The sequence below is a fragment of the Cyprinus carpio genome, chromosome B3, assembly GCF_018340385.1.
Source record: "Cyprinus carpio isolate SPL01 chromosome B3, ASM1834038v1, whole genome shotgun sequence".
In the NCBI taxonomy this organism is placed as follows: Eukaryota; Metazoa; Chordata; class Actinopteri; order Cypriniformes; family Cyprinidae; genus Cyprinus; species Cyprinus carpio.
Genome location: NC_056599.1, coordinates 10,916,184 through 11,057,416, shown reverse-complemented (window position 1 = coordinate 11,057,416; position 141,233 = coordinate 10,916,184). Strand labels below are relative to the sequence as shown.

Genomic DNA, 141,233 nt, shown 5'->3' with positions numbered 1-141,233 from the left:
GTCTCTTGTGCAGGTGAGAGATGGATATGAGAGAGGTGTATGTTGTGGCCGGCAGCTTTGTGGGGTTCCAGCTGTTCTTCTCATGCGTCAGTCCAGTTCTGTCTTCCAACTTCACACAGGGTTATGGGAAACTTCCTCCAAACAAACTCAACGACTGGAACTCCAGGTATCAGCCTCATATCATCAGCACTGCTCTTATAGAAATGTGGGTAGAAATGCATGCATGGATGAATGGGTCAACAGTACAAATAGAAATAGACTGGCAGCTATATATGCATGGATTTGTATATGATGAGGTGTTGTATAATGAAGCAAGGACAATGAAGTCTCATTTTGAGGAATCATGGAAAATGAAGTCACATTTTGAGGAAATATGCATAAGAGCAATGGGTGCTGTGTGAAGCAAAATCAAAGAAAAAATTTGTAAAAAAACATGTATAGCCGTGTTGATAATGCTACTGGGTCCATGTGTGAAGCAAAGATCAATTAGGTATTGATTTTTGTTTATTAATTTTATTGTGTATGTTAGTATTTTTTTTTATTAAGAATAAAGTAATAGTATTAAATAGTATAATCAAATTTACGTTGTGGGATACTATCCTGCACACAAGGTCAAATTCAAAACTTTACACTGGTAAATCTTAGAGGTATATTTGTTAAACTATTAAGCTTTTGTTAAGGAGTAATGTTCTAATGCTTATATTTAAAACAGCCCGATAAATGAAATAAACAGTTTACCTTTAAGACCTTAGATTGGATTCTAGGCATTTAGACAACTGTAAAGGGATACTTCACCTAAAAAATTTAATTTTGTCATAATTTGCCCTCAGGTTGTAATAAACCTGTATGAGTTTCTTTCTTTTGTGGAACGTCAAAAAAGATGGAATGTTGGGAACCAAATAATCGACGGTAGCCATTGACTTCCATTAAGGAAAAAATACTATGGAAGCCAATGCCAACTCATTTTTTTTTTTTTTTTTTTTTTTTTTTTTTTTCAAAATTTCTCCTTTTGTGTTTTGTTTTGTGAAGAAACTCATACAGGTTTGAAACAAAATCAGGGTGAGTAAATGATGACAGAAATGTAATTTTTAGGTGAATTATCCCTTTAAGAATATTTTTTTAAAAGTTAAGAAGTATTGTTAATTCGGATCTAAGGATTTAGGTTTTTTTGTAGAAAATAATATTGCAAAGGACTTTAAAGAAACATAGAGATAATTTAGATAATTTCTGAGCACCAAACTTTGATGATTACCGAGCTGTTTTTATGTCCTCAGGCTGGTGTCCACTGTCCATGCGTTAATTGTGGGACTGTTCTGTCTCTATATCCTCTGGTACGATGATGCCATCAATGAGGACCCCGTCTGGTAAGATGCAGATAACTCAAAAACAGAGTGGATTTTCAACTCTGTGTACTACTTGGATCTCATTGTGATATTTCACATTTTTCACTGTTTACAACTAAACTCAAACAATGCAAACAATTTTTGAATCCATAAAAGCCCCAAAAGCAAGAATCAAACCTGTAATTAGTACCAGTCAATATGTAAGTGTCAATATCATGTCCAGTTGAGTAAAATCTCCTGAAGTTTTAATTGAAACTTTTGCTCTGTCATCAGTAATGTGTCCTCTGTAGTCACCAGTGCACACAACTGCCGTCTCATTTGTCTTCTTTATTTTTCTTTTCTTCTTTCCCTCTCTTTAATCTTTCCTTTCTGCCTGCTGCCTGTTTGGTCTGCATCTTTGCATCCTGAAGGGGAAGAATGGTAATTTGTCTTTAGTGGTTGTCACCTCCTCTGTCCTCTATAGCTCTGCTCCGAAACCTAGTGAGCTGCCTACCAAAACAGCATTTTATGGCCTAATAACAATAATAATAATACTTTTACAAATACTTTTGTATAGAATGTTTTTTTGATTCATGGTTCTGATTCATATTTAAGTTTTTTTTAAAAAAGCTTTTTCTGTAGAGATTTCATGAAATTCTTTAGTAAAGAGCCTTGAATCATGCCAAACATCTTTGATTTGAAGTAAAAAAGTAAACAGAGAAGAAAAAACAGTTACTTAGATTTTTTATAAAGGAATGGACAACGAAACGTTTTTCTCCCCCTCTGTCCATTTAAGATGTAGATGAGTTTGTTTCTTGTGGATTTGGAATTTAGCATTTCTTGATTTGCTGTGAATTGAATGGGTGCCGTCAGAGTCCAAACCACTGATAAAAACATCACAAGTAATCCACACCACTGATGAATTGAAAGTGAAAAGTGAAGTGAAAAGCTGTGCTTTTTTAACAAACAAATCCATCATTAAGACATTTTTACTTCTTACTGTTGCTTCCGGCTAAAATATGAGTTCAAAATCCATAATATGGCTTTCTCCAGTGAAAATATTAACACACATAAATAGCTGGATAGTATAGGAAGACCATCTCGATTACGTCTGAGTAGTTTTGTTTTGTATGGTTTATGAATAATATTTGGATTATGTATGAGTGTCTTTTTGTTTTGATTGATTTTTTTTTTAAATTCTTGAATTCTCTTTTTGTTTTGTCACATCTGCTCTCATTTTATTTCTTTTCCCCTTTCTCCTCACCTCTGTGAGTGACTTGATTAGTGAGGGAACCGTATTTCTGTCTGTTGTCAGTGTCTCTTTTCCTCTCTCCCTTCTCGCTCTGTCAGATCAGAGAGTTTTTAATCTTGCCAACAAGGCGCCTTTTCAACAGGAAACAACAGATTCCCAGACCCCCTCCTCTGTCGTATCATGTGACAGCCCTCCAGGCCTCCTCTCTCCTCTGATCAGCCCCTCTCTCACTGTCCCATAGGCCATCTCGGCCAGTAACACTCCCCCAAAAAACACAAGAAAAAAGGGGGTCATTCTACGATACAGATGCCTTTTTTTTTTTTTTTTTGCTAGGTTTGATTGTAGATAATGTCACCTCTCTGGTCTGGTTTTGTTTCACGTCCAGTTTGACTCTTCAGTGGGTGTTGTGGGATCATGAGACCGTTTAGAAGGAAAGGTTTCTCTCTTCAGTTTGCTGTTCTTGTTGTGGCCCGTCTGAGCAGTCGTGGCATGGGTTGTAAATATCCAGTTTCCGCTGTAGGTAAATTCCATTGTGCATCTCAAGCTACACTGATCAATATTAATATAAGTCAGTCCATAACTAATGCATTTCAGGGCTGATGGTAACGGAGTTGGCAGTTTTACAGTTTAGCCATTATGCTCAAGGCCTGGTAATAGTTTACCGAAATATAAACTACAAATAAAACCATCAAAAAATTTTCTGTTACTTCAAATAAAATAAATGTAAAGTGAACTTAATGTAAGGAAATGTAAACTAATTTCAAGTATGAAGTATTAAAATTACAAATGAAAATTAAATGAAAGTTATTAATAAATTAAAAGCTAAATAGATATACATTTAAAAAATACGTAAGTATGTATTGAGTATTTGATATGTTAATTTAAGATAAGGTAAAATCATAAATAAAATAATAAAATAAAAAACTAATTCAAAATATTGATATAAACTACAATTATATTTAAATGATATGAAAATAACACTGGCTCAAGGGTATGATGCTTCAAGGTGAATTTTAGAAAATAACTTCAGTGCAAATTTTTCTTCAGAAAACTTGTTTTCAAGTGTCATCAGTTGTTTACTGATAAAAAAAAAAAATGATGGTAAGAGATTTCCTTCTGGCAAACTTACGGAAATATCAGATGAAGTGATAAAGATATTTTCATGTCCTTGCAGAGTTCATTTGCTGAAAGGAGGATGATGTCAGCTGCTGTTTTTGAAGTATGAAATAATACATTATTTTAATAAGGGGCAGTTATGATGGTAACTGGGTTGATGCATAACCTGCGGGCACAACAACATGCCTTTTAGTCGACATCATGTCAAATGTGAGATTTGGCTCTTCATTTGAACCAGGAAATATATTTATAGAGGATTTTGAAAAATTCAAAACAAAGAAAAAAGTATGATGTAGAATGAGAAAGAAATATTAAGGAGTCTTCACTTCTTTACTTAAATGATTGTATGCTTTTTTTTGTCTGTCCTCACTTCTGTGTTTCCAACTATATTAGCCATATTCACATTTTAAAGCCACTTGTAGAATGACTCAACACATTCTTGATATTGCTATGTTTGCTAAATTCTCAATCAAAATGATTACCCTTATGCCGATTTACTCAGTTTTTTAAAACAAGTTTGATCCAGTCTCGCCTGAAGAGTACCACTCCACAGAGCCTTTCAAACTTTCCAGCCGATCTCTTTGTGTTTCACAGTAATACACTGTCACCCATCCTTACACAATAATGGCTTTCATTAGACTGGTCTGTGCTGCAAGTCTGGCCTGTCGGGGCAGTTGTCTGAATCTGTTCTCTAAAGCTGACCTGCTTGTCCACATAGTGAACTGAATGAGGTCAAAGGTGATGAAACATGCTTATGTGTGTCCATTTGAAGGCTAATACTGTTTGTTCCTATAAACTGTGGCCTAAATATTTTTTTCCTAAACCAATGAGTTATCTGTATTCAGGTAAAAATAAAATGACCTGATAAGGTTAATGTCAGAATGACATGTTCCACGATCAAACCATAATGAAAGTCCATGAAAGAAATAGATTAGATAGCGCACATTTAAATTATTTTTGGAGGGAATTTTAATTATAATTTTTAAAGTAATGCCAAAAGTTATGTATTTAAGGCTACAGCAGCGTTATTTTAGCATCATTGATATAATATTATTATTTTTGTTGGTATTTTGAATTAGATTGAATTTTTATATTTTATGTTTTAGTTTTAGTTATTATATTATTTTATTTTTAGTTATATTTTAGTTCAAGTTTTAGTCATTTTATTAGTTTTTTTAAATGTCTTTATAGTTTTTATTACATTTTTATTTATTAATTTTAGTTCGTTTAATTTTAGATATTTAAGTACTTCAAAAAATGAAAAAATGTTGCCTTAGCCACTGAAATAAAATAACTTTTATAATTTTTTAAGTCAGTTTTTTCTAAGTTATGTTTTTTTATGGGTTAAGTTTTAATTAATTATAATCCTAAGATACAGTACTTTTTGATTAATTAATTATTGTGTTTCATTTTATTGGTGTTGGTCGATGTCTAATGGCCCATTAATAATTCAGAGAATTGTCAATGAATATTCTATAAAATAAATGCTTTGACACAGACCACTGGTGAAGGTTAAAAATTGTTTTTTTATTTAATTTTGTTTTGTCATAATTGTTTGTGTAATAAGAAGAGAATTAAATTAATTTAATTTAGTATAGTCTTGGTACATCATCCACCGTATGACTCAATATAGTTGATATAAAATCTAGTAATCATTCATAAACAAATGAGCAAATTCACATGCAGTTCCATGCAAAGCACCAGAGCTATTTTTAAATATGAGAAAATTTCTGTCAAAAGATGGAAAAATTTGGTCTGTAACAATAAAGCCTTCCTTTTTTTCATATATTTAGTAAGAAAGATTATAAATACCACTTGCACACATAAGTTTTAATATTCCAGGTGTGAAATGGTGCATTAGTGCTGGATGGGCAGTGAGAGTTGAGTGTTTGTCAGAGGGGTCAGAGGTCAGTGAACAAGGTTGCACAGTGGAGTGGAGTTGAGGTTAGGTTAGCTTAGTTTGTTGGTGTGGGAGATGGCGCTAGCACACACATACTTTGTTTGTTGATGGATTCTTTCTACTGTGTGTGTATCAGTTCCCTGATCGCTTTACAGGGTCACAGAGAGACACAGATCTCAGGGACACACGTACTGTAACGCTGGCTTGAGATATTCATCTTCCATATGGCGAGTGCACTGGTTTGTTTAGTCATTTCATCTCTTCTGTAACTCTCAAGTCGACTGCACTTGAATGTATTTTCATGAAAACAAACAGCTGAAACCAGCGTATGTTGTGGTGCTTGATGCTTGTCCATGTGAAAGTTTACATCTCGCAATTCTGAGTTTATATTTCACAATTTGCAATTGTGAGGGAGATTTCAGAATTGTGAGAGAAGAATTTTGATTGACATTTTTTTATTTATTTTTTTTTGTTTAATTTTTATGTTTGTCATGATAGGGTGTTAATGTAAGAGTTTGGTTTTAAAAGTTTGGTTTAACTAGTAGATATTTTTGATATTGTACAGTAAAATATACTTAAAGTATTAATAATAAAAATAATTTAAGGAATATCACACAATATCACAATTTTTCATGTATTTTTTTTTTTCATTTAAACAGTAAACTTCTGTTTTGCTGAAACTAAAAGAAATTTAATTTGATTATATTTTATAAAGATTAATTAAATTGTTAAAGTTTTATGAATTCATTTATTACCATTTTTTGATTATAAATGTACTGTACATTAAATCATAAAACACAGAATCCAGAAAAAAGAATCATTTTTGGTTATTAAAATTTAATAAACCATTACAAATAAAAAAATAAAAAAAATAGATAACATATTGGAAAAAAATCAAATGGATTTCAGTATTTTTCAAATGCATGAAACTGATCTGATATCAGACGTTTCAAAAGATCACGAAATACTCTCAGCAAGCACTAACAGTCTGATGGCAATTATATAATAAACATTTTTATAGTATATTTGCAATTAACTAGATATGTAGCTATTTGCTTATAACATACGATTACATGCAAACGTTGTAGATTACACTCAGTCCAGATATCGCTGCATGTTCAGCCAGGTGAATTGAATGCAATATTATTTGACTGGAATATGAGGATGGTGTAATGTCAGTTGTAGAGCTGTCAGTGATGATAGAGTAATAAATGGCTTGAGTCAGAAGCAGCACCACTCCCTCATGCTTTGGGTTTCCATCTGCAGGTTAACTGGGTGGTGACGCTTTCACAGATCACACCCTTCAGAAACAAACAAACAGTGTTAATCTTGTTAAGTCCAAACATTTCTATTGCTGACTGACTGCATTTCTTATACTGTTGTGTTTGCCTTTTGTTGAGCTGTATCCTTTTTTGTTTTTCCTCAGGGGTGATCCTAACATGGTAAAGCTGAATGTGGCCATCACCTGTGGATACCTGTTCTATGGTATGAATCACTGTTTTGTTATGGAAGTTGGAGCACAGATTACACATAGATCTTTTCAGGTTTGTCTGCATTTTTTACTCTCTTGTTATCTCTTCCGTCATCTCTTCTTCTCTCAGACCTGGTGCTTCTGGCTTGTAACTGGAGTACAATGGGTGACGTCTTTTTTGTCTGTCACCACTTGGCGGCGCTATACGCTTATGGATTTGTGCTGGTAAGTACCTGGAAACGCAGAGGCCCTTGAAATTGTGAATATTTATTATAAATAACGATAAAATAAAAACAAAAATTTGATGAAAAGCATCAAATAACAGTGAGAATGGAAGGTTCTTAGAAAGTGTTATGAGTGAGAATGTAGGGTTGTTTGAAAGTGTCGTGAGTGTCCAAAGTGTCATTTTCAACTATTCTTTTTTTTATTTAAATTTAGAATTTTGTAATTTTGAATATTGGCTTTGAATATCACAAATTTCCTATTTTCTTGGGCTTTTATCATTTATTTATTTATTTGGTAAGAGTTCATTACCGTATTATTTCAGAATCATAAAAATATCAGTTTTTGTATTTATAGTTTTAGTAATTTTCTTATGTTTTTGTCATTTTTAGGTGTTAATATATTATTATATATCTCTATATAGTTTTTATTATTTTTTTTTTATTTTTTTTTTTTTAGTTGTATTTTTTTTTTTTTTTTTTTTTTTGTCATGTTATGTCATGTTATGAAGTTTGTGTTTATATAATATGTAGGATATATTATATATATATATATATATATATATATATATATAGAAGTTTGTGTTTATATAATATGTAGGATATATATATATAATATTACATATGTGTATTTATAATTATGGTTGAGTTTAACTGATTTTAAAATTAGAAATAAAGTTAATGATACTTATATTAATGTTAACCGATTTGACAGTCAACATCAAGTTCAACTAAATTAAAATGAGAAATAACAATAATGATTAGTGACATAAGCTTCCAGTACACAGAGACAACAACAACAAAAAAATAAAAACAAATTGCAAATAAATAAATTGTATAACAGTTGTGCTATAGATGATAATGGAATAGAATTGAGTAAGATGCAGAGATGTACTTGGATGGAGGGGTAACAAAAATAAATTAAGAATATTGCAACATTTTTGCATAAGTGGTGAACATTTAACTGTTCATGAGGTAGATTGCCTGGGGGAAGAAATTGTTCTTGTGCCTGACTGTCCTGGTATTTTCGGCTTGAAGCGCCGGCCAGATGGCAAAAGTTCAAAAAAAGGGGGGTAACTTGGATGTGAGGGATCCAGAGTGATTTTCTGAGCCCTTTTTCCTCACTCTAGAGGCCACGACTTCTTGAAGGGTGGGCAGGGGAGCACCAATAATCCTTTCAGCAGTCCGAACCGGGTCTCTGTAGTCTTCTGATGTCTGATTTTGTAGCTGAAACCAAACAGACAGTATTAAGTGCACATACAAGCCTCAATGACAGCTGAGTAGAACTGTTTCAGCAGCTCCTGTGGCAGGTTAAACTTCCTCAGCTGGCGAAGGAAGTACAACCTTTGTTGGGCCTTTTTAACAATGGAGTCAATGTGATTGATATTAATAGTAAAATATTAAAAAAGTTAAATTTTATTTTAATTTAATTGAGATATGACTTTATTGATTCTTTTTTTTTTTTGTTTTTTTTTTTATTTTTTATGGTTGGTGAAATATAAAATTGTTCTATATTATTCTAAAATACTTGAAATAAGACTTTCTTCTTCTTTTTTCTTTTTCTTTTTTCATTACTATTTCAGGATGGTGAAATATAAAATAAATTACAGTGCAGAAAATGAATTTAGGAAATGTTCCTCATATGAGAGGTATTCAATCAGTTGTCTATATGATCTTCATTTGTAATGTTGTTTTTTTTTTTTTTTTGTTGTTTTTTTTTTGTTTCCTTTTTTTTCCAGACACGCGACTGATTTCAGAATTGTCAACGCCATTTGTGAATCAAAGGTGAGATTCGTTTACTCCTTTGAAGAGATTTGGTTTAGATCCATCACCCTTCCAAATGCTAAACGTCTCGTTTGACCTCTGTTTCTCTCTCCGCAGGTGGTTTTTCGAAGCGTTAGCTTACCCTCGTACTCACCAGCTGGTTGTCGCCAACGGCGTCGCAATGGCGGTCGTGTTCTTCCTCGTGCGGATCGCCGTGATGCCGCCCTACTGGGCAAAAGTGTTTGGCACCTTCGGTACGCCAGCGTTCGAAAGGCTGGGTCTGGCAGCTCAGGTGGCCTGGATCGTATCCTGCATTTGTTTGGATATCCTCAACACAATCTGGATGTACAAAATCACCCGCGGCTGCTACAAGGTCATTACCGGCAAGCTAAGAGGAGGCAAAGTGGACTCCAAAAAGACCAATAACATGAACAACCACACAGACTGAGAATCATCCGCAACTACGACCGATTAGATTAGACGTATTCTCTTCCCAGAATATAGCACACATAGCGCTCTGGATGGACGTGCTCTCGAAACAGAGGTTTGGAGGAGAGCATATCATCATCCCAGTGTGGTTTTAACCTCTACTTCATGTACAGACACTCTGACTTCACCTGCACTGTTGAAAGTCAAGCAGATAAACTAACCTGTTACGCCTCAATCACAACCAAAGTGCCTCCAAGCACAAGGAGAAGCAAAAGAACATGAGCTTATGACCACAAAAAGCAAAGCCTTAGCCAGTCAGTACCCATCCATGTCTTTCTCGAGACCAACCATGAGTCGTGTTTCCTGTGATATTCACACTGATGTGCCTCAAAGGTCTCCAGCATCCACAACTTGTTGACCATTTGGGTTGGATGTGCTCATTTAATTTTACACCGTTGCCAGTCTGATCGGTAGCAAACCTCAGATCTACCTCTCTCACCGTGTCAAGCACAAGTGCAGTACCTGCTCATCTCAAGACGAACACCGCATGGACTCCAGGAACATGAGGAGCATCTTGAAAAGACAGTCCATGAGAATCAAACGCTTTGCTCTTATAGTTCAGAATTGCAGAACTCATCTTATGTTGCACGTTGGTCACTCTTTTGCATTTTCCATGTGAAAATGGAGTGGAAGGCCTTGAAGAGTTTCACTTAGAAAATACCTGTGTGCATACTTCATTTCTGACCATGTGAGGTCACGTTTGCATTAGATTCGAGGAAACTGCAGTGCTTTATTCGTTTCTCAGGTTCTTGCCTTTTCTAGAGCCCTCCATTTTCTCCGACATGCTCAAGTTTCCACACCAAGCAGGTTCGAAGCTCAAGGCTTGATGGGAACTGGTGCAAATTCACATCTTAGTCCTGTTTTTTTCTGGTTCTGTTGTTTTCTTCCTGCCAAATTCATAGTTGTTTGTTGTTGTTGTTGTTGTTGTTTCAGCTTGTTGGTCACCAGAGCTTCCAGCCTGATGTTTAGGCTTTTGTCAATGATGCATGAATGCTGCTGTCTCTTGAATGTGAGTTCATGTGAGCTGGGCATGTCAACCCATGTTGCGTTGCTCAGTGGCATTACGATGCAGTATATATGTGCGTAAAATCATATGCTGTACTTATTCCTGCCAAGTATTTAACAAGAGTAAATCCCTCTGTATTCAGAGCTAGCATTTCTCTTCAGGTACACTTTCAAAATGAATGTTATTTTGAATGAGAATGGGAGAGGATTGTGGGAAATGTAGTATTTTGCCTTGTATCCGTAAATCGAAATAACCAAATCATCCTCCAGGCCTTGAATATGTGAAGCTGTGACAATAGAAATATATTCGGGAGACGTTTTGGAGAAGAAAATGGCCGTTTGGTCATGTAATTATATGTACTTATAACATCTGAAATGAGCTGTAATCTTCATGTTTATGGAAGCGCAAAGGAGTTTAGGCTTTATGGTATGACATCAGCACAACCACTGCACAATCGAAATGCCTTAGTTGCATTGATATTGTAATAATTTTAATTTTAAAAGGGCTGGTCGAAAATTAATAGGAAGTTCATCTACTGGACAAATTGATTGGCGATACTCAAAATAATATATTTAGTAAAAATACATTTAGATTAATAATACATAGGATTTGCCTGGTGTTCAATGGAATCATGTATTTGGTGACCAGCCCCAATGCCAGTATTGAAACTCTGTATGTGTATAATTTCAGTCTAGAAATAGAAGTCGCTTTTAAGAATTGATTATAAGAATACTAAAATTAGCACAGAACTGTTGGATGATTTTCCAGTTATACCTTTTACCTTTTCTTTTTTTTCTCTCTTTCTTTTAACACATTACTGTTGTGGATCTAATCATCTCTGGAAATTTTAATGTGAAAATCGACATCCAACAGAGGCCCCTTAGAGCCCCTGTCTATACACTTTGAAACCGATGGATGACATGTATGGCCACTAATAATAATGTCCAAGTAGCAGTCAAAACTTGAGAAATGACAGATTAATAAATTTGAGATGATAAAAACAGTCCTGAATTGTTTTCATTTAATTTGTTTGCTTTTTTTGCATTTAATGTACTCTTAATTTTCAATTTACACTACTGTTTAAGGGGGGTTTTAATACTTTTTACAAAAAATCTACAAAAATATGAAGCAGCACAACTGTTTCAACATTGATAATAATAATAAATGTTTCTTGAGCAGCAAATCATCATATTAGAATGATTTCTGAAGGATCGTGTGAGACTGAAGACTAGAGTAATGGTGCTGAATGCAAACCTTAGAATAATCATGTACTTACAAATTTACTTCTTCAGGTTTAAAGTGTTTTTATGATGGATGGATGGATTAGTAAGCAAACAATTTTAATAAAAAATGCAAGTCTCTTTTTACACATTTATTTAAATAGTAGACTGGTTTCATGAATGAAATTCTTTCAGTTTACTGGGTCAAATTATTCATCCTCATGCTTTCGCTTTACACATTTTACAGACTTTTTGAAACATTTTATCATGACATGTTTTGATGTGTTCATAAATCCACTGGAATTTTGTTTAATGTCTGTTTAAGTAGATATTTGACTTTTGAAGTCAATATTTTAAACATTTAGATTGCTGTTTGTACATTCAGAGCACTTTTCTGTTGGCAGAACCATTGGCAAATGGCAGTTGTTTGCCAATTCTTCATGCATACTGAAGATTTATCTTGATTCAGTGGCAACTGAACATCCTCATGTTTAAGAAGTATTGTAAAGTGAATATCTATCTATCTATCTTCAGTTCTACCTGTTGAAAATGACATCAGGTAGTTCTGCTTTAGCTCAGAGTTTACGTAATAAGACAGGACAGAAGAAAGTGGAGGTAAAGAAAGCCAAAGAGGCTGACAGAGAATATTAAAGATCTTTGAGCCTGTAGTCTGGCTCTGATTGAATCCAGCTCTACTGCATGTACTCATGGTCAATGGGTTGGGTCAGAGCGACTGTGTGTGTGTGGATAACTTTTACCAAACATGGTCACACAGTGCATCTGAGGCTTACTGAAATCTCCCCTGGTACCCTCACACACACACACACACACACACACTACAAATCATACATCTGCAGTAATGCCGTCTGTGACATTTTGTATGCCTCACACCGAGCTCAAGCATGTATTTTCTCTTTGCTATTACCTGCGAGAGATGGTTTTCATTACTTGTTTTCAGAGCATGTACAGTATACATTTACTGTATATGCAAAGAAAACTAAAATACTTCAAATTTCAAATGTCTGTTCTGATATTAAATCCAATGTACGGCACAGATTATGTTCATACGCCACTTATAACGCAAAGTGAACTGCGCTCAGATATTCATCTTGAAGTTGCTCCCAAAAGTAGATTTGCATTCCAGACGCTCTATGATCTTTATATAGTTACATTTACGAGGCAATAAAGTTGTTTGAGGGTCTTATTGTCTTTTCTAATCAGTGTTGTACAGAACATCGAGCAGATTTACGATGGCATTTGCTTGTTTACAATAGTTGTCGGTACATTTTGGTTGGTGGGTTCAGGATACGGATGACTACTGTGTTCAGAAAACCTGCCCGTGGCTGTTAGATCTCCTACCGAATTCCTCTAAGCTTTGTAGGTTGAATGAGCCATCGACCATAAATAGGCAGACAGACCTATCCTAGAAAGGAGCGAGGGAAGCAGGGAGGGCAGGGAAATTTCTGGAACCGGCGCTTTCAGAAGCTGCTGTAACTTTACTGCTTTTTTCACAGTTTCTCCATACTTCTTGACTTTCCTCTGACTCATGTGAGTCCATAAACAAACACATATACAACCATCTCTGCATCTGATGCTGATGAGTGCCAAATGCTCATTCACATAAAACTGCAGCTGTTTGTCTTTTTACAATCAATATTGTCAGCTTTTCCCTTTCCTTCTGAAGCAACTGTTTTTTCCCCCTTGGGTTAGAGTTTTTTCAAATTTTTAAGCAAAGATCACAGTTTCAGTAAGTCCAAGATATCAACTAAATGTGGAGTTCATTGTAAAAAGATGTAGAAAATACCCAGAACGTCTGGCCAACACTATAGCAACTACCAAGCAACCATTTAGAACATCTTAGCAAATTCCTAGCAACACCTTAGCAACCACCACTTTCGCAAAACCACTAGCAACTGCCTAACAACACCTTAGTAACCACCAGAATACTTTAGAAACCCTCTAGCAATGCCTTAGTAACCACCAGAACACCTTCACAAACCTCTATCAACTGCTTAGAAACAGCTTAGTAACCACCAGAACACTTTAGAAACTACTCAAAAATTGCATTTTATCTCCAAAACTACGTTAGCAACTGCCTAGCAATGCCTTAGTAACAACCAGAACACTTCAGAATCCCTCTAGCAACTGTCTAGCAACACCTTAGTAATCACCAGCTTTGCAAAACTCTAGAAACTGACTAGCAACATCTTATTAACCACCAGAACACTTTAGAAACCGTCTAGCAAGTGCCTAACAACACCTTAGGAACCACAAAAACACTTTAGAAACCTTCCAGCAACTGCCTAGAAACGCCTTAGTAACCACCAGAACACTTTAGAAACCTTCCAGCAACTGCCTAGAAATGTCTTAATAACAACCAAAACACTTCAGAATCCCTCTAGCAACTGCTTAGCAACACCTTAGTAACCACCAGAACATTTTAGAAACACTCTAGCAACTGCCTAGCAACACCTTAGTAACCACCAGCTTCGCAAAACTCTAGCAACTGCCTAGCAACACCTTAGTAATCACCAGAACACTTTAGAAACCCCCTAGCAATTGCCTAACAACAACTAACCACCAGAACACTTTAGAAACCTTCCAGCAACTCCTAAGAAACGCCTTAGTAACCACTAGAACACTTTAGAAACCCTCTATCAATTGCCTAACAACACCTTAGTAACCACCAGAACACTTTAGAAACCTTCCAGCAACTGCCTAGAAACGCCTTAGTAACCACCAGAACACTTCAGAATTCCTCTTGCAACTGCCTAGCAACACCTTAGCAACCACCAGAACACTTTAGAAACCCAATAGGAACTGCCTAGCAACATCTTAGTAACCACCAGAACACTTTAGAAACCCTCTAGCAATTGCCTAACAACAACTAAGTAACCACCAGAACACTTTAGAAACCCTCTAGCAACTGCATAGCAATGCCTTAGTAACAACCAAAACACTTCAGAATTCCTCTAGCAACTGCCTAGCAACACCTTACCAACCACCAGAACACTTCAGAATCCCTCTATCAACTGTCTAGCAACACCTTAGTAATCACCAGCTTTGCAAAACTCTAGAAACTGACTAGCAACATCTTATTAACCACCAGAAACACTTTAGAAACCGTCTAGCAAGTGCCTAACAACACCTTAGGAACCACAAAAACACTTTAGAAACCTTCCAGCAACTGCCTAGAAACGCCTTAGTAACCACCAGAACACTTTAGAAACCTTCCAGCAACTGCCTAGAAATGTCTTAATAACAACCAAAACACTTCAGAATCCCTCTAGCAACTGCTTAGCAACACCTTAGTAACCACCAGAACATTTTAGAAACACTCTAGCAACTGCCTAGCAACACCTTAGTAACCACCAGCTTCGCAAAACTCTAGCTACTGCCTAGCAACACCTTAGTAATCACCAGAACACTTTAGAAACCCAATAGGAACTGCCTAGCAACATCTTAGTAATCACCAGAACACTTTAGAAACCCCCTAGCAATTGCCTAACAACAACTAACCACCAGAACACTTTAGAAACCTTCCAGCAACTCCTAAGAAACGCCTTAGTAACCACTAGAACACTTTAGAAACCCTCTATCAATTGCCTAACAACACCTTAGCAACCACCAGAACACTTTAGAAACCCTCTATCAATTGCCTAACAACAACTAAGTAACCACCAGAACACTTTAGAAACCTTCCAGCAACTGCCTAGAAATGCCTTAGTAACCACCAGAACACTTCAGAATTCCTCTTGCAACTGCCTAGCAACACCTTAGCAACCACCAGAACACTTTAGAAACCCAATAGGAACTGCCTAACAACAACTAAGTAACCACCAGAACACTTTAGAAACCCTCTAGCAACTGCATAGCAATGCCTTAGTAACAACCAAAACACTTCAGAATTCCTCTAGCAACTGCCTAGCAACACCTTAGCAACCACCAGAACACTTTAGAAACCCTATAGGAACTGCCTAGCAACACCTTAGTAACCACCAGCTTTGCAAAACTCTAGAAACTGACTAGCAACATCTTAGTAACCACCAGAACATTTTAGAAACTGTCTAGCAAGTGCTTAACAACACCTTAGTAACCACCAGCTTCGCAAAACTCTAGCAACTGCCTAGCAACAACTAAGTAACCACCAGAACACTTTAGAAACCTTCCAGCAACTGCCTAGAAACGCCTTAGTAACCACCAGAACACTTTAGAAACCTTCCAGCAACTGCCTAGAAATGCCTTAGTAACCACCAGAACACTTTAGAAACCCTCTATCAATTGCCTAACAACAACTAAGTAACCACCAGAACACTTTAGAAACCTTCCAGCAACTGCTAAGAAACACCTTAGTAACCACCAGAACACTTTAGAAACCCTCTATCAATTGCCTAACAACACCTTAGCAACCACCAGAACACTTTAGAAACCTTCCAGCAACTGCCTAGAAACGCCTTAGTAACCACCAGAACACTTTAGAAACCCTCTAGCAACTGCATAGCAATGCCTTAGTAACCACCAGAACACTTCAGAATTCCTCTAGCAACTGCCTAGCAACACCTTAGCAACCACCAGAACACTTTAGAAACCCTATAGGAACTGCCTAGCAACGCCTTAGTAACCACCAGCTTTGCAAAACTCTAGAAACTGACTAGCAACATCTTAGTAACCACCAGAACATTTTAGAAACTGTCTAGCAAGTGCTTAACAACACCTTAGTAACCACCAGTTTCGCAAAACTCTAGCAACTGCCTAGCAACAACTTAGCAACCATCAGCTTTGCAAACCTCAAGCAACTGCCCAGCTACAACTTATTAACACCAGTTCTGCAAACTTCTAGCAACTGCCAAGCAACATCTAAGTAACCACCAGAACACCTTCGCAAACCTATAGCAACTCCAAAGCAACTACTCAGTTAGCAACTGGCTAGAAATGCCTTAGAAACCACATGAACACTTAAGCAACCATTTGGAACATCTTGGTAACTACCTAGCAATCAGGGTTGCCATGTATTTGTAAGATAACCAGTCCAATTGCTACTCAAAACTCCAAGACAAAGACTGAAGAAAAACAACCCACAGCAATAATGTAAAAGTATCCCAATTTCGTAGGAAACCTGATTACTTAGCAAAACATCTAGCAATGCTTCAGTAAGCACCAGAACATCTTAGCAACTCTCTAGCAACTGCCTTCTGACACTGTAGTAACTACCAGAATACCTTAGCAACCCTTTTTTATTTGTATTTTTTTATTTTTATTTGCTTATCTTTGCTAAATTTGTTTGACAGAGCAGTGACCAATTCACACCTCACACTGACATCCTCATTGGGTAAGTTATTATGGATGAAGGGTGACAAAAACAACCCATTAACACAGAACAGATATCCAGAGCATCTAAAAGGGATATGACACCAGCATTACAAAATCATGTATTCAGATATATAGCTATGGAAGTGTTTTGGACTCATCTATCGTGTGCTTGGTGAAATCCAGCTGAATGTGAAGTCTTCTCATGAGGTTGTGAATGTCAGAGCTGCGCAGCATAAGCACCTCTTCGTCTTGACCCTCATAGCAGGGTGATAGTCTGCTTCAGTCATGACCAAATAAAGCGTCCGAATTCCTCCCCTGCTCTTTTTCAACCCCTAGAATGTTTACAAGACTGTTGGATCAGGCTGCGCTCCGACTGACTCCCTGACTGGGACTCAGCTACTGTGTGTGAGCATCACAGAGCCGCTTTTAGAGGTGTGTTACGCTCTTAAAACCCTGATGATTGACAGAGAGACAAATGACATCATCCATCCATTCTCCAGACTGTCCCTTTGTTGAAACATAGTTTTGGGGATAAACTGATGTGGAAAAAATTATTTTAATATGTTTCAATAATGGCATAAATCAAACATAATCAGATCATCAATAAACACAACCGTGTCAGGCATGGAAATTGACAAAAATATTTTCTTTCTGCTTATAAATTTTGTATTTAGTAAAATTTGTATTTTTCTATTACCTCTATTTCTATTAACATTTTTATTGTTATGGATGGATGAATGGATTTTTACCATGGATGGATGGATGGATTTTATTATAAATAGATAGATGGGATGGGTGGATTTTATTATGGATGGATGGATGGATGGATGATGGATGGATGGATGGACAGATGTTCTTATAGATTTCTGTATTTTTTGTGTCTAATAAAATAATGTCTATTTCTTATGGGAATGATTTTAGTTATCATGACTAAATCATCATGACATATGGATGGATGGATGATGGATGATGGATATTTTAATCAGTTTAATTCATCTTCACACTGATCTTTCTTTTCAGCAATTTCACTTATCTTATTTATCTTTATCTTATCTTAATTAGCCATATTTCTTAACGTTTGCAGGAGTTTGTGAGTCTGCGGTCAGAAAAGCTGTGGATTACAGTGCTGAATAAAGAGCACCTGTGTAAATGTTAGCACAATCATTCAGACCCTGTCCCTTCATATCAGTACTTTCATAACCACTGCTTTATGTGACGTTTTTACTGCTGTTTGTTATGAAACATTCTAGTTTCGAGGCTGTGCTTCTGTCGTTTTGTATGAGAGTTTCTGTCAAATATTCCCTCTCATGGATGCACTATAATAAAAGAGTACATCCAAAGCAACCTATTATTGAAACACCATCAAACATAACTGTGAATGAGTGTGTGTGATCAAACAACATTAAAACAGATTATATTGAGTGTCAAAAATCACTTATGTAATTGGAATCATGACATCACTCTGTCTAAGTTTCATTCCTATGTGCGATCTTATGATGACATCATAATCCTGCTGAAGGATCAGGAGGTTTTAGCAGCGGATGTCTCTGACTGGACGACACAATCCTGGCCCCACATTCCTACGGCTTGTCATCTGTATCAGAATAACACAGTGGAATGAAAAGGAAAATCAGCTCATCTGCATCAAGGCATAACACACAGACACTAAAAAATTGCTGCGTTTTCCTGTTCTTTCAACTCTCCCTAATTCTTCACCATCTTTTTCTTTTCAATTTTAATTTTATTGTTAATATTACTTTTATCTAATTTATCTTTTTTTTCCCTCTTCTTTCTTCCCTACTCTTCGTTACATGGCCAGATCCATTTCTATGGTGCTGTCTTTCTGTATCTTGTGCTGCTATGTGCTGTCCTATGTAAAATAAAAAATAATAATAATAAAAAAAAAAATTCTACATTTGTTAGCTCTAAAATGACCTTGATTTAAAGAGAGAGAGAGAGAGAGAGAGAGAGAGAGAGAGAGAGAGAAAGAGAGAGATCACAAGTCTATCTATCTATCTATCTATCTATCTATCTATCTATCTATCTATCTATCTATCTATCTATCTATCTATCTATCTATCTATCTATCTACATATTTTTTAAATGGCAGTCCCATGTGAACAGTTTTGCCATCACAATGATAAATCTCTATTTCAAACACAATGAACACTTTGAAATGTGATGGAATTATGCATTACTTTCTGGGATGGACGGATGGATGCATAGATGAATAAATGAATAAATAACAGGAATGAAAGAATAATTAGTTAATGGTAATATAAATCATTTTCACGGTTTGTTTTTAAGTGTATTTTTGTACTATTGACATATTTGGACTTGATGTCCACTGTGAAATCTAAAACAAAACCAGCTGAGATTCCCTGAACTAGACAAATCAGAGGCATCCCTAGTTCACTTCAAAGTGGAAAAAGTGACATGGGACGCGTTTAATGCCATGAAGGTGACATCATTGCAACGGAGCGGCGTGACGTCGCAATTGGACGTCGGTCCCGGCCAATCAGCGCTCGCTCCGCGCACGCACAGATGGGAAGAGTTTAAAAAAGATTGTGGAAAAGATGTGGCCCAAACCTTCCCACATGATCGGACAGTTGCACTGGAGGCTCCAGATCTAACGTTATATCGCCACCCTCGCGTCTGAGTCTGTTGAAAAGCGCAATGACAACGCAATTCAAGAGCGGACCTGCCTTTGGACTGTCTGCGGAGGTCAAGAGTAAGGTAGGCGTCTGCTTTGATTGACAGCTGTCAAAGATGCGCGGGCGCTACTGGAGTTAACACGTTCACGATAGCATTTATTCTGGAATATAGCCTATACCAGGAATTTGTGTCATTTTTTTAAAGTGTTGACATCATTTCAAATGTGTCAACAACAGGGTGTGAATTATGGGAGTTAATGGGGATCCAAACCAACTAATTAAAGGCTGCACCAGTAAGCAAAAACAAAAGGGCAAGAAGCAAAATAGGTCTTAAAAGTGTAATATTTCAAACAGAATTTCAGTAAAATAATAAAGAAAGAAAAAAATGTGAGTACAGTCATAGACTGTTAAAAAGTTTAAAAATTATGGATGGATAACCACAAACTCCTCTCAGCTTCTGGCTATACTTTATTAACTTACCAGACCTTTATCAAATAATGTAATTTTTGACACCTAGCACTCATTCCTAATTATGAAGCGTCACGAATGAAGTTGCAAATTTATGTTTAGTTGATTTTAGTCAACTTTGCACATTGTTTTGATGAAGTTGCATCTATAAAATGGTAAAAACCATGTCAATCATGTTGAAATATTTGTCATTTCTCAGTCATAGCTTTTGTCCTTGACATTATTTTATTGATTCCTCTGCCACGTTTGCTCCCATCATAGTCTTAGTGATCCACTTTTATAAATACCTCAGATTTTGGCTTTTTGCCTCGAGCTGTCACTGATATCCTGCTCCCTGAGCACCACACACATCTGTATTCTCTGGATGACCAGAAGTCCTGCTGCACAGTTTCAGGTGTCACGCTGTGGATTTTGCGTGTCATTGGTATTATGTCAGGAGTGTCTTCCTGAGAACTAGGTATGTGGTTTTCGGTCCCCATATAAGGAAGTTGTGTTCACTCACAATAACTGAGAAGAGGAGCATGTTGTAAACAGTTTAGAATAAGGAGGAGCATTGTTGGACATCCCACCGTGATGCTGGAAGATCATCTTGGTTCCAGCCAACAGGGAACATTCACAAAAGGTTTTTTTGCCAAGGTTCTCTTAATGTTATGAACAAACATTTTTTCCTGTAACAAAGTTATCTAGTCTTCTATAATGTTTTTAAAATGTTGGCATAAAAACATTTTTGTTTTTAAACATTTTAGTTGGAAGTTCATCTAAGATGGTTTAGAGAACGTTCAGAAGTTACATTCACTTGATGTCTGCAGAATAATAAAATATGACATTCCCTTTAATGTTGTCTTTAAGTCAAACAAAATAATAATAATAATAATAATAATAATAATAACTGGATGTTTTGATGTGAACTTTCAGAGAACATTCAGAAAAAATAACTTAACACAAAAGTAAATAACATAAAATAACTTAACCAGAGCCGCTGCGGTTCCATGATGAAGAACCTTTAACATCCTTGTAAACCATTCCATTACATAAAGGGTACTTTATAAGGGGAAACATTTTTTTTTCACTCTTAAAAAATAAAATTTCCAAAAGGGTTTAAAAAAAAGTTTCATAGCAGTTCAATAGAATAATCATTTTGGGTTCCCAAAAGCCTTTTCAGTCAATAGAACCACTTTATTTTCTTAGTGTGAAGAACATTTTAATAATCTAAATCATTTTTTTTTCTGCTACAAAGAACATCTTGTCCAGTGGATAGGTTCTTGATGCCAATAAAGAACCATTATTTTTAAGGCTGAAGAAAAGCTATTTAAAAAGTTCCTCACACTATAAATTATTCTTCTATGGCATCAATGCCAAATAATCAAAATAATTTAGAACATGTAGAATATATTTTTGTTAGCTGGGGTGAACCTCTAATTGGTCATTGGCTAACCATGGGTCATTTCAGTCAGTGCTGATACTTGGACTATGACCTGTTCTTTAAAAAAACGTCTGAAAAATTACATTAGATTTGTATTATTCTTTTTATCCTTCATTATGCACCAATGAAAGACCTCTAACCCTCTTAAAAATAAAGCTTCCAAAAGGGTGTTTTTGCAATAATGCCATAGAAGAACCATGTTGGGTTCCCAAAAGAACTTCTCAGTGAACAGTTCTTAAAACTTTTTTATTTTCCTAGTGTGAAGAATATTTTAATAATCTAAAGAACCTTCTTCATGTATGTCACAAAAAGATTCCACGGATGTTAAAGGTTCTTCGTTGAATCGTAGATTCTTTATTTTTAGGTGTTAGGAATCATATACAACATAACTGCTAAAAATAAATGTCAATGTACATCATGCAGGTATTTCTAGTATAACCAAGGTTTAAAGGAATGTTATCCGGGCAGTCTGTGACAGAATTCCTGCTTTAAAAAAAAAAAAAAAAAAAAAAAAAAAACCAGTCTTGGCCTGGCCTGTATAGAGTTAGACTGAGGTCTGTTCCAGATGTCCAGAATGAGAGAAAAAACAATAAATCAAGCTCTGTGCAGAATTCCTTGGAAGGTTATGAGTGCTATCGGTTTTGGCGTTCTATAATCGGACACATTTAGCGTGTGCTAAGTACGTCACTTCACACGAGCAGACAGGAGCAAGAATCGGAATGGAGGGCTGATGGGATGAGACACGCAGCTGTGGGTGGAGAAGTGACATGGAGGACAGAAAGAGAGAAAAGGCCAACAATAACACTGATTTAAAGTTACAGCGTTTGTTTGGCTTCCACACCAGCGCACCAAACTTGGGAGAAACAGCTCTCTCCGATCTCTCTCTTCCTTTTTTCTGTCTTGTTCTTCCTTTATAAGAAATACTTCAGGAGTGAAAGAGATCGATTGCGTTGCTGTTGAGAGTAAATATTTTGTCAACGCTGCAATACAATAAAGGAGACAATCCAAGTTTTTGCATGCAGGAATGTCCCCAGCATTCCCAACTTTATATTTTATTTTAATTTTTTTCTTTACAGCTCAGTCAGCCACAGCCATAATGTTTTTGAGAAATCCATCTGATGAGACAAAGAGAAACATTATAAATAAGTTATGGAGTTTATTTGGAAAAAGCATGCTAGAAAATTGTCATTTTCATCAAGAAAACGTTTTGGATGTTTTTTATCATTATTGAGATATGATTTTAAAATGTATAATGTATAAGCTACCATTCAAAAGTTTGGATTCACTACGATTTTTTTTCTTTCGAAAGAAAACGCGCAAAATATTAAGCAGCAAAAGTGTTTTCAAGACTGATAATAATCAGAAATGATTTTAAAGCATCAAATCAGCATATTAGTATGATTTCTGAAGGATTGTGTGACACTGAAGACTGGAGTTATGATGCTGAAAATTCAGCTATGATCACAGGAATAAATTACATTTTAAAATATATTCAAATAGAAAACAGTTATTTGAATTTGTAATAATATTTTATAATATCACAGTTTTATTTTCTCCTTTTCAAATAAATGCAGCCTTGTTGGGCCTAAGAGGCTTATTTCAAAAACATTAAAATATCTTATTGACCCCAAACGGTAGTGTGCATGTGTGAGTAAAAGTGTATTATTAAATATTTTTTAAAAGTGTTTATTTTATTTGACTGTTATTTTTTTATTTAACTAGTCTTGCAGTGCAATTAATGAATTAAAAGCTGTATGTGTAATAATTCTTTAAAAAAGTATTCTACATACATCCTGCAAGGCAGACGTGTTTAGTAATATTTTGACCTTTGACCTCCAGCTGGCCCACAAATATGACCCACAAAAGGAGGAGGAGCTAAGAATGTGGATCAATGAGGTCACAGGTCGCAAACTTCCCGAGAACTTCATGGAGGGTCTGAAAGACGGAGTTATACTCTGCGAGTGAGCGATTCCCGCATACATTCAACAGCTATGACGTTCGAAGACCTTAATATAACAGATTATTCAAAGGATGTCATCAATCACTCATTTCTTCATGTTTATTATTTATGAACAGGCTTATCAACACTCTTCAGCCCGGTTCTGTAAAAAAGATCAACAACTCTCCTCAAAACTGGCATCAGGTGAGCAAGAATATCACATTCGTATGTTTATCTGGGGTTTTAAAACTATTTGAAGGCCTTATTGTGGGATGAGACAGAAATCAGGGACATATTCCAGGTATTTTTTGGTTTCTATATTCAAAAGTTGCATGCAGTTTACACAAGTACAAGTTCTTTGCAAATTAGATTGCTTGTGTCTTCTGTTCCAAATATAAACAGGGTTTCTGGTGCCTTTGGAATCAGTTGTGAGTACTTTCAGATTTCTGACAAATCACAGAGCACGTCACTTTATTCTTGGTTTGGCCTTGTTTGTTGCAGCTGGAAAATATTGGTAATTTCGTCCGAGCCATTCAAGAGTATGGACTGAAGCCGCATGATATATTTGAAGCCAACGACCTGTTTGAGAACGTCAACCACACTCAGGTCCAGAGCACACTTATTACACTGGCTGGGATGGTGAGTCACACATTATGCATTTTAATACAGAATTGATAAGGACTAAGTCAAGACTGAAGACTAGGAACTTCTGTTTTATTCGTACTTTGTATTTCTAACGTTCATATTGAGGAGATTCACATGGGAGTGTTTAGCAGAGAGATTAAGATCAAAACATGTGGTATTTGAGCTGGATGATCAGTCGTTTTTCCACAAACCAACAATCAAGCTCTCTTTTCTTTGTGTGTTCAACGTGTAAGAAGTTACTTGCACATGTTTGTTTTTGATTTATTTGTCTTCATTTTGAAATGCAGGCAAAATCTAAAGGCTTCCATTCTAAATATGACGTTGGAGTGAAATATGCAGAGAAACAACAGCGCAAATTTGCTCCTGAGAAACTAAAGGAGGGACGCAATATTATTGGTCTGCAGGTCAGTAGTTGTTCATCAGTAATAACCTTTTTCTGTGTATAGAAAAATAAATGAAATAAGGCTTTCATTTAAATTGAAAAAATGCTACTGTAACTGTGATTTTATTAAATCAAATCAAATTCAATGGTAGCTGTTATATATTAGCATATTAATATTATTTTATATATGCATGTATTTACATTTTATTTTTATGTATGTGTTATATAGTGTTATATCTTATATAAATGTTTTTAAAATAATACACTACTTTTCAAAAGTTACAAAAGTATTTTTTTTAATTAATATTAATGTTTTATTCAGCAGGGATACATTAAATTGATTAAAAGTGACAGTAAAAAGACATTTATAATTACAAAAAAATTCCATTTCAAATAAAAGCAGATTTTTAAAAATGTTCTATTCATCAAAAATACGGAAAAAAAAAATCACGAAAATATTAAGCAGTGAAAACCTTTTTCAGTATTGATGATATTAATAATGTTTCTTGAGCAGCAAAACAGCATATTAAAATGATTTCTGAAGGAGTAATGATGCTGAAAATTCAGCTTTACATCACAGGAATAAATTATATTTTAATACCTATTCAAATAGAAAACAGTTATTTGAAATTGTAATAATATTTTACAATATTACTGTAGTTTTGATCAAATAAATGCAACCCTGGTGAGGCTTCTTTTTAAAAACCGACCCAGAGTGTAACAGTAGTGTACGTCTGTTTTATGTGACAAGTCATTCCTTCACAGTTATTTTTTTTCCTCACTCTTTTTGGTTTTCAGATGGGCACCAATAAGTTTGCCAGTCAGAAGGGTATGACATCTTACGGCACACGGCGTCACCTCTATGACCCAAAGACGGGTATGGAGAACCCTCTGGACCAATCAACAATCAGCCTGCAGATGGGCACCAACAAAGGAGCCAGTCAGGTACTCAAAACACTTTCAGAATGTCACGCTCTTAATGTTTTACAATTCCTAGTGCTGTTCATGTTTCTTTCCCTTTTCCTCCTCTGCAGGCCGGCATGACAGCACCCGGCACCAAGCGCCAGATCTTCGATAAGAAGCTGGACATGGAGATGTGTGACACCTCTACCGTCTCGCTGCAGATGGGCACCAATAAAGTGGCGTCCCAGACCGGCATGACGGTGTACGGTCTGCCCCGTCAGGTGTACGACAGCAAGTACTGCTCCAGCCCTAATGACTACATCAACAACGGCCAGGACTCAGAGATGGATGGATATCAGTATTCCGACTAGCATGAACAGACAGCTGCCAGCACACTGCTTTTTTTAAAACTCACCTGCACTGTTTTTAAATTCCAAAGTCATGTCGACCAGCAGGACCAGCTCGAACTGTTTCCTGACATCACGGCCACCGATCAAAGCTGAGAACCTCAGCGACTGACCGTTCGTAGAAAACAAACGTAGGACGAATGTCTTTGGCTTTTTGTTTTTTACACACAGGCTTTTCATGCTTCTCACTTACGTAGTTTTATTATTATTGTTATTATTTCAGTTTTATTGATATTTTTGAGCGTGCCATTTTCCCATCTCCTGCATGGCCCGATTTTCTTATATGAAAAAATAATGCAGATGATAAATGTGGAGATATTATTTATGATGCCTACACTGATACACTACTAGTTTAGAATCATTTAGATTGCTTAATGTTTTTAAAAGAAGTATATCATGCTCACCAAAGCTGCATTTAATTGACTAAAAATGCAGTAAAACTATGAAATATTATTACAATTCAAAATAACTGTGTTCTATTTAAATATATTGTAAAATGTAATTTAATCCTGTGACTCAAAGCTGAATTTTCTGCATCATTACTCCAGTCTTCAGTGTCACATGATCCTTCAGAAATCATTCTGATATGATGATTTGCTGCTTAGTTGTTACTGGTGCTCAGTTGTTATTAATGGTTCTTATTATTATCATGTTTTTGCTGCTTAATATTTTTGTGGAAACTGTGATACATTTATTTGAAATAGAAATCTATGTAGCATTATAAAACTCTGTACTGTCACTTTTGATCAATTTAACAGATCCTTTCTGGAAAAGAAAGTATTAATTTCTTTAAAAATTGTACCCTACATTTTTGAATGGTAGTGTATTGTTTTTAAAAATATTTTTTTTTATAAGAAAAAACACCAAAAACTCAACATTGATAAGAATCAGAAATGTTTCTTGAGCAGTAAATCATCATATCAGAATGATTTCTGAAGGATCATGTGACACTGAAGACTGGAGTAATGATGCTGAAAATTCATTGTGGATAGCATTACATTTTAAAATATATAACAACAGAAAACAGAAATTTGCAATTGTAATAATATTTCACAATATTAATATTTACAGTATTTTTTGATCAAATAAATGCAGTCTTGATGCACAAGAGACTTCCAAAAAAAAAAAAAAAAAAGTTTAAAAAATATCTATTATTCCAAACTTCTGCCCCATAGTGTATTTTCAGTGGATTTGGTCACACCAGCAGCTTTTAATGGGTTTCATGATGCTCTTTTGATTGGATGGAGGAAGAGAAAATCCACCAAAGACGCCCCACTACTGCCATTTAAATTTATGCATTTAGCAGACGCTTTTATCCAAAGCGACTTACAGTGCATTCAGGCTATCAATTTTTACCTAATTGATAATTGATATATTGCCATTTCCTGAAGAAACGCAAGTGAACGTCTTAGAGATTGTCTGGATTTTTAATAGATGCTGTCATTCAGCTATAAGCTTCAAAACAACATTTTAATACTGTCAAATAATAATGTTGATTTTGCATAATTGTTTGAAAGGGTGTACACCCTGCTCCAGCACACCTGCTTGTACTTCTCAAGTAATTCTGATTAGCTCATTCAGACGTGTTAAACAGAGTTACAAGAACCCGAAACTGAGTTTTTGCCCGTTAAGAGCTGCTTCACTGACAGGAACGCTGTCGGAGGATGCAGCACGTCCTCGTGTCCTGCTGGGGTAAACACAGCAAGCTTCTTCATTCATCAGAGCACGAGCACGTGGAGTCATTTCGAAGAAAATGAGAATGAAAGCGAGAGGAAGCTAAAATCTCAAGGTCTCAGTATGAAGTGATAAGTACGTCTTTTGTAGTGCAGAATAGTGTTTCATCAAGCTACAGATTGCCCACAAAGCAGTTTATCTACATTATTTTAAGGAAGTATAATTATTGAAAGACATTTGAATAATTAAGCTTGTAAAATGAGTGTTTATAGGAAGGATTTGGGGCAGTCTGGCCAAAAATATTTAAAACTTTTTTTTTTTTTTTTTAAATTCAGTTAATCCTTTTATTAACAGAGAGAAGACGGACAAATAGAGAACAAGCTACTGTTAACGTTTTTTTTTTTTCTTTTTTCAATACCTAATCATACTGTGAAAAAAACATGTGAACCAAAATTGCATGACTTAAATTGTAATGCCACTTTTTTTAAAAAATGACACTCCCAATAGCTATATAGAAATTTAGTAAATTTGCATATAAGCGCGAGTGTTACCGCTTTTAGCCTGCCAGATATAATACTCGATTATGAAAGTGAAACTATGCAAAAATACAACAGGCAAGACCTGCTCATGATTTAGGATGGTTGTGAATCTATATAAAATAAGATTTAATGTGCAGAGTTAATATATTTAGCTATTTAAAATAATCAAAAAGTTTAGGTCATGACTAGATCTCACCCTCATGTAATTCAATTGTTGAAGATATTAGCCTTTCATACGTGTGTTAAGGATTGTCATTGTTTTGCATTACCGCCGAACACAAGATCATAAAACGGTGAATAACTTTTGTTTCTCACAGAAGGTGATGTAGCGTGTCCCTCTTGCATTAATGCTTCTAATGTCTTTATTTATAAGGCTTACCAACAAAGGCTGAGCAAGTGAAAAACTAATAAATCACTATTTTCAAATCACTTGTCGTTATTTTCCATGAGTACTGAATTTTTGGTTACGAACGTTACATTTTAACGGCTTCCACAACAGAAACAGACTTCCACAAGAGAGAATATGCAAATGTTTTATTGACATTACAAGGTCTTACAAAAACCTAAATTGTAAAATAAATGAGACAAACTAAAAGATTAGAAACAAATGAAAAACTTCTGTAACGCTTAACAAAAGGGAAAAGGCTGAATTTTAAATCATCTCAATGTTGCCTGAACCTCCATCTGTGGCTTTATTGGATCATTCTTTCAGCTTCAAGACTGAAGAGTGGATCAGTACAGGAGTTTAAAACAAACAAAAGTCTTTAAGTGTATTTGGTCGTCTGTGACGTTTGACCCAGCAAAACTACTGATTGGCTGCTTCACAAGCATCTATCCAATCACTGTACACGTCCACCGGCTCCGAGAGATCTGAGAGAGCGATTAAGGACAAGACCGGCATCACATTATCACATTTTAGTTGCACAGGGCATTAACAGACGGACTGGAGAGGACCATTGTGATGTTTTTATCAGCTGTTTGGACTCTCATTCTGACGGCACCCATTCACTGCAGAAGAGTGAGTGAGCAAGTGATGTAATCCTAAATTTCTCCAAACCTGTTCCCATGAAGAAACAAACTCATCTACATCTTGAGTGTTTTTTTTTTGTTTGATCCATTCTTTTTATAATATTATACAGTACAGGTCAAAAGTTTGGAAACATAACTTTTTTTAATTTTTGAAAGAAGTCTCTTCTGCTCATCAAGCATGCATTTATTTGATCAAAAATACAGAAAAAAAAACAGTAATATTGTGAAATATTATTACAACTTTAAAATAATAGTTTTCTATTTGAATATACTTTAAAAAAATAATTTATTCCTGTGATGCAAAGCTGAATTTTCAGCATCATTACTCCAGCCTTCAGTGTCACATGTAACATCCAGTCTATCACATGATCATTTAGAAATCATTCTAATATTCTGATTATTATGAGTGTTGGAAACAGTTCTGCTGTGTAATATATTTGATGAATAAAAGGTTAAAAAAGAACTGCATTTATTCACAAAAAAAAAAAAAAAATCTTCTAATAATATAAATTTTCTTTACTATCACTTTTATCAATTTAAACATCCTTGCTGAATAAAAGTATTGATTTTATTTAAAAAAAAAAAAGAAAAAAAACAATACTGACCCCAAATTACTGACCAGTAGTGTATATTGTTATTACAAAATATTTATATTTTAAAAACATAGCTTATTTTTTTTTTTACTTTTTATTCATCAAAGTATCCTAAAAAAGTATCACATGTTCTGAAAAAATATTAAGCAGCAGAACTGTTTCCAACTTCGATAATGAATCATCATATTAGAATGATTTCTAAAGGATCATGTGATAATGATCCTAAAAATTCAGCTTTGCATCACAGAAAAAATGAATTTATAAAGTATAATACATTTTAAAAACAATTATTTTAAATTGTAATAATATATCACAATATTAATTTTTTTTCTGTATGTTTTGATCAAATAAATGCAGGCTTGATGAGCAGAAGAAACTTCTTTCAAAAACAATAAAAATAGTAATGTTTCCAAAATTTTGACCTGTACTGTACAAAATGTATTAATTGTAGTGTTTCAGAATTTTTTAATTGTTTTGTTTTTGAGAAGGATTGTATTTATTTGTGTCTGTAATTGATTTAGAAATATATTACAGGATATTATCCCCGTATTTCGACTTCGTTCCCTGGGATAAAGTAGAATTGTTGTGCATTAGTGATTGTTTTGTTGACTCTTTAAGAGACACTTCAGGAGTTTTCTTCTTACATCTTAACGTCACATGATTTCTCGTGGTTACAGAAGGGGCAGGTGAACTGCGTGTCCAGGTTTCCGGTCATCTTCTTCTTGGGAGGGGGTTTTCTCTTCGACTTTCTGCGTCCCATCTTTCGCTTCGTGGAGGAAAAAGCACAAAGAAAATGAGATGAAAAGCAATATTTGAACACTAGCTGAAGGAGTCAAATACACACAATCAACAGAAGCTACAGGCTTTACAACAAACACACACACCTGTATGTAATAACATTTAGCATCTAAAATGAATGGACATGCTTTCTAACAACATATTAAAGCACGTTAATTGTGCATTTTGTCTTAAAACCGAAACCACAATAATACGAATTTATATTTTAACTGGTGTATATCCAGCTGGCATGTTTCTAATGTTTATTTTTATTTAGTTTTAACATTGTGATATTTAGAGGCGCTCTGAGATCTCAGAGGCAACACAAACACAGAGAATCAAATAAAACACAATCAGTAAAAAGGAAAACCCGCGTAAACCATATGCTCAAAACACTCACGATACATATACAAGCATTTAAACACTTTTAAAAAAAAACACTGCTTTCTGGGAAAAACAAATCTCTTACCAAACTGTGATTAATGTGAGGCGACTCTCGAGGAAACCCAGCACACGGCGCCTACAAAGAATAAACAGAGGGTTTACTTCCGCTCGGTCAAATTTAAAAGCAGTTTAAAAGCGGATCGCCATCTAGCGGTAAACACCAGAACTACAACAGCGTTCAAAACTGAGCTCTTCACGTTGGTGAGAGAAAACAACGTGCAACTTCAGCTGCGCGCGTAATTTTATTTCCAACAATGCTCGTTTTATGCTCTTATAAACGCTTGGTTTGAAGTAGCTCATGTTCCTTAGGTTTAAATGAGGATCAGCTCTGACCCCTACCGTTAAACACCGGAACTGCAATATGATCTAATAATTACATTAGGTGAGTATGAACAAACCATAAGAAAATAAGTCTAATATCGTTGTCAGTAGCAGTTATTATACGTCCATAAACAAGCAAACCAAATAACTTAATTATGTTAACATTATGTGCATATTGCGCCGTACTGCATTTTAATACTGTGTTGTATTTAATGTTTTTTATTTTATGAATTTGATCTTAGGAGCACTAAACTATATTCCTTTCAAATTTAGTAACATTTACAAAAATGTTCGAACTGTGTGTGTGTGTGTGTGTGTGTGTGTGGTTTTTTTTTTTTTTTTGTGTTTTTGTTTTTTGGTTAAAGTTGATTTATAATATTAAATAGTTTGTGTGTTTTAGTGTTATATTATATATTTTGTACTCATTTAATGTTACTTATTTGCTAGAGTTAATTAGTGACAATTTTGGATGGACATTAGAAAGATAAGCAGCTCCCTGCATCGTGATTGGATGACATGCGTCCCAGCGTTTGAATAATAGAGGATGTGATTGGTTGGTGTGATCTCGGGGGCGGGACTAACAGTGTAATATCAGGCAAATACACGCGCAACACTAATTTTGTGCAGAAGATAAGCACCAGTTTTTTTTCCTAAAGTGATCGTAGAAAGACTTGAATAAAGAGACTCATAAACTCGTGTACGTATTTTTTTTATAGACCGACAGAATTCACTCTGAGAAGGAAATTGCTTCAGTGTGACATCGCTTGCGTAAGTAACAGAAATTGCGTGCACGACTATCACGGAAGTCTCGAAACGTGCTGTTGTCATTTCTTATTAACGGGACAAAAAGTAAACGGGTGCTAATTATATTAGCGGATCCAAAAGCATAACCGATCAGGATCGTAAGGTAAGGTTTTTAGGAGCAAGAACTACAGCCTCTGTTTTGCGATAATATGTTGTTCTCGACAATTTTATCAACATCAGTCCATACACAAAACTCTCATCTGTACTGACATGTTATTAATACTGTTAGAGCTTTAGATTTATAGATGAGACCGTATATCTTTATTCTGATGCAGTTTTTTTTTTTCTGATCTCTTCTTTTTTTTTTAAATATGCTGATTATTTATTTATTTATTTATTTATTACTATTCACTTTTCAGAAGTTAATTATGGCTACCGAGGGAGACCCAACTGACTTTGTGAAAGTGCTTCACCTTCTGGTGATTTCCTTCACCTGGGGAATGCAGGTGTGGGTGTCTTTCATAGCAGGTAAATTAATATAGTGTTATCATATAACATGCCATATATATATATAATATATTTACACTTCTAATACCTTTTTTATATTTTCAGGTTTTGTGCTGATTTCCCAGGTATCCATGCACACGTTCGGTCTTGTGCAAAGCAAGTTATTCCCATTTTATTTCTACTGTCTGCTGGGTGCTAATGCAGTCAGTCTGGCCATATATGCGGTGTACCACCCTAGAGAACTGCTGGACTGGCATGAGGGCCTACAGGTGACCAATCAAAATGTTTGCCTTCGGCATGATTCGTTAAAAGAGTAGTTCACCCAAAAATTAATATTTGCTGAAAATGTGCACTCGGGCCATCCAAGACGTAGATGCAGTTTGTTCCTTCATGGGAACAGATTTGGAGAAATTTGCATTACATCAGTTGCTCGCTAGTGGATCCTCTGTAGTGAATGGGTGCCGTCAGAATAAGAGTCCAGAGAGCTGATAAAAACATCACAATAATCCACAAGTAACCCACACCACTCCAGTCCATCAGTTAACATCTTGTGAACCAGAGAAAGCAATTATGTGGATAGAGGTCTCGTATTTTATTTGGAAGCAATGGTTTAACATTTAAAAACCACTTAATGTTAACCACACAGCTTTTAACTTCACAGATGTTTATTGGTGTGGATTATTGCGATGTTTTTATCAGCTGTTTGGACTCTCACCCTGACGGCACCCATTCACTGCAGAGGATCCATTGCTGAGTAAGTTGTAATGTTATATTTCTCCAAATCTGTTCTGATGAAGAAACAAACTCATCTACATCTTGGATGGACTGAGGCTGAGTAAACGTTCAGCAAATGTATGTTTTTAATTTTTCCATTTAGTTTCACGCCTCTCTCATGCTCTGTTTTTATTTTTCTGAGCAGATGATTTTGTTCTTTGTGGCCGTGATCATGGCTGGTCTGAACGCGCAGTGGTTTGGTCCGTCTGCCACGGAGTGCATGCTGGTCATGCAGGAGATCGAGAAGGAACACGGTCTGGGGAATCAGGTGGGTATGAGCTCCAATAAGGAAGGATACACCAAACTCCGTGAACAGGACCCAAAATACAAGGAGCACAGGGCCACCTTCTACCGCTACCATGGTCTCTCCAACCTCTGCAACCTTATAGGCTTTTTCTCCACTACCATCAATCTCATTTACCTGGCCCTCCATTTGGGAACTATATGAGTGTGTTTATGAGAAAGAGTCCAGTCAGACAGGTATTTTTAGAGAAATGTCCTGTGCATGTTCTCTTTTTCTGTCAGAATGTTTTGTATAACAATAATGCTTCTAGTTTTTATACAACAAGAGTTTTTAGTGTTAAAAGAACCAAGTTCAGAACCATTGAAATGAGTTGAATTTGTATTCACACTGTCCCTAAAAGTGGACTCAGATCTCAATTTAGTCAGTTTTACAGTATTTGTGACCAGGTTTCAGTCAATTTTAGCCCAATTTGTCCATGACTTTCCTTTGAAATCTTTCTATATGAGGAACAATTCTTGTGAATCACTCTCAGACGATGTATGTAAACATGCCCAGCCATATTAAATGATATTATTATGGATGTTAACAGTATTTCTCCGTACTTTAAAATGCTTCAAAGTGGGTAATTGCAATGAATCTTTTGTTTATAATAAACAGACTGTCTGCTTAAACAGGCATTAGTGATTATATAGCAGTTTGATTGTTTAAACAATGTGTTGTAATTTGTTGTTTGTATCTGCTTTGGCCTTAATGCTTCACAGTGTGAACATCACATATATTTTCCCACTAGAGGGCTGGTTCTGGAAAGGCTTTTGGAGAGGACCAGTTTTAGAATTGTCAATCATAAAATGCTGTTTACATTTCCTATATAATGAATGACACTAAAATGGCAATTAAACTCTGTGGAAAAGAAATGAATAGTGGCTGAACCTTGGATCGTCTTTGTAAGCATGATGTTTGAACAGCAAAATAAATGTCCTTTTATCACTGGACATGGAGGATGGAGGTTGAAGATCGAGTGACATGCAAATGTGATTTTGTTGATTTTTATTATTATTTTATTTTTTTGTTTGTTTGCATATTCAAGTCTTTGCTATGAAGATCTGTTGAGTTACTATTTTATCTTTAGTGTTCCATTTTTTAAATCACCATTTTCCCTTTTAATTATAAGAATGTAAAAGTTATTTGTGTGTGTTTGTGTACATTGCAAACTGACAGTTTTTTCTTTAATTTATTCTGAACAAGCATTTATTCAGTTAAAGAAATATCGAACACCTATGTATGTTGAGTTTCAATTAAAAAATAAATACAGTTTATTCTAGGTACTCTTAAAGAGTTGTTATATCTAGTAACAAGCATTGTGAATGTTTTTTTTTTTTTTGCATTTACTTCTTTCTTACCAAAGTTACACACAAACCTGAATGCTGCCAAGGCTTCAGTGAGATATAAATAAAAGGAAGAGATGGAGTAGCTATTGTAATGAATGTAGTTTCATTAATTCTGCTGCAAAAATACCCTGTTCACAAAATGTTAAATACTTTTTGTGCGTAATTGTGACCTATTCGGTGCCATTAACAGACGGAATCAATGAAACTAGAGTTTAATTTCAGAAATTGGAATTTGAACTCAATTGTGCACAACTCACAGGATATGAGGGCATTCTGGGAAATGAAGTCCGTGTATGGAAACATTTTTCATTTTATTACAAGTTGTGTCTATCTGCAGCACTTATAAAACATTCAAACTTAAAGACGTTTTAAACTTTTTTTCTTTTTTTTTAAATGTCAGATATAGCATTTTATTCCTACATTCAAACTTGATTTGCAGTTCTGCATCCTGTTTGTTAGCTCAGTTTAAATTATTTCAAATTCAGTATTTGAATAGAAAATTTAAAGAGGCATTTCTGATATTAGACTAGTTTTGTCCATGTTTGCAGAAAAGCGTGTAAAGAGGAAGAAAAAGAACTGCTGTTCGGGACGGAGCTGGAAGCTGTGTAAACACTTCAGATCCGGGAGCTCCGTTACGTCCGCGCGCGCACACACACACACACACACATTCACCGAACGAGTTTGTTACATACGCGTTTCCACGCGAGGAGGAAGTCCCGGTAGCTTTACCGGAGCAGAAGATAAAGCACCGAGTATCCGTGTGAAGGTAAGAACGTCATCCAATTGAGTCTTTGCTTTTGAGAGTCATTTTGACCCCCATACATACACACCTTTCTCTGTCTCCGGATGGGACAAGCTTTAACTTTGGGTCATACTGCAAGACATGCACTGTTAACATTTTGTTCGTCAAGCCATCGCGATTATGACGTTGTTGTTCTTTAAATTAGTTTAAAACGCCAAAAAGTGAAGATTCGAATTCAGTCCAGATTTAGGTTGAGAACTGAACAGCTGCAAAAAAGTATTGTTGTATTCTTGGTACATTTACAATGGCTCCACCTCGGTGTTCTTCCACGGTATTGTTCTTTGAGATACCATGTAAATACCATGGTACACTTAAGAGTATTATCTGATATTGTACCATGATACATTCTTTGTTAGGAAAAAAGTTCTTGTTTTCCGTTTTCATGTATTTGTTGTTGTATTCATGCATGGATTAAACAACACGTTATTTAATTGCATTCTTTGGATAGCCTATTATTTATTTTATGAAATGTATCAGTCTGCAGTGAATGAAAGTGAACTGTGTGCTGTTTAATTCCATTCAACTGGAGCACAGTTGTGGACATCTGCCAGACAATCAATAGACAGATCAGTGCCATGGTAACCAGAGACCCCAGCCCTCAAAAACACCATTTGGCCTTCTGGTGTAAGTGATGAAGTCAGTGTCACAGATCACTGGTCTATAGCACGTCTGAGAAGGACATTCAAAACAGCTGAGGTGAATATTGTTTATGTAGGACATCTGATCTTCTAAATCTGAGCATTTCAATGTTCAGTGTCAAAAAATATGCATGTTGTGATGCACTTACAACGGGATTCTATGAGGCAAGATATTCCTATGAGGTTTAAAGCAGAACAGTGTTATTTTAATAATATCATTATACTTTTATAGCTTTGTTGATATTTTGAATCTTAGATTTAATTTGTACATTTTGGGTACATTTACACAAAAACAATGTACTAAAAACTTTTGGCATATAGACAAAAATGCAGCAAAAATGCAGCCATGTTCACATGGATCTGTGAAAACATTTTTGTTGTTTCCTCATTTTCATGCCTCCAGAATGCCATTGTCATTGTCAAAACGAATAGTTTTCAGTTTTTAGTTAAACGTTTATTCTTGTAAATTTAAGGCGAAGCTAAACTAAACTTCAACTTAAAAAGAAAAAACTTTTTATGCGTTTTCGCAATTCTTTTAAACACCAACAATGTTTTGAGGGCCTGAAAACGTAAACTTTTGAAAACGGGTTTCAAAAGTTTTGAAAATTATACTGTTATCGTCTCAGTGTTAACTAAGACATCGCCAACTACTGGTCTGGCATGCATAATACAGCGGTTTAAAGCATTTTCACAGATCCATGTGAACAAAAATCATTTTGACGTATTATTCACAATTGTTCTTAGATTCTTAAAAGCTTCTTGCATAATTGAAGGTGGTGGCATATGAAGTTAATGTTTTAGTAGGTCTATGTAGTTGGAGTGAAATATTAAGCTCTGATTCTATGCAGATTAAAGTAATGTTAATGGAGGGGAAGGGGTTCCATACAGTCCAGAGCAACATTGATTTGTGTCTCTCATGGGACAAGTGGGATGGGATTTGGTGTTCTTACTAATGGACAGAGAGCTGTGCTGAGTCCTGTTTGGTATAAAACCATTAAACTGAGTGATAAAATAAATGGCGAGCGTAGATCTGCCGTGTCAGGTGTTGTTTTATCGTTTGGTGAGGGTAGGTACTTTGGTGTGGGGTGTTGTTTTATAGTTTAACAGTAGCAAGGTTTTTGTGTGGATTTGGGCCAGCTGTGTAATCTGGCTTGTCTTGTTATCGAAGATCCACTTTTATTGACATCTTTGGCTTTAGTTTTAGTGTTAGAAGGCCTCATGCAGCCAGTGCACAAGCTCAACATGTGACAAGATTTTATAGGGAGCTTAAGAACCTTAGAGAAAGTACAGTTTTACTCAATTTTAATGTTTCATTTGAACAATAAGGCAGTACCAGCAAGTGAAAACATTGTTTAATTGAAAAGTTGTTTAACTACACATGCGTATAATTGTATGAAAGTAAAAGAGACAATGCTGTTGTGTTTTTGGCATTTAATTATTGCTTGCAAAATTAGGCTACTTTAAGTGATAGTTCATTAGAAATATCCTGAATGTTGTAGGTTTTGTTATATAGACTACATTTATTATGCTCTTATGCTCACCAAGGCTGCAGTTATTTCATGAAAAATGCATTACAATCAGTAATATTGTGAAATATTATTGCAATTTCAAATAACTATTTTCCATTTTTATGTTTTTTTTTAAATTTAATTTATTTTTGTGTTTAATTTTTTATTTTGATCAAAGCTACATTTTCATCATCATTACTCCAGTCTTCAGTGTCACATAATCCTCCAGAAATCTTTTTATTATGATGGTTTTTTTTTTTATCAATGAAGAAAACAGTTGTGCTACTTAATATTTTTCCAGAAACTGATAGGTTTTCTCAAGATCCTTTCTTAGAAAGTTAAAAAAGAACAGCAGATATATGTTTTTTTTTTTAACATTATAAAGGTATTTATTGTCACTTTCAATCAATCAGTTTAATGCATCCGTGCTGAATCAAAGTATTAAAATAAGAAACTAAGAGTACTTTTAACATATTCTGTGCTTGTTTGCAGTTTTCCTCTTAAAATGGGAAGATGTTTCATAACCTCTTAAGTGTTTCTTGTTGTCTTGCCCAATGATTTTGCAACCTTACCCTACACTGTAAACCTGACCGTTAGGATCAACCACCAGTTACAAGCTTCTCCAAGCAGTGAGCACATGATGTGCCTCTTACACGGGTCCTTCAGCCCCCTCCAGCTCACAGACTTACTGCACTGTTCTAAATTACTATTGCAATTAAGTTCAAAAAGATGCTACCTAACAAGAGCTCTCATGTGCTGGAGACAATAGCTGCTGTGGGCAGTCACTCTCTTTGTAGTAACGTCTCCACCTCTGGAGAGGAGTGGTGTTTGGAGCGCTCCACTCGCCTTTTAATGGGTCTGCGCGCATTGTTCGTGGGCCTGTCGCCATGGAGACCCTCTCCATCAGGCCCGTGAGGGTCTGATTGATCAGCTGGACGGTGGAGGGGTTTTATTTCCATTCCCTAGAGTTCGCCTGTTAGTTTGTGCTCTTCTGTCGGTGGACATGGCCGGTTCTGAAGGTTGTGCTCCGAGGGTAATCAGAGATGTGTTTTCAGACATGAAACGGCATTCGCAAACCTATTTTACTTCCGTGATGTGACGTGTTTCAGAGTGAAACAGGATATTTGATGAGAAAACAATGTAGTATGGAACTGTTTTTTACGTGTGTTAAGAAAGGGACAGTTTTGTTTATATGTTGACTTTAAATTAGAAACCAAAGATATTTGGAGGTAGTTCAGTAGAATTTCATATAGTTTAATGCATTTAAGTGTATCTAAATAAAATTTTAGGTCATAAAATAAGCAATATTGATTTTTCAATTTTACCAAGTGGCTTTTGAATTGATTTTGAAATTGAATGTGAAATACTGTTTTTCTCTGTTTCAGATGGCATCAGTGACCGACTCGCGTCACCAGCCGTCACAGAAAGACGCAGCTGACCAAAACTTCGACTACATGTTCAAAATTCTCATCATCGGCAACAGCAGCGTCGGTAAAACCAGCTTCCTGTTTCGCTACGCGGACGATTCCTTCACTTCAGCCTTCGTCAGCACGGTGGGAATCGACTTTAAGGTCAAAACCGTTTTTCGCAACAACAAGAGGATCAAACTGCAGATTTGGGTAAGTTTGATCGTCACCTGATCAGCCTGATGTCTTAAACTAAAAGGAGAATCTATTTTTAAACTATTTTAATGCATCTATTCAAGTATTTCATTAATTATTTTTTCATTATAGCACTACCATTCAATTGTTTTGGGCCAGCAAGTTTATATTTTTTTAATTCTCTTATGGCCATCAAGTCTCGATTCAGTAAAAACAAAGATACAGTAAAAACAGTAATATTGTGAAATGTTATTACAATTTAAAATAACTGTTTTCTATTTCAATATATTTTAAAATGTAATTTATTCCATTGATGCATAACTGAATTTTCAGCATCATAAATCCAGTCTTCAGTGTCACGTGATCCTTCAGAAATCATGATAATATGATGATGTGATGCTCAAGAAACATTTATTATTATTATCAATGTTGAAAACAGTTGTGCTGCTCAAAAGTTTTCAAGATGTATTTTTCAAGTAGAGAGTTAAAAAGAACCATATTGATTTAAAATAGAATTTCTTTGTAATAATAATATGAAATAAATTTAAAAAATAAAGTTTCAGATTAAAATTTTTGATAAAAACACTGATTAAAAATGGTGAGAAGCATAAAAACAGTCAGCAATATCACACCTTTGTAACCTAAAATATTGATGTTGATTAACAAATTAGCATATTATATGTCAACTAACCACATTTCTGTTTCTGTTTTGTTTCTTTTTGTGGACTTAGGCTGGGTTAGAGATGATCAATTTTGTTCTTTTGCAGTTTTTGCAGTTATTAGTAAATGATCAGATGTTGCAGAAAAGGTCTGTGTAGGCTATTCAGTGACAATTGATGACGGCGTACAAAGATGCATTTTATAGATTCAAACCTGTTCATCTGAAGCGTTTACAGTTTTGAATGTGGACTAAACATGTAATTTGTTGTTTGGTTCACAATGTTTTTAGGTCTAGTCTTCTCCCCTCACCACACACAAGGCCACTAATGTGTACTGTAGTTAAAAACAAGTTTGCATTATTTATGGAAATATCATGAAATTGTGTTTTAGGCCTGGAAAGAACATGAAAATTAATGAAAAAAAAAGTCATGAAATATGCAATTGAAATATACATGGTTGTAGTAATATACATAAATGTAACTCTAAAATTGAATTCTTAACCTCTTCTTTAAATTGTTTTTAAATGCCTACTCAAAAATTACTGGAAAATTCATTCATCAATCAAAAAGTGTGTGAACCATGGCAAACGAGTACATGCATGTCTGTGGATCATGCATATTTGTGGTATAGGGTGGCAATTTTACAGAAGCAGAATGGCTTAAAAGGATAAAGTTGTGATGACTAACAGAGGGTTTTCAGCTCTGTTTGCATGTGAGCTTTAGGCTGTAAGTTTTAACCTCAGATTACTGGTGTTATTAAAGAAAACATAATTGTGAGCCGCAGATGGGTGTGTAATGTCAGCTGCCGGCTGGTACGGTGCTGTGAGTGGGAGTGAAGTCAGTAAATTCCTCCACAGCAGAGATGCTGCCATCATTTCTAAAGCTGTAAGCTATACTGTACACTGTAGTTCATCAGGTATTTTATGCATACAAAACATTTGCATAATGTTCATACATACTATATATTGCAGAAATAGCAAGAGTGGTATGCTATTCTGAATATTATATAAGTCTAACTGAGGAAAAAATTGGTGTAGAAACAATTTTTACTCAGAAATTGCTTGTGCATTATGCAAAGAAAGAAGTGGGGAGTGAGTACTAAAGTAGCTTTAGTTTCGGGCTGAATGTGAGCTGCATGGCTGTGTTCTCAGCAGTGCGTTTGGTCTTAATGTGTGCTGTGGCTCTGATCCAGAAACAGAAAGGCTTGTGCTTCTGATAAACGCTCCTCCTGGCCGCACTGAACCTCTGCATCTATCAGCCTTTGACTGTCTGTTCAACAAAACCTTGAGTTTGAAAGAGTTCTGCAGATGCACTGGGACGATTCTGTTAGATCAAAAGGTTGCAGTGCATTTTTTGCATTTTCAGCTCACTCGAATCAAATAAATGTCTCTTATGCATAATTTAGAAATGGAAATAGGCTAGTGGTTAAAGATGGTTTAGAGGTTTGGGTGCAGATCCTAAAAGGGGATATTATAGCGATAAAGTGGAGCATGATTCATGCTTATGATGCATAAAGCTTACAGTTAGCCAAATAGAAAAGGATTTCATTTGTTTACCATTACCATAGATTTTTTTTTCTTGTCTTTTTATACTTTGGCCTTAGAAATGTTGTAATAGTTAATTCTAAACAAGAGAATAGTAATTGTGCTTGCATAATTATTGATATATACATGATGATGAAGGGTGCATGTTTTTTTTACAGCTCTGTATTCTGAAAAGTCTCAGTTTTTTTGTCCATCTGGCTGTAGTCTGAAGCTCATCTCTGCTGTCTGTCACTCTTGCCAGGCTTTGATGGATCATGTGTAAACCTGTGCGAGCCACTGGTTGCCCTGGAAACACGTCCTCACCTCCCTCTCTGATGAAGGGATGGCACTTCATGCAAATAAGTTTAGCTAATAGCAGGTTTCTAAGCGACGGCTCATAGTTGTTGTGCCAAACCAGACCAATAGTCCATAGACCTGATTTTTAATTAATTATTTTATTTTATTTTAATTTTTGTAAATTTGTGTTTTTGTCTGCATATATGTAGATAGATAAATGATAGAAGCAAAAAAAAAAAAAAAGTATGATCAATATTAAGAAGTAAAAATCAAATCAATCAAATGTGTGTGTAATTTTAAAATGTAAATACTTGATACATAGAGTAGTATTATTTTTGGTATAAACATTCATATATTACAAATATGTTATGCTTATTTGTTTTTTACATAAAAATATATAAAAATACTAAATAATGTGAATAAATAATAAATGTATAATTTATTTTAAGATTACAAATTATTTATATTAAAATATACAGTAATATATGTATATTTGAATACATTTGACTTGACACGTTAAATGAAAAATGTACATTTATGATAAAACATTAATATATATATATTATTGACTTGACACGTTAAATGAAAAATATACATACTTTATGCATATATACTATATATATATATATATATTATATATTAATATATAAATATATATACTATAACATTTTAATGTATTTTAATATATGACTTCATATATAACCCTTATATGTTTTAAATATCTGAAGATTTATATGTCAAAAGGATGATCATTATATAACCCTGGCTTTTAACATCAGAAAAATATATTAGTGTTTCTTGGGGAAAAACAACGACTACTCTGCCATCTACTGGTCATCTTTGGTAAAGACACAAGGCTGGATGTGTTCCCGCATATATTTAGAATTATTGTAATGCTAATGTTTTTCAGGACACAGCCGGACAGGAGCGCTACAGAACCATCACTACAGCGTATTACAGAGGAGCCATGGGCTTCCTGCTAATGTACGACATCACAAACCAGGACTCATTCAACGCCGTTCAGGACTGGTGAGTGAAACACACAAACATGCATCTGTAAGGTCTGTGTGTGTTAAGAGTGTTTAATGTTTACGTCCTGCATGTTTGGCTCTTAGGGCCACTCAGATAAAGACATACTCGTGGGATAATGCACAGGTGATACTGGTGGGCAACAAGTGTGACCTGGAAGATGACCGACTCATTCCCACAGAGGACAGTCAGAGACTGGCTCGGGAACTCGGTGAGAGGATGCACATGACCTGAAGAGAAAAAAAAAATATGAACATTATGAACATTAGTCTCAATGTGCACTGCCATGCCACAGTTGCAGAGGTCCATTGCAATATCTAAATCTAATATCTATATCTGTTTAAAAATAAGTATATGTACAAGAATATTTCCACAAAACTTGTCCTATAATTTATTTATTTCCCCACACCTTAATAATCTCTTTAAATATTCCATAAGTAAAATATATTATTTATTCATAAAAAATTTATAAATGAGAATAATTTATAAACAGGTATTAATAATTATAGTTAAATATGTTACATATATAATGTAAATTTGTATGTAAAATTGTATGTAAATTAGTTTTCTAAGTTAAAAATATATATATGGATCATTTATTCTACAGTTTTCTTATACGCAGTTTTTATTCTTTTTTTCAGTAAGTTTGTTTTTTAAGGAGGTTTTGAATATATATATAAAAATACAAACTGTGTATATATATTTTTATTAGTAGTAGTAGTATTATTATTAAGTTTAGTTTTAGCTATTTTAGTACATCAAGTTCAAATTAAATTGAGAAATTTTGGCTAGGCAACTAGCTGATATAAGTTTATATTTTAATTTTTTATTTATTTTAGGTAACATTTATATTATTTTAAGAAACAGAAAAGTTTTTTTTTTTTTTTTTACTGGTAATAATTTTAGTTTCGGTTAACTATAATAACCCTGGCATACAGACAGTTCTGCTTTTTTCTGGTTTCCTCAGGTTTCCAGTTTTTCGAGGCCAGCGCCAAAGACAACATAAATGTGAAGCAAGTTTTTGAGTGTCTGGTGGATGTGATATGTGAGAAGATGAATGAAAGTATGGAAGGAGACGGTCAGGTGTCCAACCACAAAGACTCCAGTCCGCAGGACACGTCCTCTGAGGGACACAGCGGCTGTGTCTGCTAAAACACACTCTCTGCGTCTTCATCACACAGAGAACTTCTCCTCACCTATTCAATGCGATTTGGGATGATCTTTGCTTTCCTTCTTTTAACCCAAACAGCATGTGCTCAGTGTTGTTTGTTGCCGTGGATGGTCGAGATAGGGTGGCGTCAGTGGATTGAAATCTGACTGTGCCTGTGATCTACGTGACGCTCTGTACGTGTTCACACAGAGACGCAAACAGCTGGAGATACTGCACAGCGTTTAAAGGTCCATCCACACCGGTGCTCACACTCTCACCCTGTTCTCCATCTTTCTCTGTCTTTCCCTCAAAAAAAGCCACGTTTGGATGGATCTTTGTGGCACATGTTCACTATCTCATCAGATACTGTAACGTCCACAGCCCTGAGCGGGCAGCTTCTGTATTGTCTATCTGCTTTAAATGACAGTCCTAACAGCTCACTCGGCACTATTATGGAGATAAATACACTGTGCTTTTCTGATATGTGCGATCATGGGCTGTGGTTTAAAACGTATGTGCATCACTCACTGAGAAATATCCACTCAAATCAATGTTTTACTGCTATTTTTTGGTATAAGCGTTTTCTTAAATTATAAGATTGCAAATAAACTATCTGCAACCCAAAATTACCTGTATGCTGTCACAGTAATTTATAATATATTTTTTTGGGAAAGTACTTAAAGGGTCACTTTATTCAGAAATGAAAATCTGGCCATCCAAGATGAAGATGTAGAGTTTGTTTCTTCATCAGAACAGATTTGGACAGATAAAAAGTAAAAAAGAGGGTCTCTGATTATAAATCACTTGTTCTTTGCACAATGTTTGTCTCTTCACTGAGGTTTTGTTGTTATTGAAAACAAATCTCTATTACTTCAACTATTCAATTATGGAAAAGACACTTACAGTTAAATTAAACCTTAAATATTCAAACTAAACAATACTTGAAATTAAATCATAATTTAGGACCATTAAGATTTTTTTTAGCATTGTGACATTATTTCTATGACGAGCATGTTTTACCCCAAGATTCATCTGTGTGTCTGAATATTTTGTGTTCCTATGTTTGTGTTTTCACTGTTGTGTGTGTGTGTGTGTGTGTGTGTGTGTATATATCTATATATATATATATATATATATATCTATGCTATATATATACACAGGTGCATGTCAAAAAATTTTTTTTTGTAACTTATTTCGAAAAGTGAAACTTTCATATATCTAGATTCATTACATGTAAAGTAAAACATTTCAAATGTTTTTGTTTTTTTTTAATGATTACAGTTTACAGCTCATGAAAGTCAAAAATCCATATTTATATATCTCTCTATATATCTTGGATATCTCATTTACTCTTAAAAATAAAAGTCCTTTATTGGCATTGATGGTTCTTTAAAGAACCATTAACATTCATACTGTAAATCTTTTCTTAAGTAAATCTTATAAATCTGATCACTTAGAAAAGTAACATCTTTGAAGTTTACCACATTTGTTTTCTAGGGACCTAAGTTAAAAACTTGATGGCAGTTGTGTTCCAGTACCTAAAAAAGGTACCTCTAAAACCTCTAAAAAAGGACCTAGTTAAAGGCTGTCTTTGTGTGAGTCGATAGTATCTGTAATTTATGACTTTATACCCATATCTCTGCCAGCCTCTCTGCTTTTATGTGTGTCCCCAGAATACGACGAAGGTGCTTCCTGAATTTCATTTTCCTGTTACACACCACTGACCCACATCCTCCAGAGCCAGAGGAAATACATGCACCGTTGACCTGAGTGTCACCTGCCTTTTTTTTTAAACAGTATCTAAAATTGCTTTTAATAAGACAATGCAAAATCTTATATCTGAACTGTAAAAAGAAACAAAAAATGTGAGAGCAGATGAATGTTAAACATGATCTGTCAGCTCCATATGCCAAATATGGTATGTGTGTTTCTGGAAAATTTGGCGATAATTCCGTAGCAGATATACCCATCACATTATGCAGTGAAACATACACCCATTGTTAGTTTGTAAATGTCAGCAAGTGCAGCTCAGAGAGGAGTATGCCACATCGTAGGAACCACCTGTTGTATGGAAGGCAGATGGGGCCAAAAGACTTCAAGCAGGGTGTGAAATTTGACCATATCAACACACACTGAATGTCTGTGTTCATGTGAAAATGCACACAGCAGCCAATTAAATTGCTATATTTAAAACAATATTTACATATGTGGTACAAACATCAGACATCACATACGCAAACATCAGACATTATATTTGGTCACGAGGGATAATGCTTCAGTGTGTTGTGTGTGATGTCAGTCTGATGTCATGATTTGTCAATGTCCTTCTCAGTCCTGTTCTTTCTTAAATAGAAAAGTCTTAATTTAAATTGTAACATTGATTTATTTACTCTAACAATGTAGATATCAGTAAAGCAATGCTGCAAGAAACTAAAGAAAGGATTAAAATGTGGGTAAATCTAGACGTAAATCTGCTTTTCAAAAGTATTACACATTCTTACTATGGTAAAAATACTGGTTGAAAACAAACAAACAGAACAAAGCTAGTACAGACAATGGTAATTATAGCTGAAACAGACTTGGGATACTCAATGTACAAAATGTAAGATAAACTAAACCATGTATCAACTGCTTGTAAAAAGATGGTCTTGCTTCAGTGTCATTTCTCCCACAATAATAAAGGATAGATTTTATCCCAAAACTGCAGGACATGAGGGTATCACCTCTGTTGCTCCTCCTCCAAATACAGAATGAAATTTGTTCCGACCTTTAAATAGAAATTTAAAACCGTGAATATGCATACATAGGATCAAATAATACCCGAAAATGTATTGTCATAAATGATACACTTACCCACTTTGTATAGCAATGAAGGAGGATGTCAGAGTTTTAACGCAACTTTAATGCAAATCCCTTAGACTATCTTAAATAGAAAGAACAAGGGATTAATCACCGAACAAGAATGGGGGGAAAAGGGGAAAACATCCACACTTTTCTAAGCCATGGTAGCAGTCTTACTGTTGTAAAAATGTTTTTGGGAAAACATCCACACTTTTCTAAGCCATGGTAGCAGTCTTACTGGTGTAAAAGTATTGTTTTCAACTATTCTGCATGTTACATAGTTCTGATAGTGGGTGGTAATGTCAGTGGTTCAGTGTAATAGAAAGAAATTTAAGTTATTTAAAAACTATATATCCACTCGTACTCATGTGCGGTTAGCTGTGGTTATCTGTGATCTCAAAACTGATCTAGATTGACTCTAGAGTCGGGGATCTACTGCAAATTCGAATAAAATAGTTTAGGGATAGTTCATCCAAAATTTAACTTTTGTTTACTTATCAGGTTAAACTGTATAATACTGATCAACTTCATAAGCGCTTGGGTCCGTTAGTAAAGTAGGCAAGAATCAGTGTATTTTTATAGGTTTTTTTATTGTAATTTTAATATCGGTTGGGTTGTTAGTTGTTTAAATAGTCGTAGGTAATGGATTTTTAATGGGTTATATTATTGTTTAAGGGCTTAAAGACACTTTGTAACATTTTTAATGGATTAAAATATCATATAGGTTCTACTTGACACATTAATTTACTGGGCTGGACAGTTGCAGATGATCGACCATTGGAATATTAAGATTGTTACATACTCGTAACCCAACTGGTTGCTGTGTTATAGGAAATACACCCAACAAAAACAACAACCCAACATATTTAATTTAACTTTAATTCTTGTCGCAGTTGCACCAGATATTGGAATATTAAGCTGTTGCATTGTTATAGTAATTTAAGATTTTAACAAAACTGGTTGAGTTGTTATAGAAATAACCCAAAAAATTTTTTAGAGTGTGTTTGTACAAGATATTGGCTTTTGTAAAATATGTGTTAATTTATAGAGTGTTATTGTGTTGAAATTGTTTGTTTTGACATGTTTTGGTTTTGTATGTTTTGCATATTTTTGCATTTTATTTTGTTACAATGACAAGGATGGAGGATTAATTGATGAGAGAATGGCCATGTGTTATGAAAATGATAAAAGTGAACTTAAGCAATATTGTACCAAGGAAAACTATATATAAACTAGACAAGTAGCAAAATGTATGATATATTGATGGTTTGATAAATGCTTCTTCTCATACTGTAATAGTTAAAGCCTACTACAAGTTTCCTATCCCCTTAAAAACAGCCTCAGTTCAGAGTGAAGCCCTGAACCATAAATGATACAAAGCGGCTATTGTTAATATTATTTCAAGGTATATTTCTCACTCTCTCTCCATGTGTCTCTCAAACAAATGTATTCCATGAACTTCCTCTTTTACACACACATACACACACTGTGCTGATGCTGTTTTGAGGTGGGAACTGAAACCACCCCTAGAGAGCTAGAAAAAATACATATGAACATCTTACACCTTATAACTAACAGTTATATTTCTTTCCTAACCCTACGTATAAGGTAACATATAACTCCTAAATACTTTGATCGGGCTTATATTGACCGATATTGTCTAAATATGACCTATCTTCCTGAATAAAGTTGAGAATGCATTGCTATTGCTCCAAATCTCTATATCTGCTCATATTCTCCCAGGTCTGCCCGCAGGTACAGAAAGCCACTGCGGTTGATGATAGTGATAAATAACAGATAAGATAAAATTTCTGAGTGAAAATTATTTTTACACCAGTTCTTTTCAGTGTATTTTTTGAAGACCATTTCGCACTGAGGTGTAAATTGGTTTTGAGTGCATTCAAGGACCAAAACTCGGATAATTTCTATTACATGTACATAAAACTAATTCTTTATTAAAAAGACAAAGCCTATGTTTGATTAAAACCACCTGTGGGCCTAATCGGGTGTCACATTTCCTAACTTAACAGTGTGTCCCGGGTTGAAATAACGGCACAGTCCTGTCATAGTGATAATGGACAGTGAGCTGCAGGCAGACTGGATTGGCTCGCAATGCTTGCGCTTATCTGTGCGTAAGAGGAGCTCAGCGCTGTGCTGATAACACAGGTTGAGCTTAAAAAAACAAGAGTGTCAGGCTGTGATAAAAAGAGCCGGTTACAGTTTGTAGAACAACACACTTAAAAACACTTGCAACTGAGCACCTGTTGACTGCACTTTACATAATAAACATGCATTAGTGGCTAAAAGTGTTTTATACTATAAAAAGTCATATTATTTCCTACTCCAGCCTCAAGGTTGGACAGCATGTAATGTTGTATCTTAAGAGTGAAGACTGAACACTTCAAACACTTATGACAGCATGTCCTCACTCAGGCTCCTCCCAGTAAACACTTTTTTGCCGCTCCACCTCCAAATAGTAAAAGAGTAAACACACAGTTTGAACACACTATCAGCTTATCGGATGAGATGCATGTAACTGTTCATGGTGTCCACAAAACAATTTGGACGAAAAGCCCACCTGGAAAGGAGGATACACCTTTCGTGGACCGTTATACAGAGCAGTGATGTATTTGTTATGTAAATGGATGACAAAAATGAGGAGCAACAGACTGAAAATTGTTTTTATGTTGTGTCTTGCTTTCGTCACTACAGGAGGACAACATTTTGAAAGTAAAGGTAAGACATTCTTTCAAATGTCTTTAAGTTGTTGTTGTTTTTAGTATAAAGTTACATGCATATTTCATGACTTTCTAAATTCAAAACAAAAAATGTGGAAGTATTATTAAAAACAGTAGATACAATATACTGTTTTTTAATCAATATACTGTCTCTAAAGCTCACCAAGGCTGCATTTGTTTGATCAAAAATAAAAACAGTAAAATATTATTACAATTTAAAGTAACTGTTTTCTATTGTAATGTATTTTAAAATGTAATTTATTTCTGTGATGCAATGCTGAATTTCTAGCATCGTTGCTCCAGTCTTCAGTGTCACATGATCCTTCAGAAATCACTCTATGCTGATTTGCTGCTCAAGATACTTTATCAATTTAAAAAATATATATATCTTGCTGCTTAATATTTTTTGATACACTAGCATTCAAAAAAATGTATTCTGAAAGTATGCACAAACTGATCAAAAGTGACAATAAAGACATTATAAGGTCACAAAGTGATAATAAGAACCATTATTAATAACTGAGCACCTAAGAACAGAATAATTGCATGTTTTCAATTGAGAAAGTCGTGAAATATGCAACTTTTTATATATGTGATCATATAATTATAATTTTTATTTATTGCTTACATTTAAAAAAAAATGCTAAATCTAAAATAAGATAAAATAAGAAAAATATATATTTGTGTTGACCTGTGCTTTGTGTACTTGGGCTTATTTGAAAATAAATTGTCTTTGAATAATGCTCGCAATGCATGCAAAATAACATGATATGGTTGTTCAGTGGCCCAGTTACTCCAAGACGAAACAGAGCATATTAAATGTTTTGTTGAGGGAAAGGATCTCACGTGCTTTTGGGAAGAGGAGGAAGAGAGGAATCATATACACGATCAATATACCTTCACATATTCATACGAGTAAGTAACTAATTAGTGCTTTGAGGTCCAAAGCTAAAAATATCCTTAGAAACTGATCATTATAATATTGTTATAATATAATAAATGTTATTCATGTCATTTTAGTTCAGTTATCCTGTGAAAATATCAATCGCCGCAATTGCTTCTTTTCATCTGTCTTTAGGAAAAAGAACAAGATGGCTTGTGCGGTTTCTTCTCTGTATTTACTGGCCAGTAACAAAACCATCCTCTTCTGCAAACTGCCCAAAACCCCATTCTTCACGACTCTTGATGTGCAGGTTCTTCGTGATGGCCGGATGCTCTACACTCGTAGCCTTAACGCGGAGAATGTCTGTAAGTCTTTGAAAGCTTTACAAAAGTAATAAGTGAAGAAATCCTCACTAAGCAGCATGCAGACACAGTGATGTATACCACATGTCTACATGTAATCTGGATTACGTAATCAGATTCCAAAAAATGAACTACTTGTAATTATTATTTTAAGCACTATCTTAAAAAAAAAAAACCCTTCAGTTCCTTCACAAACCCTAATTTGGGAAAACCCTGATGTTATGTAAAGATTAATACAGTTCATGTTGTTGATAACAAAGAATGCATTATCTTTTCTTTCTCTTTGTATTTTTATATCAATATGGTACAAAACAATATCAAATCTATGTGTTAAACGAGTTAGGTCAGAAGTAATCCAAACACATTACATAAAATGTGAAATCTTATAGATTACGTTACTGACTACAATTTTTTCATGTAATTAGTAACGGAGTATAATTTGTAAGTAATCTACCCGCCACTCTGCCTGCAGTCCTCTTCATATAAGATGTTTTACAATGCCTTTGCTCTCACAGTGTTTCTAGATCCTCCCAGAAACCTCACGGTCATGAGCTCAGGGAAGGAAGGGCAGTTGAACGTGAGCTGGCTGCCTCCTCTGCTCAAATACATGGACGACAGTATGATATACGAGGTCAGATACGCAGTGGATGGAAGTAACATGGGCAAGGTATTGCACCTCATGAACCGTTAGTGCCACTTGAATGAGCTGTCGTATTTTGCATTTAATTCAAACTCACCGGTGAATTATGTTTTGAAGGTGGAGGTCATAAAGGTCAGCACGAGGCTCGTTTTGCTTGGCTTACAGTCCAACACCAGATACAAGGTGTGGGTCCGTGTCAAACCCGATGGCGTTGCCTACAAAGGCTACTGGAGTGCTTGGACCGAGCCGGTGTTTGGAGTCACACCGCCAAGCGGTACGTGGTGCTGTTAAACGCTTTCTGAAAGTACAATCAATGTGTAAAACATTTCAAATCAAGTCTTTTTTTTAAAAAGTGCTTTTACAGTACACATTGTTTTAACACAGCTTTACAGAAATTCATGATGTTAATGTTTATCTTAATAAAATATGCCATATAACCATTTTTAGCAAAATGTAAGCAATAGTTTAGCTTACATTTTACAATGAAAGGTTTAATTTGCTAGATATTTTTAAATAATAGGCCTATCACCCTACTTATATATCCAACTTTATATGAAGAGCTGGGCAATGATAATATTTCCACATTTTTTACAGCAAAATAAAAAAACAGGTTGATATTTGCTAAGATTTCGTAAACATGTCTTGAACACTGGGGTGGGGATACATTTTTTTAATGAAGTATAAAGACATTGAATGGTGAAATTCAATATAATTCTAGTTGGGAAGTACACATTTCTATGGTAAAACAGTTGCAGAATATTTGTTATCTTACCTCGCTCTCTTTCAACGTTAAAGGGATACTCCACCCCAAAATGAAAATGTTGTCATTAATCACTTACCCCCATGTTGTTCCAAACTTGTAAAAGCTTTGTTCATCCTCGGAACACAATTTAAGATATTTTGGATGAAATCCGGGAGTCCTGTGACTGTCCCATTGACTGCCCAGTAAGTAACACTGTGAAGGTCCGGAAAAAGTATGAAAAGCATCATCAGAATAGTCCATCTGACATCAGTGCTTCAACTGAAATGTTATGAAGCGATGAGAATACTTTTTGTACACGAAGAAAACAAAAATAACGACTTTATTCAACAATTCCTCTCCTCTGTGTGTCTCCACATTACCGTAGCGCCATTTTGGAGGCGCTTCAGTTTCAGCCGCGACACAAGGATGCACTGTTTTCTTTCAAATCAAAGCGTAAATACACATAGAAAACTTATCCTTGTGGCGCGGCTGAAACAGAAGAATGTACGAAGACAAACAAAGCTTTTACGGCCTTGGAACGACATGGTGGTAAGTGATTAATGACAAGATTTTCATTTTGGGGTGGAGTAACCCTTTAACGCACAGAAATTTGCATTCTTAATCCGTGAACTGTAAACCCCGCCTACTTTGATTGGATTGGCCATCACAATCAATTTGACATTGACAAGCGTTGTCAGACCGCTAAGGAAGACCAATCATTTTGTTTCTCTTTTTTTTCTAACAGATGTGGATCCGCTCATCGTGTTACTGGTTATTTTCATCGGACTGATCCTCTGCCTGCTGTCTCTGACTGTGATTCTGTCCCACCACAAGTCAGTTTTCATGAGTGCACACCCTTACAATCTAAATAAGGACAAACGTATATATACTATTATGAGGGACACTATTGTCCTTGAATCATAGTTCAGTAAAGGCTGATTAAAGGTGCTGTATGTAGGATTGACACCGAGTTGTTGAACTGGGTTTTGCAGTCCAAATTCAAAATATTGGAGCCCCTCCTCCTCAGACTTGATGCACATGCAGGTTGCCAGATTAATGTTCTGATCCCTTTCGTTTGCCAGCTTCCATGACTGAAATGAAATACGCTGTGTTTCCCGCTATTTGGCAACCCGGGGTGCCAAAATACAATTTGGTAAACTGGCAGTGGGCGGGTTTCACAAACCAAAACAGAGACCGGAATTCCGGCCCAGAATGCAGATTTTCAAATGAGAATAACTGACTGTATCATTGTTTTTTCAGATAAACAAGCATGTTAACTTAGCATGCTTCTTAAATATCTGCAAACATATTTGTATGTTTATTTTTATGGTATTTTTATGCTTTAGTAGAGTCAAAAAATTAAATACAGCACCTTTAAGGTTGGCTGTGCATGTATGGCTGGACAAAGAAACATGTAGGCTACTGAAACAACTGCACATTATGTAACTGTGGAAACTTTATATTTCATGCATTAAATTCACAGACTTTACTGTCTGTTGGGAAATATTGAACAGTTTCTGTGTGCTTTACAGGTTTCTTCTCAAGAAACTCTGGCCTGACATCCCGACACCAGAACACAAGTTTCCAGGTCTTTTTACAGTCTACAAAGGGGATTTTAAGGTAATTTATTCAATATAGGTATCATTTACAAAGTACCATATACTGTATGTTTAATTATTTAACCAAAATGATAAGTGTTGAATAAACAAATATGTTTTGAAAGGAATGAATACTTGAATGAATACTGATGCAAAAAAAACTATGTGTTTAACCCAAGCAAAAGAATGAATTTTGATCAGATGTAACTGAAGTACAAGATTATGAGATGCATTATTTGAATGCTTGGCCAAAGAGGTGTGTTTTTAATCTAGATTTAAACAGAGAGAGCGTGTCTGAACCCCGAACATTATCAGGGAGGCTATTTCCAGAGTTTGGGAGTCAAATGTGAAAAAGCTCTACCTCCTTTAGTGGACTTTGCTATCCTAGGAACTACCAAAAGTCCAGTGTTTTGTGATCTTAGGGAGCGTGATGGGTTGTAGCGTGGTAGAAGACTAGTCAGGTACGCAGGAGCCATTAAGGGCCTTATGTAATAATATTTTGTAACTGATACGGAACTTAATGGGTATCCAGTGCAGAGAGTGTAAAATTGGGGTAATATTATCATATTTTCTTGACCTGGTAAGGACTCTAGCCGCTGCATTTTGGACTGCATTTTTTCTGTAGCTTGTTTATTGAGGATGCAGGACAACCACCTAGCAGTGCATTACAATAGTCCAGTCTAGAGGTCATGAACGCATGAACTAGCTTTTCTGCATCAGAAACAGGTAACATGTTTCGTAGCTTGGCAATGTTTCTAAGATGGAAGAATGCGGTTTTTGTAACATGGGAAATATGATTTTATGAAAAGACAAGTTGCTGTCTAATATAACACCCAGATTTTGACTGTAGAGGAAGTAACAGTACATCCGTCTAGATGCAAGGTGTCTTAGAGATTGTGTAATATGTTTTTCTCTCTCAGTAAAGTTTACTGTTAAAAAAAAGTGACATTGAGAAGGCATTTATACTGTTTTCTATTTCAAATAAATGCTGTTCTTTTGAACTTTTTATTCATCAAAGAATCCTGGAAAAACTATTATGGTTTCCAAAGAAAAATATAAGGCAGCACAACAATGATAATAATAATAAATGCTTCTTGACCTCATTGGCATATTAGAATGATTTCTGACGGATTATGCGACACTGAAGACTGAAGTAATGATTCTGAAAATTCAGGTTTGATCACAGGAATAAATTACATTTTTTAGATTTCAATAAAGGACAATATTTGCTGTGTGTTTTGGTAGGAAAGTTGCTTGGAAATGAAAAAAAGATCAATACTAGAGCTAGATGTTTAGTAATGAACTATTTTGTGTTTCCTCTGGCCTCAGGAGTGGATGAGCCACAATAATGGCAGCATGTGGGGCAGATCAGTCCCTGTGTACACAGAGGAGCTTCCTTCACCGCTGGAGGTTTTGTCCGAGGTTTCCCTGACCAGCCACGGCACGTCCCAGAGAGAGGAGAGGAAACCTGTGGAGGAGGACGAGGAGAAGGAGAGCGAGCGTTCGGACTCGGGGTTAACAGACAGATGGCGAGACCCTCCTCACGCTCACTGGCTCATGGAGCAACTGAGGGCTCTTCAAGAAAACCCAGAATCTCGTTCCCAGTCATCGTTACTGCAGTCACATGACACCTATGTCACCCTCAATCAAGGAGACAATGAGCAGCAGGTGGACGATGTCTTCGAGGAGACGTTACCGCTCCAGACACTCTTCACCACCGCAGGAACATCATCCTTGGGCACCTCACACTCCGACCTGGGCTCCTTGCAGCAGAGCTCGGGTTCGGGCAGACTGTCGTCACAATCCAGCTTTGAGTATCCCAACCACACCTGGCCCCCTAAAGGGCCGGGATACGCCTACATGGCGGTCGCAGACTCGGGGGTCTCTATGGACTACAGCCCGATGAGCTCCAGCAGGATCGCAGAGCTCGGGAAACACAGGATGTACACAAATGATTACAAAAATGAGATTTTTCCCCACAAGTGGCCACTCTCTGGTCAATACATTAAATCCGGATAAGAGTCCTGCACGGGTCCCATTTGGTAAACCCACAACAATTAGGGATATTCACCCAAAAATGAATACTCTGTCATTCTCTGCTCACCTCCATTTCATCAAATCTGTATAAATTTCTTTCTTCTGTGGAACATAAAAGAAGATATTTTGAAGAACATTGGTAACCAGGTGCTGGTAGCCATTGACTTCCATACAATAGAAGTAAAAAAGAACAGATATGTACAGAACGTGATCTAGATACTACTACTACTACTACTACTACTACAAATTCACATCAGGATCTTACTGGTTTCTGTTTGAGACATGACGTTAAAGGACATATGAAAACACTAGGATTTTTCAGATAAAAAAAAAAAATAAATAAATAATTACTTCGGTTGGATAATATGATATAATTTTATAGTTTTTATGTGAGCTGTTTTTTATACCACTAAAATACCAGTGGAGATTTTTCATTTTTATAAGAGAATTTTTTATTTTTTTTGGTCTGTAATTATGACTACATTTATTTTTGGCACTTTCCACAAATAGGGTTTATTTAGCTGTCCCATTATATATATATATATATATATATATATATATATATATATAATTTTTTTTTTTTTTTTTTTTTTTTAAGCCACTTTATAATTTTTTTTTTTAAGTCGCTTTGTGGACTTTCTGTTTTGGGTTTCCCCAAGTCTGAATCTGTCTTGTAAATTGTACATAATATATTTTTAAAATGTAAATAACAGTTTTCTATTCTGTCTTGTGGTTTAAGTAAATACATGTATCTTTCAGATCTGTAAAACATTAAAGCCTAGAGGAGGACACTTAACAACAAACCAAGCCTTCTTTATAGGCTCCTTCATCACATGAAGGATAATTCATCCATCCATTCTTGGTTCTTCTGGTGCATTCTGGGAATGCTTGTATGGTTGATTTGGAACAGACCATTTCTCTTAAAGTCACCATGACATTAATGACATTTGCAATTCCTTTTTCTTTCTTAAGTGACATTTCTGAATGAGACGGAATTTTGTGACACAACTTGTAGTGAGACCTGATTAGATCGAGACCAACGGGCGATTTGGTGGCATTAACCAAAAAGAAAGAAAAAGAAAGTCATTTTTTACTTTTACTAAAATATTACTGACATTTTTTTTAGTTCTGTTAAATAATGTGTATTAAGTTAATTTGCACATTTATTTGTAATATGCAGTATGGTCAGAAACCTCCAGCGTCAGTGTTACATTAGTTTGTCTGCCTTTCTTTATGTGTTCTTTATTCTGAAGGTTAAACCAAATGTGTTGAATTTGTGAATAACTATAAATTGACCAAGGTAAATTGGTAATACCATTTTTTGTATGGAAACTTGCAAAAAAAAAAAAAAAAAAAAAAAAAGGATATGTATGCCATTTCTGACACATTTGACATGTATTCCTGTCTATCCAATTTTACAATCACTGAGTGTTTTATTTCATAATTGCATTGATAACTATTTGTCTTTTTTCTATCAGCAATAAAAGCTCCTATTTTGTTCTAGAAAGAAAGGATTTTTATTTATAGCATAAACAGACGGTATCTCACCCAGCAAAGTCTTCTCATTTCCCCTTTTTTATGTTCTCTGTGTTAGTGTGATAGTTCATTCAAAACATAATGACTGACTCTCTTTTGTATAAACTTTTCTTTTGTGTAGGCCAACATGCATAAAAACAGTTATGGAGCATTTGCAGATAATTCAGCCCTTGAGAAGTTGATTGAAAAACTGACTTATAACAACTGATTGAAACAGCTAGTAACTCATGTTTAATTAGGAAATACATGGAAGCGCATTAAAACGATTGATTTTGGGCAATTTACAAACTGTAAAAACAATTCTTAAAACCTACAATAAAGTACTAAAGAGTTAAAAAAAAATGCAATGTAAACTAGTATTTAATCTATTTAGATGTCACCAAAATATTGTTCAAACAAATTAAAAAAACAACGTAATCCAAAAGAAATGAATAAAAAGGAAAATAAAATGTATGGATTTTTCTGTAAATAAAATGTTAAGCAGACGTACAACAAATAAAAGCTGAGATTTGTTTCATACTTAACTTTAAATTCACATTAAACTGTTGTTTTTTAACATTGTCAATGCTATATAAATTCTAAAAGTATGGTTGACTATCTCTATTCAGTCAAGAAAAGTTTGTCAATATCACAAATGAATATTAAAATTTCTGATCAGGTATGGCTTGTCAAACCGACAAATCGAAATCGGTTGTTTTGCAATATGAATTTTATTAGTTGTATCCACATCTCTCGTTTTCCTGTTTGTGTTTCTCTGGCTGGTCCAGAATCTGCTGTTCTCCACCGAAGACTGGCCTGAACTCCAGAGCACCTCCTGCCCGCAGCACCATGTGCCACTGCTGTACCAGCGAAGGACACATGACTGACAGATACACCCGCCACTCCCCGTCACGCTTCACTTCCTCTAGCGTGCACCTCACCTGCAGGTAACGGTCCAGCACAGAGAGGACAAGCTCAGGTGCCAGTGCATCACTGTCCCGACTGCCTTCACCTTCAGACTGAAAGGAGACCATGACTCTGCACAGGCCCTGGCCATCTGCTCTGTTCTGCAGGATCTGGGAGAGAAAAGCAGCGGTGTCGTGCAGGAGGGCCGCCACGTGGGCCACGGGGCTCAGGTCGTCCTGTAGCGGTCCAACTCTAGACCCGCGCAGATAATGATCCAGACCGTCCACGATAATCAGAGAGGGAGGAGACGCAGCCTCAGACGCCAGCTCATGGAGGGACGCTATATCTTCAACAAGCTCCTCCAAAGTCTTCACATACACAAACTTGACATTCTGTAAATGAACATGCATGAAAAAAAAATATTTAGTGGACTTGTGTTATGAATCATGTATTATGAGCGAAGAAATGTAAAGTGGTAACATCCAAAACTGGGTTTAGGTGTAGAACAAAAAAGCCGTAATCTTAGTGCGTGGACATTATTTTTTCTTTGTTTATCATATATTATGATATAATATTAATTTGGAGTGCATACTTGGCCAAAAATGTGCAATTTGGTGCAGATGCTGATATTTATATGGCCAAAACGTAAGATGAAATCCTGATAGCTTGTAATGTAAATCAAGATACTTAACGTTACATAAATGCATATAAATATCAAGTGTCGCTCAATATCTCCTAATACCATAACTATCAATCAGAAGGCATGTAGCTGATTATGCACAACTGTTTTTTCAGCAAGTTCTCATTATATTGATAATTTTGAGGCCTTAGAAATGAATGTATCAAATATTATACAATAGGTTTTACGGGGTCTATGGCATTTCTGACTGAATTACCTTGTTGTAATACATGTATTCTTTCTTCATTAATTATCTTGAAGCTCATTAAACGAACCATTATTATTACCTTCAGACTCTCTAGTTTTAATCCAGGTACTGAAGCTCTCAAAGACACCGGCAGAGACTGAAAAGGGGTCTGTGTGAAAAACAGCACTTTGAGCCCCAGATCTGTGGCAGCTGTCACAGCTGCTAGAAATAACACAGATCTACTGACGTTTGCATCCCCGAGCACCAGTGTGTTTCCTTCAGCGTCAGGGGGAAACGTTACATCACTCGTTACAGTTCCTGACGCGAACCGTCTGAAAACGACTCCTAAAATATCAGCCATAACAATCTACCTTCAAATTACAGCAGTTATTATTTTTCATGTAAGTATGACTTGTCTGCAGCTACTGTACAGCGTAAAGGCAACATGCTTCTTCTCCCGCGAACTTGACGTCGCACCGCCTACTGCTGGAACGACGCATCTGATTGGCTATCGTAATAGAGTGCTCTCTGTTGATTGGCCAACTCAAAATGTCGGTTCAAATAAATATGAAATAATCTTCGTTTTTAATCGCTAAAAATATTTTTTTCGTAAATTTTACTCATTGATCATCTAAAAAAGGTTGAACTTAAAAAACAAAAGTTAAAATAAAACACGGAATAAAATAAATAAATAAAAAATCCACTTCCTTTAAGGCTACACACGGCACTTCCCTTTAAGACAAAACATAACAACTCAACAGCTGATGCGAAACATGGCGGCGGTAAACACAGACCCCAAAGCCACCGGAGAGCAAATCAAAGCCATTTTGCGCCGCTGCAGGGGTCGCCCGAGGCTGACCGACGCGGACCGGGCTCAGCGGCGGCTCGAGTCGCGGAAGAAGTACGATGTGCGGCGCGTTTATCTGGGAGAAGCGCATCGGGTCTGGAGCGAGCTGCGCGGGCGCACGAGCCTGAGCGACGCGGGGCTCGCCGAGTATCTGATCCTGCTCGATTCTGCATATGGAGAAAAATACCAGCAGAAATACGGCAAGTACGTACTCAGATTGCATGACCGACATAATTGATCATGCATCACGTAAACTCACTGTGCAGTAAGTTGGCTAAATGTGGCATCATTGCAATGCATGCATGGATACATACGTGCCTTATACAACAAAATTCCTTTTCTTTTTGGATCTTGCAAGTGTTCTTTGGCACTTGCTGCTATTAATTACGCTCTAAAGTTACCTTATTGCTTATTTTTTTGTTTGTTTACATGTTTTGTTTGGTTATTGCTTCTATTAATTACGCTCTAAAGTTACCTTATTGCTTATTTTTTTGTTTGTTTACATGTTGCTATCTGTACGTTATAAGTCTGAGATCTTGCTGTACCTGCTAACACAAAAAGAGTGAAGAACAGTCATATACTATGATGTACCTGCTATCTGTACTATAATCTGAGATCTTCTGTAGGACAGCTGTGGTCACTATTCAGCTTCATGTAGCTTTTCTTTTTAAAATGAATGGTGTAACATGTCTCTTGTGTTGTGATGGTTAGGAGAAAAACCCTTCCTGAACAATGCAGCAGTCACAGGAAAGGTGAGGAATATTTATATTTACTATATGTATCCTAATTAATTTTCAAAACCAGTGTTTCCTGAGCCTCTCTCTATACGCTACTGTTAAACAATTTAATTCATTTCTTTAAAAGTGTAGTGTATACCATCTGCTTATTTGTCTTTATTTAATGTATTTATTTTGCAGGGAAGAAGGTGTCTGCCACCAGTCTGCAGACCGTGGTGAGCTGGTATCAGGGTCACTGTCAGTCATGTCAGCATGAGCCTGAGCTGCGGGCCGTGGAGCCCACTGTGGGATTGTCTACATCTGCACTGTGGCAGTGTGTGGCGGGGCATTCGTTTGTGCAGAACCTGCCCTGGCCTGCAGGAGGCGAGTCCGAGTCAGACGTGGAGGACAGTGTTATGGAGAAAGATGAGGAGGACAGGCCTCCAGAGAAGAAAGCTGCTGTCAGTGAGAGTATCAACACCCAAAGCAGGAAGCTGGAAAACCACGGGCAGCTGCAGGGTATGAAAATCTTACGCTGTGTTTATATCGTATTGTAGGGCTTCCCAAATTTTTTTTTTTTTTTTTTGTCAGCCGAACCCCTTAGATGTGAAATAGTTTCTTAAATAATTTAACGATACATATACATTTCCACAGTTCTCTGATGATGGTTAATGTGCAAACAGAGTTATTACTGTTAATAAAAACGCGAAAAAAAAAAAAAACCTTGGAAGAAAATAAATGTTATATTAAGCTAGTTGTCAAGTGGCAATATTTCTCAATTTCTCATTTTTGTTTAGTTTAAACTGAAATACAAAAATAACTAAAACTAAATAAACTACAAAAAAAAAATACTATGTAATGAAGATACTTTGCATTGCATACTATTTAAATACTATACATCCAAAAAACAAAAGCTAATAAAAATGCTGAAAAACAAAGAAAAGTTAAACTAAAAAGAAAAAAACTAGAAAAAAACTAATTCAACAAACACCTAAAAACCTAAAATGAACTGTAGCAAATAAACAAAATAAATCTTTTTATAATTCAAATTGTATTTATCTTAAAAATAAAGTTGTGTATAAAAACAAAGAAAAGTTAAACTAAAACTTTAAAATAAAAAGTGAAAATAGAAAAATAAATTATAATTTAAGTTTTTTTTATTGTATATTATATTAATATTTTGATTTATATTTGTGTATATTTGTATTTTTTTTTATATTTGTATATTGTTGTTGTTATTATTTTATATTGTTTTTTTTTTATTTTTTTTTTTTTTATTTTTTTTGTTGTTGTTATTTTATTGTTGCAGCTCTACTTTTATTTTAATTTAAATTTTACATTTTGATCTCAGCTCTGTTCATTTATTTGTATTACATTTCTCATTTATTTAAATTTTACATTGATCTCATTCATTATTTGTATTATTTGTATTTCATGAATGTTTCGCTTGTTTAACCCCCTTTTTCGTGTTGTATTTGATTTAAGGTCTTGGAAGACGATGATCATCATGTGGAGCATCAGATGACATGCACATCCCTCAGTGATCTCCCAGGGTCCCCTGCGGCCCACAGCAGTCCTCCCGCTCCCTCTGAGCGCTGTCTGAGCAGCCAGGCCGAGTGGGAGATGGAGGTGCTCATGGACCGAGAAGCCTCGAGTCAGGATGCGGTGAGAGAGAGCGACCCTGTGAGGGAGCAGACGGACGCTTCGAGAACTTTAGAGAAGGCAGACAGCGGAGGCGGCTTGACGGAGAGTTACGGATGTGTGCTTGTCACAGCACCCTTGACGGACGGACAGGAGAGTCAGGATGGAGCCAGTTGTTCCAGAGAAGGCGGGGTGGAGGACGTTCCCTCGTTAGCAGCCGCCCCAGCGCAGAGCCAACTGTTTGAGAGTCAGGACCTGCAGACGGTGATGGGCGGATGTGAGCTGCCGGACCAGCGCTCCACACTGGGAGGATCTCAGGTAGGTCAAAGGAAACAGAAGAGACCCACTAGAGTCACTAGATGACTTCAAATAAAACGAAATATGCCTTAAAAAAAACCCTTCATTACAAATGACTAGAAAGTAATTAAAAATTATTCAAAAGATACCATAAAAAAAGTATACAAAAAAAAATTGTTTCATCTAGTTGCGAAAGAAACATTTATCATTTTAGTTTGTTTTACATGCCGTTTTAAAATAAATAAAAGTAAATAAACTAAATCTAATATAAAAAATTATAAAAACTTTAAAAAAAGTTTTGTGACAAATTTGCCGCATCTGTGTACGGAAGTTATCAGTCTAAATGTTCTGCAAAATCAGTCAATGGTGAAAATCAAGAGTAGATTTCATTTAAAGACCAACAGTTTAACACTAATATTGGACATAAACGAACATGTTAAATATAAGGTATTCAAAACAGGTAAGTTCATATATTTGGAGTAAAGTTGAATTTAACTGATGCATCGGTCATACAGGCTCGGTCCGCGCGCCGCATGACGAGCCCGACGCACCGCCACAGAAACAAGAATGAGATGCATTCTAACATAACTGTGGCATTAAACTCAGTTAGTGAGGGCTCGGTTAAAATATTGCACATATATAGGCCGTTCAGATTACTTGTTAAAATACAACGAAATACCTTTTATCAGCAGACGATGTACATCTGTTTGTGGCTCTAATCCTCATTTGCACACGTGTGTGTGTGAAATGCGGTACTGAAATGAAATAGCTGGGCAGTTTGATAGGCAAATTATAATAAGCCGCCTATTAAAAATAAAAATAATAATAATTATTATTATAATTTAATACATTAATAGGAGAATGAGCCTGATATCGTCTTGACTATCGACAGAGACATCTGCTATCGTCGATACACGATACCCTAGTCCCATTGACTGCCCGGTAAGTAACAGTGTCAAGGTCCAGGAAAGTATGAAAAGCATCGTCAGAATAGTCCATCTGCCATCAGTGGTTCAACTGTGACGTTATGAAGCGATGAGAATACTTTTTGTACATGAAAACAAAAATAACGACTTCATTCAACAATTCCTCTCTTCTGTGTGTCTCCACACCACCGTAGTGCCATTTTGGATGAGAATACTTGTACGCAGGCAGTGAATAACGACTTCATTCAACAATTCCTCTCTTCTGTGTGTCTCCACACCACCGTAGTGCCATTTTGAACGTATGCTTCCTGTGTACAGCTCAGATTCTGAAAAATGGCACTACGGTGTTGTTATTTTTGTTTTCTTTGTGTACAAAACATATTCTCGTTGCTTCATAACGTTACGGTTGAATCTCTGATGGCAGATGGAGTATTCTGACGATGCTTTTCATACTTTTCTGGACCTTGACACTTATTTATTTGGGAGTCTATGGGACAGTCACAAGCCTCCCGGTTTTCATCCAAAATATCTTAAATTGTGTTCCGAAGGCGAACGAAGCCACATGGGGGGAAGTGATTAATGACAAAATTTTCATTTTGGGGTGGAGTATTCCTGTAAGGTACACAAATTCCTTGTTGCTTCCTGTTTGCTTTTTCATTGGACATGCTTAATTTCCATCGTCTATATTGACATGTAAATAAGTCCCCTGGGGATACGCATTGATCATTGTCAGAATGCGTGCCCCATTTGACCGTTTGCAGTGAAATAAGTCTCTTTGCATATCTGGTGTGTATGTCTTTTCATATGTGAACACCAACGCATCACCCATGTCTTTAAGGGACAGTTTACCCAAAAATGAAATGAAACTGATCATTTACTCATCCTCATGACATTCCAACCCTGTATGACTTTCAACCTTCTGTGGAACACAAAAGAAGACATTTTGAAGAATGTTAGTAACAGACAGTTTCAGGTCCCCTTTGACGTCCATAGTATTTTTTTGTCCATATTATGAAAGTCAGTGAGACCCAAAATCAGGGTTGTGAAAATAATGACAGAATTTTCAATTTGGGTGGACTGTCCCTTCAATATCATATTCATGCATCATATTTTTTGGTAAAAGAATTACTTAATTATATTACTTGGTAGTTTATATTAGTAGTTTATTTACAAGTTAAAATCAACTGGATGTTGCTGCAAAACTTTTATGACTTTCTCTTGTCTGTCGTTCACAGTACAGTTTTTGCAAGCTTCTTTTTCTCCATGTTTTAAAGGCATAATAATGATATTTGAACATATAATGAACATACATTAATAATAATAATCTCAATTTACATAAATTTACAACTTTTCATTTTTCAAAGCAATTGCATTTCTCAAAGCTGTTTAGTCAACTTATTGAGACTTCATTACATTTATAAAAAGAAAACCGCAATACACTCTGTTCTAAACAAAAGTTAATTCATGGTAATTTTCCATTTTATTTTATTGAATTTAGTGGCCACAAATTGTCAAACTGATTTTATTTTTGGTATTTAAGATGGACGCCTCAAGAACTTTAGGGAAAATCATTTTCAAAATTGTATTAGAAGATAAAATGAAACTTTATCTGCAGTTTGTTCTTAACATAAATGTGCATTTCAGAACTTCAAATTTCATTTTCTCTCTTTAGTTGTAGTTTTTCAAAGTTTTCTAGTTTTAGTTGTTCAGTATTTCGCTTTTATTGTAGTTTTAGCATCTTATTGCTGGAAAGTTGATGTGTTTGCTTATATTATTGAAATACTTTTCACAGCATTGCATTTCTAATAGCTGTCTAGTGGCATTTCCAATTTAAGCTCATATGTAGATTTTATAGGTTTTGGGTGGTCAAAAAGCACCATTAACTCTAATAAAGCAACATAAAAGTCATCCAAATGACTTTGAAATTTGAATATGCAGAAATGTAATAAATGTGACTTGGGTAAAGACACTGAATGGAGTCTTTAGGTTTTCTGGACTGTTTTTATGATACTTCAGTGGGACGTTCTGTGTTTTGTGGTAGTTGACCACTGATTGTTCAGGATGTTTTTTGTGTGTGTGTGTGTGTTCAGCAGAGGGTCTTGACAGAATTTTCCTTTTTAATCCCATACTTTGATGAACTCTGACCTCTTTGGATTTCCTAATTCCTTATCTGTTTCCCTCCTCCATCCTTCCCATAGCTGATCATAATTACGGGACCCAGTTACGAGGCTCTGACGTCTGAAGGCATTCAGCTGAACGTGGGTGGTGGTGATGTTGAGGAGGTCACATGTACACTGATCGGGGACGTGTCGTATAATCAGATGTGTCAGACAGGACACAGCACCGGTACAGTGACCTGTCCTGTGTCTCCTTGGCCAATCATGTGTGCTTTGAAACTGTTTAACCGCTTTTAACTACTTCCTTATGAGTTTGGTGTCAGTTTAACCAGTTTCAGTAATATAAGCTATTTTAAGGATTTTGAACAGTGATGTTCTGAAGACACTCTGTTGATGTTTAATGACTCCAGATCTGGCTGAGAAGCGGTTATTGGATCCCGGTGAAGAAACCCACTGTTCAGAAGAGCTTCAGCAGTCTCTCAGTAGGTCAGTCATTGTCAACCTATAGACACACCCACACATGAAACCTCTAGTCTTTGTATTTTTTTTTCACCTGATACACCACCATTGAAAAAGTTTGGTGTCAGTAGCTACGTTTCCATTCAAAGATTCACATTTAACTTATGCGCAAAACTGGAATAGTGAAGTTATTCACAATAACTTTTTAACCCACAAATATATTGAGCAGCAAAACTGTTTTCAACATAAAAATGTTTCTTGAGCAGCAAATCAGCATATTACATTGATTTCTGAAGGATCATGTGACACTGAAGACTGGAGATATGATGCTGAAAATATCACAGGAATAATTACATCTTAAAATATAGTATATTCAAATAGAAAACAGTTAATTAGAATTGTAATAATATTTCACAATATTATAGTTTTTACTGAACAAATAAAAAAATAAAAAAATCGGTAGTTTATATTGACTCGTTCATTGACATCAGACTTTAGACATCTAAGTGTTCTAATTTTTATGCACACTTTAATCATTATAGTTTCACCAGGTCACATGCCTGATTTTTCAGTGATTAAACAACTACTTACGAGGAGAAATGACAGGAAGTGATTTGTCAGCATTTTGTCTCTGAGCTGAGCTGGGTTTGGTTTACACATGACCTTTAACCTAAAAAAAATATGTAAGTTGATAGAGACTACTGGTGAAACGTTTGAAATAATTAACACCATCTGGTCTCCAAAGCTGCATTTATTTGATCAAAAATACAGTAAAAACTGTAATATTGTGAAATGCTATTCCAATTCAAAATAACCGTTTTCTATTTAAATATGTATTAAAATGTAATTTATTCCAGAATTTTCTGCATCATTACTCGAGTCTTCAGTGTCACATGATCCTTCAGAAATCATTGATTTGCTGCTCAGTTGTTATCAGTTATTAATGGTGCACAAATATTAACAATGGTTGTTATTATCAGTGCTGAAAACAGCTGCTTAATATCTTTATGGACACCAAATCATGGTATTTTGTGCATTGTTACTTTACGGTGAACTAAAAACTGTTTTGCTGCTTTGTGTTTCACACTCAGTCTGGGACATCATCAGCACGGTGTATGAACTGTGATTTGCTCTGAGTTCAGTGGTGTGTGTGTGTTTGTGTCAGGTCTAAGCGGAGCCGGCGGGGTCCAGTAATCGAGGCGGACGGCATGCTGAAGATGTTCCACTGTCCGTATGAAGGCTGCAGTCAGGTGTATGTGGCTATTAGCAGTTTCCAGGTGAGCTCATGTGTGCAGTGCATGTCTAATGAGGCTGCGGCCGGAGAATCCCTGAGAGCACAGACCAATGCCACAGTACAAGCAGTTATAAATAGAAGCTGGAAAATTCTACACTGAAATGTGTTGAGGTAAATCTGAGCGGCCAGGTGCTTTGCCTGTTTTAATGGTCAAGTCAAAGGAAACATTTTAATGCCTCTTAATTGTTTGGCACCTTAGCAACAGGAAATGAAATTTCCTTACATATAGGGTAGGTTAAATATTGTAAACACTGGAATGTAAATCGCTAAATATTTAATCGCTTGGTTAATTTTTGCTCTCTCAGAGTTCATATTGTACTGTCGGCAACAACTATAAGTGCAGATTAAAAATCAGACTGTCTGCTTCTGGTTGTAAGTTAAATAATGATTTCAAAAGATTTCTATGATGTATTTTGTACAGAATCATGTGAACCTGGTGCACAGGAAGGGCAGGACCAAAGTTTGTCCTCATCCAGGTTGCGGGAAGAAGTTTTATCTCTCCAACCATCTTCATCGGCACATGATCATACACTCAGGTGCAGTCATCAGTTATTACATTATTACGTTTTTAACATAAATTCATTTTATTTTTCTCTTTTCAATTTTTCATCGGCACATGATCATACACTCAGGTGCAGTCATCAGTTATTACAATATTGTCATTTTAAATTTATTAGTTTTGCATTTTTAATTTTTTTTTTTTTATAATATAAAAAGTTATACTATTAATTTTCATTTATTAGTTTGCTTATTCCTTAATGACGTTGTTGTATGTTTTATATATATATAAAATATATATATATATAAAAATAATTATGGGTTTATTTTTTGTATAATATATATATATATATATTTGTGTGTGTTTGTGTGTGTGTGTACAATAATGTGTTTATTGTAGTTTTCATTATTGATAACACTGGTTTGCACACATTATTAATCATGAAGTGATAATATAAAAATAATTTAAATGTTACTTAAATATCTTTTTTCATCCCTTTTTTGTTTTTTAATCAACTAATCCTATTTATCAGTAATGAGAAACCTATTTTTACATTCTTTCACGCAGGTGTGCGAGACTTTATCTGTGAAACGTGTGGCAAGTCGTTTAAGCGCAAGAATCACTTAGAGGTGCACAGACGAACACACACTGGAGAAACGCCGTTACAGTGAGTTCAGTGAAACGACCACGATTCTTATGGCCACATCTGCCATATTTGAAACATGTCACTTCATAAGTGTTTTTCTCGAACCCGTCCTTACAGATGTGAGATATGTGGGTATCAGTGTCGACAGCGAGCGTCACTCAACTGGCACATGAGGAAACACACGTCTGAAGCGCTTTTCAACTACACGTGCGAACACTGCGGCAAGCGCTTTGAGAAACTCGACAGTGTCAAGTTCCACAAACTCAAGAGCCATCCAGACAAACAGCACACCTGAAAGACGCTTAAAGAAAAAATCATGAGTATGTGAAAAGTTTTATTAAGGCTGTGGAACAAAGTGTTTATTTAGCAGTAATTGCATTTTTAGGTGCATTTTTATGAAGCTTGTGATTTTGGGTTGAACTAAAATAGACTTGATAGATGCTCAAATAGAGGAGAAAAGGACATGCAAAAACACATAGAGAGGCATTGATCGAGAGAATCAAAACCTTTTTGTTGTCTGTCTAAAGTGTGTTTTTAGTTCATTCCTGTGCTGGACACAGAAAAACAAAACTTCTACTGACACTGTATGAACAAAAATATTAATGTATCTAAAATCGTAATCATATGATCGAAATCAGGGAGAAATAATTAAAGTATGTCTGCTGTGTCTTGCAGAAACCTAAACTGCTTTATTAAAACTGCAATTTATTTACATTGCCTTGTCCAATCCACATTAAAAAAAAAAAAACCTGTTGGAAAATTCTGTTAATTTATAACTTAAGCTACAATGCAGCTTTGATGCTTGAACACTTACCCCATATACTTAAATCATAAGCACATAACTATCAACACATTCGTGTTTTACAAAATGTATCCACTGATGTCAGCCCTTTTGTGATCCAGGATGAAGATGAGTTCATCAGAACAGATTTGGAGAAATGTAGCATTACATCACTTGCTCACCAATGAATCCTCTGCAGTGAATGGGTGTCATCAGAATGAGAGTCCAAACAGCTGATAAAAACATCGGTTAAAACGTTTAGGACTTCAGACAAACACACAGCTTTTTAATTTACAAGACATTAACTGATGGACTGGAGTGGTGTGGATTATTGTGATGGTTTATTGTGAATATTGCAAATTTTCATTTTTCGGGTGAACTAATTTATTTTCTTCTGTTTAACTCAGAATTTTCCAAGTTTAGAATTTTGGTAATCTGAAATTCTAACCAAGGGGACATTATTTCCTTCAAGCTTCAGCATGGTTCAACATATACTTGTCAACATATACATGTACTACTTATGTATAAATACGATTATATTTGTAGATTCTTAGTTTATGGTGTTGATAATATCCTTTCCTCCTGCTTTTTTTTTGGTTCATTAGGATGTCAACGGTCATATTTCACCAACCTGATGCTATTTTTATTTGGTTCATTAGGATGTCAACGGTCATATTTCACCAACCTGATGCTATTTTTAACTAAAACAAGTAAATCGTGTGATCTGGCAGTAATATTTAAATTATAAAATCATTTTACTTCTTTATGCTTCTTGGTCCATGAAAAGCGGGAACCCTGTGATGCTGATCATCAGTAATAATTAGTGAGAATGGCTCAGAGTCTGAACTGCACAGGAAAGTGTTATTAAATACTTCAACTCTCAGGTACAGAAAGTTCCCCTTGTGCTGCATTCACTTGCATTTCTTTGTTTTGGTAGTTCTTAATGTAAATGTCCTGTTTTTATCATTTGTACATCATGCAGCTCATTTTTCAAGTTCCTGGAATATGTTTGATTAAGAGATATGGATTCAGCGCAGTGTTTCTGGATGAAAGACTGTCAGGAACAGTGAAGGCTGTAGTTGAGGTTGGGAAAATGCCAGGAGGAACACTGACTCAATGTTACTCTTAATAATCCACGCTTTGTACCTGCAATGACCGTCTATACTCTTGACAATAAAGCTTCTGAAAAGGGGGTTTTCACAGCGATCAAAGAAACATTTTGGATTCTCTGAACCTTTCTTTGTGTAAAGAACTTTTTAATAATCTGAAGAACCCTTTTCCACCATAAAGAACCTTTTGTAATAAATGTTCCATGGATGGTAAAGGTTCTTTATCGATATGCACTGATAAAGAACCGTTATTTTTATGTTATGACTTCTGAAATTTCTTTCTATTTCTCTTTTTCTTTCTTTTTTTTTCTAAACTTTTTTTCAAATTCTGTTGAACCTACTTCTCATTCTTGTGTAACAAGCTTTTTTTTTCCCCTCATGTTTTTACTTTTTTAGCTTTTGTCTTTTTAAATATTTAACTGTTTAATCTGAGGTCTATTTAGCTTTTTAAGGGATCCGTCAGTTCGGTAAAGTTGGCAAGATATTCACAGATTCGACTTTTCCGGATCAATAACTCGCGAGCAAAACGTTTTTAGTACACGAATTATGCCTCTTTTCACTCGTAGTGATGTAGTAAACGAGCTACAAGCGAGTTTGCCTGAAAACAAGCTTTCCTCCGCTCTGTACAAAATACGATGATCTCAATGCGCTGGCGTCTGAGAGACATGTCCGAAGGAACCGTCTGCAAAGTGCGAAACGCAAAATAGGTTACTAATAAAATACTCAATAACTTCACAGTAACACACTGTGGTGTGAATAATTTCAGTTCACACATCACTGCTCTCCTGCTGGTTATACTACAACGTCGATTTTAAAAATAGTTGCTTTTGCACAATTTTTATAATTTTTTTATTATGAAAACGTTAGTAACTTTACTGTAACACACCGTACTTTCACCAAATTCAGTTCACACATCACTGCTCTCCTGCTGGTTATACTACAACTCTTATATTGAAAATAGTTGCTTTTGCACAATTTTTATGATTTTTTTATTATGAAAAATAATTCATAACTTTACTGTAACACACTGTACTTTCACCAAATTCAGTTCACTCATCACTGCTCTCCTGCTGGTTATACTACAACTTTTATTTTGAAAGTAATTACTTTGGCACATTTTTTATGATATTTTATTATGAAAAATAGTTAATAACTGTTTTTGAACATACTAGTTAATAACTTTACTGTAACACATTGTACTTTCACCAAATTCAGTTCGCACATCACTGCTCCCCTGCTGGTTATACTACAACTTTCATTTTAATAAAGTAATTGCTTTGGCACATTTCTTAGGATTTTTTATTATGAAAAAATAGTTAATAACTTCACCATTATTGGACAGAATTGTTAATAATTTTACTGTAACACACTGTACTTTCACCAAATTCAGTTCACACATCACTGCTCTCCTGTCGGTTATTCTTCAACTTTCATTTTGAATGTAATTGTGAATTATGAATTATGAATGTAAAGTGTGTTACAGTAAAGTTATTAACTATTGTGTCCAATAATGAAGTTATTAACTATTTTTCATTAAAAAAATCATAAAAAATGTGCCAAAGCAATTACTTTCAAAATTAAAGTTGTAGTATAACCAGCAGGAGAGCAGTGATGTGTGAACAGAATTTGGTGAAAGTACGGTGTGTTACAGTAAAGTTACTAACGTTTTCATAATAAAAAAAATCATAAAAATTGTGCAAAAACAACTATTTTTAAAGTCAACGTTGTAGTATAACCAGCAGGAGAGCAGTGATGTGTGAACTCAATTTGGTGACACTACAGTGTGTTACTGTGAAGTTATTGAGTATTTTATTAGTAACCTTTTTCGCGTTTCGCACTTTGCAGACGGTCCCTTCGGACTTGTCTCTCAGACGCCTGCGCATTGAGATCATCGTATTTTGTACAGAGCGGAGGAAATCTTGTTTTCATGCAAACTCGCTTGTAGCTCGTTTACTACATCACTACGAGTGAAAAGAGGCATAATTCGTGTACTAAAAACGTTTTTCTCGCGAGTTATTGATCCGGAAAAGACGAATCTGTGAATATCTTTCCAATTTTCCCGAACTGGATCAGTTCGGATTCTGACATCAGTTTTACTGTAGGTTCCTTTTGTGTGATGTCATTTCCTCCTATGTTTTTCTTAATCCATAATTACACTCCGTCTCATGACAAAACATTAGTGCACAATAAATATGCATCGCATGCAGTACACATATACGCATACCCCCCTAACATGTTGTTTTGCCAACACATTGCTGTAGTTGTTGTGTTGATCAGCTGCCTCAGAGGACTGAACCTGGGTGATTTCAGGAGCTCCGTGACAACAGACGCATTACACCCAACATCTCCCTCTCCAGAGACAGAAAGAGAGAAGGAGGAGTGGTGTGTCACTCCCACCTGTTCACCCCATCCCTCCTTCCTGTAAAAACCAGCTTCACATGAGCGACAGAAGAGAGAGAAACAGGAGGCGCGCGTAACTCTTCAGTCAGTCACTGAGGGATTTTCCGAATCTGCAAAACTAAAACATTTGACAAAAGGTAAGAGATTCTCCTTCGTAAAGATGCTCTATCGTGAACATATCGTTAAACCTACCTTGAAGTAAAGATGCCAAAATAACTTCTTTGACGACATCTGCAAATATAGGCAATATAATTGTGCTTGTTCACGGAGGATGATGTTTAACGAGTGTTATAACAGCTCTTAGGGTGTCATGTTGTTAGTGTGTGTGTTTGTGTGTGAGATGTTCACAGCTTAAGTGTTATAACAGCTCTTAGGGTATCATGCTGTTAGTGTGTGTGTGTGTGATGTTCACAGCTTCAGGACCGTGTCATGTCCATCCGGATTGAGATCTCCTGAGAGATCATCCGTGTTGTTTTGCTGGGTTTTCCTCACTTGTCTTGTGTCATTAGTTTCGCGGAGCGTGAGTGTGGCTGCATCACTTCACTGGTCAAGTCTTGTCGCTCACGTTTTCTACAAACAATGATGTGAACTTTAGTTTGACCTTCCTTCTAAAGCGCTTGCTAATGAAAATACCACGGGACTCTGATACAGTTCTGAAACATGCTCACCAAGGCTGCATTTATTTGTTCTAAAAATAGAGTAAAATAATAAAAACTGTAATATGTTATGAAATATTATTACAATTCTGAGTTTTATGCATCATTACTCCAGTCTTCAGTGTCTGTCACATGAGCCTTCAGAAACCATTTTAAGATGCTGATTTCTGCTCAAGAAACATTATTATTATCATCAATGTTGAAGACGGTTTTTGCTGCATATAACACTTTTTTTTTAGGATTCTTTGAAGATTAGAAAGCTCAAAAGAGCAGCATTTATTTGAAATGGATCCTTGCCTTAATGCATTCTTGCTGAATAAAAGTATTAATTTATTTTCAAAATCTTACTGACCCCAAACTTTTGAATAATATCTGTGACACTGCATGATGCCACTGTTAATCTTTACATTACACTCCATGGTATTTCAGAGAATATGATACATGTCCCATTGCATCATAAAGGCATTACAAAAAATCATGCTACTACATGTTATTTTGAAAAAGTATTATTTAAAAATTAATTTTAAAGTACTATGGTATTCCCAACTGTACGATTTTTTTTTTTTTAGAAGAAGATGGTACTGAATGATTGCCAGCTCATATAGTAGCATATAGTACCCTTTCAAAAGGTATACGTTTGTGCTTTTTAGGTACTAATATTTATATTTTAGGACCTTAAGATACGAATATGGACACAAAGATGTACCTTTTGAAAAGGTACCACCCCAGTGACAGCTGTACCTTTTTTCTGAGAATGCATGACAGTCTTTGCAAGTAAATTCGCAAATAAATTAAAACTTAAACCAGTAATGATAAATCTCTTTACAAAGAGATGTTTATAGGTCAAAATAATATTCCAACTGAGAAGTAATTTTGTAAATGCTTTTCAAGACTTCAAATGGGGATTCAGTGATATACTGACTGATTAACTATTATTATTATATATTTTTTTAATTTATTTTGAAATGATGTGTATTATAATGGACAGTTAAAAATAACTGTCTAATACTTAACCTGGCATTAAACAATCATTAATATATTATTAAATAAATATATTATATATATTATTATAAATATATTACTACTATCAAATAATACATGAAGGCTGCATGTTGTCAAAAAATCTATTTTTTGAGATTCATTGTCCGTCTCCATCTCTCCCGGAAATGAACAGTTCCCAGAAAGACAATGCCCACTACTATAATTTTATTTTCTTTAATTTTTGTTTTGTTTAATTTATTGTTGCTATGTTGGAGTATTAATTTCTTTAAAAAAAAAATAAAAAATAAAAAAAAATTCTAAATATATTTATATAGTCCAATAGTTCCTCAAATAATGAGGAGGCTTGAGCAGACTTTTAAATTAAATTATATTTCATAACATTTGAAGCTAGTGTTGCACATTTGACAGTAACTCTGACAGTCTGTACTTGCAAAACATGTCACATCAATAATACTTTATTGATGGTTTTTAAAATTATCTCTTCTGGCTTTGGACAATGACCCGATCGGAACTTTCTGTTCATCTTGAACCTAAACAAACTCTGACCTCACATTAGAGACGCGAGTAGTGCATGTGACACACAGGAAGTGATGCGTCACCTGACAGCACCTTGTCATGTTGATGGACAATAAGAAGCAGAAGTATAGCACATTAAATGATATTATGTTTAGAGGCGATCAGTTAAAGTAATGCAAATTATAGAATTATAATAATATAACAAATTATAGATTTTTAAATAAAAATGAATAGTTCTAAATGTATTATTGTAAATATATGTATTTAAATACATAAAACATGTGCCCAGATAAAAATACTAGTTATAGTTTTGGATTATTATTATGATTTTTCTTATTTTATTTGAGTATGTTCTGACCAGATTCGGACCATCAGTGTGAGTTACTAATTTCCCTGCATTTGAATAGTGACCTAAAAATAGTGCAGAATCTTGTTGTTTCTTATCTTAGACTTTTGGACCTGACTGCATGTGTGGAAAAGTAAAGAACCTTTTTTGTCTCTCCACTGTATTTCCTACAAAAAACTCTTTTTTGGTCTATTCAGAACACTATTTAAAAAACGGATCTGACCTTAAAGGGTATGTTTGCACAGTATTGTATTGCATTTGTTGGGATTACACACCTTATTCTGGTTTTATATGTATATATATATATATATATATATATATATATATATATATATATTATATATATTCCAAAAAAGTTTGGACACTGTCCAAAAAATTGTGAGTGAAAAAAGGAATGGAATAATTTACAAATCTCATAAACTTATATCTTATTCACAATAGAATATAGATAACATATCAAATGTTGAAAGTGAGACATTTTGAAATGTCATGCCAAATACTGGCTTATTTTGGATTTCATGAGAGCTACACATTATAGAAAAGTTGGGACAGGTAGCAATAAGAGGCCGGAAAAGTTAAATGTACATATAAGGAACAGCTGGAGGACCTATTTGCAACTTATTAGGTCAACTATAGCAACATGATTGGGTATAAAAAGAGCCTCTCAGAGTGGCAGTGTCTCTCAGAAGTCAAGATGGGCAGAGGATCACCAATTCCCCCAATGCTGCGGCGTATATAGTACTTCTTAATTTCATAAATTCTCACATTTATTAAGATTTGTTGACCAGTTCTTAGTGTTGAGCAAAGAGCAAACACTAGTTTGAGGTACTTAAAGTGAGGCATATTTTTAGGACAATATTTTAAGTTTACTTTTCGAGAGTGGCTTATTAAAGAGTTTGTATGGTTCACATGAACATTTGACCTGTGAGACCAGCCTTCTGAGGTTAATGGGAGATGTAGTTAAATTATTTACAACAGCAAAACCACCATCTTTTCCTAACAGCATTTCCTGGATGTAAGGTTTACTTTGTTTCACAAAATCATCTAAGCGATTGTGTTTATTCATTCATTAAAAACTGTAGTATTAACAAGTTTTTTTAAAATAAAGATTAAGATTAATTTCGGAATAAAACACAAAATGGGTGTTTGGGCAAAACAAAAGCCCCATAATAATTATATTAAAAAAAAAAAAGAAAAAAGAAAAAGTTATTTGTTGTTAATTGTTCTTATATATTTTTTCAGGTGTCATATACATCCAATAAAAATGGGTTGCTTTGGATTTTTGAAATCAATGATGTTTCTCTTCAATGGCATCATCTTTGTAAGTATAGCTCATGCTTGTTTGATTGTTAAATATATATGAATTGCACACACTACTCAGCATTATAATAACCAGCCTGATTTACATTAGATTTTCAACTATGTTTAAAATAATTCTATCATGTCAGGTTTACATGTCCTGTGACTGTGGCCATGTTTTGCATAAACACAGAGATGAATCTATTGTAAATAGTTTATCTCACTCCAAAACATCTAGCCTATGTACCCAGCTGCTATTTTCTCAGCCAAGTGACTATCTGGTTCAAAATCTGCAAAGGGGTAATTAAATGCAACAAATCGTGTAAAAATGTACCAGTTGTCGTACGTTATGAAACATCAGTGTAGTGATATTCAAATGATGTGGATTTGAAAATAGATGGATCATAGATAATTATCATTTATTTCTTAGCTAGTATTCAGCGAAGTGATTGATGCCCATGAGAGTGTTATGTCAATGTTTTTAGTTCTAATATTCCAACCGCCAACCAGTTTTTGACGGGCGTTATAACATGCATAAGGAGTAAACTTGATTTTTGGTTATTATAAAATGTTAAAAAAAAAATTCTGAATGAAGTTTTTTGTGTGTCTTAAATGACGTAACTTTGAGACTGACATGTTGTCAAAAACGTTACATTAAGCTGTCACAAATTCAACTTTTGAAAATCAAATTCATTTTTTTTACCAGGAAAAGAGTGGGTTTTTTAATCAATTTTATTGTCTCTTATAACAAGTCTTTTTTTAATCCATGAAAATGCAGATCCTGTTGTTATAATGAAAAATCCCCTTTTTAAAACTGCTGTTCCATTATTATGACTCATATATTGAAGTGCGATGAAAAGGTCGCCTTTTCTTTAGATCTATGCAAGAGATAAAAACAAACAAACAAGCAAATCATCTCATTTCCATTAGCTGGGTTGAATGCAAATCATATTGCTGCAAACATAAAAACAGGCCTTTGCTACAGAGACAGAATAAATATATTGTCTGCTTTCTCAACAGTGACATTTTATTGGTCCAAATACATTCAGGGTGTTGATGTGAGGATCAGTGCACATGCTTAAATCAAATCTATTTGTGTTTTTGTTGTGCAGCTGGCAGGAGCAGCTATTCTGGGTGTGGGGATCTGGGTGAAGGTGGACAGTGGGTCTGTCCTGAGTTTTCTGCAGAGTACACAGGGAGCTCCAGGTGAGCTGGGGCAGGTGTTGAACGTGGGATACCTCCTCATCGCAGTGGGTGCCGTCCTGCTCATCCTGGGCTTCCTGGGCTGCTGTGGAGCGATCAAAGAAAGCAGGTGTATGCTGCTGCTGGTATGTCAAAGCACTCTAAAACCACACACAATGAGTTTCCCACAATGTGCACACTCTAACTCTAATAAATAAAGCATCTTATGGGGCATATTTGGCTCTATGGAGAACCTTTAACATTCATAGAACCTTTCCACTCCACAAAAGTTTCTTTAGATTATTAAAATGTTCTTTACATTAAGAAAAAAGGTTCCTTTAAAAACTAGTGTTCACTGAAAAGTTCTTTGATGAATCAAAAATGGTTCAATTTAAAATGGTTTTATACACACATTATATTAATAACATATTAAATAATTTATATATTAAATTGTATATACTGGCCATATACTGTGGTGGACTTCTGTTTGTTCATTGATTCATTCATTGAATCTGTCTGTCAATTTCTCTCCTCAGTTCTTCATCATTATTCTGATTGTGTTCATTGCTGAAGTCGCTGGAGCGATCGTGCTGCTGGTCTTTAAGCCTCAGGTAAGTCTGTACACCATATTTAAACATACTGTACTCCTTTGTGTGTAAAGAACATAAGGAAGTACTAAAAACCAACTCATTTGTATATTTCAGGCTGAAAACCTGATAAAACAGATGGGAGGCGAAGTTGTGAAAAGCATCAGAAACGATTATGGGAAAAATAAGGACATCACTGGACTATGGAACACGACCATGACCACAGTTTGTGACACTTTAGTTGATAAAGAAGGAAGTTATTATTAAAAGTTATTATTATTATTAGCCTACCATTGTTATTGGAAGTAGTAGTTGTATTATTATTATTATTATTACAGAAACAGAATATTTCTTCAAATTAAACAAAATCCCCAAAATAATACACAAGCATCATCTAGTTTAATATTGTACATTTAATATTTTGAGACCTGTGCCTCATACAAAAATGGTATTGCATAAGAAAATTCTTTAAAAGTGTACCACCAAAACTGAGCAAGTAAAATATGTATTTATATGTTAACGTCCATTGTCAGAAATATCATTTCAAGTATATTTGGCTGAATTTAGCTAATGTCGAAACTCTTTATTTCTCCTTTCTCTGCTTTAGCTGAAGTGCTGCGGATTCAACAACTATACAGATTTCACAGATTCTTACTTTGTGAAAAACACCTCGAGTTACCCAGATCAGTGCTGTAATAGAGTTCCATGCATTAAGGACACAGCTTTTAATTCGGTGGGTTTATCTCTTAGCATGTTTATTCCTTTAATCAAGTTTGCATGCTTTTTGATTTTTCTATCATATAGGCTAGCATTTAAATATCATCAACTATCTTCTATTTGTTTGTTTCCACAGACTATACCAGGTTGTTTCCCAGCACTGAAGAAGCTTGTAGATGATAATGCAGTTATCATCATAGCTGTTGCACTGGGAATCGCTGTTCTTGAGGTACCGGACACACTTTCTTTCTGTCAGTCATTGTGTTCACTTTTTAAATGCGAGTTGTTCACGTTTGATGAGATTCTGAAAATGTGCTATATGCTTATTTTCGTCACTTTCAGTTATCACACTGGAAATGAAAATGTGCCTTTTGCATTTTAATCCTGTTTTGTGTTAAGAAAAAAAAATGTATTCGCTCTTTTGAGTCCAATTCATTCCAGAGGTGGAGAAACTTATTCAAATTTTCATGGAACATTACTAAAACAAGCTTCTTTATAATAACATTTCTTTCTAATAACAATAAGACCAGAGACATTTATTAAGCAAATAATAAATATGGTCAGTTTTGATTCCTGTTGTCTTTAAAGGAATCATTCACTTGCTTAAAATTGACTCACCCTCAGCTCATAAAAGATGAGTTTGTTTCTTCATCAGAACAGATTTGGAGAAATGTAGCTTTACATCAATTGCTCAGCAATGGATGCTCTGAAGTGAATGGGTGCCATCAGAATGAGAGTCCAAACAGCTGATAAAAACATCACAATAATCCACAAGTAATCCACATTTTGTGAAGACAAAATCTGCTTGTTTGTAAGAAACAAATCCATCATTAAGACATTTTTAAAAGTCCTCTAGCCGTAATATTGCTTTCTCCAGTGAATGTCTTCTCGTCTGATTCAGGAGAGAAATATGCACAGATTAAGCACTGTTTATATATAAGTATATGTCAGTGGATTTTGATATCAAAGGACAACAGGGGATGGACTTTTTTAATTGGAGAAAGCGTTATTATGAATTATGGACGGATATTTTGTCCAGATTCTGTGGTTTAAAGTTAAAATGTCTTAATGATGGATGGATTTGTTTCTTACAAACATGCAACCTTTCACTTCATGACTGGAGTGGTGTGGATTACTGTGATGTTTTTATCAACTGTTTTGAACTCTCAATCTGACGGCACCCATTCACTGCAGAGCATCCATTGGTAAACAAGTGATGAAATGCTACGTTTTTCCAAATCTGTTCTGATGAAGAAACAAACTCATCTACATCTTGGATGGCCTGAGTTAAACTGTCAGCAAATTCTACTCCTTTTGAGGAAATAAACAGAGTAAATTTTGATTGCCTGTAGTCTTTGATGGTTAAAGCATTTATTTCCCTTAGGATAATAATTACAAACTAAATCTATGTATATACAGAAATAAAAAGCCTTTTTATGACATTTGTGTAGCACTGTGACACTAATACTTTTTATTTAAACTCAAAATTGCTTCTCTCTCTGTTCTCATTCTCAGCTTGTAGCGATGATTGTCTCCATGATCCTGTATTGTAGAATAGGATCAAAAGCTTGAATATCTCTTTGAGGACGAGGTGGATCATCTGTGATACCATCACTCTGACTTTTTCAAACATTTAGAATTGTATCAAACAATATGACATTACAAATCCTTCTGGTCATCCACAAAAAAAAAAGTAAATTCAGACTGTTAAGCCTAAACTTTGACTGCAAACATGAGTTTTGAGAGATCCCATTATACTGTACTTATGTTAAAATGAGCTGTTTTAATGCTAAATGTAGGCCTATGTGATTGTTTTTGTTTACTTTGTTTTTTACTTTGCCTATGCAAGTTGTGTTCTTATTTAAAAACACTATGCTATGTTTAATTGCATAACACCCAAGGCATTATTTTATCATTCTGAACACACTAAGGGGTTTTCCTACTGACATTATATGTGCAATGACCAAAAAAGGCCAAATGTTTTCTACCAAATGTTGCTGATTGTAGTTTTTTGTAAACTTTTCTCAAACCAAAGCCATTTTAAACAATATGCCTGTCCGTGTAATAAAGCACAATGTTTTATTTTAAAATCTGTCATGTATAAAGTGTTTTAGAAAAGAAAAGAAAAATTATATCGCTAAAATGTTAATTTTAAGATGTTTATTTTGACAATAACTATAAAGGCAATATTTCAACCTGTTTGTGGTGGGCATTTCTTTAAGTTCTTCAACTGTAACTCTACTAATGTAGGCCTACATGTTGCCTATGATGATCACAAAATAAACCCTGACAGGATGTTCTTGTATATGCTTACATGTGTTTTACTTAAGCTGCCTGATATTTACTTCTTTGCGTTTTCTGTGTTTTCTAAAACGTTTGAGTAACACACACACAAACGCACAAAGTAAATAAAAATAAGCATTTTCAATATATTTATGTATATTTTCAATATATTCTATATATGAAATAATTTAGCATTTTAATTAAAATAATTATTACTATTTTAGACAGACAAGTATTTAATCGTGAATAAATTAATCAATGCATTAATAAACAGTAGATCCAATTAAATTTATGCATTTAAAATATTTAGAAATACAAAAAGTCTGGGGGGAAAAATCACCAATTAAACAAAGATTTAAAATAATCAAATGACAATAAAAGGAAGTCAATTATTTATCCTGCATACTATGCTGCATATTAAACCCGTCTTCACCTCAGCACTAGATGGCGCTACTAACTCCTGTCCCTTCTCTCTGGACTCCTGCCATCAAACCTGCTGTGAGTCAAGAAGTCCGTGTTTTCACATCACACACACCCACTCGTGATTGAGCCGAACACTGATCCACATTCCCTGCCAGCTCGAGCTCTCCAGCAGTCCTCATCCATGCAGCATCATCTTCACGCGCAGTGAGAGACTTTCCACAGGAGCGCTGAGAGAGAGAAAGCTCTTTACAGTGAGAGCAGGTGTGTGTGTTTGTGTGTGTGTGGCCACAAGGCCCAGAAGAGGACAACAAACAACAAAATACACCATGTCCACTGGGAAAATTGCACCTGCTACAGAAAAGTGAGTCGTTGACGACTTGTTTAATGGTTATTTTAAAAGTGTTGCATCAATGCTGTGCCTTTTCAGGTTTCTGCTACTCAGCATAACTGAAAACTTTCATGCTTTGTGGTTCTGTAGGTTTTTAAATGGCTGATTCACTGAGTCTGTGTTTAGTTTTGGCAGTTTTTTTTCCTCCTCATGTCAAATTTTCACATCTCTTCCTTCCTTGTTTCACAATAGAGTCTAGTTTGAGCTCAGCTTGTGTTCTCAGTGAGAGAATTAAATACTGTCCCTGAATATAAGGCTTTAGAAAGCTTCACTGTTGGCAAATTTACTCTTAATGTTGTTAAAGTGAAATCATTCGCAGTGCATTGTGACATATTCATATTCTTATCCAAAGGCGCTGGCTGTCCGTGCCCAGTCTGTGTACTTTGAGCAAACATCAAACACCTTGACTAGTGACACAGTGTGTGAGCCATATTCTGCATTGCATTTGTGTTTGTACATGACATTGCAGCCTGAGAGAGTTAAAGGTTAGATATACCTTTAAATGACTTGTAAACTCATGCAATTGCTTTAAACCAGTTGTTTTGCATCTCTAACAGGATGCATATGTATTTAGGCAAATGCATGTTAGTTAGTTTGTAAATTTCATAAGCAACAGGTGCAGTATGTCTCACTTTGAGAGCCCATGAATGTATATCTGCTCTTTAATTTAAAAGCAGGATCAACCAGTTGACATTAATTAGTCCTGCTAAATATATCTTCAGTGCTGAAAAACTCTGCATCAGGTAGTGTTCATAATTTATAAAGGGCGCTGCTGACAGGTCTGAATGGAGTCTTGGTATTTAGTAGTAAACGTCATTCATTTCACCAAGTGGCTTTGCTTGTGTTTGTGTGGGTTTACTTCACTTGGGGAGTTTTGGAGCAAAGTTGTCCACAAAAGACAGATAAATATGATAAACCCAGCATTAATAAAATAAAATATAATTATATATAATTGCTTAGTTTTGTGTAAATTGTTTACTTTTATTTATTTTGTTACTTTTAATTGATGAAAACATTTTAAACACACACACACATATATAAATGTGTGTGTTTGTTTAAAATGTATAACAGAAACATTTTAGATGACTAATTTATTTTTCATTTTAAAAGTCATTTTATCATATTTTTATTTTAAAGTTTTAATAATTGACAGATTTCTCAAACAGTTTATTTTAAATAATAAAATGATCTTTTAGAATGCACAATTCTAAAACTAGTTATAAAATTATATAATTTTATATTATATATAAAATAAAATAATTTTATCTGAATAATATATAAAAAATTTTTTTTGTTATTAATTTACTTATTATTTTGGTTTGTTTTTAATTTACTTATATATATTTTGGTTATATTATATTACTTATATACTGTCTATATATATATGTGTGGGGGGGCTATATGTATGTATGTAAGTGTATATATTAGTTATATATAGTATATTTATTTTAAAGCTGTATTTATTTTAAAGTCAGTTGTTACTTTTCTCAGTTTTTTTTTTTTTCTTTTTTTGATTTTTGATTTTTTTTTTTTTTTTTTGGGTTTTTTTGTATATCTCTTTGCTGTCACTCGACTGTATTACATCATTAATTAATATATTTATCTGCATTATATTTGTCATTGGAAAACTCTCTAGATACTGGAAAAAAATCCATAATGACCACTAATAATAGTCTATTTGGTCACTAGAATTAGCTTTATATAAAGAAAATGAAGTGTATGACTTCTGCTCATTGTTTGTGTGTGTGTGTGTGTGTGTGTGTGTGTGTGTGTGTGTGTGTGATCAGCTGCAGACAGATGTCCCTACAGGCCTGTCTTGATGAATGCATGGAGGCCTTGGATCTGTTTCTCAACAACCACTTCAATGAGAGTTTGGACAAACTACGGCCACGGTGAGAGAAGTCTTACTGTCTTCACGAGTTTCTCCTCCCCTCCAGTATCTGTGCGAGTGATCTTAAGAGCAGGCGAGCTGTTTAGTAAAGGTGTGGTACCTACTGTACCAAGCCCATAATGCTCTGTTTTTCAGCCAGATACCGTACACCACCAAAATTGAGTCTTTTTGCTACTGTAAAGGTGCTGGCCTCTGAAGCACTTGTAGAAACTGTAGATGTCATCCCGTGATAGCATGCTTTATTTCCGCTGCGATAGAGAATTGCATCAGGTGCGCTCTCTTCTCCAGGATGTGAGGTGTTTACCTAAAGATCACACCCTCATGTCTGACAATAGTGCTTCACACAGAGCCACTTCATTAATATATAGCTCGGAGAGCAAGGAACTTTACTCTGAGAAGGAAACCACATGCTTAAGTGACTCCAGCACTTATCTTTATATGCAGGCCCACCTGGAAGTACATAATTCTTGGTTTGAGGCAATAAATCTTTATTTTATAAGTATTCTAGGACATTTTTGGGCTAGTCTGTGTTTTAAAGATGCAGGATTTTTCTTTTTCTTTTTTTTCTTTACGTTTTCTCCAATTTCATTTTAATGTACAGAGACAAATATAAGTAGGCCACTTGTAGGTTAATTTCCCTGAAGAACTATCAAAACTTTGATTTGTTTGAAAATCCTGCCATGGCGACGACTCAGCCAATGGCGTGCACTGGGGGCGGGAATGTATGCATGTTTGACCAATGACAGACTGGGGAGGAGAGGGAACTGTTTTATCTATTGATAATTTATAATCTATCTATTTAAATTTGATATAAGTGGCTTATGAAAACAGCATTTTGCTACTTTTTAACAATGTTGAATTTTTTTTTTTTAACTTTTTAAAATGTTTTTCTGTGCATCAATATTAATAATTTAAATTTTTTAATTAAAATGTTTTGTAAAAACTAGGAAAACTTGATATCACTGGATTCACTTTCAGAGCGGTTTTTCTCCCCAAGTGATTTTTATTAAAAAGTTATTAAAGTTAATTAAATGATAATTTCAATAGAGCGGTTTTTCGCGTGAATTCTGATTAGCCGTGTGTTCTTGCATTATTGTGACAGGAACATAAGCATTCAATACTGATAGAGTTAATAATTGCATTCACATTTTTTCATAGAGAAAGTTTAAGGCATTAACCTTCGCTATATTTAACTAGCAGCCTGCTGTGTCGGGGTGTGATCTCGCGGTGTGTGTGTAAATGCATGTGTTGTGTTGTATTCCAGGTCTAAGGAGAGCATGTATCACGCTCTGATCTATGCCACAGTATTAGAGATGCAGGCCATGATGACCTTCCAACACGACGACATAGTGCATGCTGGGAACACGATGAAGAGCGCTCAGGAGGTGTGCCAGAGGTAGAAAGACAGCCAAAACACTGCATACGTTTCAGTCCTGGAGAGGCCTTCTCCTGTGACCTTTCATTTTTAGGCAAATGGGGTCATTTCCATGTCAGCTGACCCGATCCAGTCACTTTGGAATTTGCTTGCATTTGCATGGAGATGGAACTGTGTGGCTTTAAATAACAGATAGCTGGTCACGTCTTTTACCGGCCTTACATAACGTAGATGAAATGGAGTGGAAGAGAGGCATATATGTCCTACATCTAGCATGTGCTTCCCTTAATGCAGCACTAATCCAGATGACTTTATGTGGGTGGATTCACCATAGCAATGGTCACACATCGGCTCATTTTCAGTTTGCTTAAGGAACAGTGAATCACGAGGGAGATCCTTCTGTGTGATCTCCTCCTAAACCCCTTCAAACATCCTCTTGGGAGAGTGTGTGTATAGTTAGTTTGTAAGAAATGTATACTTTTATTCAGCAAGGAGGTGTTAAATGGAGAAAAAGTGATAGTAAAGACTTGTATTGTTAGAAAAGATGTCTAATCTAACTTTTTATTCATCAAAGAAACAAACACTGATAATAAATCAGTATATTAGAATGATTTCTGAAGGATCATGTTACACTGAAGACTAGAGAAAGGATGCTGAAAATTCAGCCCTGCTTCACAGAAATAAATTATATTTTAAAGTATTAAAATAGGAATCCAATATTATTTCACAATGTTACTGTTTTTTTTTACTGTATTTTGATCAAATAAATACAGCCTTGATGAGCATAAGAGACTCCATTAAAAAAAAAACATTAAAAATCTTACTGATCCCAATCTTTTGTTTTGAAGTGTATATTATTACTGAATTGGTTTGCATATTGGAATGCATTTAAAAAAAAACAGTTGTATGAATGTTTGAACTGATATTTTAACCTAATGCAGTTTAAAGAATTGGAAGTTGAGCAGATGATTTTTTAATAATAATGCAGTAAGCAGTTTAGCATGTTGAGTGGCATTTTTTAAACGTAATTGAGTAAAGCATTAGAAATGACTTATGATTTATTAATTTATTTTTGTAAAATTTAACTGAATTTTAAAATTTATTTTTATTTGTGTATGTACACTACTTTTCACAAGTTTGGGGGCAGTAAGATTTTTTTTAAACAGTAGTATTGTGAAATATTGTTACAATTTAAAATAACCTTTTTCTATTTTAAAATATTGTAAAATGTAATTTATTCTTCTGTGTCACATGATCCTTCAGAAATCATTCTAATATGCTGATTTGTTGCTCAAGACAATTTTACTTCTCATTGAAAACTATTGTGCTACATAATAATTTTGTGGAAACGGTGATACATTTTGTCTTGATGAATAGTAGTCTTATAGAATAGAAATATTTTATAACATTATAAATGTATTTACTGTCACTTTTGATCAATTTAATGCACTCTTGCTGAATAAAAGTATTCTTTTTTTTAACATTTCTAGTCTATGTATCTACATGTTTTTGTTTTTACATTTTTATTTTTGATTTATTTTTTTTTTTTAAGTTTTTGTGTTTGATATTAGTGTTGTTGTGTGTGGTTTTAGTTTTGTGAAGTTGTGTTGGTGTGTTTGTTCACTCATCTCTTGAGTTCTGGCTGTTCTCTCTTAGGTTCCGTAGGAAGTCTGGTGGTCTTGGTAGCCGAGGAGCAAATTATGATCTTTCAGAAGGTGCGGTTTTTCTAGAAATGTCCATCTCACACTGCTATTATAGGAGGAATAAAACTCAAACAATGCATTCATTTTGAAGAATGATGAATTTGGTAAATTCAAGGCTAAAGCGTGCCAAAATCAGTTAACAATTTGTATAAGATGTTTTATTTAACGGCTGTTTTATGATGAAATGTTTTACAAACAAGTTTATATTGTATTTGATGTTTTACAGAGCAGCTCCATGCTGAAGTGTGTTACGCCGAGTGTTTACTTCACAGAGCTGCTCTCACATTCTTACAGGTTTGACACATTTCAAGACAAATTTAACTAACAATCAGACAATCTCAGATGTTTTGTTTAAACTGTTTGTGCATTTTGGTATCTTTGAGGTCTTCACCTTAACGTGTAGAACTTGACATTTTTTTAAACCTCAGATTAAAGGAATAGTTCACCCCAAAGTGAAAATTTGCTGAATATTTACTCACGCTCAGGCGATTCAAAATATAGATGAGTTTGTTTCTTGATCAGAACAGATTTGGAGAAATGTACTTGCTCAGCAATGGATCCTCTGCGGTGAATGGGTGCCGTCAGAATTAGAGTCCAAACAGCTGATAAAAACATCACAAGTAATCCACACCACTCCAGTCTATCAATTAATAGTTTGTGAAATGAAAAGGTATGTGTTTGTAAGAAACAAATCCATCATTAAGGTGTTTTTAACTTTAAACAATTGCTTTCGGCTAAAATATAAGTCATCTATCCATAATATGCTTTCTCCAGTGAAAAAGTCATCTGGTCTAAATCAGGAGAGAAATATGCACAGATCATCACCGTTTACAATCAGACAGTCCAGAACAGGATCTTAACCAATATGTTGGTGAATTTTGATGTGAGAGGAAAACAGGGATTGACTTTTTCAATGGAGGACACATTAGTATGGATTATGGAGTCATATTTTTGCCAAAAGCAACAGTTTAAACTTAAAATGCCTTGATGATGAGTTTATCCTAAACACACAGCTTTTCACTGTTAACTGATGTTAACTGATGGACTGGAGTGGTGTGGCTTATTGTGATGTTTTTATCAGCTGTTTTGACCCTCATTCTGACGGCACCCATTCACTGCTGCATCTTTGATGGCCTGAGAGTAAAATTGGAGCAAATTTTAATTTTGGTTTACATTTACACTTACATTTACATTTATGCATTTAGCAGACGCTTTTATCCAAAGTCACTTAAAGTGCATTCAGGCTAACAATTTTTTTTTTTTTTTTTTTATACCTAACGTGTTCCTCTGCGAATCAAACCCACAACCTTTGTGCAATGCTCTACCACTGAGCCACAGGAACAGGTTAAAACTATTGCTGAGGCCTAAGGTCACTTTTAACTAGATCAGATCTGCACCTGATTTCTCATTCTCTGTTTGTTGACAGGATGAGAATATGGTTAGTTTTATTAAAGGAGGAATCAAAGTACGGAACAGTTACCTCATATACAAGTAAGTCTTTAGCAAGTAAGTGAAGAAAATCTGTGGTTTTACTGACCGTAAATGAGAATAATTGGTGTCATCAAGACACCTGCACCATTTAACCCAGTAGAAATAACCTATATTTGATTCCCATTTGTGCGCCAAAATCCTGCCCTGTTCAGTGAATGATGTCATGATTCTCATGCAGGGAGCTGTATGCCTTCGTCCAATCAGACCCAGCTTTCAAAGGACCAAACCACAAACACTTAGAGGGCGGCGTCTCTTTTGGGATTGGGGCTTTCAATTTGGTATGTGCATCTGGAATATTGCATCTATATTCCTTCATATTTAAACCCCAGATTGTCCAATGTGTTGCTGTTCTTCACTGTCACACAGACTCTTTCACTGTTTCCTGCCCGGTTACTCAAGTTGCTAGAATTTGCTGGCTTTTCTGGAGATAAGGTGTTTTTACCTCAGATTACACTCTTACGTTCTCATTTTTGGAAAGTGAAAGAAAGTGCTTGTTCGTGTGTTGATTTTTTTGTTAATAGTTTTTGGTGTGTGTGTGTGTGTGTCTATGTGTGTGTGTGTGTGTGTGTGTAGGAATTTGGCATCTCTCAGCTGTACACGGGTGCCACTTCTCATACCCTGCGCTCCATGCTGTGCGCCCTCCTCCTGCTCTGTTTCTACACCTTCCTCTCCTTTATTTTAGGTATTTGTGATACATTATGTATTTGATACCCACATTAAAGCAGACATCTTGCACACATAATTGCAAGATGTTTCTTTAATTAACTGTGTAAACTTAAGGGATAGTTTACCCCAAAATTTAAATTCTGCCATCATTTTAATGTTTTTTAGCATGTAATACAAAAGCATTTCAAAAATCTCACTGACCCCAAACTTTTCAACAGTAGTGTATATATTGAAATGAGATAATTCTCAGATATTTTTATGTTATTAATGAAATGTTGTTTTGTATAGGTACTGGAGAGGGGGAGGTGGAAGAGGCAGAGCGACTATTGAAGCCATTTCGACTGCGATACCCACGTGTATGTTTTTGCTTCTGTCTTTTTACTTCATCTGTAAATGAAATTTCAGGGCCATGTTCACATTTATAAAGATGTTTTGTTTTAAATTCTAGTACTTTTATGACTCCATACAGTCAAAATCTGAGCTGACTCGCATGCTTGTTGACAAATTTACATTTGGCGGATTTAAATATTTGAAAATTTGCAGTCTTTGTATTTTTAGGACATATTTTTATACAGGTGAATACAGATGTTTAGAAACCTGAATAGTAAAGAGTTCATGTTCTGATTCTCTCTACAGGGAGCAATTTTCCTCTTCTTTGCAGGTCGAGCTGAAGAGATAAAGGGCAACATTGATGAGGTGAATCTGCCCACATGGCATTTTTTTCTTTCTATTCCAATGATTTTAAAGACTTCAGACTGGTTAGAAGGCAGTTCAACTATGTGGAAAATGGTCATTTAAATATAAATGTTTTGTTATTACTGTACCCTGCATGTCCAGGCGGTGGCGCTGTTTGAGGACGGCTGTAAGGCCCAGCAGGCCTGGAAACAGTTTCATCACATGTGCTACTGGGAGCTGATGTGGTGCTTCACCTTTAAGAAGCACTGGAAGATGGCATATTTCTACGCAGACCTGCTCAGTCAGGAGAGCCGCTGGTCTAAGGTGACCCAACTGCTTGAAAACAAGTTCATACACACATTTATTCTTGTTGTGTTTTATGATTAAGGCCCAATGACAATGTGAAATCTAATGTTTCAGTACAAATCTGGAAGTTCATTTGGTGAAATGATTAAAAGAACAACATCCTTAATCCTAAAGGCAATTTAGTTTACTATATGTCTGTGAGAAACACCCATATGGTGATATGTATAGATACCAAGACATTTCTGCATTGCATGTTTGAAACAGCCTCCACCCAGAATGTAAATCAAGTGTGGGATTTTATTGGTGCTGGGAAAAAGTCTGCTTTGTGTTTAATACAAACTAGGAAGCAATGCAGTTTGTTTTCCATGTTTTGCCTACTTTAAAGGTGTTAAAACACTTTAAAATTGTCGTATTATTGTCAGATAAAAATTATAGTTCATTTGTTCATTTAAAAAGTTACACATTTTGGACATTTGTACCTCAAGATACATTGAAATGGACTGGACTTAAGACTTTAGCAAAGATTTTATTCAGAACAGCGATAAAATAGTTAATATTTTATATGGAGGAGCATTTTCTTTCTACTTTGTTTTTTAAAAAAGCTTTGAAAAATTTAAGGAAGGTTTACATAGCTGCTATTTTACATGTGCTTGTATGCTATTTACCCACCGAGGTCAGAAAACTAGGGATTCAAAATATTCTTAAAAAGCAGGAAATCTTCTAAAACTAAAGGTAAAATTACATATTTCTATTATTATAAATGTTCTGAGCAGTTGGTTCGCCAATATTTCTGGTCTAATTGCAGACAGACTTCCTCCTCAGAAACATGAAGTGAAATTGTACAGGTGTAAAGCCTGGGATTGAGCTGTATTTCTTTTTATTGAAGTTACGCTACAGCGCAGGGATTTAAACAATGACTGGCTTGTGTACGCTGTGTAAATTGGCTTTGTGAGTCATTGCCAGGTTTTTGTTTGGACTGGTTGGTTCTGTTGCTGCTTGTGATTACGTACAGTGTGCAGAAGGATTATGAGGGTTTTCTCTCTGTCTCTCAGGCCATGTACGTGTACATGAAGGCGGCTTATCTCAGCATGCTTCCAGACACAGAATGCCGGCCGTTCGGGGATAATGAAGTGGATCTCTTTAGGTAAATACACTCGCATGTAATAACACTGCCAACACAGGAGCAGAAATAATAAACTTCCTTTTGTATGTCTCTCTTTCTTTGGGTTTACTGGATGTATGTGAGCGTGATCAAAACTGACGTCAGCTGATTGATAGATGGAAATAAAGTGTTTTTTATTCCCGTTCACTTCCTTTCTCTCTTTTTCGGTCTCTCAGACAGGTACCAACATACAAACAGAAGATAGCGGGTAAATCTCCACCCACAGAGAAGTTTGCCATTCGTAAAGCGAGACGGTACAAAGCTAGCAATCCAGTCAGACTTCCTGTGCCTGTGCTTGTAAGAATAACATAACACATTCAACACATTTCATTCGAAATGTTTTTTTTCTTTACTTTTGTTGTAAAGTCAGCAACCTTTGTGCTTCTTATCTCAGGAGATGATGTACATGTGGAATGGTTTCTCCATGATCAGCAAACAGCCCGAGCTGACGGAGGGCATGATGGAGACGCTGTTAGAAGCAGAGCGCACGCTACAGGCCGCTCCAGGTAATGCCACGCAGTGTCCACTCTGTATTAAATAAATAGGAAACTACATCAATTGCATTTTAGGGAAATCTGTTATTCAAAGGAGTATCACTCTATGCTGTATACAGAGAATATGTCTAGATATAAAAGAAGACTTTTAATATAGGTCTTAACACCAATTGATTGTTATCAGTGAACAATGAAGTAATACATTATTGAAAAAGCTATGTTAAAGTTTTAAATCATCAATTGCTCAATTTTAAATAATTTATTATATACCATAATTTCTGTATTATTAATTACAAAATATTGCATGGTTGACCTTTTTTTTTTGTCATTTTGTTTTTTTTAATCATTTTGTATTTTTTCTCTTGTTTTTAATTTTTTTTTTTTTTTCATGTTTAATTTTTTATTGTTGCCATTTTATGTAAAAACATAAACCATAAAAAATATGTATTAATTGAAATAAAATAATCATTAACTGAAATACAATATATAAAAACTTACCAAGGAGACATATTTTTATTTAAAGTTGACTTTCTAATATAGACATATACAAAATAATGAAAAAAAAAAAAAAGATTCTCTATACACACACACACACACACACACACATGTATGTGTGTACATATATATATATATATATATATATATATATATATATATATTACAGTGACTGCTAGAAATCATGATATTTTCACTTCTTCCCTCAACAACTGTTTTTGTTGAAGAACAAATTCTTTTAAACTTATGGAATCACAGAATTAATTACACTTGAATTTATTCAAGCAATAGAACCAGTGGAAATATCTTTCCCTTCAAGTATTGTTTTTGACAATAGCAGGCCTTAAAGAAAACTATACTATAATTAACTATATGTTGTTTTACATGTACTCTTTCTGTTTGCGTAGAGAATGAGTACTCTGTGGATGACACGTGTGTGATCCTGCTTCTGAAAGGCCTGTGTCTGAAGAACCAAGGCCAGACGCAGGCGGCAGAGGACTGTTTCAAACAGGTTTACAGCAGGCCAGTGCTTCTGCGTTACTAGATTTGCCTTGACAAATGCTTGCTGTCTCAGGATGGTGTTTGAGATGCTTTGTGTCGTTAACAGTGAAAAGAAGGTGAAGTTTGATCATTACCTGGTTCCTAACGCTCTGCTGGAGATGAGTCTCCTGTACATCGACACGGGGAAGAAAGAGCAAGCTATCCATCTACTGCAGAAAGCCAAGTGAGTTCATTCTAGGACAAAACACTTGTTTGCTGTTGTCATGGCTTCAGTCTGATATGACACTTTGTTGAAGTTGCAAACTGCATTTTGTCATGAAATGTCTCCTCATCTCTCCTGTCAGGAAAAACTACAAGGAGTACTCAATGGAGTCTCGTACGCAGTTCAGGGTCCATGCAGCCCTCACCAAACTTAAAGCTGACACCAATGACCAAGATGAAATAACAACATTGTGAGAAAGATGATCCTGAGTCAATGGCGTCTGAGTTATATGGTCACTTTGCAGGGAGAACGAAAGACCAAAGACATGGTGTGGTTTTTATGCAGCGGTACTGCCCACTGTTAACCCGTCTCATTTCTTTCGGGCAGTATTATGGGAAACACTAAAAACTTCATCTGTACGTTCTCCTCCAGGAGGTCAGGTGCCAAATCAATGTTTTATTTAGCAGGATAATAAATAGATGAATGGATATTTGAAGCTCCTTTGTGTGTAAAATGTACATTTTAGGGAGCGTTAGAAATCAAATAAAGATTTTTCTGTATTTTATTTCTCAAGTCATGTACAGGTTTAATAAGGGAAAATAACTAGAAAACTGACAGTGTTTAAATAAATTAATTTAGACAAGCCATTTTACACTTAGTTGTAATGATGATTAAATATGTTGATTGTTGTAAGGCTGAGTGTGGGATTGAATACTTTATCATTGATTATTATACTCCTTTCTTGAATAAATCAAGAACGTTTGTAATAATCAAATGCTTCAAATAGCATCATAAATATTCAGCTGTCGAATCCTATGGTTATTTTTTGTTATGAAATACATTTTATTAGTAGTTAATATTTGATCAATTATTGATGTTAAAATATTTTTGAAATGTATACTTTCTGTATAATTTTATGGTAAATTCAGTCATACATTCAATGCAATTATTAGCAATAAATGCTCTGGGTTACTGTATAAATAAATCAGTTTTCCATGACAAATTAAAACCATCTGAAATTTAATGATGAATTATTATACGTTATCCAGTTAAGCTATTTGAATATCAGTTTTTCTCTTTCTAAACTTAGTTTATTCTGAAATATAATCAGATATAGGCATGTTGTTTCAGTGAGTGATTTTATTTAAATCAAACGAACTGAGAGACAATCACAATGACAAACTTACAAAGAAACCAATTTTACAATATGTTACACTAGCACTGTATAAAAGTCTTTGTTCTGAGGGTTACTGGCTGGATTCGGCTGCCGCTGTTCCCTGCTCTTCCTCTCTCTTCCTGCGTTTCAGAAGTTTTCTCTTCTTCTTCTCCTCTTTCTCTATTTCGGCGACCATCTCTTTGAACTTGGCGCTGCGGGGGTCCAGTGCATAACCGAATCGCTCTCTTGCCTCGGCCAGGAGTTTGTCCCGCTTGATTTTCTCCTCTCGTTGCTTCTGTTTTGCCTCCCTTTTCTGCTTTTTCCAGTCGGCAATCATCTTGGGCATTTTGGCCATGTTTGCAGCAATTATCTTCTCTCTGTTTTGGGAAAAAAACAAAAAGTACATTAAGGCTGTGTAAAAACCAATGGCTGTGATCAGGTAATGTAGTATAATGTTATATCATAAGGAAAAATAAAAATTTCTGTGTTCATCTACTTCTCCCAAACATTGTTTTACATAGTTCACTGCAAAACATGCATATTCAAATACATTTGCAGTGCTTCATGGGAGTGATGCTCTTTGCTCCATCCTCCATAATCACATCCCCATCATCCTCAGTCATCTCTCCTTACTCCGTTTATGTGCTAAGTGAATCTTATGTACTGTAATGTAACAGGCTACCACTAGCAAGCAGCTAACCATGTCCCTTTAGTGGCTCGCGTTATTTCTTTTCCGTGCCTTTCTGAATACAGACACCGACCCATCACTGCACATCACATCCCCTGCACAGCCTGGAACATAACATTTATTTCCATGATCTGCCATTTTCATGATTGTTTCTTCACAATACCTGCAGAACTTCTGATGATTCGGCTGTGCAGGTTGGCTGGCACAGAACATGGGCGGGTATATGCAAATGTTGGGGCGTAACTATTAGTGATCCCGACTGTAACGTCACAGTCAGTGTTATGTTCTGATTCGCCTATTTTTCAGGGGTCTTTTGCATGCACAAGATTTAAATAAGGAGGAAACAATGGTGTTTGAGGCTCACGGTATGTCATTTCGATGTACAGAACTGTTATTATTCAACTATGCTAAGGTTAATGCAGTTTTCCATTCTATGGCACCTTTAACTTAGCATGTTTCTTAAATATCTGCAAACATATTATGGTATTTTTATGCTTTAGTAGAGTCAAAAACTTACAGCACCTTTGAGAATAATTTCCCCCTTTAAGAAAATAAATGGGATTTTTACTTCCAGAACCAACTGTTGCGGTTTTAAATGACAGGAAATTAACATTTTTTGGGTGAACTGTCCTTTTAACGTGATAGTTCAACCAAAAAATAAAATTGTCATTATTTACTTGTTATGGAAGTCAATGGCTATCAAGAACTGTTTGGTTACAAACATTTTTTCAAAATATCTGCTTTTGAGTTCACCAAAATAAAGATACTCATACAGGTTTGGAACAAATTGAAATAAAAATACATTTTTAGGTGAACCTTCCCTTATAAAACAACTAAACACAAATGCAAAATCCACCTACCTAAATAATTAGACTTCAAACTTCAACTTCGTGATACACCCTAAAGCCTGTTCACACCAAGAACGATAACTATAAAGATAACATATTAGGGTCCACACCAGCCAATGATATCGTCTGTTTATATTCTAAGCGCACGCGCGTCTGCCGCTTTAAACTCTCGAGCTCCTCAAAGCAGGATTGATTCTGATTGGCTGTCAGTGTTTTTATCGTTCAAAAAAAAGAAAAGAAAAATCGTTCTGAAAGTGATTCTAACGATATCGTTTCTCTGTGTCTTTATCGTTACAACTGTGGTGTGAACTCTGCTCTTCTTTAATACCGAGAACGATTTTTAGAGCTACATCTTTATCGTTATCTTTATAGTTGTCCTGCTTAGTTTGAACTTGACTTAACGGTCCAAATTTGAATGTTTAAAGGATTTGTTTTTGTTCACTGAATAACGACGTCAGTTTTGCTCTGTACATCGCCGAAATCGATCATAAATAGGTTTAGAAAACTTGCAATATAGCTGACAAGTCAAGTGGATTAATCTAACAGTAAAAGCTGGTTTGTCAACCACCATAAAACGTTAAAACACGATTATTTAAAGGCGTCTTGTAGTTTGACATCAGAAGTCCCAAACCAATTTTCGTTGTATGGAAAACTAAAGCTGGGACACTATAAGACAAACAAATCAACGTTTGTAACCACGTGAGGGTAAGTAAATGATGACAGTTTTCATTTTGGGGTTAACAGTTATTATTAAGGAATATATACAGTTAACGTTAGTCGTTGAACACTGTTGATAGCAGACACTAGTCAGGCTGAGTTCACCTCTCCATCCGCCTCTGCTCCTTCTCTCTCTCTCTGGCCGCGATGTTCTCCAGCATCACCTCCATCGGAGGGTGCCACTCTCTCTCCTCGGCCGCCAGCTCCTCCAGCCGGGCGTGAGAGGGCCAGAGTCTGGCGGGGTCCACTCCAGACGCGCCTCCATAGCGGCCGAACAGCCTGCGCTCATACTTCTCGGTCTTCTGCCACTCGGGGGTCTTCTCGCTCTCTTTACACGGTATGTAAGGGCTCTTTATATTCAGACAGAGGGGTCTGGGGTTATAGTGCGCGATCTGCTGGACTACAGCCGGTAGAAAGGAGTTTAATTTATTAACGCCAAAGGATAAGACTGTCCTCCTGCTTAGCCAGGAGGCCGCCATGTCTGATGACAACCTACTGACCTCTTACGTCAAAAATTTTTTGCACGTGGTGCTGACGTCACGACGCCCTCTGCTGGTGAATTTGAAAGTAGATTCCAATGCAGAGCTCGAAATTATTAGATTTTTTTTTAATTAATTGAGGATATCTAATATTATAATATTATAATGACTATTAATATGTAATATTTTATTTATACTGGGATTATTATAATTAATAAAAACCCGTTTGTTTCATTTTACAGTATTGCAATATTAATATTTTTGATTTGTTTAATTTAAGTGATAAAACTATATAATTTTAATAAATCAAATATTATTAAAAATAATTATTATTATTATTTGTACTTGTATTGCTTTTTTTTTTTTTTTTTTGGTCTTTAGCAGATCACATGCCTTATGTTTTCCTGTTCTATGCTGTAAATGATGATATTTTTCCAGAGAATCATACTGTTTAGAGGTGTTCAGCCTGTGTGTTGTCTGCATGGTCTCGCTCCTCGCTGATCATTTTCACGTGGAGTTTAATCATCACCCCAGGGGGCCTTTAACAATGCTATTTCAGTCCTCAGAGTATTTGTCTGTCCTCAAAGCTGGACCCTTGAATCTTTTCCGGTAGTTTAACAGCACAGTGGGATCCTATTGTTGGAGATAAAGGTCTTAAATGGATCTGGTCCTGCTGGTGTTGTTTATCCCAGAGTCCAGAGACCATGCTGGAAAAACAAAGATGATTGCTGATTTTAAATCTCTGGTCACATTTTCGTCCCCATTGCTTATTTATTTAATTTAATTACTTTAAATTAAGAGGAAGATATAATAGAACACAAATGACAAATTACTGAAGAGTTAATAATAAAATATAATCTTCTAAAAGCAAGAATAATAGAAATACAACAGAACAAATATATATAAAAAAAGATGTCTCATTATTTTTCTATATTGATAAAGTAGCTAAATTAATTGTAATTTTTTACATAACATTTTTTTTAGTAAGTAATTAATTACTTTTATGTTTAAAAATATTTATGTTTATTTTAGGATTCTTAAAGTCAAATTTTTTTTTTTTATGATTATAATTGCATTAGATCAGCTCCTCAATTGTATCATTATGTTTCATCTGTTAATTTTCCCTTTGTTGTCACCTATTTAATTCTATAAATTTTCCATAAAAAATAATTAGCTAATTAGTAAATAAAGATAAAGCAAAAAAGATAATAATATCAATCAGTGCTGAAAATGAATATCAGTCAGTTTAATTCGATGTTTATTTGAATGATGTGATCTTAGTCAGCGGAATCGAGTGATAGCTAATGTTTAGAATGTGAAGCTTTACAGATCCAGTTTATTTTACAGACACTCTCAGAGTTCCTCTCCTCACATAATTTGCAGATGAATGGATGAATGATCATGTTTGAAGAGACTTAAGAGGGCTTAGGTTTTTCCCTGAGCATTTCTTTCACCCATAGGCCTGCATGCGGTCTATACTTCTGTTCTTATTAATGGTCCACGCCAGCTTCAAGCGAGCAGATGAGCAGAAACTCCACTTTGAATTTCTGGAACGCAGCATGGGAGGGTTGGTTTATTAACCAGCAAACACTCGGAGGAAGAAAAAGGCCTTTGTTTTAGATGCTCCAGCCCTCCCTCTCCATCCGCTACTCTTCCTTTAGTTTTGATTTCTTTTCAAAAATGTAAAGATGGGACAAACAAGCAGCTTTAGAATGCGCCTCTTGGAGAGACAGATGTCAGAGCTTTTGTGTCGCGACGAGCGCATCATTATAACTCGAAAGTTCCCATGGCGGGGGGTTGAGGGTTTGAGAGGGGTCCGCAGCGTGCCATGCGCGACACAGGGCTTAATTTAGACACCGGTGATCGCTGCCAACTGAGAAGCTTTAAAGACACGACCATCTGAGAAAATCAGGTCTGCTGAGGTTTCATCAGTGTGTGTTTTCTAAGGCAAGCGTCACTATTAGGCCTGCCTTCACTCACACATATGGCCAGGGATTCAAAACAACTAAAGTATTGAACTTTATCATGTAGCTCAATGTAAAAGTAAACAATACGGTAGAGAGATGCTATAGATTTAGTTGGATATAAATTTGAATGTGGTGATGTCAGTATAACATGTTCACAAGTAAAACTCAATAGATGTAAGTTAACAGGTTTTTTTTATGTGTTTATGCACTCTTAAATTCATTGTTAAAACTTGCATATTATTTGAGTGTTTAAAGTAATTTTTACAGTCGTTTTAGTGTTTTATGCTTTATGGCGTTAAGTTGTTTTGGCAGCTGAGTTGTAAAATTGAATATAACTTTAAACCGAAAAGGTTAGTTATATAGAGTTTTCTTATTTCTTTTTTTTTTTCACATGCACTAAAATCTTGTTTTCACACAAATTGTATCAAATGGTTAACTATTTGTGTTGAATTTGTTATTATTACTCTAATATTTCTGTCATATTAACATTAATTTAGTTTTATTTAAATAGAAGCGTAACAAAACATTTACAAAAAACTGAAGTGTATAAGAAGGTAATAATTTAGTTTATGATCCTTTATAGTAATAAAGTTTTACGATATCCTTGCATTTTAACAACACCTTAGTTATGTACATTTAGATATATTTTATTTGTTTATTTATCAGTTTTTTTTTTCCTTTTTGTACAGACTTAAAATTTAATAGTGTACATTTAAATTCAGGATTTAAAAGCAGAGACTTGAAGCTTATTGTTTTATAAAAGCAATTGAATTCTTCTGTCAAAACATGTCTATTATTTGAGCTGTAAATTGATTAAATCATAATTTTTATAGCATTCAGTTGTTGTAAAATTTAATATAAATTTACACAGAAAAGATTTGCAACACATTGTTTTCATTTTGTTTATATAATTGAAACTGGCCCCATTTACTTCTATTGTAAGTTCCATGCATTTAGAAAAGGAGGGATAAATGAAAACTAATAGTAATTTTTATCGCAACTGACAATATGCTGTCAGTTAAGATGAACTTGAGTATGAACCATGAGTATTCCTTTGATATCTCAGGACAACATTGTTTTTTGTCATGTTTAGTTGTTATAACTGTTAGTCACGCTCCTAGATGAGAAAGGTCAGTTATATAGGCACTATGGATGGTTTGTTCTCTTATGTTGCTCCTGTGAGTTCATCCAAAGAGACCATCCATATGGCCTTATGATTAAATATTTACAGGCCACCACATTTCCAACCAACTCATGAGAAATTCATGGAGATGTTGCATTATGGGATGGTTCCCCCCACCTATAATAACCGGAGTACAGCCGAGGGAATGTCCAGATGCCATTTTAGTAAACAAGATGTCTCTCATGCTTTTAATGTGCATTATACGTACTTTACAAGTGCTATACATATGTGATTTTGATGGTAATGATGCTTTGTTTACTGATTACGTTTAAATTTAGTCATTTAGCAGATGCTTTTGTCCAGTGCAGCATACAAATAAGGAAAAACATGAGTGATTTATCAGCTGAATTTCAAGAGTAAACCAGAAAATTATGGAGGCCCATACCTGCTATTTCTTATAACCTTATACTTTATTTCTCAATTGACTAATTTATTCTTTACTTTGAAGTAGAAACAGGCTTGCAACTGTGGAAAAATATGCACTTTCATTATTTAGTTAATGCTCTGTTAATTAAAACATATAGATTTAGTTTAGAATGGTTTAACATTAATATAATACTGTACAGAAACCTTACTTAATTACAACACAAAAGAGTGAACAAAAAGACTCTTGAAGGACTAAAATCGAGGTCATATTTCCAAACTAATTTCTTTGAAAGATTATTGTAATTTGCTGTATAAATCCAAATCTATCAAGCTCCTTCGTAGATGATTAGTATTTGCACTAATCTTTTAAATATGTACTTTTAACAGCCCAAGTCAAGAAGCAGGTGGTTTGGGGTTGATATGAGTGGTTCGTTCTTCATCAATCTGGAACTAGATAGTCAAGTTGAGCACTTTGCATTGTGGGATACGGGATCATGGTGATGTTTACTGCATCTTTTGGCATAGTACTGCATATTGCACAAGGAATAATCTGAACATAGCCATACTGTAGAAATGACTGCTCCATAGGCCCGACCAGACATAAGCAAACGATCAGCGCACATGCGGAGTGTGACATTGCTCATGTTCTTATCCTGCAGGCAGATCTGGAAGTCTCCATGTCATTGTTTAAATGATTCCCCTTCACTAAACTGGGAACGAACCCAAGCGAGAACTACACGTGAAAGCACCTCAGGAGGGGAGCACGTTCAGCGGGGAGCTTTTCAATAATGGATGTACCACATTGAGGTCCCGTTAATAATGTGTTTCTGTCACCGCGGGAGACAGAAAAATGCATTTTAGAGGCGGACGAGAGAATAATGGGATCATGCGAAGTTAGGAAAACTTAGTCATAACTCAGTCTGGCTCCTTTTCAGACATTTTCAGTGTCTTGTGGCTTTGTTTAACAGGTAAAAAAAAAACATGCAAGCATTGTGATTTTTAAAGCACAGTGGCTTGTTAACCCCTGAAGCTCATCGTCGAAGCTGTTATTATCATAAAAGTGTTTTTAATTACAGTGTTTTCATCAAACAAATTATGGATTGAAGCAATGAGACATATGCCAGAGTTTATTCACGTTATAGACAAGATTGTATGGTTCAAACAATTCAAACTCAAAATGAAAATGATGGGGGAAGTTATTTAATTTGTCCTTAGATTGTTAAAACACCGAAAATGCACTTACTGTACATTGGAAATCTACACTGAAAAAAACATAAATAAAAAATTGGTGTAGAAATTAAGGAATTGCTGATAAATTTCACAAACAGTTGCAAAGAAATACAAGTAACACATTGAATTTGAAGTAGAGAAACGGAAATATTATTTTCTTGTAAAAACATACTGCAATAATGTTTTATTTGCAACTTCGAAATATATATATTTTTTACAGTTTAATGGCAGGGTTTAAAAGCAGATACAGCTTATTTTTATTAAATAACTTGCATTTTTTTTTGTATAAAAAATTTGTTATTTGAGCTCTGAAGTTAAAATGATCTTCTCTGAGAATGCTTTTCTAAGTGGATAAAGTGAATTATCCTGGTGCATATTGTGAAAAAATTATTAGGTTTATAACTTTACATAAAAAAAATATTTATCTTTGTACAGACAGTGTAAGTTCCTGATTTTGTCACCCTTGACACATATAATGTTGCAATCTTGTGGCTATATGTTTTAAAAAGTTAAATGTTTTTTAGAAGATATTTTGAAGAAATTTGGTAACAGTTTCAGTTCCCATTGACTTTCATTGTTTTTTTAGTTCATACAATGGTCAGTGGAAACCACAACTATTTGATTACCACAGACTCAAAATAGTGTTGTCTTCCACAGAAGAAAGAAAGTCATACAGTTTTGGAACGACTTGTCACTTTAATTTTTGGTTGGACTGTCCCTTTTCATCTAGTTTTTAAAACTCTTCCTCTCAATCATTGCTGCCTGTTTGTGCCACTCTTAAATATGAGAGCAGATTTTGTTCCCGTGGCTGTGTATGTCCACATTAATAAGCGATTTGACATTTGTGTCATGCTCTTGTGTCCGTCTCTTGTGTCTTCACCCATTGGGGACTGAGCAGGGCTCGTCGTCCAATCAGAAGCTGAGCCCTTCTACTGATGCTTTGAAAACGGATGCAATGCCAGAGGCGCTAAATACAGTTAATGGTCAATGAATTCAAATGTCGTCATTATCTGAGCAGTTCTGAGAATAAATCCATGTCTTCTTAGTGCTTCCATTTAGCATTTAAGCATTATTTAAATACAGTGTTAACATTTTCAGTTTCATTTTCAGTTTCAGTCTTTTTCAATATCCAATATTGCAATATCAAATTCAAAACAACTAAACTGTTACATATTTTACTATACATATTTTTTTCATACATTATAATGTTTTGATACCTGATATTACATCATGCAGAAAGAAACACATTTTAATTTTTTTATATAGATTAATATGAATGTATATAATATGTAATCTATTCTACAATAATTATCAGCAGCAGTTGTATACATATAATGTATCTGTATGTGTGTGTAGTTGTATATGTATGCCAATATTTGATTCAATATTACAGACTGTAGATATAGATTCATACATTATAAATCTATATTGTTTTTTTTTCTGTTTTAAAAAACAACTAAATGTTTCATTCTGCATGATGTAAATCAGCTTTATAATGTATAGAAAAATATGTAACAGTTTAGATGTTTTGAAAATGAAATTTGAAAAATTGCAATATTAGGTATTGAGTAATACTTTACAATTTTTATATGAATTATATTATCTTTCAGAAAATAAGCCAACAGTAACTAGACTTCTAGGTTCTAGATTAACTTTCATTTATGATAAAAAGATCAGCCCAAACGTGTTTTTTCTATATATATATATATATATATATATATATATATATATATATATATATATATATATATATATATAATTATTATTATTATTTATTTTTTTCAGCTTTAATTTCATTGAAGCTCTTCTTTTGGAGATCATATGAATAGATCTCAAATACATCTGATGTTCTCACCTTTGTTGGGGTTGATTTGATCTCCCTGAGAGCTGACTCATCACACACACACACACACACACTCACACACACACAGCGTCCATCTATTGCTGTGGGTATGGTAGACTGGCAGAGGGGTGCAGGTGGCTCTGGATTGGTGCAGACACCGTCCCGACGCTCCCGTGCCCGTGCCAGTGCCATCTGTCATCAGCTACAACATCTGCAAATCCAAGGTGCCCTTGATGGCCGGTGCCACCATGTCCCGCTTCGGATTTCTGCAGGGGGACGAGTGGGTAGAGAAGCTGCTCCCCGAACACTAATCACATCTTCATCACTAATCATCACGGTTTGGGCTTTTTTATAATTCTACCAGTGCCGTTCCAGGATTGTTTGTCTGCTTATTTATCCGTATCTCATATCAGATGTCAACGGCTCACCCCATGCCACACACACACACACAGTTCAGTTCAAATTTATTTGTAGCAAAAGCAAGCAAGCCAAAGGCGATTGTGGCTAGAATAAATAACAACTGAGATGTTTAAATTAGTTAAAGGAACTGTTTTATCCATTCGAAACAAGAAAGTTAGTGAATACTCATAATGGAGTATGCTGAGGTCTTGAAAGTCTTCCATACCTGCAAGGCATCCATTAGACCACATTGCAATTAACATTCTTGGCTATGATCCTGATTACTTTGTAAGCAAAGCTCTTTATTGATTTAGCAATAACGTGTAACAAGATTTCTGAAGTAAAGGGGTGTCTCTGCAGCTGTCATGATGCTGGGCTGTTGTAGGAGGTTGTCAAGCATTGCTATGCAATTGCTCCAGCATTTGGAGTGGTTGTTAGTGCAACAATATGAGACACATGTGTCTTTGATATAATATTCTCATATTTATAAGGGAATACAAACTAAAGTAGTTTAGAAATCTGCAACTAATTCCTGAACTGTTTAAATTAGAATAGCAAATTCTATCAAATTGAAATCCTTTGTTTTGTTTTTTTCATATTTACTTTTCCCATGTAAAACACGTGTGGTTGCCCAGGTGCTCAGAACACTTTATTTGTGTTGCTATATGGTTGCTAGGGTGTTGTAGGTGGTTGCTGACTGCTGTGTGTTCAGTGGTTTGTTAGCATGCTATGCTTTTAGAATGCTGAAGAATGCACATTTATTACACATTTATTTTCCTAATGCAAATATCTTGGTTTTATTGTGCATTTCTTTTTTTTTTTAAATTTGTTTGTTTGTTTTGCAATATGTACACTAGATTACAAAAATAAAGTCAGGTTTCTTTTAAGACCATAAAAAGTTCTTAAAAAGGCCTAAAAAGATATTAAATCAGAGCAGAAAGTCTTTGATATACATGAAGTCATCGAAAAGGCATTGAATGTTGCATGCACTGCAATAAATAAATAAAAATAAATGAAAGAATAAATAAATGTCTTCAGTATTTTTTTGCCTTTTAAATCAAAATTTAACAAAATTTAATGAGTTCAAGCTTAAAACAAGAGCAAACATTGTATTTTTTCTGAGCCCACTGGCATATACTTGTTCATGTTTTAATCATAAAATCACAAAAAGAAACCAAAAACATTTTATTAATTTCTCAGAAAACAAGATTTATCTTATGGCGTTTTGCTTCTCAAGTAAATGCATCTTTATTTAAGAATCTTTAAACATGCACTTGAAAACAAGACAAAAATACTAATGAAAACCTTTTTTTTTTTCAGTGTGATTCTAGTGATCGAGAAGTATTCAATCACATCTGTTGTAAGTTGCATTTTCAAACTTTGAAGTGTTGCTAATACAACTCATTGTGTTCTCTCTAGACATTTATATTTAGAGAAAATATTGAAGTATTGTGTTTCCTTCAGTTTGTGCATAAAATTTTCTTTACTTGGTCTTAAAATGCATGGAAAAAGCCGTGTGGAAAAACATTATCAGTTACCATTTATGTGTAAAGAAGTAATAGACATAAATAAATTATGTACTACTGTTTTTCCCTAAACTGTTTTTTGTCTATCACAATGTATAAACTGCAGGCTAAGATTTCCTTTTGAAATGGGATGTTTGTGCGCAAAACAAAGTTTATGACTTTGTTACAAAATAAATATCATATGAACGCCAATATGTTAATTTGCTGTGAGATTGCAGGGGACTAAAGCAGCCCCTTGGAGGAAGTGACATTTAAAATTCTGAAGAGCACCAAAAACAGACATTGAGGACAGAAATCTAAAAGAGAAAGAAAAGGGGGCGAACACGTCTGTTTTGTTGGCTAATAGACGACCGGAGGAAAAGAGACCTAAATCAGAAAGAGTAAAGCGCTGAAAAGAGAAGACAAACAAACTAAAAGCATCGGCACTGAGATCTCAGTGAGCTGCGCCAAAATTGTTTGGCACTGGTGGTTTTTAAAAGGAACACCTGCGAAGCGACAGTCGCTCCTTTACATTCTCCTGAAACCCCGCTGGTCAGTGCTCCACTACTTGGCATCTGATCCTTTGGCCCACGCCATCAGATGCCAAGAAGAAAGGAAATCGCTCAAGACATAAGCTTGCGTTTCTGCGGTGATAAAAGATTCAGTTCCCCCCACACGATTTGTCACCTGTGTGTTTGTTTTCCCACCCCCCGAGTCGAGAGCCCACCTTAATCTAAATGAGCTCATTAGTTGGCAGCGTTTGCCGCACAGGTTCACATAATGAGGCTCATAAACACGGGCGCCATCCACTAAATGAGGCCTGTCACCTCATGTTAGGCGAGTTTGCATAAAATACCGGCTCATTTAAATGAAAACATTTTCATTCTAAGCTTTGCCCGGAAAATGGTTGTTTTGATGAAAAATATTTTCAGCTTCAGACTTCATGTTTCTGGAATGTGTAGGGTAGGAGGCTTTATGCTGAATTCTCCAGAAGAAAATAGACACGGCTGTTGGATACGGCTCAAAGGAACGGTATGGAGCATAAAGTTCGGGTCTTCTCGGTTTCCTGTGTTTGGGTTGAGGTCCCGTGGTGCTGTGCGGCATGTTGGCAGCGGCCCGGAGCGTATGTACTGCTCCATAAGGTGATTTGTGGATGGCTTTCCTCGCGTGGTGGGCAGCCAGCTCAGGGTTCAGATCAGGACAGCACAGATAGACTGAGGACGGCCTGAGTGTTGACATGTTGAATTATTGCAGCCTTATTTTGTTTCTAGTTCTGTTTTTTCCAATCCCTGAAGGGGAATAAAGAACAGTAAAAACAAAAGAAGATTTACAAAATGGTGATTTGAAAACCTGAATGATGTATCTGAAAGTTATATAATGCTTGGGACAAAATATTCTTAAAGTTCTTAGAATGTTAAAAATAAACATTCACATAATGTTATATATTTGGTGAAAATAAAGTTATTAAAATGTTGTAAGAAACATTTTTGTAACCTTTAAATAGCTCTATAATATAAAAATGTATTATCAACAAGAAAATGGGACCCTGGAACAACATTGTGATTAACCAATCAGATTTGAAGAACCAGTTTATAGTTTTTGTGAGGTTTAGGCTTACAATCAGTGTTTTTTGCTTGTTCATCAGTGTCATTCATCTATCATTTCCTCTGATTTTAGGGATTACTCATGGTTAAGGTTAGGTTTAGGTGTAGGTATATGGTCAAGACTAAATTTTTGGATTAAATGCTTTTTGCAGTGGAGTTTTAAGTGATTTCTAGGCCATTGCTTTTCTGTCACTAAAGCGTTTGGGGTGGTTTATAGCATGTTGCCAGGGTGTTCTAGATTGTTGCTAAGACTATACCCTTTTTAGGCTTTTGTTTTGCTATGCTGTTGCAAGAGAGTTCTAGGTGGTTGCTAGGCCGTTTCTGTGTGGTTACTGACGTTTTTGAGCAGCACTGGGGTTGTAGGAAGGAGAGCTGAAACTCAAAACAGATGGTTGTGTTGGCACCTGTCTTGCTCTGAAATCTGTTTGGAGCTGTTTTCCACATGTATAAAACAGTCAAGACCTTCATGTGCCAGAAAAATAAACACCTCACATTTAACCCTTCTCTCACTGCGAGTCTGTCTCTTACAGTAATGCTCAGAGTCATCTAACGTCATTTGAGAGTATCTTTCACATACATGTTACACGTCATATATTTAAGATGCATTAGCTTAAACAGTTGCATTTCTGGTCTCAGAGACATAAAAAGTTTTATCAAAAGGTTATCTTTGATTTACAAAGTGTTTGAATCCAACCAGCAGTGCTAATGAATGAACAGAAGATGGCGCTTTATCTGCATTACGAATAAACTTCATGAATGAGTTTGTCATTAGAGTCTCATTAGTTGCTAAGTTTTTATGTGCTAAAACAGCAACATTTAGTCAAACCACAAATTGTCACCACATTTTAACATAAAGCAACTTACAGCATTACAATCCCAAAACACATTTAAACTGCACATTTACTGCAAATTAAAAAAACCACAAATTGTCACCACATTTTAACATAAAGCAACTTACAGCATTACAATCCCAAAACACATTTAAACTGCACATTTACTGCAAATTAAAATGGCATTGAACTTTTTACATCTTTTGTTATGCATCCAAAAAGGTAATAAATGTGTTTTAATTGTGTTTTTTTTTGCTGTTGTTGGGATGTTCTAAGTGGTTGCTAGTTGGTTTCTTACTGGCCCAAGTCAGAAGTTTTGTTGTTTTGGTATTTTTTTTGTGTTTTTGTGTTGTTCTTATTGGTTCCTATTTGATTAGTTTTGATCTATATTGTGTCTGTGAGAGCTAACGTTCGCATCAAGCTATATCAGGACTATTTGTTATATAGTGGAAGAAGACCATGTGTGATGTTTTGATCTCTATATTTGATTTGTGGTGTTATGGTATCTATGTGTTATTCTAGGTGTTATGGAAGAAGTCAGAAGAGGTAAAATCGCTATGAGGAATCGCGTGTTTATTGTTTGGATATGTCGTGGGTACAGAGGTGTATCTGTGTTGTTCAGTCGTGCAATGCGGTGTCTGAAGTGATATGGGCTCTCTATTGACAAGGCGAAGGACGAACGACAATAACATTGGCCGGCGACAGCCTGTGACGTCACATCGTAAATCAGTGGTAATCACAATAGATAAAATGATTATTCCTGTGACGTCATCACCCGGCGTGACCACAGTATAAAAGGGCGCCAAGAGAACACATCATCCTCTTCTTCGTCTTCAAGGGCTGTTTTGTTTGTAGTGTGCATTTGCGGTAAGAACAATTATTCTTCTTTACCATGGTGAGCACTAATAAGGTGTTTAAGAAGTGTGTGGATCTGTGTCCTCATTATTTGACACCTGATGACACACACAATCTTTGCGTCTTTTGTTTGGGTGAAGAGCACGCGAGCGATGTCCTAGAGGGGGTAGCTTGCATGCACTATAAGCTTTTTCCTATGAAAAAGCTCTGCTCTCATTTGTCTCTCTTTTCGAGGAGAGCTCCCCATGGTTCAGGACCCTTTGCTGATGAGGCACGGAGAAAAATGAGCTTGTGGGGATTTCAGATGGACCTGGCTGATGAGTTGAAAAAGGGTAAGGGTTTTTAGTTTTAATGCTCATCAGTCAAGGATGAGAGTTTGTCTGATCCAGTGCCTAGTGCTCTGCTGGCTCAAAGCCAGGATGAGCAGGAGATGTCAGATGAGGACGAAGAAGTCGAGACTAAGTCCTCCCAATCCTCCTGCCCCGCATATGACGAGCTGCTTGAGGTTATGGATCATGATGGGCCAAGAAAGTGACGCCTCAAGACCGCCTCGACAAGCATTTTCTTTCTAGCCAAAGTCCTCCAGCTCAGGTGAGCCTTCGATTTCTTCCCGATCTCCATGTGGAGATTGAGAAGGCTTAGAATTTTTTTTTTGTCTTGCATCCATAGATTCCAGCATACTAGTTATGCCAACATTGAGGGGATGCATGAGAATGGTTATGAGAACAGGTATACTAGTTATGCCAACATTGAGGGGAGCTATCTCTCTAGGGGGGAGACATCTTCTCTTAAGGCTCCCTCCCTGCCGTCCAAACCACTTCAGGATACATTTTGTTTGAATGGCAGGGCATACACGTCAGCAGGTCAGGCTGATGCTTCGTTGCATACCATGGCGGTGCTTCAGGCTTATAAGGCTGATCTGCTGAAAGACCTGAATAAAGGACAGGGTTTTACCCCCTGATGAGGTGGCTGAGTTTGTGTCGCACAGAGATCTTGCTCTCCATGCCACTAAGCGGGCCTGCCAACATTGAGGGGATGCATGAGAATGGTTATGAGAATGGTTCGGGTCGAAAGAGAAGGGCTTTCCTCTTGATGCAGCAGTTTCCTCTTCTGAGCTTTTCCACACTTCTGTCGAGATGGTGGTCAAGAAGTTTTTAGGAGGCCAAGATGCGCTCGGCTTCCTTTAAATCCTTCATTCCACGAAGGTCCAGGATGAGCCTGAAAAAAAGGGGGTCCTGGCCTGTCTCAATCTAAGGATCAAAGGCAGGCTCAGAAGACTAGTGTCGCGACTCGTGCCCCTCCCCCACTTGTGGGTAGGGCTAAAAAGTGGCGTGGGTCTAAGGGTGACATGCAAGATTTGAGGGTGGTGATCCAGACTTAGCGTTCTCAACGCTATTGTCTGGACCAGAGTAAAACCTGAGCCATCTACTCACCTCCCTCTGTGAGTATTACATCTGCTCTCATACTCCTCCCCTTAATTCCTAAACTAAAAAGCTTCCCTCCTGAGGTTCGGTAGGAGCCTCCTGGGCTTGCATTGCAGTCTCTTATGCTGGGTCTATGATGTTTTGGCTAGTTTCTATGTCTCATAGAACTACCTACTGATGGTCCGGACCCCAATGCTCTTCGGACTTCGCCTCCAGTCTATATCCACAAGCCTGAGTCATGCATGGGAGCCATGGTTGGTTTGACCCCCTGCTAAGTCAGGGCCTCCTGCTGTTGAATGATTTTAGTGATGGATTCACTCATCGGTTCTGGATCCACGCTGGTGGTAGCCCTCATCTTCTGCTTGGACACACAGCTTGGGCTTCTGCGGAAGTCTCCCAGCATCAGGTCCCCAGTATAACGCTGCAACCTCAGGACCTGTGGGTGTTTCTCGCAGGCTAGTACTCATCTGAGTATACGCTTCGTGACATGCTCCCTATCCTTTGGCCAGGGTGTGCTACTCATCTCTCACCCTTAGGGGTCTCCTGAGATTTGAGTCTTTCCGTAACCATCATTGAGGAGCTCAACACTCCATAGACAGTCAGGCCCACGGGTCTTCCCTGTCACACTGCCCTTATGGTCGAAACAGTAATCGCCCCTATGCGGAGTGGGCTTGGGTATACTGCGTTCCCTGAGGTACAAGGGATTTTTGTTTCTGAGGAAACCCCTCTTGTATGCTTCTGCTCTGAGGAGCAGTAAGCTCTGTATGCGTGAATGGTTATTGTGTCCCACTATTTCTTCAGATTTTATCGGATTGGGTTATACGGGACCCAGACTCTCTATCAAGATAGAGAGCATGAGACCGTGCCCAGATGCACCAGTGGACTGTCTCTTATTGGGCCCTGCTGGGTTAACCCTTCTAATCGAGCTGAGAAGTGCTCCCCTCAGTGTGAGGGTTAGCTATGAGTTGCTCCCAGTATGTGCTGTAAGGGCCAGCCTCAACTTGAGAGCCAAGAACGCTGCTCCCGAAAAACCTGCATTTGCAACGAACTAAGAGTTAGGCCCATCTCTGGGCCTGATACTTGATCATTTGCTTTTATTTTGGGACCATGTTGTTCCCTCTAGGAATGTGTGATCCCCTTCTAGCAGGATCCCATATCTAGGGCTGTCATGGTGACAGATTTTTACCACTGCGGTGGTAATGGACCAACTACCGCCGGTAGTTTCATTAACACAGGCGATTATTTTTTTCAGTTAAATGCATTTAAAATATTTAATGCAATTAACGCAAGGGCGGGGCTAGGGTTGGCCACCCCACTCACAACTGCTGCTTCTGTCACTTTTTCTCTTGACAAGAAGTGCTTTTATTCAGTCGCAGAATGACTGAGAACAGGGGACGTCTGGACACATGCTCCTCTTCACTTCAGCACCAGGCGCGAGTCAATTGAGGGCAGATACGGTCCTGTGCTCACAGCGCATGCTCTCCAATTCCACGCACAAAGGTGCCGGAATGCACTGTAGCCTGTATCCTTTCATATCAAAGCGTGAAATAAACTACGTGCATGCAATGTCTTGGTCAGGTAAGTCATGAAGTTACCAAAAAGGCGATTAAAGCTGCCTTAAAACTGTGCATGCATATATGAGTCACATTTAAGAACATGTCTCTGAAATGGTTTTCAAAACTGTCCTCGAGCATGGCTGTGCTCCTCTCACTGCGGGAGGGTCCCTTTGAGCTCGCTGGGTGAGTCCTCCTTTAGACTTAAGAGCTAGGTCCTCTGAACCTGGGCTATTGTTTGCTTCGGTCAAGCTGGGTTCCTCTCTCTCCTTGCCAGGGGTTGAACCCTCCGCTGTTGTGTTGTTTGGTTGTGTCATTATGTGTTTAGGGTTGATTTCCGTGGCAGTGACATTAGGTAGTTGGGCCACTTGCTGCTTCCCTGATAAGCTGCTTTTTTTTTAATTTACTTTCATTTAATTCAAACTGTGTACATATTTAATTTTAAAGGGCTTTTGAATGTTAAAGCCAAGAATAACAACTAAGTTAGCTAAAAAAAAGGCCCAGAACTGCTTTTCTGACTGATGACACAAACAATGTTAACCATTTGTACATCCTCTAACACGCATATTTTAGATTCACAATTCATTTAAAAGCCTCTGGTGTGTAAAAATACTAAATATCATCATGTTCTGCTGTTTTTTGCCCTAATAAAAGTCATAGGAACATTAGCCTAAATATTTAATAAAGAAACTTCATTCTAATGCTCATTATATTAGCGTTATCTGCGCTTATGCTAATGATTAACTACTCTAATAACAGCGTTCATTTCAATCCAACATTCAAATTAAAATATTTAACAATATTCATAACAGAACGCAGTGTTTCCCACAGCCTTGAACTCTATTTGTGGTGTCATATACAGTATATGCAAATTCATTCTCTGCCAGCAGGAGGAGAAGATAGGGGTTTCCCCAGTAATGGCTGTAATCAAATAAGTGCTGAGCCTGCACTCACAAACGCTGCTCAGGCATTACAGGCGAGATTAAATGAAAATGACATCCATAATTTTCAGAAGACAGACGGTTTCCTTTAGAAATACAGTGATATAAAAACACCCGCAACGGGTTTCGACTTTGAAAGTGAAAGTGACGTGACATACAGCCAAGTATGGTGACCCATACTCAGAATTCGTGCTCTGCATTTAACCCATCCAAAGTGCACACACACAGCAGTGAACACACACACACCCTGAACACACACCCGGAGCAGTGGGCAGCCATTTATGCTGCGGTGCCCGGGGAGCATTCGGGGGTTCGGTGCCTTGCTCAAGAGGACCTCAGTCATGGTATTGCCGGCCCGAGACCTAAACCCACAACCTTAGGGTTAGGAATCAAACTCTCTAACCACTAGGCCATGACTTCCCCCAGTCCTTCACTCGATTGAGCTCCACTGAGTAGCAGCCTCAGGTTGTTAGGCCTCTCTCCGTCTCCCTGTTGAGCTGCTATCATTGTGGATCTAGCTTAGCAGTGCTCTTGGGGGTTTTCATATGAGCATGCCCCTCTCGATCTGAGCGTCCGAGCTCCCCTTCTATTTTTGAAGATGGGTCTCCGCTCTTTTGAGCTCCAGATAGCAATCATGCCAGGCAGCTGGACCATCTCCTGCCTCCCTGGCTGGTTGCTTGTTAAGTGACCTAGCTATGCTTCTCTCACCATGAGGGGCCTCTTGCAAGTGCGGATTCTGCTCTGTGAGCATGCCACAGTCACATAGAGCTCCTAGGCTGGTTTATACAGCTTTGGTTACCCCTTAAGCATCAGTGTTTTGAAATCCATGCTACGGTAAGTGCACATGCTGAGTTCTGTGCACTTTCTAAAATCCAAATTGTGGTAAGTGTGCACTCTTAGCATTCTGCGCAGGGCTACACACTGTCAGCCTCATTCCCTTTCTCTGAGCTGGTTTAGGCCCTGGTTCTTGCCTTGGGCTCCACTTAACTCATGTATCTCTGTTAATACATTTCTGAGTAGGGTGTTGCTACCAAAGATCTGTCGAGTCAGTTCTTTGAACAGGTTTATACAGAACCGGCGGTTGCCCCCCTGGATGGCAGGCCACGGTCTGGTTTGGTTTTTAGACACCTGGCTGTATCCCCTTAAAGGAATCTTTTTCTTCTGATTCCAAGCCTTGAGCTCTGCCCTAGGCTTGGGCTTCCTAACCCAACCCTTAACAGGTAAGTTCTTTTAGGGTATGCAGCTCAGGCCCTTGGCCGAAGGGGATAATGTCACTGACAGCCGTCAAGACGTCCTATGAGCAACTCCCATGGCTATGGTAGAGTTGGTACTTAGTGCTTGCTGTGGTTTCTGGTGTGCACTTCCCTCAGCATGGCGCGTGGGTGTACTATTTCCCATAGTGACCTCTAGAGGACGAAGTTCGAAATTCCCTCGGAAGGGAACGTCTCAGGTTACGTATGTAACCATGGTTCTCTGAGAAGGGAACGAGACACTGCGTCCTCTAGTTCACTTGCCATGCTTTTGATGTGAGCTTCAGATGACGAAGTGGATGACATGGTCTCCCAGCACTCTTTTATACTGTGGTAATGCCGGGTGATGATGTCAATGTTATTGTCATGTTTAGATGTATGCTTCAGACACCGGTCATGCTGCAGGCATTCCCCTTAGCGACCTCTAGAGGACGCATTGTCTCGTTCCCTTCTCAGGGAACCATGGTTACATATGTAACCTAAGACGTTTTTTGTTTTTTTTAAATATTAAATTATTGTCTTGTAACACATTTCTAGGGTTTTGCATTGCTATGCTGTTTACAAGGGAGTTAAAGTTTGCAACTAAGTTGTTAGCGGTTTCTGGATTGCTCAGAGAGGTTTTTACTAGAGGTCAACCAATTGATTGGTTTTGCCGAATAATATGCACTGATAGTCGATTGCTGGAACCATCGGCAAAAATCCATGCTGATAGTTTTCTGGGTTGTGTCTGTTGCTGGAGCGGCTGAGGTGGTCAGCTGTCATTATACAGTACAATGGGAGAGCAGCCTCTAGGTGTGAATCACAAACACCAGGTGCTGTTTGTTTTGACATGCGAGACTGCGCACTACATACAGCAGGACACTTCAGATGGTGATTACTTTGACTAGATAATCATCAAATGTTCTAAAATATAAGAAAATAAGGTGTGAGAGTTTACATATAAAAGGTAGAGACGTAATGTTCATTAAGATTAATGAAAATGTTTATTTCAACATTTACAAATACATTTTTACATTTTAAAGTTGTTTTTGTTGACATTTGTTAACACACTATATGAAATAACGTGAATAGTCAAGGTATAATTAATATATTAATATTCAATGGTAATAATTATATATTTATTTAATTTAAAAATAGGCCTACACTGTAAAAACTGTTATGTGCTATCTAGTCATAATAATTAAGGGTAGTTTTTAAGGCTTGATTTTTTAAAATGTAATCTACCTGAATAAAATCTAAATTATTGAATCTATGACACAATGAATTTAATATTATTAGAAAAGTGTTCATTTATTTTAAGCTTATTCTCAAAATTCTGTGATTTTGTGTAAGGCCAGTTCGTATTTGACTTTGAGTTATTTTGTACAATTAAAAGACTGTATACAAGTAGACAGCTCAAGTAGGAGAAAACTTATAACTGCAGTGGCGTTAGCAGAGCTACTGCTCATTGAACATCATGGCTCATAGTGTTAGTACATAGTTATCCATAACCTAACCATAAGCTCTACTCTTCTGCACAATGTTAACTACAGAAACATCAACATAACAGAAACCCTTTCAAATGTCAAACATAACTAAACATTAAACATTAACAGATGTTTCCCTTTACTCAAAAACACATAAAATGGCACTTAATTTAAACAATATTTACTCTACATATCCAGCCATTTGCGAAGCATGCTGGGAACTAGCAATCACCGCCAAAATAAAACTGCATAATTGAGATAATTCTCTTAAAATAAATAGGTAGCCTTCTTTCCTTAATTTTATCAGCTATATCAATTCCTAAATCAAGCCCCCAAACTGCTTAAGTTTCCTTTAAAAAACGATGAAAACATCTCTTGGTTTTATTAGTGAAATGTTCTCAATATTTTATATGTAACACTGCACCACAATTTTTATGTGAGTTAATTATTACCTTAATTTTGTAAGGAAAACATGTAGGAAACAAGTAGGAAATTCTTGATTTTTTAATTACAGTGTATATATTTTTATGGCTCAGTACTGTTTTATTTTTATAATAAATTTCAGCACTGTTTTACTTGAAGAGTTTGTTTTCATTTAGTATCCATTTTTATCCGGTATGGACCAACCAAGTTATCAGAATATCAAAATATCACTTATGGAAGGGTAATATTCTTTAATAATAAAATAAATATGTATTTTTAAAAATATATGAAATTACTGGTCTGTAACAAGATTAATGAAACTGTAAACAGTAGTATACAGCTCAGTATTAAATTAGAAATAATCAGTATTAAAAAGCAGAGATTTTGCATCTGGGACATTTATGTGACTGATTCAGTTCTCTTTCAAAAGACTTAAAAAGCCTAGTGTGAACAGGAAGAAAAACAAGTGAGCGCATTGCAGGAAGGCGTCCTGAGTGACCCGTGTGTCATATAGGGTGAGACATGCTGCTCTGTGATTGGCTGACAGTGAGCAGCACTGCGGTTCAATACATGTAGGAAAGAAAGGAGAGGAGAGGAGAGGAGAGCTGAAACTCAAAGCAGATGGTTGTGTTGGCACCTGTCTTGCTCTGAAATCTGTTTGGAGCTGTTTTCCACATGTATAAAACAGTCAAGACCTCCATGTGCCAAAAAAATAAACACCTCTGATTTAACCCTCCTCTCACTGCGAGGCTGTCTCTTACAGTAACAGACGCCTGATGTGACCATGAGAGAGCACCTTCGGTAACTCGTGTTGTCTCATGCATCTTATAGACATTATGGGAATTATCGTATGTGTGAAATTAGATCAAAAACACCAAAGCAAGTGACAGATAACTGATGGTGCAGCTTTTTAATGTCCTTTTTGCTCAGTGACCTATTCAGTTTTAATATCTGTATGTACTTGTGCTTTCTGTCCATTTACTCACTTAAATGCTATTTGTTTTGATTGTTTGTTGTGTAGTTTCATGACATTCATTCATTTTTAAGATTTTTTATTTTATTTGGAGCCACTGAAATTCCAATAGGAAACAACTTATTGTAATTAGGCTTTATCTCGCAAAGACCTTTTTGCATTATAATTAAATAATGATAAAATCATCAAATTTTAATTTTTGTTTTTTAAATGCAATAAATTTGAACTGAAATAAAATTAAAGCTATTTAGCAAAAGCAACATTTCTTATTTTTATTTAGTTGAAAACAGAAATAACTGAAACTGAATTAACATGAATAACTGTAGACATATTAAAAAACAAAAAACAAAAGGTAAATAAATACAATTACAAAAACATACAATAAAATTACTAAAACCTCATATAACTTGAAAACTTTGATATATTATATAATTCAATGGCATTCATTTATTAAGTTTTAAATGCTTTCATTTCAAGTAACATTTTCGTTACTTGATAAACATTAACTGAAATATAATAAAATACAGGTGCATCTCAATAAATTAGAATGTTGTGGAAAAGTTCATTTATTTCAGTAATTCAACTCAAATCTCAACAAATTAGGATACTTCATAAGACCAATAAAAAAATAAAAAAAATAAAAAAAAGAACATTTTTAGTGAACTGTTGGCCTTCTGGAAAGTATGTTCATTTACATGTACCCAATACTTTGTAGGGGCTCCTTTTGCTAGTGCGCTCGCCTCATTTATTAACCTGCCTCAATCGGGCGTGGCATGGAGGTGATCAGGTTTGAGGGCACTGCTGAGGTGGTATGGAAGCTGGCTCCAGGGTTTCTTTGACAGTGGCCCTTCAGCTTATCTGCATTTTTTGGTTCTCTTGTTTCTCATTTTCCTCTTGACAATACTCCATAGATTCTCTATGGGGTTCACCATGATCATTTAACCAACTTTTGGTGCTTTTGGCAGTGTGGGCAGGTGCCAAATCCTGCTGGAAAATGAAATCAGCATCTTAAAAAAGCTGGTCAGCAGCATGAAGTGCTCCAAAATTTCTTGGTAAATGGGTGCAGTGACTTTGGTATTCAAAAAACACAATGGACCAACACCAGCAGATGACATTGCACCCCAAATCATCACAGACTGTGGAAACTTAACACTGGACTTCAAGCAACTTGTGCTATGAGCTTCTCCAACCTTTCCTCCAGACTCTAGGACCTTGGTTTCCAAATGAAATACAAAAACTTGCTCTCATCTGAAAAGAGGACTTTGGACCACTGGATAACAGTCCAGTTCTCGAAGCTGTCTTTATTCTCCTTCATCCGTCTTACCCACAAAAAGAATCCCTTCCTCTCAGGAATAGAAAGAGAGTAATACCTTAGCCCAGGTAAGCACCTCTGACGTTGTCTGTGGTTCAGGAGTGGCTTAACAAGAGGAATACGACAACTGTAGCCAAATTCCTTGACATGTCTTTGTGTGGTGGCTCTTGATGCCTTGACCCCAGCCTCAGTCCATTTCTTGTGAAGTTCACTCAAATTCTTGAATCGATTTTGCTTGACAATCCTCATAAGGCTGTGGTTCTCTCGGTTGGTCGTGCATCTTTTTCTTCCACACTTTTTCCTTCCATTCAACTTTCTGTTAACATGCTTGGATACAGCACTCTGTGAACAGCCAGCTTCTTTGGCAATGAATGTTTGTGGCCTACCCTCCTTGTGAAGGGGTGTCAATGATTGTCTTCTGGACAACTGTCAGATCAGCAGTCTTCCCCACGATTGTGTAGCCTAGTGAACCAAACTGAGAGACCATTTTGAAGGCTCAGGAAACCTTTGCAGGTGTTTTGAGTTGATTAGCTGATTGGCATGTCACCATATTTGTTGAGCTAGTGAATTGGTGGGTTTTTGTTAAATGTGAGCCAAAATCATAACAATTAAAAGAACCAAAGACTTAAACTACTTCAGTCTGTGTGCACTGAATTTATGTAATACACGAGTTTCACAATTTGAGTTGAATTACTGAAATAAACTTTTCCACGACATTCTAATTTATTGAGATGCACCTGTATATATATAAAAATCATCTGGTTGTAATAAAAACTTTATAGACATATTAAAAACAAAAAATTACAAAACACACACACACACACACACAAACTAATATTAAAATGTAAACTGAAAATTAAAAATCAAAATAAAAAATTCTAAATATATTTTTTAAAAACTATAATTGCATCTCATTAATAAGTAACACTTCTTTTAGCATTTTATTGTTTTAGTGTTTGGTGTATAAAAACAAATTTTATTATTGCATAATTTTATTATATTTACCATTATTTTATCCACATATTTTTATATTACAATAATATTACATATAATATGTCCCAAAACAAATTGCTCTCAGAAGGATGTAAGAATTGTCTTCAACGGGAGATCTGCTGCAATACTGCAGGTGGTCCACAAATTATTGTTTAATCTAACACTGGGTCCTGCTCCATCTCTATATCCTTCAAGGGGTCTTTTAAAAAGGTTGAAGACTCCTAATGAGACGCGTGTGCATTTCCGTATCCAGAAGAGGGCGCCGCTGCATGCGCACCTGTCCAGCCCTGCTCTTACTGGATGTTTATGTACTTTAACAGCGACAGTGAGTCAAACCACTAATTGTTACCATGTTTTCACACATAGTAAGTCGTGTTTCAATTCTAGACACATTGAAATGTGCACTTTCATTGAGAATTAAAATGACATGGAACATTTTCCTGCTTTTATGTCCTTAAGTTGAATGAAAGAACTGTATTTAACAAGACTGCATTAAACAAATACGCTTGTAGTGAAACCATAAATAATAGTGAAGAGTGTAATTTAGTCTTTTAAAACACAATCAGTAGTGGAAACTTTATATTTAATCACAATGTTAATTTAATAAATAATAACTTAATCATTAAATTGTAATTTAATAAAATATATTTAAGACAGTTTTGTAGTGTTGGTTTTGTAATTTAATATGTAACCCTTTTAGACCCACAATTATTAATATGACAAACTGTGAATTAAAGTATTTATATTTTAAATCAATATTTTCCAAAATCAGTCCAAATGAATCTCAATGAGAGCAACTGTTTACAATTAGAGGTTTTCTGTCTCGTTTCTTTATTTTGAATATTTATCCAAATGTTTGTGCTCAGATTTTGCAGGAATTTCCACATGATACGTTACACTAAACATGTGCCTTTTGCTTTGTAGTGATTATCAACACATAAGAGATGCATTAGGCTGTATTAAAACCAACTGAGGAATAAAACAGCATGATGGACTCCTTATGCTGACCTGTGTAATGTTACTCAAACTATTACCTAAACATTTCTACGAAATTGATTCTCTTGATTAAATCAGAAATGCCTCCTTGAAGACATTTGTTTTAGTTTGTGAAATAACCCTATTTAGTCCAATTCTATTCTTTTGTTATTATTATTATTACTTTACATTTCTAAGTGTAAGAAATGCATCCAAACATTAGAAGTGTTTAGTCTTTATTATCGGCCATATATGTTGAACATGCTTCCTTTAAAAAACAAAACAAGTATTTATTTATTTATGACTGTCAAAAACAAAATAGCTCAAATGTATAACATATGTCTCAAATGCAGTAAAGCAGGAAATTGCATGTAGATAAAGGATTCCTTTAAAAGTAGAATTGTTCAGATATTATCCAAATTTATCGTTTAGTAAAACAAAAATCTTTTTTTTCTCTCTGCCTGATGTATTCACATCTGGTTAGACTGTCAGAGGTCAGATGTGTGAAATATTGTGCTAATAAATAGTCTCTGTGAGGACAGGTTTGAATGGAAAGTGCATTGTAAATGACTTCTCTCTCTCTTCAATAATGTGGCAAATTTTTGTGGGTAGGTTTTTAGATTGCTAGCATGAAATGTAGCGTGCAGCTTCTGTTTTATTTCCTGAATGCACATGCATGCACTTGTTAATCAGAAATTGAAGTAAAAGTTCTGTGGAAAATCCAAATCATGATTGGAGAACATATCTAATATATTGCTCTATAACTGCAGGTTGGTTTATGCGGACAGAACTACAAAAACTCTTTTTCTTTTATACATAAATATATAATTCATTAACATTTCTTTTTTTATTTAATTTATTTAATTTATGTTTAATTCTATTTTATTTTATTTAAATTTTGATTTATTTTATTTTCCTCTGGGCAGACTTAAATATTTGGAGTTTTGCCATTTTTGCAATTTTGCAATATTCTACAATCATATCATTCTCATTTTGCGGCATTTGCACACCGTTCAACTGTGTTCTTGCAATCTGAGGGATTACGCATTATCGTGTCTGTTCTTAATGTCATACATCAATTAAATCAGCATTTTGTGGGATCCGTATAATCAGTATCTTAATGAAGCAGGTGCTCGGACAGGTGTTGCACTAGTTCTGCGTATAGCTTACATACTGTGGGAATATCCATATTCGGCTCGAAAACGCACCTATTACATGCTTTGGCTGTCTTTACGAGAAATCATTGCACATAAAAGGCAGCGTATATAAGAAATGTGCATTTTCCAGACCCTTCGGCTTTGCATAAGAAAAGCGTTTTCCTTTCTGCGAGGTATCGCCCATCATTGATCAAGACTTTGGCTGGATTACTTTTGACGTGCACTTTTATTAAATTGGTTTGCTGTTGGGTGAAGGCAGCTGGAGATGAATCAAGTGGCAGATGAGCTGGCAGGCCGTGCCACAAGTGTGAGGTGAGCGCTCGAGAGAGAGACAGATGGACGGACAGATAGATAAATGATTTCCAGTGGAAAGACTAGCGAGGATAAGAAGCAGCCTGGCATTATCCCGTGCCCTTTAGTATTTAAAGGATGCTGGCATAACATTTAGGTATTTGGGGCGACAGAGCCACGCAGAAAATGCGCTCACACAAACCCCCCCAACAATCATTTGCTTTATGAGGCGCCTGCTGATGCCATGGTAACCCTCCTGTCCTGGGCACGGCTCAGGCGCTGGTGTGCCAAACAAATGCCATGGTAACTTTTTTTTTTTTTAACCCACGTTGCCCAGAAACCTTTGAGATTTACTAAGTAAAACCAGTGGATTCACAAATTAGGCTGAGAGAAACGCGAAGTTTAGTGTTTACAGTTTCTATGTACAAATTACCCAGAAACAGTGTGAATTACACACTGACTTTTTTAAGAACAAGTCCTATTTAGGTAAATTTAGGGGTGCAAGCCATTGAGGTTTATATTATGTAACTCACATTTTCTTTTGTCAACCAAGAATCAAACATTTAATTTCTTAATGTATGTTTCTGGTCTCATCATGAATGATTCATCATTGCACATTTGTCCAGTTGTATTGTTTGTCTTTGTATTCTTCTATTAAAAACTCACTCTGCTGTGAAACCTTTCCAAGCAACAACACCCAAGGATTATTTTACAAGCCTTCCAAGCACTTTTTTGTGATAATCAATTTCTGATTGATAAAATGAACGAAATATTTTACATGGATGTGTAATATTTAGCATAAAAAACAGGGTCAAAATATAGAATCCAAATCTGCTAAGGGGTAATAATGGAACAACAGTTTTAAAAAGTGATTTCTCACTATTATTTACAACAGGATCTGGATTTAGATCAAATATTTTTGTTACAAATTTGCAATGGCTGCATGTAACATTTTGTCTGTCAAAAAAGTATTTATCATGAGTGTAACATTTTGTATGTAAAAAGAGTATCCTAACATAAATAATACATGACACACATGAGTGTAAGTATGTTCTTCACTCTTGATTTTTATAAAATGTAGATCAATATCTTCTCTGTTGTTTAAAATATTAATGCAGTTATCAAAGTTTGATCATATTGTCGGGGGGTAAGAATCACGCAACAAGGAGTGCTCAGTAAATGCCCCATAGGGTGGATTTACTTACAAGTGAATGTTATTTAAAAGAAAGGTCCAGGTGGGTGCTTCGGTGCCGTGAGTGCTCTCTTCCTTCATCCCAGTGCAATGGGTCCGTGCTGTGGGGCTGGTAGGTCACACGCTGTTGTCTGTGGGAGAAACGAGAGGCCGAGTTAATGCTCAGTCTCATGGAGAAGTGTCTCAAAGGTGGCATGGCTTGCGTGGCTTATGTAGCCACCGCCTGATGAGCTGCAGGTGTGACCGATCAGCCTGTGATGAGGACGGGCAGGTGGTGGCATGGCTTGCGTGGCTTATGCCCCCCCCCCCCCCCCCCCCCCCAAGTGTCGTTCTGGTCCTGTTGATGATATGAGACCGTAGGGGAGAAATAGGGGGTGGGTGGGGAGTGACCCCTGACAGACCTGAGATCCGAGAGAGGCCATTAGTGTTGGCGTTCACGGCTCCAGCTCGATGACGCACCATGAAGTGGAAGTCCTGGAGCGCGCGAGGAACCATCGGGTCACCCTGGCATTGGTGTCTTTAGCCCGTGCCATCCACCGAAGGGGTGCGTGGTCAGTGACCAGGGTGAACTTTCAGCCTAGGAGGTAGTACCACAGCTCCAGGACTGCCCACTTGATGGCCAGGGCCTCCTTTTCCACCTCCGCATAGTTTCTCTCGGCTGGGGTCAGCTTCCTGCTGATATAAATGACAGAATGCTCCTCACCTTCCTGGATCTGTGACAGGACGGCTCCCAGTCCCATGTCAGGTGCCCCGTGGAGGCCAAAGGGAAGGGTCCGGTACTGCCAGTGGCCACTAGGGGTAGAAATAGCAGTCTTATGTTTAGCATTCTCAGAGAGGGGTACCTGCCAGTAGCCTTTGGTAGTCCAACGTCAAGATATACCGGGCCCTTCCCAGTCGGTCCAACAGCTCATCCACCCGAGTCATGGGGTATCTGTCGAACTCGGAAACCTCGTTGAGGCGGCGGAAGTCATTGCAGAAACAGAGGGTGCCATCCGGTTTCGGGACCATCACAATTGGGCTGGACCACGGGCTGCGTGATGGTTATATCACCCCCAACATCATCATTTGTTGTATTCCCTCCTCAATAGCTTGCCGACGAGCCTCAGGGGCGGGGTAGGGCCGTTGCCTGACGACGACCCCTGGCGGCATGGAGCTTGATGTGTGATGTTGGTGTGCGTGGGTATGGAGGGGAAGAGATGAGAGAACTGAACTGTCAGGTGATGTGGTTCAGTTCTGTGGGCAGCTGAAAGGTGGGGGTTGACGTTGACAACCACGGGATCAGAAACGGCGAGCTAGTCCCAACCCTCTTCTTCAGCAGGTTGATGTGGTAGAGCTGCTCGGCTTTCCTCCTTCCTGGCTGATGCACACGGTAAGTCACCAACCCAATCCTTTCCAGCACTGTGTAGGGACCCTGCCAGGTGGCCAGGAACTTGCACGCAGTGTTGGGGACTAGGACCATGACTCTGTCTCCAGGCTGGAACTCCCGTGGTTGGGCTGACCAATTGTAGTGGTGCTGTTAAGCCTGCTGCGCTTTACTTAAGTGTTCCCGGACTAATGGCATGACTCAGTCAATCCTTTCCCTCATCTGCTTTACGTGCTTGATCACAGAGCGATTGACCTGCCGGCTGTTGTTCCCAGGCCTTTGCCACATCCAGGAGGCTGCGGGGTTGCTGACCAAAGAGGAGCTCGAAGCGGGTGAAGCCAGTTGAGGCCTGAGGAACTTCACGGATTCCGAAGTGGATGTAGGGGATCATAAGGCCCCAGTCGCATTTGTCCTCCACGACCACTTGTCTCAACATCTGCTTCAGAGTCTGATTAAAGCGTTCGACCAGTCCGTCAGTCTGAGGATAGTAGACTGTGGTCCTCAACTGCTTCACCCATAACAGCCTGCAGAGGTCAGCCATTAGCCGGGACATAAAGGGGGTACCCTGATCGGTCAGGATCTCCGCTGGGATGCCGACTCTTTTGGAGAGCAGAAAGAGTTCCTGGGCGATGGCTTTGGTGGTGGCTTTTCGGAGGGGAACTGCTTCTGGGTACCGGGTGGCATAGTAGACAATCACCATGATGTGTTCATGTCCCCGGGCAGACTTAGGCAACGGCCCCACAAGGTCCATCCCGATGAGCTCGAAGGGCACCTCGATGATGTGTATGAGGATTGTGTGTTGATTTCTGGGTGAAGTCTTTTGGAAGGTCACCACAAGGTCACGGATCCGCTGGATGGTGTTTGTGGACCCTAGATGCCCTGGCAAGGGATGTGAGTGGGCCAGCTCTAATACGGTCTCATTCTTCGTGCGTGGTACCACCAGCAATAATTTTTCCTCCCACTTCGCTGAGCAACACAGTAGAGCAGGCCGTTTTGGATGACAAAATGTGGGAGAGGGTGGAGGCCAGGCTGAGCTTCCTTGCCTTCGATGACTTGGACCTGTGTCCAGCAATGCTTCAGCCGGTTGTCCTCACGTTGTTCCTTTCCGAATGACCCCCCTCCCATCACCTGTTGGAACACATCATAGAAGAGGTTAGGAATTTGGGGAGGGGACTCACCTTCTCTCCCGCTGTCTGAGGCCAGAAGAACGGGGCAGTGACGAGGTCCTTTCGTGGGCCTCCATCTTCGGCTGGCAGCCCCTCTTGGGCTGGCAGGCTGCGTAGCCGTAGCCAGCAGGCGGTCAAACCCAGGCCAGTCTCTCCCAATCAGGAGCAAGAGCAAAGTATGCACGCTGGGCTTCACCCATCAGCAGGGGAGCCAGCACTCGTGCCCAGTCGTCTGTATGCCATCCCTCCGAGGTTGCCATGGTTTCAAACATCTGCAAGTATGCTTCCACATCATCATGGGAGGTCAGGTTGGGTAGCAGCTTAGCGACTTGTACTCGGGAGTCCGGCAGCAGAATGCGTTGAGCGGTGGCGGCACGAAGGGCTGCGAGCTCCTGCTCTGTCTCCCCTTGACGGGTGGCGAGGTGCTCAACGAACTGTTGCTGGCAGATGCTAACCTCGATGAGCCGCTGGAGGATTTTGTCCATGTTGGGGGAGGAGCGCTCGCCTGTGACAGAAAACCGGAGACAAAAAAAAGAAAAAAGGTAAGGTGAAGGAGATCGCTTGTCGGTAATTCTTCACTGATATGCCCGCATTCTCCACCAGTGTCACGGGGGGAAGAATCACACGACAAGGAGTGCTCAGTAAATGCCCCGGAGGGTGGATTTATTTACAAGTGAGTGTGATTTAAGAGAAAGGTCCAGATGGGTGCTCCGGTGCCGTGAGTGCTCTCTTCCTTCGTCCCAGTGCAGTGGGTCTGTGCTGTGCTCCTGTGGGGCTGGTCGGTCACACGCTGCTGTCTGTGGGAGAAATGAGAGGGCGAGTTAATTCTCATTCTCCTGGAGAAATGTCTCAAAGGTGGCAGGGCTTGCGTGGCTTATGTGGTTGCCGCCTGATGAGCTGCAGGTGTGACCGATCAGCCTGTGATGAGGACGGGCAGGTGTTCCTCACTTGTTTCTGGGGCGATGCTGATGGAGCTTCGGGATGCTCGTCACAATATGTTGTTTAATTTTCCAGTAAAAGATGAGTAATTTTTACATGATTTGTTACATTTACTTATTCCCAAACAGATTTTGACAAATCAAATTGAAATAAAACTTTACATTGATGTTTAAAACTAAACACATTTGCAAAAGTGTTGGCTAAATTCATGAATATAAATGTGTATTAAGATTTATGTACATGATTCTTTTCAGGCCTGAAAAACTAAACAAACAAACAAAACCGTTGTTTGTGATTAGTACATGGTTTGTACATGTTTGGTTTCAGTATCCCAGTATTCCACTTTAAAATCCACCTACTTTAAAACCTTAAGTTCGGTTGCTGTTGCAGTCGTTTCAGCTGAAATTATATGTGACCCTGGACCACAAAATCAATCATAAGGGTTTTTTTTTTTTTTAAATAAATAATCTTTCCATTGATGTATGGTTTGTTAGGATAGGACAATATTTGGCTGAGATACAGCTATTTGAAAATCTGAAATCTGAGAGTGCAAAAAAATCAAAATACTGAGAAAATCGCCTTTAAAGTTGTCCAAATGAAGGTCTTAGCAATGCGTATTACTAATCAAAAATTAAGTTTTGATATTTTTACAGTAGGAAATTTATAAAATCTTCATGGAACATGATCTTTACTTAATATCCTAATGATTTTTGGCATAAAAAAAAAATCTATAATTTTGACCCATACAATGAATTGTTGGCTATTGCTATAAATATACCTATGCTAGACTGGTTATGTGCTCCAGGGTCACATATTATGTTGACATACAGTATAATTGAGTAAAACTTCAAATTTTACATTCATTTGATGAGTTAAAGAAATGGAAAACATATGCTGATTTGACTTGATCATATAATTTTAAGAAAAACTTTATTGTGATAATAACATAATATTTTTACCTTCTGTACATGATTGGTCGGGTAAGTACTGTACATTTATGGACCATAACAGGCTTCAGTATTTCTGTGCATCCATATTCATTCAAACATACACAATTGAAGCTGGTCGCAGTATAACATCTCTTCTCCTGTGATTTCCATATTACCCGAGGTTATCTAGATGCAATGCTTTCCCTTCTCTCTCTCTCTCTCTCTCTTTCTCTCTCTCTGACATCATGCCAGCTTAGTGACAGTCCTGCATCACACAGTCTCCCACACGCACACAAAGAAGTCTTGTTTAGCATGTTTTAATTCCCTTAAATTAGGGAGCTGTGCCAAGTCCTGTGCTAGCAGCCATCACACCATAAGCAGACTTATAATTGTCCCTCATCTGACACGCAGGGTCCTCATCACAGCTTTGTGTGTCTCTAAAGAGCGCTGCTGCTCCCAGGACTGCATGTGCTCTGTTATTCACTTTCACACATTACATGCATGCATGACTGCACCGTTTAGATGCGGCTGGAGGAAGATAATCAGATAACCAGCACGCAAATATTTCAATGAACTAGTCTGAACTGAGGAATGCTACTTAATTAAAAAAAATAAGAAGGGGGAACTGACATGCTGCTCCCAACCTAAAGAAAACTGTAGGACGCCTGCTTGTTCTTTACATTTTTCATTAACAAATGCAGCATGAGCATTTACCATGGTAACCATCGTTACTGCCAAAATATAGATATTGCTTTCTCATCATGGTAAATTAATAACTACTTCAAACAATGTAATCATTTGTTGACAGCAGTTGACAGTTTTATAGTATTTATTAAAAAAACCTAAGGTATTTATATATTTCATATAATCAAAAACATTTTAAATGAAGTTTGTATTTATTATTTTGTATTTTATTTATATATAATTTAAATCAGTTTAAATACATTCATCAATACATTTTAATTTCATTTATGTATTTTAAATAACTGAAATCATTTTAAATACATATTAAATATTATTTTTGTATTTTATTTATACTGTATATTTTAAATTAAAAGTGTAAAGTGTAAGCATTTTATCTTTATTGTTTTATACAAAATTGTCATTTAGATATTTTAAATAACAAATAATATTAAATTAATTTGTTGTTTGTTTTATTTTTTATTTGATTTATATATTTTATGTAGTTGAAATAATATTAAATACATTTTGTCTTTACTTTTGTATTTTTATATATATTTTAAATAACTGAATGCATTTAAAAATAGTTTTTATTTATTATGTTATATATTTAAATTTTATTCATATATTTAAAATAACAGAAATAATATTAAATCTTATTTTATTTTCTATAATTGAAAATGTTTTATATCCATTTTGACTTTATCATTTTATGTATTTTTAATTTATATATATATATATATATATATATATATTACTTGAAAAGTTTCAAAAGTTTTCAAGAAAATTTGTCTATTTTTATTTATAAAACTGTATTGTATAACATAACCAATTTATTCAAATTAATGCTCATTTCAAACATTTTTTTTATCAAACCGCAAAGTATAACTCATTGTTTAAGCTTTCTGTAGTTTTTTATTTAGCTTGTTTTTATTTAGTTTTTTTTTTTTTTTTACTGACATTTTAACAACATTTAAAAATATCTGCTGATTTATAGGCCTAATATTTAATAACAGGGACCAGTTCCATTTATTTGCTAGAACACTTTTTGCTTCAACATTTTACAACAGTTTCAGACATCATGTGTACATCAGGCAAGTTCTCAGTGTAGCTGAACCATAAAACATATATATACATAAAACATAAAATTATTATAGGATCACCATTTATCCAGCCAAACAATCTGAAAAACATGTCAGCTTCCATTTATCGCGTACAACAGGCCTCATTTGATCGTTTCATCAGATAGCAAAAATGAGCAAACACAATATGTTATCAGCAATTAAATTTGACTGAAGTAAATTCAAACTAATAAAGAGGCAGGTAAACATAGGAGGTGTGTAGATTGACCAGCACGTCAACGCACAACCAGCATGAACCATGTTGCTCCTGTAAAAGCTGTCTCTGAAGTAAATATTTGTCTGTATGTTCACACAAACACTCTGCTGACACCCAGAGCCCAGTGTTGGTTGGCTGTGTAGGATCGGTATGTCAGTGAGTCTGCTGATGGCAGGCGGGCGGCTGGCGCTGCTCCGTATGGCTACAGCTGCCCGGATTGCACTGCCTGGCGTTTTCTATGTCAAAGTCCTCTCTCCCTCTCGCTAACTCATACTCACACAAACACAGGCATGCATGCTGGCTGCATCCTGCCCGCACGATAGCTCATCCTGATTGGTGCTCGCTCTGCGTTCTTCTTTTTATTTATTAATTTTTTCCGCCATCCCAGGAAGAGGATTTCTTCTGGCAGGAGGGGCGGGAATGGCGCTGGACAGGCAGCATGACCCAGGGTTCAGGTGGCAGCTGTGTTATGACTTCTCTGCCAGGTCGTGGATGATGGTATGACCACACTCTCTTTCTTTTCGCTCTCTATCACTCGCCTACTGTTTCCCACTTTTTTCCCACTTCCTCAAACTCATTTTACACCAGACTGCAATCAAACATCAGTTTACCATCTATCTATCTATCTATCTATCTAGATTTGTTGCTGCTTGCATGTTCTTTGTATGAAGTTCATTTAAAGCTGCAGGTGAATGGGTTTGTTGTCTGTTGAATTGATGTGCACTCTGGTTTGACTATTTTTCTGATTTAGTAAGTATTTAAGTTAACTTTTTCTATACTTTTGGTTGTATGAAATAGCAAAAACATACAGTTTCCCTTGCTTCGATCCTTTCACATATGGCCTTCCTGGAGAGACAAAAATCAGATCATATAAAATGTATTATTATTAATTAATAAGTACAACTATTAGTATTATTTAATTATAAAATAATATTTAATTTAATTTAATTTAATTTAATTTAATTTAATTTAATTTAATTTAATTTAATTTAATTAAGACACAACTACAAATTGCCGCAGAGTAATTTGTAGTTAGAGGTACAAATTCAATTAGGATTATTAAAAACAATATCTTAATAATTTAATTTTCCGCTTCAAAACGGCATCTTTTTTTTTTTTTTTTTTTTTTTAATCAAAACATTGCATTATTGTTGGTTTGCCCATGTTGGATCTGAGAATATTTACATTTTTGTGCTACTTTCCCCTTTTCAATTAAGTCTAATTAATCATGGAAGGCGATGTAAAGCACAACCCCTAAACACAGAGGGTTCTCAGATGAGGGATTTCAGAGACTTCTGTATACAGAGCCTTATCGGGGGATCTGACACAGTTTAAACCTCATGGGCCTTTCATAGAGACTGCCTGCTGTGCTACTGCCTATGTAGGGCAGCGAGTGTATGTGTGTGTGGAATAAGACTGGTGGAGAGCTTAAAACACAGAGCACACTGGAGTTTAATGTCGAAGGGTGGCAAAATCATAGGAGAAAGGGAGATTATATAGAAAACGGCTTTGTGTGAGGTTGGGATTTCTAGAGATTGAGCAAGTTTGGTTTCAGTTGGAACGGAAAAAGGCTTTTACAGCCTGATGTCATAGAAGAACCTGTTTGAGTTCCACAGATCCTTTATTCTCTAGTTTGATAGAAAACCATCCATTGGTGCTTTAAAGAACCAATAAATCAACAGCCTGATCTGAAACATCTAGAACTTATTGAACCTCCAAAAAACTTTATAGTCAAATCAGGGGCTGTTCACAAAGAACGTTTTGAATTTCACTGTGCTACTTTTCCATAGTTTTTTAAGTATATATACGGTAGATGGACATGTTTGACCATACCATTCACGTATTGGGTCTTTTACAGCGTTTACCACTCAAATGGCATTCTAAAAATGTGGCGCTCAAGTGGAAACAAGTTCAAGTTTAAAAACACATCTCATTTTTTTTTACTTAATTTTACTGCTTGCATCTTGCGTTTTTCAATGCAAAAACTCTTTCTGTGTGAATGCCCCCCTAAAAATATTTCTTCACCTCAAGATGCTAAAGAACCATTGAGGAACTTTCATTAATGGACTTTACTAAGACAATACTTAGGCTTAGAGATCTAAAAAAAAAAAAAAAGGATAAGTATTAAAAATTTTAGGAAATATTCCTCAAAATCATGTGGAGAGGTTTGTTGTTATGTTCATCCACTTGGTGGATAATAAAATAGACGGGGAGGGAACAAGTGACCATATAGAGACCAGTATACATCCTCATTATGCTACCTGAGATATATGGAGAAACACTGAGAAAAAAAATGAAATTTCATTTTTTTTTAATTGTTTTTCTATATACGTGCTTGATGGATGTTTTTGAGCATTGTGCTCATGTCTTGTGTCTTTTGCGTTGTTTCTCCCACGACACAGCTCATGCTAAAATAAGTTCAACTTTTCAAAAACGCATCTTCAGACCTTTTTTTTCCCCCATTTCACGACTTGAGAATATAGTCAATAAAATGGGTCTTCACTTCAAGGTCTTAAAGAAGCATTGAAGAACTTTTATTAGTGGAGTTTACTAGAAAATACTTAGGATTAATGATCTGAACAAACCTTAACCTCCTAATTATTAAACTGTATTGTGGGGAATATTTCTCACACTATGAGAGAGGTTTGCTGTTATCGTTCTACATGCCCTGACCTGGACGATAAAACAGGTGAAAAACTCCCATAGATTTGCATTGAATAAAGGACTTGAGTCACATCTAGAGACCAAAAGATCACGGTGGTGGACATTTTTGACCTAGCAACCGGATATCTCCATCATCATGGCGGAAACGTTTCCATCCTGCTTTCATCTATAAAAGGCTCTTTTATAATTGAATTTCTAGTTTTTAATGCAAGAATGGATCGACTCTTGGCCGCTTCATCTTTCTCCAATCCTCTAGCGATCTCTTCCTCTCGCTCACTAGCACATCCCTGTCATCTGTTCAAATAATCCTGCTCCCTTGTCCTAGTCCAACTTCCTCTCTTTTTCCTTCTCGGTCTCGTCTCTCTTCTTCATCCATCCAAGCGTTTGTCAATCCCTGGCTACAGATGTCCACACCTCTTCCTCTCGCCCGGTCCATATCTCTGTCTCTCTGTGCACAGATGCCCGTTTTGGCCTGCAACAGCTGTCCCGCCATGTGCTGCTACCAAGTGTTGATGCGCTGTTAGGAAAGGAGAGGGAGGGTGGGCTCATGAATATTCATGTTAATTTGGACCCATTCTACCAAACAGAGCCTGGCACTGCCAAGGAGGCCCCTCCCCTCGATGAGATGGTGGAAGAGAGGAACCGTGAGAGTAGGCCAAACTCTGTGGCCTGATTCCACAAAATAAGGAGTTGTGAAAGACAGCCGACAGAAAAGCCAGAGAGAAGGGAAGACGATCCCAGAAAGTATCATCATCACACCGCCTGAGATATATGGAGAAACGTTGTGAAAAAAAAACAAGCAAAAAATTTCTTTCATAAAGATGGATTTTATCTGACAAAAATTAGCCAATCATTTGGACATTCACAAGTCAGCGAACAGAATGAAGCAATAATCTGTCGAGATGTTTACTTTTAAAATAAGGTTCTTCAATGGTTCTTTTTTTGAGCACATTGGAATTGTCTTTATGGTTCTTTGGAGGTTAAACATGCTTTTGATGACTCATTTATAGGTTCTTCATATTGACATTTTGGTTTCTACTCACAAATAATAATAATAATAATAATAATAATAATAATAATACCTAATGAGATCTCTTTAATGTCTTGATTGTTTCTCCTAACTAGTGATTACACTAAATTGTCTTTACAGTTCTTTGGAGATTTAACATCTTTTTGATGCATTTATAGGTTCTTCATATTCACATATTCTTCATTTTACCCACATTAAAAATCCCTAATGAGGTCTGAAAAAAAATGGCACATCAGTAGATGTGAGCGAACAAAATGAACTGATAATCAGTTTAGATTTTTACTTTTAAAAATATTACTTCAGTGGTTCTTTCTGGAACACATGCAAATTTTCTTTATGGATCTTTGGAAATTAAACATGATGTATTATAGATTTTTTTAGTTTTTTTTTCTTCCCACAGAAAATAAAAATGCCTAATGAGATTTGACAAAAACTGGCCCATCATTTAGACGTTTTGGGGTTCATATTCGCAAGTGAGTGAACAAATAGACCAATAATAAGTTCCTATGGTGGTTCCACTGGAAATGTCTGTAGCTGCCTTTTTAGATTAAACATGTTTTTGATGATGCATTTATATGTACTGGTATTTGACAAATAATTCAATCTCTTTAACATTTTGATTGTTTCTCAGACAGTGATGATGATATTACATGGACTTTGCTAAAGTCTCCTTATGTTTCTCCTGAGAAAAATCTCAATAATTGCTCAGAGTTGCATAGAGTTTTCATTATGAACTTGAACATTTCTCATCAAAGAGCATATGCTGTTTTATAGCTCTATACTTTTACTGTATGTTGACTTATGGCTGAACTACGAAAGCTCAGCCTGTGAGCAATTAAACAGGGTTTTTGGAAGCATCAGTACATTTCACATTGTACATTTATAGAAAGTCTTCTGTGTACCAACCAAAAAGTCTTGAAGGATGGAGACTGTAAGATTAAAAAGGCTGGAGCAGGTTTTAGCACTGAGGAACTAAGCTGGGAAGGGAAGACAGATGAGGATTGAGGAAGAATGGAGGGAAGGAGCAGAACGGTAGATGGGGCAGGAGAGGTGTATGGTGATAACAGATGAGAAAGGCTGGAGCTGGAGGAGGGGGTCAGTCTCTGGTGTGTGTGTCCTCTGCTCTCTTTCATGAAGAGCCAGGGAAGCAGATTATAGCAGGCCTCCTCTTTCAGTCTCTCCAGGGGAGGACAACCCCTCTCCCCCAGCAGCCACTGGCTTTAATGCTCTGCGTCCCCCTGGACCAGCCTGGATCCAGACCAGATGCAGCACTTCTACACACACACACACACACACACACACACACACTGGACATCCCAGCCAACCCATCTGATGGATTTGATCTTGACTTCTTTTTGACCCTGCTGCACTAATATGCATATGCAGGCCACTGCGTTGCATTTCTTTTTCAATCGTTTTTCGATTTGTTCGAATCTTTTCTTTCTCAAGCATGCTTGGGTGAATTAGAAGTCAAATATTCAAAGTTTACAGTGTACATTCATAGAGTTTCATTCAGAGTTGCATCACTATTATTGATTTTTAGATTTTTTAAAACCCCTAACCCAAAGTATTTAACTTTAGAGTGTGTTTTTTGTCACATGGATGATAAAGCAAATGAAAACGGGAGGCACTCGAACCATATCTTGAGATCAAATAATCACAGAGACATGGAGTGGGCTCTCTCGATTTGGGCCAGTGACCAACCTCCCAGAAAACCCTAGCAACTGCATAGTAACGACTTGGCAACCACCCACAGCACCCTAGCAACATGATGGTTAGTTTTGCATGAGCAAACACCACATACGTTTCCTCAGAAAATGTATAATCCTAGTTTTTATAGTTAATATACTGTACACCACCTTTCAAAAGTTTGGGGTTGGTTTTTGAAAGAAGGCTCATGTCAAAAATTACAATAACATTGTGAAAAAAATATTAAAATTTTAATTCACTGTTTTCTATTTGAATATATATTAAAATGTATTTAGTTTCTGTGATGTAAAGCTGAATTTTCAGCATCATTACTCCAGTCTTCAGTGTAACATTATCCTTCAGAAATCATTCTAATATGATGATTTTCTGCACAAGAAACATTTATTATTAATGTGAATGTTGTAAACTGTATGTAAACTGTAATTGTAAATATAATTTTTGATGATTATTTTGATTTAATAGAAAGTTCAAAAGAAGAGCATTCATTTCAAATAGAAATCTTTTATAACATTATAAACGTCTTTACTGTCACTTTTAATAAGTTTCATGCATTCTTTCTAAATAAAGGTAATCGTTTCTTTCAAAAACAAATCATACAGACCCTAAACTAGGATCGGTAGTGTTACTTTTTAAATATTTAAACTTTATATTTAGAAAAATTATTTAACTTCTATATATTCAAATAATCTCATTCTAATCAAAAGTGTGCATTATGATTGAGAAAAAACATGCAATATATTTAGACATACATTATTTTGTCACCCCAGAACACATAGTCTCCTGAAGGTACACATGAGTTAGGCTCTCTTTCTCTCTCTCTCTCTTAATCGGAGGCGTAAAGCCCTCTTGTTGGTGTAAGATAAGCGTGGCGCTCGCAGGCGTTTCCTCCAGAGACTCGCTCTCCTGCAGCAATGCTGTGCACCAACCTGATAAGGTGAGAGAGCTGCGTTCTGATCCAATCCCGATGGAGCCTCATGGCCGCTGACCAATCACAGCGCAGCTCTCCGTTGTTTATCTCATCGCTGAGCAGACATGATCTACCTGACTTGCTCGGGTCAGGCCGAGGGGCTTCAGTCTTTTTTACAGCATTGTGATTTTATATCCTGCTTCTATGATGAATTAGCCACACATGTACTGGTTTAGTTTATGCTACTGTAGATTATGGCATTACAAACCAGTGTTGAAAAGCTCACTTTAGACTTTGATCAAATTAACTTATGAAACCTTTATTATAGTAACTTCTGATATAATGTAAAGCTTTTCCTGTAATAGTCAGATAGTTTGATCTCACCACGACTTAGCCTCTGCTTCGTTCCACTTTTCAAAACGCATTCAAAGTCTTCTCAGCCTTTGCCAGATTAAGCGTGTGCTCTTCAGGGGACGGCAACATACACCTTTAAGATGAAGGGCACTTTGAACATTTAAATTAGGTACTGTTCCCTGGGATTATTTCCCCGAGCCCACAAAGGTTAGCACACTTTGCTTTGAAGGTAAAACATTTTGGACATTTTTCTCTATACTGCAGTCGGTCTGTGAATGTGCACTGCAGGCTTCACGTGTGATACTGAAGTGTCTTCAGTTTCTCTCTTACAGTGTCCTTTAAAAAGTATTTGATTTGATTTCAAAATTAGTTGACTTATAAATCCAATTATAAAATGTTATTGTTAAAACTACAAGAAAAAAACTTTTTGATTTTGAGAATTTGCCCTTATAAGTATAGAGGTCTGTTAGGTCATATTACAGTATACTGGATACAAATTCAACTGCGTTTCTTTCTTTCTTTGTTTCTTACATTTTACAATGTCCTTACTATATTACAAGCCATTGTTAGGTGGTTGTTAAGGTGTGCTAAATGGTTACTAGGGTATTCTATATCAGATATTCTAATCTGTGGCCCGGACCCCTCCTTTAAAGTGAAAGTCTATGGGATTTTTTTGTCTATAAGGTGAAAAACAGAGATGCTTGCTGTATGCAGTACACCGTGTAGATTATGCGCTGTAACAGTGTATGTACAGTAATATACTGCAGATGTTTGGACATGCACAGTAACAGGAGAGGAGGTGTAATGGTTAATCCAGGCATATTCATGGCTCAGATGCTTCTTTAGCTTTAGGTGGAGGGATGTGTGATTATAGCTGTGCACTACCTCAGTCGTTGGCCCCGTTCACCCGCCAAGGTCAGCATTCCTGGCCCCGGCCGTTGCTTAGCTGAATCTGAGCTTCATGACTGTTTTTTCAGCTCCGAGTAGCCCTGCTAAATTAAAGACAGGCAGTCAGAAATTAAAGCCAAGCCAAGGAACAGGCAGCAGAGCCTAAATTCAATATGCACTGCATGAAATACATTAAGTGATTCAGGGAAGAACGATGCAGACATTATCTACTTAAAAAAAAGAAGGACATTTTAAAAAACGTTGTCTTTTGTTTGATACGTTTCATCTTAAATCATACATCTAGATCTTAAAAATAAACCTGGGTGAAGTAGCATGCTCTATAGTGAAATTTCCTAGTGCATTTGTTTTAGTTTTAGTAAAGCTTATATTTATATTTTTAATATAGCTGATTTCTAAACTTAAAAAAGTCGGCTGTGATGGCAAACAATTTTTGAAATGGATTCAGCCTCAGTTTTATGATGTCTTAATTTTGTTGCATTCAACTAGGCTAATATGGACCGTCTGATATCCGACAATAAAATGTGTTCAGCTTTGGCCTGTTTTGATGAACTGTACACCAACATTTATATTTATTTTTTGCAAAAAATAAATAAATAAAAAAATAAAATAAAATAATGAATCATAAATATATGAAAAACAATTAATCATAAATTATTACTACAGCTGCAAGGATTTTTATTTTTGGCCTTTAGGTGTAAAGGTCACATGGGTCATATTGCTCAGACTATTGTGTGCGCGTGTGTGTATAAAAGAAAAAAAAAACGTACTTATTCAACTACTTTCAACTACTTTTTTTCTTCCATGCTTTTTTCTTTTAGACCAAAATGATACAAGAAATAATGCATTCAATAACACATTTTACATTTGAATGTAAATAGTTTTGTAATTTAAATATATTGTCGGTTTTAATAAAGATTAGTTAGCTGGTTGTTGTAACCCTGGTAAATGACAATAAAACGCATTTTCTGTCTTCTCTTTTTGAGCGTTTGCAGTGTTGGTCAAATCAATAACGCAATGTTTAGCCCACCTGTTAGTGCGTCATTTATAATATTTATAAGTCATGCATTTTTATCGATAGAAGCACTTCTTTAGTCCGTTTGAAATGCACCTGCACATCATCAGTGTTTTCTTCCTTCCGTCCAACGTTTAGTTGTGATCTTACCGTTCAAAAATGGTTGGGAAAATATGACAACATCATCAATAGCCGATGATTCAGTCAGTGCTCATGATTCCGGTGTTTTTCCCCGCGCTTTATTTAATTGTTATCATGTGCATTCAAGTGTTCAGATTTATTTTAAGGAAGAAATCCAAGACAAATTCTCCATTCTCTATTCTCATGTGAATAATTTAATTTGCGGACTGTTTAACATTAGATTTTTTTTATAATGTCCGTAATAATGACGTAATTTAAATGGCACTTTTTAAGAGTTTGCTGTTATTGCTTAAATATTAGCTATTTTAATTCTACACAGTCCAGTGTCGATTTTTCTCCGGTAGTCTATGATGTCACACGTGCTCTTCATTAGTTAAATAATGAAATCGTGAGCATAATAAAAGCATAGCCTATGTAATAATTCCATTGTTTAATACAATTTCGTTTAAACTGAATTAGTAACACATTTGTTGGTTTTCCCTCTTTGACCCGAGATGTGATTTGGGGCAGTTCGATTACATAAATCACCGAGCTGATATTTGTACTTAAAAAACCTTTAACATCGTAGAGTCATACTCTATATTTAACCAATTAAATATATAAATACAGTAAATTAAAAGAGCAATAATTGCTCATAATACACGGAGTGATTTGTCATACAGACCATTTAATATAATATTATTATATTATTAATATTATTTTCAACGGATGTATATATATGAACTGTTTGCAATTCACAAATATATTATTAGTATATTAGACTATATATTACATATATTGATCTAGTATTGTCAGTCATTCATTTTATTTATTTATATATTTAGAAGTATTGTGACCTGTAAATACTGTGAGGTTTTAACAATTTTTTAAATGTTGTTTTAATGGTGAGGTTCAGAAATATCTGAGGCGCATTTGTGTTTCTGACGGTGGTTTCATTTTTAATGCACCAACGAATATTAGTATCAAATATTTTTAAGTATCGATTACTTTTATTGGCTTACTAGAAAATATGCTATGGCGTGTTTTCAGAAATTGAAAAACACAAATTAAAGGCTAAATATAGAAAATGATGCCAAATAAAGAAAATTAAATTTAAATGATGTAAATGTAAATCGAAAATGATTAAATAAATATAGAGCATGGTTTGCTGTGTTTGTTCTGTGTTATATATTCGGTTTCAAACAACTCGTGTTTAATGGACATGAACCTTTTTTTCTTTTTCCTATATCCATTCTTTTCTCAAAGTGATTTACTGAAGATTTATTGAAGAGAATTTCGTTTCATTGCTTCCTTTATGTGCTTTTTGCTTAATCTTTTATCTGCTTTGGTTCATTGTATTTTTCTGTCATATTCATAGTAGGCCTATTTTGAGATACAAAAGAAATACCATCACATGCATTTGTTTTTTAAAGAGATAAAATTGCAATATTAAACAAAAAAGGGGAAAAAAATCTACTATCTATAAAAGGAAAATTATGAATGCTAAACATACATATTTTACATTTAAACAATTTGTGTTATTTTTTTTATATATGCGGGGATGTATAATCTTATTTTATTTTAGTTTGCATGTATTATTTTGATAAAAAGAAAATGTATGTTGCTTGATAATGCAGTTGGCAGGTGCATCACAGCGCGCATCAGGGCTTCACTGAAGGTCAACGTGTCTCTTCCAGGTCGTATGGAGGTCTTCCTTCTGTTTCACAGCCCAGGTATGTTGAATTGAATGAAATGATAATAATAAAAAAGAATTACTAACAGCCGTAATTAACGCGGAACCCCCTCAAATAAGACGACCTTTGCGAGTTTACCTTGAGACACATCTGGCACACGTTGAATTAATTAAAACTGAGACGACAAAAAGAGCCCGAATACATTTAGCAAATTACCGTTAACCGTAACAAGGTGTTTGGAATTAGAAGTAGATTTTAAATTGGCTATAATTTACCTTATATCAAAATGAATACCTTGTTGCTCATCTAAAACATCACTTGAGATTTTACACTCATTTAATACTTTTAAATCCCATGATGCCGATAGCAAATCATTTATTTGATTGCACGAATATTTGTTTAAATTCTTGATCTGTGACCAAACTGCTCTACACCTGTTCACTTTTGCTAACTGAACACTTTCATACCAGTGCACGATTAGGGTTTAGTTTTTACTGTTATAACACAGTTTACAGCGTCACACACAGAAATATCACCCTAAACACCTGAGTTCGTGCATTGCTCGAGACGTCACCATTTAACATTGTGGTTGCAAACAAAAAACCCACACACTTCATACGTATCTGCATCTCTCTCTCTTTCTCTCTCTCTCTTTCTTTCTCTCTCTCTCCGGTGAACGGTATAATCCCCTGCCGTCCCTGCTTCACTCCAAGCCCGTATTTAATTCCCTTAAACCCCCAGCTGCCGTTCTGGTTCCTCTGTGAACACGACAGACTGTGAAGCGCTCCCGGTTATTAATAATTCACCAGCCACTGCACGAATCCATCCACAGATCAACCCGACCGTTCTGCACGGGCCACGCAAGGCTAGCACGTTTATTTTGGCAACTACTCTTACCCAGGCTACTTTACATACATTAATTAGTTATTTGAAACGGTAGCGCGCCGCCGTTATTCGTTTCAGCGACGTAAAAGTCTGTATTCCTTTCACGCATCGCTTTACGATTCCGCAATATCCACTTTGCGCGAAATGACGTCCTCTCCATAATAATTGATCGAGTAATCCGTGCACCGAGGAGGAGGTCATGGAGATCACCCTGAGGAGGTCTCCAGTGGGATGGATGGCGATCGAGCACCAATTCGCACAGAGTCCGTGAGCTGAAGCTGCGCAGGCAAAAAAGTTGCTGTGTATCGAGTGGGATGTATTGGGATCGAGCACCAATTCGCACAGAGGTCTTCTTCCGGTTACATCCGAAGTCCTTTTTTTTTTTTTTTTTTTTTTTGTTTCCGTGCGTAAAAGTTGGCCTTTTTCCGCGATCCACGGGCCCGTCCCGCAACCCGGTTCTTCTGCTTCCGGTATAACGATCCCTGCGAAAGTTTCCGTGCGGTTTTTTTTTTTGTTTTTAAAATGGGTCTTTGGTAAACATGGACGTGCCGTGTAATCA

The 141,233-nt window shown here is 36.1% G+C and overlaps 11 protein-coding genes and 2 long non-coding RNA genes across 32 annotated transcripts in view; 10 read left to right on the top strand and 3 right to left on the bottom strand.

Annotated features, from left to right (window-relative positions):
- The window catches only part of tlcd4b (TLC domain containing 4b), a 15,267-nt gene extending 3,723 nt beyond the window's left edge, over positions 1-11,544 (top strand). Inside the window, exons 2-7 of the mRNA XM_042721364.1 lie at positions 14-166; positions 1,275-1,364; positions 7,017-7,075; positions 7,192-7,308; positions 9,010-9,067; positions 9,164-11,544. Coding sequence (XP_042577298.1) covers positions 21-166; positions 1,275-1,364; positions 7,017-7,075; positions 7,192-7,308; positions 9,010-9,067; positions 9,164-9,494 — 801 coding nt within the window. The 5' untranslated portion in view covers positions 14-20 and the 3' untranslated portion in view covers positions 9,495-11,544. The remainder of the gene's footprint in view (positions 1-13; positions 167-1,274; positions 1,365-7,016; positions 7,076-7,191; positions 7,309-9,009; positions 9,068-9,163) is intronic.
- Positions 11,545-19,642: 8,098 nt separating this feature from the next.
- On the top strand, positions 19,643-26,168 carry cnn1b (calponin 1, basic, smooth muscle, b). The gene is made up of 7 exons (XM_019066072.2): positions 19,643-19,807; positions 23,456-23,577; positions 23,693-23,759; positions 24,057-24,194; positions 24,488-24,604; positions 25,381-25,527; positions 25,617-26,168. Exons 1-7 carry the CDS (start codon positions 19,748-19,750, stop codon positions 25,854-25,856), a joined length of 891 nt encoding a protein of 296 aa, XP_018921617.1. The 5' UTR covers positions 19,643-19,747; the 3' UTR covers positions 25,857-26,168.
- A 5,691-nt stretch (positions 26,169-31,859) lies between these two features.
- tmem205 (transmembrane protein 205) lies at positions 31,860-34,859 on the top strand. Of its 2 annotated transcripts, none has more exons than XM_042719639.1 (4): positions 31,860-32,037; positions 32,433-32,541; positions 32,626-32,789; positions 33,440-34,859. In XM_042719639.1, the coding sequence occupies exons 2-4, from the start codon at positions 32,442-32,444 to the stop codon at positions 33,740-33,742; spliced, it is 567 nt and encodes a 188-aa protein (XP_042575573.1). In that variant the 5' UTR covers positions 31,860-32,037; positions 32,433-32,441; the 3' UTR covers positions 33,743-34,859. The 2 variants fall into 2 exon arrangements, with proteins under 2 accessions (XP_042575573.1, XP_018921598.2); XM_019066053.2 differs by having other exon boundaries at positions 31,860-32,176.
- A 590-nt stretch (positions 34,860-35,449) lies between these two features.
- LOC109048345 (ras-related protein Rab-3D-like) lies at positions 35,450-44,762 on the top strand. Of its 2 annotated transcripts, none has more exons than XM_019066037.2 (5): positions 35,450-35,692; positions 39,260-39,493; positions 42,865-42,983; positions 43,070-43,194; positions 43,951-44,762. In XM_019066037.2, the coding sequence occupies exons 1-5, from the start codon at positions 35,465-35,467 to the stop codon at positions 44,133-44,135; spliced, it is 891 nt and encodes a 296-aa protein (XP_018921582.1). In that variant the 5' UTR covers positions 35,450-35,464; the 3' UTR covers positions 44,136-44,762. The 2 variants fall into 2 exon arrangements, with proteins under 2 accessions (XP_018921582.1, XP_042575572.1); XM_042719638.1 differs by lacking the exon at positions 35,450-35,692 and adding an exon at positions 38,787-38,907.
- Positions 44,763-49,457: 4,695 nt separating this feature from the next.
- On the top strand, positions 49,458-56,108 carry epor (erythropoietin receptor). The gene is made up of 8 exons (XM_042719637.1): positions 49,458-49,710; positions 50,495-50,627; positions 50,791-50,960; positions 51,473-51,624; positions 51,715-51,871; positions 53,085-53,172; positions 53,872-53,959; positions 55,267-56,108. The coding sequence occupies exons 1-8, from the start codon at positions 49,599-49,601 to the stop codon at positions 55,954-55,956; spliced, it is 1,590 nt and encodes a 529-aa protein (XP_042575571.1). The 5' UTR covers positions 49,458-49,598; the 3' UTR covers positions 55,957-56,108.
- A 1,011-nt stretch (positions 56,109-57,119) lies between these two features.
- swsap1 (SWIM-type zinc finger 7 associated protein 1) lies at positions 57,120-59,757 on the bottom strand. Its single transcript, XM_019083800.2, has 2 exons — positions 59,362-59,757; positions 57,120-58,787 (listed from the first exon to the last, which is right to left on the bottom strand). The coding sequence occupies exons 1-2, from the start codon at positions 59,620-59,622 to the stop codon at positions 58,224-58,226; spliced, it is 825 nt and encodes a 274-aa protein (XP_018939345.1). The 5' UTR covers positions 59,623-59,757; the 3' UTR covers positions 57,120-58,223.
- A 233-nt stretch (positions 59,758-59,990) lies between these two features.
- LOC109048209 (zinc finger and BTB domain-containing protein 17-like) lies at positions 59,991-69,101 on the top strand. Its single transcript, XM_042721363.1, has 11 exons — positions 59,991-60,312; positions 60,820-60,860; positions 61,026-61,377; positions 61,479-61,491; positions 62,310-62,783; positions 65,887-66,034; positions 66,216-66,291; positions 67,430-67,541; positions 67,980-68,094; positions 68,625-68,724; positions 68,821-69,101. The coding sequence occupies exons 1-11, from the start codon at positions 60,026-60,028 to the stop codon at positions 68,996-68,998; spliced, it is 1,896 nt and encodes a 631-aa protein (XP_042577297.1). The 5' UTR covers positions 59,991-60,025; the 3' UTR covers positions 68,999-69,101.
- Positions 69,102-70,212: 1,111 nt separating this feature from the next.
- On the top strand, positions 70,213-71,186 carry LOC122136872. The gene is made up of 2 exons (XR_006154367.1): positions 70,213-70,368; positions 70,467-71,186. It is a non-coding gene; the product is annotated as an uncharacterized LOC122136872 (long non-coding RNA).
- Positions 71,187-72,518: 1,332 nt separating this feature from the next.
- LOC109064127 (tetraspanin-1-like) lies at positions 72,519-81,603 on the top strand. 2 transcript variants are annotated; one of them, XM_042719636.1, is made up of 9 exons: positions 72,519-72,691; positions 72,855-73,130; positions 76,756-76,834; positions 77,925-78,140; positions 78,531-78,605; positions 78,699-78,806; positions 79,189-79,314; positions 79,435-79,527; positions 80,814-81,603. In XM_042719636.1, the coding sequence occupies exons 3-9, from the start codon at positions 76,778-76,780 to the stop codon at positions 80,868-80,870; spliced, it is 732 nt and encodes a 243-aa protein (XP_042575570.1). In that variant the 5' UTR covers positions 72,519-72,691; positions 72,855-73,130; positions 76,756-76,777; the 3' UTR covers positions 80,871-81,603. The 2 variants fall into 2 exon arrangements, with proteins under 2 accessions (XP_042575570.1, XP_018936681.1); XM_019081136.2 differs by having other exon boundaries at positions 72,519-73,130.
- A 433-nt stretch (positions 81,604-82,036) lies between these two features.
- On the top strand, positions 82,037-94,322 carry zgc:158403 (tetratricopeptide repeat protein 39A). 2 transcript variants are annotated; one of them, XM_042719633.1, is made up of 19 exons: positions 82,037-82,365; positions 84,180-84,284; positions 85,548-85,679; positions 87,315-87,373; positions 87,588-87,655; positions 88,700-88,705; positions 88,788-88,852; positions 89,031-89,130; positions 89,219-89,284; positions 89,426-89,534; positions 89,807-89,874; positions 90,155-90,214; positions 90,356-90,517; positions 91,552-91,643; positions 91,838-91,958; positions 92,056-92,167; positions 93,058-93,172; positions 93,258-93,374; positions 93,496-94,322. In XM_042719633.1, exons 1-19 carry the CDS (start codon positions 82,331-82,333, stop codon positions 93,605-93,607), a joined length of 1,704 nt encoding a protein of 567 aa, XP_042575567.1. In that variant the 5' UTR covers positions 82,037-82,330; the 3' UTR covers positions 93,608-94,322. The 2 variants fall into 2 exon arrangements, with proteins under 2 accessions (XP_042575567.1, XP_042575569.1); XM_042719635.1 differs by lacking the exon at positions 88,700-88,705 and having other exon boundaries at positions 82,038-82,365.
- Positions 94,323-94,475: 153 nt separating this feature from the next.
- Positions 94,476-97,280, bottom strand: LOC109065046 (growth arrest and DNA damage-inducible proteins-interacting protein 1-like). The gene is made up of 2 exons (XM_019082057.2): positions 96,868-97,280; positions 94,476-94,886 (listed from the first exon to the last, which is right to left on the bottom strand). Exons 1-2 carry the CDS (start codon positions 97,239-97,241, stop codon positions 94,601-94,603), a joined length of 660 nt encoding a protein of 219 aa, XP_018937602.1. The 5' UTR covers positions 97,242-97,280; the 3' UTR covers positions 94,476-94,600.
- Positions 97,281-106,639: 9,359 nt separating this feature from the next.
- LOC122136479 lies at positions 106,640-140,183 on the bottom strand. The gene is made up of 3 exons (XR_006154159.1): positions 136,940-140,183; positions 122,987-123,104; positions 106,640-107,023 (listed from the first exon to the last, which is right to left on the bottom strand). It is a non-coding gene; the product is annotated as an uncharacterized LOC122136479 (long non-coding RNA).
- nfixb (nuclear factor I/Xb) overlaps positions 129,368-141,233 on the top strand; it is a 152,865-nt gene continuing 140,999 nt past the window's right edge. For 3 of the 16 annotated variants that reach the window (XM_042719626.1, XM_042719611.1, XM_042719610.1), the window contains exon 1: positions 129,370-129,887. In XM_042719626.1, the coding sequence (XP_042575560.1) occupies positions 129,810-129,887 (78 nt within the window). In that variant the 5' untranslated portion in view covers positions 129,370-129,809. Of the gene's footprint in view, positions 129,888-141,233 lie in introns of all 16 variants that reach the window. The other 13 variants (XM_042719617.1, XM_042719624.1, XM_042719613.1 and 10 more) reach the window with 9 other exon arrangements.

What these genes read in the sequence shown, in the direction of transcription:
- LOC109048345 (XM_019066037.2), top strand. Translation starts at nt 35,465, where the DNA reads ATGTTTGCAGAAAAGCGTGTAAAGAGGAAGAAAAAGAACTGCTGTTCG. An exon ending in CACCGAGTATCCGTGTGAAG is followed by an intron (nt 35,693 to 39,259) that starts GTAAGAACGTCA and finishes TCTCTGTTTCAG; the next exon opens with ATGGCATCAGTGACCGACTC. An exon ending in GGATCAAACTGCAGATTTGG is followed by an intron (nt 39,494 to 42,864) that starts GTAAGTTTGATC and finishes AATGTTTTTCAG; the next exon opens with GACACAGCCGGACAGGAGCG.
- swsap1 (XM_019083800.2), bottom strand. Translation starts at nt 59,622, where the DNA reads ATGGCTGATATTTTAGGAGTCGTTTTCAGACGGTTCGCGTCAGGAACT. An exon ending in TAAAACTAGAGAGTCTGAAG is followed by an intron (nt 58,788 to 59,361) that starts GTAATAATAATG and finishes GTTCATTTACAG; the next exon opens with AATGTCAAGTTTGTGTATGT.
- LOC109065046 (XM_019082057.2), bottom strand. Translation starts at nt 97,241, where the DNA reads ATGGCGGCCTCCTGGCTAAGCAGGAGGACAGTCTTATCCTTTGGCGTT. An exon ending in GAGCAGAGGCGGATGGAGAG is followed by an intron (nt 94,887 to 96,867) that starts GTGAACTCAGCC and finishes TTCCCAAAACAG; the next exon opens with AGAGAAGATAATTGCTGCAA.
- LOC109064127 (XM_042719636.1), top strand. Translation starts at nt 76,778, where the DNA reads ATGGGTTGCTTTGGATTTTTGAAATCAATGATGTTTCTCTTCAATGGC. An exon ending in TCTTCAATGGCATCATCTTT is followed by an intron (nt 76,835 to 77,924) that starts GTAAGTATAGCT and finishes TTTGTTGTGCAG; the next exon opens with CTGGCAGGAGCAGCTATTCT. An exon ending in GGAACACGACCATGACCACA is followed by an intron (nt 78,807 to 79,188) that starts GTTTGTGACACT and finishes TCTCTGCTTTAG; the next exon opens with CTGAAGTGCTGCGGATTCAA.
- zgc:158403 (XM_042719633.1), top strand. Translation starts at nt 82,331, where the DNA reads ATGTCCACTGGGAAAATTGCACCTGCTACAGAAAA. An exon ending in CACGCTACAGGCCGCTCCAG is followed by an intron (nt 92,168 to 93,057) that starts GTAATGCCACGC and finishes CTGTTTGCGTAG; the next exon opens with AGAATGAGTACTCTGTGGAT. An exon ending in CATCTACTGCAGAAAGCCAA is followed by an intron (nt 93,375 to 93,495) that starts GTGAGTTCATTC and finishes CTCTCCTGTCAG; the next exon opens with GAAAAACTACAAGGAGTACT.
- cnn1b (XM_019066072.2), top strand. Translation starts at nt 19,748, where the DNA reads ATGACAACGCAATTCAAGAGCGGACCTGCCTTTGGACTGTCTGCGGAG. An exon ending in TTATTACACTGGCTGGGATG is followed by an intron (nt 24,195 to 24,487) that starts GTGAGTCACACA and finishes TTTGAAATGCAG; the next exon opens with GCAAAATCTAAAGGCTTCCA. An exon ending in GCAATATTATTGGTCTGCAG is followed by an intron (nt 24,605 to 25,380) that starts GTCAGTAGTTGT and finishes TTTGGTTTTCAG; the next exon opens with ATGGGCACCAATAAGTTTGC.
- epor (XM_042719637.1), top strand. Translation starts at nt 49,599, where the DNA reads ATGTATTTGTTATGTAAATGGATGACAAAAATGAGGAGCAACAGACTG. An exon ending in ACAACATTTTGAAAGTAAAG is followed by an intron (nt 49,711 to 50,494) that starts GTAAGACATTCT and finishes ATGGTTGTTCAG; the next exon opens with TGGCCCAGTTACTCCAAGAC. An exon ending in CCTTAACGCGGAGAATGTCT is followed by an intron (nt 50,961 to 51,472) that starts GTAAGTCTTTGA and finishes TTGCTCTCACAG; the next exon opens with TGTTTCTAGATCCTCCCAGA.
- tmem205 (XM_042719639.1), top strand. Translation starts at nt 32,442, where the DNA reads ATGGCTACCGAGGGAGACCCAACTGACTTTGTGAAAGTGCTTCACCTT. An exon ending in GTGGGTGTCTTTCATAGCAG is followed by an intron (nt 32,542 to 32,625) that starts GTAAATTAATAT and finishes TTATATTTTCAG; the next exon opens with GTTTTGTGCTGATTTCCCAG. An exon ending in ACTGGCATGAGGGCCTACAG is followed by an intron (nt 32,790 to 33,439) that starts GTGACCAATCAA and finishes TTTTCTGAGCAG; the next exon opens with ATGATTTTGTTCTTTGTGGC.
- LOC109048209 (XM_042721363.1), top strand. Translation starts at nt 60,026, where the DNA reads ATGCGAAACATGGCGGCGGTAAACACAGACCCCAAAGCCACCGGAGAG. An exon ending in CTTCAGCAGTCTCTCAGTAG is followed by an intron (nt 66,292 to 67,429) that starts GTCAGTCATTGT and finishes TGTTTGTGTCAG; the next exon opens with GTCTAAGCGGAGCCGGCGGG. An exon ending in TGGCTATTAGCAGTTTCCAG is followed by an intron (nt 67,542 to 67,979) that starts GTGAGCTCATGT and finishes TATTTTGTACAG; the next exon opens with AATCATGTGAACCTGGTGCA.